Source organism: Antechinus flavipes, chromosome 6 (assembly GCF_016432865.1).
Source record: "Antechinus flavipes isolate AdamAnt ecotype Samford, QLD, Australia chromosome 6, AdamAnt_v2, whole genome shotgun sequence".
Lineage (NCBI taxonomy): Eukaryota > Metazoa > Chordata > Mammalia > Dasyuromorphia > Dasyuridae > Antechinus > Antechinus flavipes.
The window spans coordinates 210,184,235-210,328,413 of NC_067403.1; the positions used below are offsets into that span (position 1 = coordinate 210,184,235).

The window sequence follows — 144,179 nt, forward strand, 5'->3', positions numbered from 1 at the left end:
CTTTCTCCTTAAGCCCAAACTTCTTAAACTGTGTAACTGAATGTGGAAGTCATGAAAAATCCAGCAACAAAGAAAGGTCTCAAACACTCCACCAAGATTTAATTCTTTGTGTAAAAATAAACAAGCACACCCATCTCAATAACATGCAAATTTCTTCGTATACCAAAGAATTGTTTTAAAAATAAATTTCTTTAAGAGTTATTAACACAAAATGTTTGATATATATTTATATACTTGTGTACCTACGTAACATAACATGAATGGAAAGTCCTGAAAACAAATACTATCTGTGGAGAAGAAGGAAATACGCTTCATTCTCAGTCTTCTGGACTCATAATTGGTCAGTGTATCTATCAAAGTTCTAAAGTCTTGATATAGTTGTTTTGGGGGTTTTTTTTTTGGTTGTTTTTTGTTTTGCTGAGGCAATTGGGATTAAGTGACTTGCCCAGGGTCACAGCCAGGAAGTGTTAAGTGTCTGAGATAAGATTTGAACTCAGGTCCTCCTGACTTCAGGGCTGATGTTCTATCCACTGCTCCACTTAGCTGCCCCAATATAGTTTTTTTTAAAAAATTAATTAAGAGCATTTTACTTTTTCTAATTACACATAAGGACAATGTTCATTGAGTTTTTGAGTTCCAAGTTTTTCTCTCCTCCTCCCACCATCCTTCCCAATACAGGAGGTAATCTATTTAGATTATACATGTGCAATAATGTAAAACATATTAAATTTAATTAATTAAAACCTATTTCCACATTAGTCATCTTAATATAATTTCATATTTTTGTGGCTCTCCTGAGAATGTTCTACTTCTCTTCATCAGTAGTTCAAACACATCTTCACAAGTCTTTATGATCTTTTAATATTTGTTCTTTTGCATGGTGTAATAATAATCTTAGATGCAAGTCTGCTGTTCCAGTTAACCTGGAGCTCAAGGATGATTATATGAAACTATAGGAGCCTGTTGCACTGTGTTGCCTTGATAAGGATTTCTCCTATTTCAATTTAAATTATATTTGTCTACTATATAAGTATGTATAAATATATTGTATTTAACATATACGTTAACATGTTTAATATGTATGGGACTACCTGCCATCTAGGAGAGGGAGTGGAGGGAAGCAGGGGAAAAATTGAAACAGCAGTTTTTGCAAAGGTCAATGCTGAAAAATTACCCATGCATATGTTTTGCCAATAAAAAGCTATAATAAAAAAAAGAAAAGAAAAGAAAAGAAATTACATTTGTCTGTCTTTGCTGAGTCTTAATGTCCCCTGTAGGAGAGAGCTCTGGTATCCAGAGATGACCTCGGGTGTTTTGATGCAGCTTTTAGGGGAATGTTGTAGTAATAACCCCCATGCTGCTTGGTCTTGGGAATGTTGCAATAGAAACACCAATAGCAGTAGAGACTCCAATGTTTTTCTTTTTTTTCTTTTTTTTTTTTATAGTAGCTTCTTATTTTTTTATTTTCTTTGTTTTTTAAACACAATTAAATTATTTATAATTATTTTGTCACTGATAGCATTTTTATACAAAGCTTTTTATTTTCTTTTTTTGTTGTTGTCTCAATGTTTGCTTTTATTTCTTTTCTTTTTTTTATAAGTCAAAAAAGAGTTTATTATAACATATAAGGCACATGCATTTTATGGGATAGGAGCCCAGAGCTCCAGTTTCTCACTGCTTTTAAAGACAAAATTTTGTAACAAGAGAAAATAATCCTAACAAGTTCACATTTCTGAAAAGGGAGGGGCTAGAATTGTTTCAGAAAGCTTTGTATTTTCAAAATACATTAATAAATAGTTTTCAACATTCACCCTTGCAAAACCTCATTTTCCAAATTTTTTTTGCCCCTCCCTTCTCCCTAAGGCAAGCAAACAACAACAACAACAAAAAAGGTGAAAATACTATGGTTTTTTAAAAATTAAATTAAATTAATTAATTTATTCATTTTTTATAACTTTTTATTGGTAGAACTCATGCCAGGGTAATTTTTTACAACATTGCATTCACTTCTGTTCCGATTTTCCCCTCCCTCCCTTCACCCTCTCCCCCAGATGGCAAGCAATCCTTTACATGTTGAATAGGTTACAGTATATCCTGGATACAATATATGTGTGCAGAACCGAACAGTTCTCTTGTTGCACAGGGAGAATTAAATTCAGAAGGTATAAATAAAGTAAAAATAAGGTCAAAATGGGTTCATGACCTAGGTATAAAGAATGAGATTATAAATAAATTGGGAGAGCATAGGATAGTTTACCTCTCAGAGCTGTGGAAGAGGGAGGAATTTATGACCAAAGAAGAACTAGAGATCACTATTGACCACAAAATAGAAAATTTTGATTATATCAAATTGAAAAGTTTTTGTACAAACAAAACTAATGCAGACAAGATTAGAAGGGAAACAATAAACTGGGAAAACATTTTTACAATCAAAGATTCTGATAAAGGCCTCATTTCCAAAATATATAGAGAATTGACTCTAATTTATAAGAAAATACTATGTTGTGATCCACATTCAATTCCCATAGTTCTCTCTCGGGATGTGGATGGCTCTTTCCATCACAAGTCTATTGGAATTGACCTGAATCATCTCATTGTTGAAAAGAGCCATGTCCATCAGAATTGATCATTGTATAGTCTTCTTGTTGCCGTGTACTCTATTCTCCTGGTTCTGCTCACTTCACTCAGCATCAGTTTGTGTAAGTCTCTCCAGGTGTCTCTGAAATCCTTCTGCTGGTCATTTCTTACAGAACAATAATATTCCATAACATTCATATACCACAATTTATTCAGCCATTCTCCAACTGATGGGCATCCCTTCAGTTTCCAGTTCTTTGCTGCTACAAAAAGGGCTGCTGCATTTTTGCACATGTGGAAACCCCAAAAATAGTAGAGATTCTCAGGCTTTTCAAGAAACACTGCTCCGTTCAGCCTTGGGAATGATGTAGTCACTTTAGGATTGTCTCTATTGGGAGTGACTCAGCACAACCTTGGAGCATGTTTGTGAAAAAAAGGGAGTTGGACCTGTTAAGTCTACTCTACTGAGCCATCTTGTAGGGATATCTACTTTGTCATCCAAGAGTCTGGACCGTGATCTCCAGCCAGGACTCAGACAATGAGCACTTCTTAGTTTTAAGAAAGGGCTTGTTGTCAGCTCTCATTACCAAATTTCCCACCAATCTCTTTTTTTTTTTTTAAATTTTTTATTTAATAATTACTTTATATTGACACTCGTTTCTGTTCCGATTTTTTTTTCCCCTCCCTCCCTCTACCCCCTCCCCTAGATGGCAAGCAGTCCTTTATATGTTGGATATGTTGCAGTATATCCTAGATACAATATATGTTTGCAGAACCGAACAGTTCTCTTGTTGCACAGGGAGAATTGGATTCAGAAGGTATAAATAACCCGGAAGAAAAACAAAAATGCAGATAGTTCACATTCGTTTCCCAGTGTTCTTTCTTTGGGTGTAGCTGCTTTTGTCCGTCATTTATCAATTGAAACTCAGGTCTCTTTGTCAAAGAAATCCACTTCCATCAAAATATGTCCTCATACAATATCGTTGTCGAAGTGTATAATGATCTCCTGGTTCTGCTCATTTCACTCAGCATCAGTTCATGTAAGTCTCGCCAGTCCTCTCTGTATTCATCCTGCTGGTCATTTCTTACAGAACAATAATATTCCATAACATTCATATACCACAATTTACCCAGCCATTCTCCAATTGATGGGCATCCATTCATTTTCCAGTTTCTAGCCACTACAAACAGGGCTGCTACAAACATTTTGGCACATACAGGTCCCTTTCCCTTCTTTAGTATTTCTTTGATTTCCCACCAATCTCAAATGTCATCCACACTGCTTTGGTCTTTATTCCATACTCCCAAATCCCTGTAAATTTACCTGATTATTCCTTATTCTTTGCTATCTTCCTCTCTTGGAATTGTCTGCTTTAATTGACATTACAATTATAATCAAATTTTTCTTCTTGACTTGGAGATTATCTAGCCTCCATTTTTTGAAAGATCATTGTATCAGTTCATGTAAGTCTCTCCAGGCCTTTCTGAAATCATCCTGCTGGTCATTTCTTACAGAACAATAATATTCCATAATATTCATATACCACAATTTACCCAGCCATTCTCCAATTGATGGGCATCCATTCATTTTCCAGCTTCTAGCCACTACAAACAAGGCTGCCACAAACATTTTGGCACATACAGGTCCCTTTCCCTTCTTTAGGATCTCTTTGGGGTATAAGCCCAGTAGTAACACTGCTGGATCAAAGGGTATGCACAGTTTGATAACTTCATAGTTCCAAATCACTCTCCAGAATGGCTGGATGTGTTCACAATTCCATCAACAATGTATCAGTGTCCCAGGTTTCCCACATCCCCTCCAACATTCCGCATTACCAGATAAATATCCTAATGGGGTCCAGAATCCTGATCCAAAATTCCTATTTCCTTAGTGTCTGGTGAGGCTGCTGCCCAAACAAGGCCGAGATGACAAAGACCTCCCTATGAAATAAGACAAACTGGGGGTAGGAAATGGGGGATGAATGAGGAGGAACAATAGATCTCATGTGGAGGAAGAACCTCTGATGATCCTTTTTGTGAACTAGCCTCATTTTTGACTTTCAGAACCCCAGTCTTCCTCTAGGCTAAGCTCAAGTTGTCACCATCTCCATGGAGTCCTCCCCCATTACCTGTGTGTTCTCCTTTTCTTCAAATTGTCTCATCTCTCCCTTGCCCTGATCACCCTCTCTCTTTTATTATCTCTGGACATAGAATGTAAGCTCATTGAGGGCTTTGTATTTTCTTTTTTATACCCCAGAAACTAGCACAATGCTTAGCATTTAGTAGGTGCCTAATAAATGCTTATTGAATTTGATTCATGGGAATACTTGGGATGCTTAGAACAAAATGGAAGGAGATTTTAAAATCATGGATGTTCAGTTAGAAGAGGCTCAGAGGCTATCTAGACCAATCCTTTTATTTTACAGATGAAGAAAAAGAAATCCAGGGCCTTATTCAAAGTCACACAGCTTCAGAAGTGGAATTTGAACTCAGGTCTTCTGAGTATAGATAGCACTTAGTCTCTATGGATCACCTTACAAATGCCCAAGGCTAGGACAAATCAAATGATATTGATCATCAATCAACCAATATTTACCAAGCACCTATTTTGTAAGTGACACTGAGCTGGGTGCTGGGGTACCAGTACAGAGAATGAACAAGTTCCTATGTGTAGTGGACTTACATCCTGAAGGGGAACCAATGAGAACACATAAAAATATGATGGATGAATATGAAGATAGACAAAGGCATCAAGGAAGTTTGGGAGGAAGGGCCCTCAGCAGTGAGAGGGGTCAGAAAAGATTTCTTTAAGAAGATGGCGCTTGAAAAAACTGCATCTTAAAGGAACCGAGGGACTCTGGGAGGCAGAAGAGGAACGAGGGCATTCTGGGAGTGTGTGCCTGTCAGAGCACATGCACAGAGTTGGGAGATGGACTGTCACCTGTGAGGAATAGAGAGGATCATTTACCTGGGTCACAGAAGGAGTGCTCAGAGAGGAAAATGGATGTATTTGCCAAAGGGGGAGAGCTACTATTAAGTTTGGAAGGAGTGAAACCAACTGGGAAATGCATAAAGTTTCATCCACTCCACGCTGTGGTTTTTATAGACTTTGTACTCTTCCTCTTTCAGCTCCTTCTTTCTGCCAGGCTATTAGTCCCAGAGTGTGCTGAGGAAATGAATGGGTCATCAAGTTAGGTGGAGGAGGGTAAGGGAGAGAAACAGAAACAGAGACAGAGACAGGGAGACAAAGAGAGACAGAGACAGACAGAGACAGAGAGAAACCGAGACTGAAACAGAGTCATATATACTCAGAGAGAAAGAGGGACAGAGAGTGGGAGAGAGAACACACAGACACAGAAACAGAAAGAGAAAAACAGAGAGACAGATAGATATGGACAAACAGAGAGATACACAGAGCCAGCCAGCCAGACACATACAGACAGAGAGACAGAGACAGATGGAGAAAAAGAACACACACAGAGAGACACAGGGAGAAAGAGATGGAGACAAAAACAGAGAGACATAGAGACAGAGAAACACAGAAACAGAGAAAGGAAAGAAGAGAAGGAGAGAGAAGGTAATTTTAATGGGATCAACGCCAGCTGGGGAGAGCAGGAAAGGCTTTTGGCAAAAGTTTGCTTCTAAATTAAACTTTGAAGGACACTAGAAATTCTACAAGGTGGAGGTAAAGAGGGAGAATGGGGCAACGAGCTCCATAATGTGCAGTGGATAGAATGACCCAGCATAGAGTCAGAAAGCCCTGAGTATAGACACGTACTGGTTATGTGATCCTGGGAAGGTCATTTAACTGCTGTTAGCCTTTATCTACCAGAGAAAGAAATGTCAAAACACTCCAGTATCTTTGCCAAGAAAATGCCATGGAGAGTATTGGTGCTTGATTGAGACAGGACTGAACAATAGCAATAAAAGATTTCCTGTCACAAATGTTCCATCCACTGCCCCATAGATCTGCTAAAAATAGGGTCAAATAATCAAACCTTTACATTCTATAATTTAATAAGCATCAAACTGAATTGTTTATGGAGTGTCCTTTTTCAGGACTATTAACCCAAATCCTAACCCAATATCCCCATCCTAAGGCCCAAATACTATTGCAGCAGGAGAGTAGCATTAATCCTGTGACCCTCCCTCCCCCTTTCACAGAATCGATGAACTCCTTACAGGGAACCCACTCAGACACTGGGTATTTTGGGGTCCATTTAAACCCAAACAGTGGGGTCCAAAGTTCTTGGGGCGATTTCATCCCCTGAAACTACTTCATGCGAGAATGGTGTTGAGCTGGGTCATCCCACATGATCTCATTTAGAAGTGTTTGAGCTGATTGAGGATTCAGTGGGTTGACTAAGAGAACTACAGAGAGAAAGCAAGTACAAAAAGCAAGACCCTCATTCTTGGGAGGTGTGCTTATATCTTCCCTGAAGATTCTGTTAGTTAGGTATCTCTTTTAATAGGGAACCTATGATAACTCAAAAACAATTTTGAGAAAGGGGGAATCCCATCAGAATAACAGGTATTCACAAAATCCTTCCTTCACCACATAAATTATTCAAAAGAAAACCTGTTTGTGCCACAGGACACATTATACAAACATATATTATTCCCACATTAGTAACAAATAAAATTGACTTTTCCATTGATGTAACAATATTCCATGAGTTACATCCCTCTAAGAAAACTTGAATACACTGAAATCCTCTTCTCTAAACCATACCAAAAATGGTGAAGCTTTAATTTCAATAATCAATAAAATAAGTTAAGTCCCATAGACAGTGTATCAATCTAGGGCCTAATTTCATACAGGTATTTATCTAGTAACAGGCAGATGACTAGGCCAAATACTCACCCGCCTAATTATTTAAGATATAAATATTTTCAGATCGAAAACAGCAAGATCTTGCCTACTTATATTGTGTTCATGGCTTCTACTGACTACTTGCTCTGATTATAGAAATTCGCTATAAGAGAAAAAAGCAGGGGCTTAATTATAATAGTGTAAAAACAGGTCCTTCAGGCTTCAGCCTGACAGTATATACATGACAGGACAAAGCATCCTTATCTCTGTTTCAAAGTTGACAACCAGTTATGCAATAACAATTCCACCTCATAGCCAGACTTAAGAATAATCAGTTGGGAAACAAAGAAGCAGAACTGGGAAACTGAGTCAGAAGGCTCTGACCTTGAGCAGAGACTAAGATTGTCCTCCCAGCTTTTGCCCAGATAGACATCTACCTATGATGTCTATGTACCTACCTAGTTCTGAATACCTTATGGCATTTCTCTCGAATGGTGGGTTATTGATTTAATGATCCATCAGACAATCATACCCAAATTCAAAATTCAAAAGAGTATCAGTTACTGCCCCAAGAGATCTTATCTCTAATAGCAAATTCTACCAACCATAGCTTGGGGCTAGTTGCATTATTTTTGTTCTTATGAAGTTATAATAATAAAAATTTACAGAATTCCTACACATAGGAGATTTTGTTTAACATTTTAAGCATGTTTTTCTTTTCTTCTTGAGTTTAAACTCATCCTGGTGCAAGGACCAATCATTAGAAACCACTTCTATATAATAAATAACTTCTAGATTCTTAGTAAACATTCTTGCAAGAATGGGTGCTTTGGTGAGTAGACACCAAACTTTGAAACTCCCAAAGCAGCATTTTATTTAAATTCCTTCCCTGATTTCCCATTAATTACAAAAGTTACACAATATGAATCTCCCACCCCTCACTACATAGCCAGTCCCTGCTCCCAAGGAGCTTACATTCTAGAAGGGAGAAGAGGGCAAGAGCCACCACCCTTGATTACAAAAGTCAGTTCCAAGGAACTTATATTCTTTGGGGGAAGATAAACTCCACCCTTGATTATTCTTTGATGTCCTTGTGGGTTTCACTTTTCTAATTTAAGTTTCATTTCTCCAATTTAATTTTCATAACTGTGGAAACCAAATAAATGCACATCCATTCCTCATTGTTTGAACAGCAATTTCAGCAACTGAACTTTTTTTTTCTAATGATATATAAAGATAGTTTTCAACATTCATTTTGTAAGATTTTGAATTCCAGTTTTTTTCTCCTTCCCTCCCTTATCCTCCCCTTTCCCCAGGACATCAAGCAATCTGAGATAGGTTATATATGTAAAATCATTTTAAACATATTTCCATATTAGTTCTTTTTGTGAAAGGAAAAATCAGAACAAAAGAGAAAAACCAAGAGAAAAAAAGCAAACAAAATAAGTGTAAATAATATGCTTCAATTTACATTGTCTCCATATTTCTCTCACTGAATGTAGATGGCATTGTCCATCCCAAGTCTACTGAAATTATCATGGATGGCTGTATTGCTGAGAAGAACTAAGCCTGTCTTTATTGATCAGCACATAATCTTGCTGTTACTGTGTACAATGATCTCCTGGTTCTACTCATTTCACTCAACATCAGTTCAAGTCTCTCCAGGTCTCTGAAATCATCCTGCTAATCATTTCTTATGTGGAATTATTATTCCATAACATTCATATACCATGACTTACTCAGCCCTTCCACAACTGAGGGGCATCTATTCAGTTTCCAGTTCCTTGCCACCACAAAAAGAGCTGCTACATTTTGCACATATGGGTCCTTTCCCCCTTTTTATGATCTTTTGGGATATAGACCCAGTGAACGGAATAATTTTTTAAAATTATTTTCATTTCCAAATTCTGTCCCTTCCTTCAACCCCTCCTCCATGAAATTATAAATGAAATTGAATACTTATACCCAAGTGTGTGGTTCAGAAATGGTGAGATGTCACCATTTAATAAAAAAAAAAAAAGCTGGAGAGAACTCTAGAAGCAAAGCAAAATTTATCATACATTCTCACGAGAACAGCGTCCCACTCATTCAGCAGGCAATCCAAGGGAAGAAGCACCTTCCGGGGCAGGGTCAACATTTTTAATCCCTAATGCAAATACCCCCTCCCACCACTGACCCTCATCCTCATTGGCTGAGGATCTCACATTTTAAACTCGGGAACTACCCAAGAAATTGAATTTGACCAATAAATACATAGCTGCCGATATTTGATTGGAATAGGGAGAAAATGATGTCATGGGAGTATAGCAGGAAGGGGATTTAGATATGTCCTTGGATCAATGCTCAAAGTCCTTCAGGCCTCCTCCAACTCTGAAGTAGATGAAGCCTTACTCGATTTTCACAACTGTCTTGAAAGATCTCACCTCATCTCGTTCACCCAAGTGAAGTCAGTTTTTAAAACTGGGTGGGAGTAAAAGTGAACAAGAAAGATGGAAAATGCCACAAGACTTGAAGTTGACTCCGAAGATCCAGAACCATGGAACCTGAATTACAGGACAAGACAACAATATAAATAATGCAAACAGTGAAACTGAAAATGGTCAAGAGACCACAAAACTTGGAATTCCCAGGAGTTTCTCTGACACTTCTGAGGGACAGAATCTCAAAGGACTTAGTTGACCTTTGGGCAGAATTTCCTGCTTTGGGAGAACCACTTCCTTTTGGTCTTTAATCTACTTAGCCTATGGCAGATCTTGTAAAGTAAAAAGAAAGAATAAGATCTCAGGATCCTTACATCTGGAAAGGTTCTCTTCCATGATTATCTAGTTCAAAATCTTCATTTTACAGAGATGGAACCGGAGAGGTAAGGCAGGAGAAAGTGTGTTTTATCTCTTGCTTCTTTGACCTTGTAACCTGTGAAGCAAGGGTGACTAAAAATGAATCAATGTTTTGTTTTCCCTCACCTGCACTTTTAGGGGAAAGCTGCCTGTATAATGAAATAAACTTCTCGATCCCTGGCCTGCCTAGCAGGTCTCATGGATTTAATGAACATCTCTAAATAGATGACTCACTTCATTCATCTTTTCCCTGAGCTCCAGCCCCATATTATAATTTATTAGACATTCTGAACTGAACGCCATAGAGACATCTTATGTCACCATGTCTCAAATAGAACTCATCTTTCCCCTAAAACTCATCCTTCTTTTCAAACTTTATAATTTCTGTCAAAGGTACCACCACCCTTCCAGTCACCTAGGTTTTTTGGTTATTTCATTATTTATTTATTTATTATGAAGCAATTGGGGTCAAGTGACTTAACAAGACGTTAAGTATCTGAGATCAAATTTGAACTCAGGTCCTCCTGAATTCTGGGATGGTGCTCTAACCACTGTGCCACCTAGCTGCCCTATCACCTAGATTTTTAATTTCATCATCTCTCTTTAGTTATCACACATATCCAATCCAACTCACCAATCTTGTTTCTACCTCCACTAAAGCCTTTGTATCTCTCCCTTTTTCTTTATTTGAACTCCTACTTCAGGCTCTCATCATCTGTTATATTACTATAACTTAAGTGGCAAAGTCTCTTCCCATTCCAATCCATACAACTGCTGCAGTGATTTTCCTAAAGTACAGGTCTAACCATGTCACTTTTTTATTCAAAAAACAAAAAACTCCAAGAACTTCCTATTTACTATCTCTAGAATTAAATATAAACTTCTTTTTTTGGGGGGGGGCATTTAAAATCTTTTGCTATCTGGTTTCATCCTGCCTTTCATGACTTATTATACACTAATTCCTTTCATGTTGTATCCTATGGTTTAGTCAAACTCTATTTCTTACTGTTCCTAATACAAGGTATTCTATTTCCATTTCCTTCCACATCTTAGAAACCCTAACCTCCTGCAGTTCTCAATTCGTGTCATATGAGAACTTTTATGATCTTGTAATCTTCTAGTACTCTTCCCAAATTACCTTGTATCTATTTTGTATTTACATATATACATATATTGTCTCCCCTATAGAATATAAGCTTTCTGAGGGTAAGGACTGTTATACTTTTGTCCTCATCTCCTCAGGCTTTGAATTAAAAGAGCCTGCTAGAGTCCATTGTCCTCCAAGGAAAGTGCAATAGCATAGTACATGGGATATATAGTAAGTACTAAATAAATGTTTTTTGGTTGATTGATTGACCATGGCCTTAAATCTTGGATGTGGTTCTCTGTGCAAGAAGGATGTGAATAATTATAAGCAAAGAGTGCTGATGGAATCAGTGTAGCTTACTGCTATCTCCTAAAACATTAGGCTGATATACCCAGAGAGAGAACTGAGGGAACTGAGTATGTACCACAACATAGCATTTTCACTCTTTCTGTTATTGTTTGCTTGCATTTTTGTTTTCCTTCTCAGGGTTTTCTTTCTAGATCTGATTTCCCTTATGCAGCAAGATAACTGTATAAATATGTATACATATGTTGGATTTAACATGTATTTTGACATATTTAACATGTATTGGACTACCTGCCATCTAAGGGAGGAGGTGGGGGGAAAGAGGGGAAAATTTTGAACAGAAGGTTTTTCAAGGGTCAATGTTGAAAAATTACCTGTGCATATGTTTTGTCAATAAAAAGCTTTAATAATAAAAATTAAAATATTAGGATGAAAAGGACTGATGGAGCATCCAGTTCACATCTGTTTTGAGGCAAGAGCATTGTAGATCTATGATGTTTGGGGCCATCTCACTCTCCAAAATCCTACTCATAGGGTAGGTTTCTCAGAGAAGGTTATTCCAGGTTCAAAGATTTCTGAGAACTCACATTCATTAAAACCATAATACATAAAATGGTTGGGTACTACACAACTTACACAAAAATACATACACCACTGATGGGAAGAATGGAAATTTATTGTTGTTACTGTTCAGTCAAGTCTAACTCAATGTGACCCCACTTGGGGTTTTCTTGGCAAAGATACTGGAGTGGTTTTCCATTTCCTTCTCCAGCTCATTTTACAGATGAGGAAATTGAGGCAGACAAGGTGAAGTGACTTGCCCAAGGTCACACAGCTAATCACCATCTGAGGCCAGATTTGACTCAGGAAGATGAAACTTCCTGATTCCAGGACTGGGGTTCTTTCCACTATGCCTTCTTGCTGCTCCCTGGACATATTTAGGGAACATTAAAACAGAAGTACATACCTAAAGAACATTTGCCTAAGGCACAGAAATGGAAAGAAAACTTATGCGTTGAAGTTGTAGGGCTGTTGCTGCCTTATAATGATGTCATTGTGCTGTGGAGCAGATTGTGCAGTTTCTTCCTTCAGAGACTGGACTCCATTATGCTCTTTTAGAACAAAATCTGAAGGGATTCTTCTTATTTATTTATTTAATTTTTTGTGTGGCATTTTTTGCAAGTAGCCCTTCCCTAGGTGAGATTGGGGGAATCCTTCTGGCTTTTCTCCTTCACGGGATGATCATTTTTTCCCCCAGTTTTGTCCAAAAGGATATTCTTTGGCATAGGTTCCAAACTCATTAGGGTCATCCACACCAATCAATACTGTTAAGGACCACATCTAAGTGCGAAAGCCAGAAAGCTTGTAAAGGGTTAAAGGGGTTGAAGGGGACTGTATTAAGGGATGGGTCCAATCACAACACACCTAAAGGAATTGCAAATCAGCCTTTACTGACTCAGATGCAGCTTGTGAATTGGGAATGAAATAAATTGGAGGAGAGAGGTCAGAGAACAGTAACTGCCTCTCAGTCTCCTTGTATCATTATTATCCTCTCACATGAAGGGATCTATTCTGTTGGTCAGGAGTAGATCCCCAGAAGCCACTAGCAGGTGGCTCCTGTAACATTATACCCTCCCGGATCAATCTTTTCTTTAGATTGAATTTGCTCGTACCTGGGTTTGAATCTTTTTGAGCATTTTCTATGAATTTCACTTTTAACCTCCAAAGGCAAGCCTTCACCTAGTTATCCTCCATTTAAGGGCTACTTACTCAAGAGTGTCCAAAGCACGCTGGGGTTCAAGGAATCCTTACTTTATAGACCCCCAACCCTTTTCATTTTCCTATGCAAATAGACAGAGGAGGATAAAGCTCAGAAACAAAATTAAGCCCAAAAGTCAAATTAATTTTCTCTTCTATCTTTCTAGTCACAATTTTGTCCAACATACATAAACTGATGGATAATCCTATTTATCCATCCATCCAATTGCATATCATCATCTGGGCAATCCTTTAGTTAACCTATTACCCACCTTGCCATTGTTCTTCTGAAAGAACCAACTAGAAGAAAGATCTCCCAATTTAGAGGCAAGAATCTCTTCTTCCATCTTTCAGTATACCATTGTGCAGAGGAAGATGATGAGCGGGAAGTCCGGTCACTGCCATGTACACCTTACAAAGGTAGCCAAACCTATTAGTAGTGAGAGTCCTCACTGTTACACTCGCCTATTATCCCTCACTTTTATCACTAATATACTGCAAGGAGAAAAGGAATTATATTTGGAATTTTGTAATAGATGGAAGCTCATCTCTATGAAGAGTAATAAGCTACTAGTTGTAACAGATCCCCAGAAGTAGGATCATCTAGTAACAATCTGGGGAATAACAATGACAACAATAACAGTAGCAAACTTTTATGTAGCACTTTGGAGAAGCTTTTTACAAGTAACATCTTATTGTATCTTCACACAAACCCTGGGAAGGAGAGAGGTGCTATTATTATCCCCTCTTTACAGTTGAGGAAACTGAGGCTCAGAAAAAGAAAGGAGTGACTTTCTCAAGCTCACATAATATGCATCTGAGGCAGAATTTGAGCTCGTTTTTCTGACTCCAAGCTCTTATCTGTAATGCCACCTGATTGTCTCTAAGAAAAGAGATACAGAGTGCTGGGGAGCCCCTGTAAAGATATGTTGAGACAATCATTTGTCAACTTGACAGTAATATCTGTTGTCTTTCCCAAACCTTTATATGACCCATAACAAAGGAAACTTCTCAAACTTGTTAAACCTGATTACTTCTTTCTACTTCTGATGACTCATGCAGAGATGAACAATATTGCCAGAAGGAATCTAAAAATTATTGCTGACGATGATGAAATTCTAAGCAAGAAACTGAAGACCTTAAGGGCACTAAAAAGAGTCAGTCAGCTTACCCTTGATAGGGAGAGGCTTTCTAGCCACTGCATCTTTATAGATGGGGCAGAGAGCCTAGAAGGCAGCCCTGAAGAGCTGGTGCCTTTTAGATGGAAACAGGACAAGGAAACAGAATAAGGAAGAATAGCAGAGGATCCAGAGACTCCCAGGGAACAGAATGTGGCAATCAGTATAGGACAGTATGATAGGGTCACTAGAAGACATTTGCATCTCTGCATGTCGAAGGCATAAATCACATGCATGTGCCCTCCAAGTTCATACTTTGATTACATATGTTCCTGACGTGTCATTTCATATATATTCCCTGTAAATGGGCATTTCTATATATAGGCTTTCCATAGCCAAATGTTCTCTAGACATCTACTTTTGTCCAGTGGTGATATGGTCACCCTTTGGTACAGTGATTGCTATGGATGGGAATATCTTCTTGTTACTTTATTTACTATCCTATTTGATTAAACACACACACACACACACACACACATATAAATAATTGAAATAATATATCTTTTGATTGCTAAAATTAAAGTAAGTGAATTCGTGGGCCTTATTTAAAAATTAGAGTGTAAGTGGATGTGTGGGAAAAGGTGAAGAACTTACAGATTCTAAAGTAGATCAAGCCTTATAGGCCTCAGTTTCGGCTTCTTCAGAATTCTTAGATAAGGCCTGGACTACATTCCATTGTCCAACGGAGGGAGTATGTGGCCAAAGAAGCCAAATATCACCTTGTCTACTACATTCCACTGGCCAACTAGGGGAACAATAGACTTATGTGACCAATCACAACATATAGAGGGAGGGATTTTGGAGGTTCTTTGTCTGAAATATATAAAAGCTGTAAGCATTTTCAAGGCTCTGGCCCTATCCTGCCGTGAAATTTTGCTCCCAGACCAGGATGGGGTCCGTTTCTCCAGATTCTAATAAATAATTCTGCTTTCTATGAGTGATCTCTGTAGTAGTCAATTTGGGTAGGTCTTTTTGCCCCAAACAGTGGAGCAAATGATTCAAGTATTTGTTGTATCACATAGTATCTAGAATCCAGGGTAACTTGGGGAGTTATGCTTAGGGGAGTGCCTGAGGGCTCCATATTGGAATAAGGGGCCTTAACCAGTGATGGTCTGTCTGTAACAAGAACTGCTGAAAATATATTTACCTGGAATTTGACAAATTTAATCAAAAGGGTTTTAATTGAAAAAGGAGAGGGAAAATTCCTTTATATACATCTACCCTGATAGGTGGCTCTGTAGATAGAATGCTGGGCCTAGAGTCAGGGAAACTCAGACACTGGGCTGTGTCACCCTGGGCAAGTCACTTGAATGCTATTTGTCTTAATTTACTGGAGAAGGTATTCTTTGCCAAGAAAACTGTATGGATGGTATTGACATGATATGATCCATAGGATCAGGAAGAGCCTTTTGTGGACAAATGACTCAACAACAATCACCACCCAGATGGATAAGAAGAATGGTGGTAGACACTCCATAATTCACAGAAGTCAAAAATTCAAATAGGGAATTGGAACTCCCAATCCTGATTGCTAAGACTTGCACATATGTACTCAAAAAGACGAGTAATAAGTAATATGATCTTGGAGTCCTAATTCAAGGAGGCAAATTCAATCTCTTAGGTATCACTCATAATTGATGGATGAGACCCATCACTGGAAAATGAGGTTAGAAAGGTATAGCAATCAAAAGGAACAAAATGAATAGGGTTGATGAGTAGTATAGTAGTATTGTATATTAACGAGGTGTAATCATGTGAGGAAGTTTGGAAACTAGAAGAAAAAGCCTGATAGAAAACCTTTGGATGAAGATCAACAAAAGGTGATGAAAAAGCAATATCCTCATGATGGCATATTGTAGATCATCTGGACAAAAAGAAGTAAGAGGTAAAGAGTTTGGCAACTAGATCACAAATCCAGAAAAAATTAATCCATAAGCATTTGTCAGCACTTATTATGCATAATGCACTTGTTTAGGTGCTAAGTGTACAAAAGCAAAACTGAAAAATTTTTTTCCTTTAAGGAGTTTGCATTCTGTATGAATATATTCACAATATGCACAAAATAAATACAAAGTTGGTAGAGGGAGAAGGCATTAACATCATCAGTAAAAAGCTTTCATTCTCTTTTAAAATTTATTTAATTTTTATTTTATGGAATAAAACATTTCTAAAACATAGTATAATTAAAAAATGGTTGAACATGACACTGAAAATCTATTGTATACAACTTGCTATTCCTTTTGAACATATAATAAAATTATCATGTAATCCTCTTCACCTCTCTATCATCTGCCCTAGAGATGGCTATTATTAGACACAAATATATATATGTGCAAATATACATATATACATACACATATATCTTTTTAAATTAAAACATTTAAATTTTTAATAATATTTTATTTTTCCAATTACATGTAATAAATATTTTCAACATTCATTTTTGTAAGATTTTGAGTTCTGAATTTTTTTCTCCCTCTCTTCCTTCCCTCTCCCCTCCCTAAGATGCAAGCATTATGATGTAGGTAATACATGTTAAGTATATCTATGTTAAAAAAATAAAAAGAAAGGCATTAGCTTGTCATGACCGTCAGTATCAGTAAAAGCCTTTATTTTCATTTGAGCTGAGCATAACTTCTAAAGAGCAAAAAGTAGAGACAGTATCCCAGCCTTGGAGAATAGCCAGGGCAAAAAAAAAAATCTACAAATAGGTAGATGCTATATGTAGAATAGTAAGGTTGGGGCAACTAGGTGGAGTAGTGGATAGAACACCGGCCCTGAAGTCAGGAGGACCTGAGTTCAAATTTGATCTCGGACATTTAACACTTTCTAGCTGTGTGACCCTGGGCAAGTCATTTAACTCCAATTGCCTCAGCAAAAAAAAAAAAAAGAAAAGAAAAGAAAAGAAAGAAAAAAATTAGCAAGGTCACTTTGGCTAGATTATAGAATACAAGAAGAAAGAAAGGTGTATAAAATTTTTCAGAAGGTGGGGTGGGGTCAGTGTAAAGCACTTTTACTATCATATACAGGAATTAATTTTTGATCTTTTAGGGAATAAAGAGCCATTGGTTTATTGTGAAGGGGGGTATTATAGGGTCAGAACTATGCTTTAGAAAAAGTACTTTTAAATTCTGCAATGGATAGATTGGAGCTGGAATATCCTTCGAGGTAGTCATAGTATGTAGTAGGGTGCTTCAGTTACCTAGACATTCAAATTCTCTACCAAAAAAAAGAGTGACTGATAATTTGACTTTTGGCTTACTGACAATTTTGTTCTTCAAAAGGTGGATGAAGTAATGAGGAAAAGCTGTTAACACTACAAGGAAGAATATCCAACAAGGGGAAACTCACTGCTGAGGTACAGGAGGAATGGTGGGATTCTTGGGTGGGGGGCAAGTGGAGGGATCATTTTGGAGTTTGTGCCTGAGAAGAGGATCCTGAAAGTCCTGGAGATCACACCACACAAGAGTATGCAGAAGGAATTGAGGACATTTTGGCAAGACAGATTTAAGGAAAACCCTGTCTCCCAGGTCCTGATATGTTCCTTGCTCTTTCCTGAGTCCCCCTGTGAGGTAACTTAGCTCCCCTTCAGCCAGAGCTTCAACCAGTGTTCCCTGATGCTGGGACCATTTTATGCCCTAAGGATTTGACATAACAAAGTTATGTGTATGTTTAACATATATTGGATTATTTGCCATCTAGGGGAGGGGATGGGAGAAGGGAGGGAGAAAGATTTGAAATACAAAATTCTGCAAGGATGAATGTTTAAAACTATCTTTGCGTGTATTTTTAAAATAAAAAGCTATTATTATTATTATTATTTTAAAGACATTCTAAGATGACACACAAAAGGAAGCTGAAAAAGGGTGAGAAAGGTGTAAGGATTTGATGATGGTAGAGTTGAAGCAAGGAGTGCAGCTGGTTGTTAAGAGACAGGTCAATTCTCCGAGAGCCTCCACAACGGTGGATCATAACATCTGAAGGAGTTGCAGGGCAGCCTTTGCTGACGCAGGTGTTGCTGACCGAGGAACAAGATAAATAGGAGGCAGAGGGAACAGGAGAGAGGTCAGACAACGCAAACGGCCTCTCAGTCAGAGAGATCAGAGAACAGCAACTGCCTCCCAGGCTCCTTGTATCATCTCCTCACCAGAGGAGATCCATTCTGGATTGGATCTCCAGCAGCCACAGTCAGGTGGCTCCCATGTATTCCAGCAGCTCTCCTATGTATTCCAACAGCTGGTGAGAAATGAAGAATTGGTTGTACTTCTTTAAATGGACATATAAGAATGACTCTTTAGTTTATGTGAATGTTAATAGGATCATAGTATTATAGATCTAGAGAGGCACACTATCAGAGGCCTTTTAAGCTAACTCCTTAATTAAAATGTTTTTTCTTCCTTATAAAAAAAAGTATGAGTATATGTTTTCCTTATAAGACATTATATTCTATTTTTCCAATTTTATTTTTCTTCCCCACCATTTTTTTTTTTTTTGCAACATGGCTAATATGGAAATATATTTTGCATGACTTCACATATATAATGGTATCATTGCTTGCCTTTTGAATGGGTGGGGAGGGGCTAGAAGGAAAGAAAATTTGGAACTTAAAATTTTAAAAAAGTAAAAAAAAAAAAATAAAAAAACTGTAAGCCATAGAAAATTCTCACTTTTGGTTAGCTTTTTTTTTTTTTTTTTTTTAACAGAAAGTAAGAAAAATAAAGACCATATTTCATCAAGGCAGAGATTGGCTCTTGTCTAAACTCTATATTAATCGTAATCTTCAATACTGTGCTCTGAATACAGTAGAAGCTAAATATTGAAGGTGAAATAAACAATATCACCCCTGTCCTCAGAAAGTACTAAAGAGCTAAGAATCTAGGACCCATACATGTGTGAATCCTAGTACTCCAAATCAAGGTAAGTTTTGGACGCACACAGATTCAGGAGGAATCTGGAGGAAGAGTCTAGAAAAGATCCCCAAGGTAGATGGATTCAAGGAGGGGGGAGCCTTTTTCCTCTCACTTACATGGGTGGAGTTCCTTTCCTTTTGACAAGAATTGAAGTTGCTGAGCTTCAGGCAGTCATCATTTTGAAGCAGTTACTGGGGAGCCATCATGAAATTATTGGAACCTCCTGCCTGGAGTCATGGTATTAGCCTGGCTCCCTGGGAGGGAGCTTTTTGATTAAGATCCTTGTCCTATGATTTCATCAGATGGACTAGGGAATTGGCGACTTATATTTAATCTCTCACTATACACAGAGTGAGTGACAGAGAAATGAAAACATATAATTAATTTATTAAGCTTCATAATAAAGAAGGCAATTCCAAAGGGTAATGAAACATTTTGAGGGAGTAGGTACATCCTAGTTCCAGATAGATTTCAGAAGATTCATGAATTTGTATAGGTCTTTTTTTTTTTTATTAACTGAAACTTAACTTATACTTTAACTATGAATATAGGCAACAAATATTATTTTGAAATGTCCATAGACTCCAGCAGCCTGCCACAAGGGGTCCATGATTCACAAAAGAGTCCCACTCTAATTAGAAGTCTTCCAGAGAAATCTGGATGACCCTTGGGGATTTTTTAGAGGGATTCTTGGGCAGGTATGAATCAGATAGAAAAGACTAAGCAATTGCTTTCTACTTTTGATTTTATGACTCAGAATCCTATATTTTAATTCTCTTTCTAGTTTGGGGAGCTTCTTTTAAAGACTCTCATAGTCCCTTACCATTGTTTAGCAATGAACATACATCATACATCATTTTATTTAAACCTCACAATAAACAGCCTTGTCTTGGACTTACCTAGATAATAAGTGATGGAGCTGGGATGTAAATTCAGATTTGGAGAATCCTGGGTCTATCCTGTTTTTTCCATTCTATCCTAATTCTAGTCGTATATCAATACAGGATAAGAGTGTAGAGTCTGCCACCAACTACTGGACCCTCATTTTGTTCATTCATAGTCATTTTGCATATTCCCCCAGAGGCTAGATAAGCATAAGATTATCTTAAACTCAAACTCTTTATAAGTTTCAGAGTTATGAATCCATCAGCTCTTTTGACTTCAAACAATACCAACAATCACCCAAATGTAAATGCAATAATAATAATTAGTAGTTATAATCATGATAAACAAAAGAACTACCAAAGAAGGATGAATGTGGAGTATTTCCAGAAATGGTCACAAGAAATCCCATATGATGAAAATAAAAGTTGGGTTAAGCAAAAAACAGAAAACTTGTACATCATTTACAAAATTAACAACTGAACATTTATATTATGGGAGGTTCACTGAAACTCTATTCTTTATGCAAAACTGGACAGTGTCCAAGCTGGATAAGGGCCAATGATTATTGGCTCAAATATTTTATAGCAGTTTTCACCAACTTCCTTTCATAAGGAAACCTGATTTTGAGTTTCTTAAAAGAAGTCATCACATATCTGTTTCCAAAGGATGAGAACACCATCCCCCCTTCAAATATGTTTATTTGTTTTATTCAAAGCATTGATATTTTATTTCTAAAAAAATTTATAAACACAAGAAAAGAATATCTTGGCTGAAGAATAAAAAAAAAATAAGCCCAAAGTCCTAAAATATCTATCTATATAGTGATCAGTTCAGTCACTGTTGAACAATAATATGTCATTTGTGATGCTGTTTATTTGTTTAGTTATATCTGATTCTTCATGACCCCATGGACCGTAGTAGTCCAAGTTCTTCTGTCTTCCACTGTCTCTTGAAGTCTGTCTGGGTTCATGTTCACTGTTTCCATGAAACTGTTTATCCATCTCCTTTTCTGTCTGCCTTTTCTTCTTTTGCCTTGAATCTTGCCTTCAGTCCCAACATCAAGGTCTTTTCCATTGAGTTCATTTTCTCATTATGTAGCCAAAGTACAAGCTTCAGCTTCAGCTTCAGTATTTGACTTTCCATTGAATATCTGAATGAATTTCTTTAGATATTGACTGATTTGAACTCTTTCTCATTCAAAGTGAGGCACTCAATTTTCCTGAGAGTCCAGCTCACCTACATTACTAGCTTTGACTATACAGACCTTTGTTGGCAAGGTGATGGATGTTTCTGATTTTTCCTGTGCTGTCCAGATTTATCACAGCTTTTCTTCCAAGGAGCAAGCATCTTTTGCAAAGAGAGATAACAATATTAATACTATATAACTTGTTTGTATACTAAACAAATGCAAATGTTTGCATACCTTAAAATGTTATAGACATGATTTATTTATGTCACTTATTTTCATTGTCCTTCATATTTAACATCTCAATTTTTGTTTTTTTTTTTACTTATATTTATTTCCCAATATTCTCACCCCACCTTCCATTCCATCCTCTTAGAATCTTCCCTTATAAAGAAAAACAAACAGTTGTGCAAAAACAGTCCGCATAATTAGTGTGTCTGATGACTTATTCTATACCTGTAATTTACCTCTCTTCCAAGAGGAAGGAAATCTGTCTCATCATCAGTCCTGTGGAATCAAGGCTGGTAATTGCATCTAATCTGGGTTCTGATGTCCTATAGAGCAGCTAAGTGGTACAGTGGATAGAGTGCCTGGCCTGCAGGTGGGAAAATTAAAAGAAATTTTCCTGGCTTCAGACACTAGTTATGTGATCTTGGGTAAGTTACTTAGCAATTTTCTCAACCATAAAAAGAGCTGGAGAAGAAAATGGCAATTTTCATGAAATTAATTAAATTAAAATTCCATTATCTTTGTCAAGAAAACCCCAAATTAGGTCACAAAGAATCAGATGTTACTGAACAACAATAAATTTGATATCCTTTAGTGTTGTTTTCATTTGTATTGTGTTTTCCTATACTTCTCTAATTATTAATAGTTAGGCAATTGAAATGTCCTCCTATTTGTTGTTTTTCCCCCCAGTACAATCATATTCCATTACACTCACATTCCATAATTGATCCTGCTATTCCATAGTTGATGGGAGCATACTTTGTTTCTAGTTTGTGGGTTTTTTTGCTATCACAAAAAAGAGATACTATGAATATTTTGATACATATAGGATCTTCCTTTTCTACCTTTGACCTCCTTGGGATAGATGTCCAGTAGAGGTATTACTGGGTCAAAGGGCAAAAAAGTTTAGTCACTTTCTAAGGTTCAGGTTTGACCATGTCAATACTACTCAATAAACTTCAGTGTTTTCCTATTAAACTGCTTGAACTAAATATAAAATCCTTTTTCTCAAATTTTAAATGTATTCATTTATTTAATTTATTAATTAATATTTCCCCAATTACATTTAAAACAATTGATTTTTTACATTTTTAAAAAATAGCTTTTTATTTACAAATCATATGCATGGGTAATTTTACAGCCTTGACAATTGCCAAACCTTTTGTTCCAATTTTTCCCCTCCTTCCCTCCACCCCTTCCCCTAGATGGCAGGATGACCAGTAGATATTAAATATATTAAAGTATAAATTAGATACACAATAAGTATACATGACCAAACCGTTATTTTTCTGTACAAAAAAATTGGACTTTTAAATAGTGTACAATTAGCCTGTGAAGGAAATCCAAAATGCAGGCAGGCGAAAATATAGGGATTGGGAATTCAATGTAATGGTTCTTAGTCATCTCCCAGAGTTCTTTCGCTGGGTGTAGCTGATTCAGTTCATTACTGCCCCATTGGAACTGATTTGGTCCATCTCATTGTTGAAGATGGCCAGGTCCATCAGAATTGATCATCATATAGTATTATTGTTGAAGTATATAATAATCTCCTGGTCCTGCTTGTTTCACTCAGCATCAGTTCACTTAAATCTCTCCAGGCCTTTCTGAAATCATCCTTGTTGGTCATTTCTTACCGAACAATAATATTCCATAACATTCATATACCACAATTTATTCAGCCATTCTCCAATTGATGGGCATCCACTCAGTTTCCAGTTTCCGGCCACTACAAAGAAGGCTGCCACAAACATTTTGGCACATACAGGTCCCTTTCCCTTCTTTAGTATCTCTTTGGGATATAAGCCCAGTAGAAACATTGCTGAATCAAAGGGTATGCACAGTTTGATAACTTTTTAAGCATAGTTCCAAATTGTTTTCCAGAATGACTGGATGTATTCACAATTCCACCAACAATGTATCAGTGTCCCTGTTTTCCCACATCCCCTCCAACATTCTGCATTATCTTTCCCTGTCATTCTAGCCAATCTGACAGGTGTGTAGTGGTATCTCAGAGTTGTCTTAATTTGCATTTCTCTGATTAATAATGACTTGAAGCATGTTTTCTTTTTTTTTTTTTATTCATTTGTGAATTATTTATTAAACACCTATTATTCCCCAAGGACTACGTTAAGTGAAGAAGATACAGATAGAAAAAACACAGAGGTTACTATCCCCAAGGAGATCCTATTTGCTTTTTTCTTCTTCTTTTTTTTTTTTTAAATAACTTTTTATTGATAGAACCCATGCCAGGGTAATTTTTTTTTTTTTACAGCATTATCCCTTGCATTCACTTCTGTTCCAATTTTTTCCCTCCCTCCCTCCACCCCTTCCCCCAGATGGCAAGAGTCCTTTACATGTTGAATAGGTTACAGTATATCCTAGATACAATATATGTGTGCAGAACTGAACAGTTTTCTTGTTCCACAGGGAGAATTGAATTCAGAAGGTATAAATAATCCAGGAAGAAAAACAAAAATGCTAGCAGTTTATATTCATTTCCCAGTGTTCTTTCTTTGGGTGTAGCTGCTTCTGCCCATCTTTGATCAATTGAAACTGAATTAGCTCTCTTTATCGAAGAGATCCACTTCCATCAGAATACATCCTCAAACAGTATCATTGTTGAGGTATATAATGATCTCCTGGTTCTGCTCATTTCACTTAGCATCAGTTCATGTAAGTCTCGCCAGTCCTCACTGTATTCATCTTGCTGGTCATTCCTTACAGAACAATAATATTCCATAATGTTCATATACCACAATTTACTCAACCATTCTCCAATTGATGGGCATCCATTCATTTTCCAGTTGAAGCATGTTTTCATATGGCTAGAAATAGTTTCAATTTCTTCATCATAAAATCCTCTTTTAAAATCCCCTTTTAATCTGGATGCTTTGTCCTTTTCTAGTCTTCTTATTCTAAGATCCAGTAACTCTAGCTTCCCAGCTCTTTGTCACTTAAGACACTCCATCCCCTGACTCAGGACATTTTTGTTGACTATCCAAGATTCTTAGACTCTTCCCCTTCTCCGTCTCCATCTCCTAGCTTCCCTGGTTTCTTTCATCGCTCATTAAAATCTCTTCTTCTATAAGAAATCTTTGTAAATTCTCTTAAATCTTGATGCCTTCCCTTGAGATTATTTCTGTATAGATCTGGTTTTTATATAGTTTTTTACATGTTGTCTTTCTCAGTAGAATGTAAACTCCTTGAGATGAGGGACTGGTTTTGGTTTTTTTTTGCATCTCAGGCATTTAACCTGGTACCCATACAAGCTTAACAAATGATTGTTGACTCTCCTTGAGTTTCTTTTTTAAAAATAGTATTTTATTTTTCCAAATTTTCAATATTCACTTTTGCAAAACCTTGTGTTCCAAATTTTTCTCCCTTTTTTACCCGCTCCCCCTTCTAGAATGCAGCAAGCAATCCGATATAAGTTAAACGTGCACTTTTTCTAAACATATTTCCACATTCTTGACTTGACTTCTTAAATAGTTTTTTTATAGAGGTTATTCTCCCTTTGATTCAGAAAAAAAAACCATTTCACTCAGCTTACTCAGGCCAAAGTTCAAGATTCATTCTTCAGCAGAAGTTTGTTAGATTAATTTAATTGAATTCAAGTGATAGAAGCAGAAGTATATATATATATTTTCTCTTTCTTTAGAACTTTGTTATTCAGTTCACAAATGTTTTTACCTGTATTTGTTGATAAAAGAAGATAATGGGGTGAGTAAGTGAAGGAGGAGACTGTTGGGATCTTTGCCAAGACAGTTAAGCAGTCCTTCAGCAGCCCTAGCTTCCTGTTGTCAGATTCCAGTTATGATTAGGGGCAGTGATGACTTTTTAGGAAGACAGATAAAAACTCTAGAATTACTGACATATTTGGCAGGCCTAAACTCCCTGGCCAATCCGTGAAGATTGTGGAAGTGGTGGGACAGAGTTGGCTCTGGACTTTATGGTCATCTCTCCTAATCAACTGAACACTGGCCTTGATATTTCAAAGGGGAAGGAGTGTCATCTGATGGTTAGAACCAGAAGGGATCTTAGCCATCACCAAGGCTGGTAATAATCAAAGTCTTTTATATTTATATTCTCACATTACTTAGCAAGAGGAATAATGAAAGGTCAGATGAAGAAATACACTCAGAGATGATAAATAAATGATCAGTCACCTTAAGGAGAACACCCAAATTTAAATTCTTTCAACTATTTCTCAGCTCCCTCCATTCCTCTCATCGTATTTTTCAAACTGGGAATTTGCTATCAATTGTGATCATGAACACATTTGGCAAGCAGGAGTTAGTATTTAAAATTTTTTGTTTCTTCTAATTTTCTGACTTGTAAAAGAGCTAAAAAGGAGCAAGAGTATTGGATTCTGTTCAATACAACAGATACTTATTAAAACTCCTGCTTTGTGTAAGACACTGAGAAAACAAAGATGAAAATATACTCAGTCACTTCCTTCAAGAAGCCTAGAATCTAATGGGAGAGAGGTAAGACATACATGCAAATAATTGTTATTATGAATAATTAATATATTGATGTAGTAAATTCATAAGTGAGAACAAAGCCAGAGAGATTTACCCTGGCATGGATTCTGTCAATATAAAGTAATTATTAAATAAAAATAAAAAAAAATAAAAAATAAAATATTCATAGTAGAAAAAAAAAAGCCAGAGAGATGAGCGATTTGGAAAGGGAAGGATCAGTAATCTCATGGTAAAGGAAATAGAATTAACATGGTAGAGATGGTGGTGGATTGGCACTAGTCTTCTGGCCCATATAATGAAACAAAATCTCTCTCTCTCTCTCTCTTTCTCATTCTCTCTCTCTCTCACTCTTTCATTCTCTCTTTTCCTCTCTCCTTCCCTCCCTCTCTCTTCCTCTCTACTTCCCTCCCTCTCTCTGTCTCTTTCTTCTTCTCTCCCCCTCCTCTCTCTCTCTTTCTCTCTGCCTTTTTCTCATTCTTTCTCCCCCTTTTTCCTCTACTATCCTTCTTTCTCTTCTCATCTCTTCTCCTTTCTCTTCTCCTTTTTTCCTCCTTCCTCCTCCTCTTCCTCCTTCTCCTCCCTCTTTTTCTTCCCAATTCCTACTCATCTTCTCCCCAGTTCGTCATATTGCCTGATACTTTTACATCACTCTTTTCTTCTTTCTTTTCCTTTCTATCTTTGTTCCCACTCTTATCCTTGCTTTTTGAGAGTGCCTTCTTTCATCTTTGCCACTCTTCCTTTCTCATTTTCATATTTTTTTTCCTTATGACTTTTCTTTTGAGTTAAGGGCATTGCCTTTATGAACAAATTTCAAAAGAAAACCAAGCATTACTTCTTTGGAAATCAATGATGTTGAGTTATTTTCTTCCTGTTATTCAGATTTTCTGGGCTCAGTTCAGAAAAGGCAGCAACTCCACTTCACTGGTTATTCTTGTCTTTTATGCTTTGGCTAACTTTCCCAAGACTGTGTTGGAGACATTAGCCTCTCATAATTCTATGGTACCCTGAGGGGTTTGAGATTCTCTCTTCTCTATTGTCACAGTCTTGAAAGCCCATTGCTTATGGGGAAATTATTTTCTCCAATTTATTAAATAAATCTGTCAATCTTTTTTCCATGTCTGGACTAGTTGGATCTGGAAGAAGAATTACAGCATATTGGTTAGAAAACCCAAATGGCCTGTTTTGAAGTTCTATCCTGCCCTGTATTAACTCTATTATTGCAGGCAAGCTATTTAACCTCTTTCTAAGACTTTTAAACTAAATAGAAGGTATGGACCTGCATTAATAAAGGATTTTTCTCAGCCAGGTCCTATCTTCATTGAATAAACAATATCTGATGAACTGGAGTGAGGTTCTGACCTTAACTGATAGCTAGAGAAGTTTAAATTTTTAGCAGTTTATGAAGAAATATCCTAATATACCCCTAGATTACCCTAGAACATGATAACGAGAGATAATGGGAGAACTACAAAATAGTTTGGTTGAACCAGATCCTTTTATTCCCCTTCTTCATATACTACAATTTTTTCTAATTTCCCAAGCATTATTTCATTTGGTCCCCATAGCAATCCTGTGTAGGTGGCAGGACAGAGATATTTCTTTGGACATTTTTTTTTTTAACAGATAAGAAAACTGAGGCTTAAGGACTACAGAGCTAAGTAACTATCAAATCCCAAACTGCAATCTTTCTGACCATTGTACAATGATCTTTCCACTGTAGTATGGGACTATAATCATCATCATCATTTGTTGTTGTTGAGTCATTTCAATTGTATCCAACTCTTTATGACCCCATTTGAGATTTTCTTGGCAAAGATGTTGGAATAGCTTTCCATTTCCTTCTCCAGCTCATTTTACAGATGAGGATGGAGCAAATAGGCTGAAGTTATTTGCCCAGAGTCACATAGCTAGTAAAGGTTTGAGGTCAGATTTGAACTCAGGAGTCTTTCAGAGCACTCTATATAGTTCTCCATCTAGTCATCTCCTGATACCCAGGATGGTTGGAGCCATCACCAGTCTCTTCTAGAGGAATGAATGCATTGGATTCATCCAGTCAGACTTTCAAGTCACTTCTAGCATTGTGGATCACCACTTTTATGAAAGGCAGTATCACCTAGGGGAAGAACCTTGGGCTCAGAGGCATTACCCAACTATTTTATGTGTGAACTTGGCTAAGTTCTTCTTCCCTTCTCTGGACTGGATTCTTTATCTTTAGAATGGGTGAGATGATTCTGAGGCTCTTTCCAGGCTTAATACTTGTCCTAGGTTCTGGTTCTACTTGTGTCTCATTTTGCAGAATACAACAGATGATCTTCAACAGAAAACATATATAATTTTCCTTGGGCTATGAGCATCACATCCTTCTCATTAACAGCAAGAGATTATGAAAGAAAAGGACTTCGAAAGTTGTGGTCAAAAATGACAGTTTCTTCAAAACCCTGAAGACTAACCTCCTTTATGAAACCTTCCTCAGTGTGCCCAAATTTATAATTTGCTCACCCTGCCTCCCTACATCTCTCTCCTACCTGATATAACTGTATTTATCAGCATTGCTTTATGATTTTTTTTAAGAAACCAATTTTAATGTAATTGGTTTCCTTTGTAATCCTATATATTTTATTATGCCAATTTAAAACCACTTTTTTCTTAACTGAAATTTTTTTATATAATAGTATAGAAGATAAATGACATGATATAATAGTATATAGATACATGACAAGAATCTTTATAATATTCATTCTTTTGATTTAATATTTTTATTTTCCTCAATTTCACATAAGACAATTTTTTACATTTGTTTTTAAAACTTTGAGTTCCGGAGAGAGGACTTTGGGGACTGAGTGTGGATCACAACATCGTATTTTCACTTTTTGTTATTGTTTGCTTGCATTTTGTTTTCTTTTTCATTTTGATCTAATTTTTCTGTGTAGCATGATAATTGTAGAAATATGTATAGAATAATTGCACATGTATAATATGTATTTTTTATTTTTATTATTATTTATTTATTTTTATTTTATTTAATAATAACTTTATATTGACAGAATCCATGCCAGGGTAATTTTTTTTTTTTTTTACAACATTATCCCTTGCACTCGTTTCTGTTCCCATTTTTCCCCTCCCTCCCTCTACCCCCTCCCCTAGATGGCAAGCAGTCCTATATATGTTAGATATGTTGTAATATATCCTAGATACAATATATGTTTGCAGAACCAAACAGTTCTCTTGTTGCACAGGGAGAATTGGATTCAGAAGATAAAAATAACCCGGGAAGAAAAACAAAGATGCAGGTAGTTCACATTTGTTTCCCAGTGTTCTTTCTTTGGGTGTAGCTGCTTCTGTCCATCATTTATCAGTTGAAACTCAGGTCTCTTTGTCAAAGAAGTCCACTTCCATCAGAATATATCCTCATACAATATCGTTGTCGAAGTGTATAATGATCTCCTGGTTCTGCTCATTTCACTCAGCATCAGTTCATGTAAGTCTCTCCAGGCCTCTCTGTATTCATCCTGCTGGTCATTTCTTACAGAACAATAATATTCCATAACATTCATATACCACAATTTACCCAGCCATTCTCCAATTGATGGATATCCATTCAATTTCCAGTTTCTAGCCACTACAAACAGGGCTGCTACAAACATTTTGGCGCATACAGGTCCCTTTCCCTTCTTTAGTATTTCTTTGGGATATAAGCCCAATAGAAACACTGCTGGATCAAAGGGTATGCACAATTTGATAACTTTTTGGGCATAATTCCAGATTGCTCTCCAGAATGGTTGGATTCGTTCACAACTCCACCAACAATGCATTAGTGTCCCCGTTTTCCCACATCCCCTCCAACATTCATCATTATTTTTTCCTGTCATCTTAGCCAATCTGACAGGTGTGTAGTGGTATCTCAGAGTTGTCTTAATTTGCATTTCTCTGATCAATAATGATTTGGAACACTCTTTCATATGAGTGGTAATAGTTTCAATTTCATCATCTGAAAATTGTCTGTTCATATCCTTTGACCATTTATCAATTGGAGAATGGCTTGATGTATAATATGTATTGAATTACTTGTTGTCTAGGGGAGGGGATGGGGGAAATGAGGGAGAAAAAATCTGAAACACAAGGTTTTGCAAGGGTGAATGCTGAAAACTATCTATGCATATGTGTTGAAAATAAAAAGCTTTAATTAAAAAAAAAAAAAAAACAAAAACTTTGGGTTCCAGATTCTTCCTTTCCTCCCTCTCCATTGAGAAGGCACATAATATTATTCAAAACAATTCCATAAAAGTCATATTGAAAGAAAAGATAGTTCTTCCTCCTCCCCTCCCCCCCAAAAAAAACTCTCAGGAAAAATAAAGTAAAAAAAAATTTAGTTCTGTCTGAATTCAGACACAATCGGTTTTCTCTGGATATGGCTAGCAGTTTTCATCATAAGTTCTTCAAAATAGTCTTGAATCACTATATTGCTGAGAAAAGCAAAGTCATTCATAGCTGATCATCCCACAGCTTTGCTATTACTTTGTACACAGTGCTTTTGCATGCTTCCAGGTTTTTCTGAGCGCCTCCTGCTCATCATTTCTTATGGATTTTTTAATACAATTTATTTAGGCATTCCCCAATTGATGGCTATCCCCTAAGTTTCTAATTCTAATTCTCTGTTACATATATTTTTGTGCATATGGGCTCTTTTTCTTTTTTTTTTTTTTTAATCTCTTTGGGGATTCATGTCTAGTAGTGATATTGCTGGGTCAAAGGATATGCACGATTTTATAGCTCTTTGGCTAGAGTTAATATTTTTTGATCATTTATCAACTGGGGAATGGCTTAAAAATTTTTTTTTAAAATAAATTTGGCCCAGTTCCCTATAAGTTTGAGTAAGAGGCCTTCATCGGAGAAAGCCGCTACAAAATTCTTTTCACAACTACTATTTTGGCCTTCATTCTTATAAGATTTTGGATTCCAAAGTTTTTAAAAGCACGCTTTAAAGGAAACATTTATTAAGTATCTCCTATATAGGGCAGCCACGCTTTACAACTGTTATCTCGTCCGATGCTCAAACGGCCCGCGCAGGGGGGTGCTGTTAGGATGCGCCCATTTTCCAGGTGAAGACACTGAGACAGACTTGCACAGGGAGAGTCCAAGGCTGTTCTTCCGGCCTTACACTCCATTCCAGCTTTCCCCGGGTCTCTCCACACGGACCACGGAGTCCCGAGGCTCCCCTAGAGGGAGAAGACAAAAGCCCCGGAGGAGTTCTGGCGGGACCGTCGCACGAGCAGCCAGGTCGGCTCCAGGGTAGGCGGGAGAGGCGGGGCCTCAGCGAGCCCAGGCATGCGTGCTGCGTGTGCGCGTGCGCGCCGAAAGCTTCGCTCTGGGGAGCTGCGGGCCGGGTCGAGCTCGGGCCTTGGAAACTCAACTGAGACTCCGCCCCCGGCGCCTCCGCACGCCCCCGCCTCCCCCCAATCGGAGGGGGCGGGGCGGGGTGAGAGTCAGGTGACCGGGCGGGCGGGGGCGCGAGCTAGCCGGCGGGCAGCGGCGGAGGCGGCGGCTGTGCTGCCCGGGGCCCGGAGGCGGTGTCCGAGGCGGCGGGGGTGCTCTTGGCTTGCTTGTGGCTGGGGGGCTCACGGGCACGGCCACGCCATGGGGGGCCTGAAGGAGGAGCTGCTCAAGGCCATCTGGCACGCCTTCACCGCGCTTGACCTGGACCGCAGTGGCAAAGTCTCCAAGTCTCAGCTCAAGGTGGGCGCCGGGGACCCCAGACTTGCACTCTGTCTGTCTGAGGGCGGCCGGGGAGGGGACATCGGCCTGGACACGGCTAAGCCAAGTTTTTAACTTCTGAGGCTCTTTGGCTTGGACGGCCCCCTCCTATTGTACAGAGGAGGAAACTGAGGCTCGGCCAGGTCATCCATCCTCGGCCGCAGATCCCCGACTGCGCTTCCATCGGTGTTGGGGAATGGCTGGGCTGAGCCCCCAGCTAACGGGAGGGTCTGAGTCAGTCCCCCACCCCCATTGGACAAGTGGGTAAACCGAGTCTGGGGAGAGCTGAGACTTGCCTGGAGGAGAAGGATGTGTTGTCTTTGGTTTTGTGTGTATGTGTGTTTTCTTTTTGGAATGTGTTTTTTCAATCTGATGTGTGTGTGTAAAGGTTCTGATTTTGTGTGTATGTGTATTTTTCAGTCTGGTGTGTATGTGTGTGTGTGAAGGTTCTGGGTTGTTTTGTATGTTTCAATCTCCATAGATTTTGGCTTTGTGTGTACATGTGTGTATTTCAATTTCATATGTTCTTGTTTTGTGAGTTTGTGTTTTTCAATCTAGGAGATATGTTGTGTAAAATTTCTGGTTTTGTGTTTCAGTCTCTAAGGGTTCTGTTTTTTTGTGTTTTTCAGTCTGGTGTGTGTGTGTGTGTGTTTCAGTCTGCACAGATTCCGGTTTTGTGTGTTTCAGTGTGTACGTGTTCTGTCTTTGTGGGCATTTCAGTCTGGAGTGTGTGTTTCAATCTACGCAGGTTCTCTGTGTATTTTTGTCTGGGTTGTGTGTTTCATTCGGTATAGGTTGTGTCTGTGTGTATTTCAGTCTGGGGTGTGTGTTTCAGTCTATACAGATTCTGAGTGTGTTTCAGTATGCACAGGTTCTGATTCGTGCATGTGTTAAGCTCCAGGGAAGCTGGCTGAGTTTGCTTAGGGATCCAGAGCAGAATGACTTGGTGTCCCAATTCCGCTTAGTTGCCCCTCTGCTACCCCTGGCTGCCCCTTGTTCCCTGCTGTTTTCGGCACACCTCCGACCTGAAGGAGTTAATTGCAGGTTTGAGTAGCCTCTACGGGGGTGGGGATTCGCTTGGCTGGCAACACCTATTTTTGGAAGTTCGCTTTTACTCCCTTTCCGACTTAGGCTTCTCACACACCCTCTGGGTTGGCTTGGCATTCTCTGATTTGCACAATGTAGCCACTTCTCTGTTGAGGGTGCAACTAGTGGAAATTTGAAGTTCGAAGGAGAGTATTTAACCCTTCTGGGTAAAGTATTTCTTACCTCGAGCAGCCCTGATCTTTCTTCCCTTTTCCACCATTGTTTGATTGTAGCTTTTTAGCTTTGCCAGCAGCTTTTTTCATGCCCTGTCTGTGTAATTCGGGTTGCCATGGATTGCCTTTATATTGGGTGAAATGAGAAAGGGAAAAAGCTCAGGCTGGAGGAATGGACAGGCAGATATTTCAAAAGTCTAAGATAGGAAGAAAGAAAGAAGAGGAACCTTCCACATGAATTTTCAGAATGGGTATATTTGTAAAGACTTTTCTCAAAGTTATTAAAATAATTGTATTATAGACTTATATCAGTGAAGTTGATCAAATAATCATAAAAAAAGGGACAAAGTAAAACCCTTTTAGCAAAGTAAACCCAAACATGGGGAAAAACAAAAGACAAACAAATGCATTTATAACAAATGTATTTATTATGTGGCCCTTGCCAAGGAGTCCTAGATTTCTTATATCTTTGGCTTTAAAAAATGAGAATATAATTATCAGTGAGTGCAATTCTGGTTCTATAGCAAGGCACTACCTTAGCACTGGGGATGTGTAGAGAAAATAAGTATGTTCCTCAAGGAACTTTTATTCAACTGGGTGTGGAGGTGAGTATTTTTTTTAACAATTGCTTCAGAACTCCAGCACACCAAATGAATGCTGTCCCAGAGGAAGGAATTTATTCCAGTGGTGCCACCATTGTTTAAAACATCTTTGGAAGTCCTATTTTGGCATTGCTTTTTGTTTCTGCTTCATGTTATTTCATAAATCTGTATCCTTAAAGTTGATTTGATTTTTGTAAATAACAAAAACTTATTTGATCCAAAATTGTGCTAATTGTAGCAATGCCTGTTATAAAGGCTGTTTGACTGAAAGGCAATGGGTTTGTTTGCTTTGAGTGCCTTTGAAGGTGATTCCCAAAAAAGTATTTTGAGCAAAGGCAGCATTATTGGAATGAACAGATAGCTTCCTTAGTTGAATCTTGGGAACCACCTCCAGTCATCTTGATCTGGGGTGTCACTGGACCCAGATGACTCTGGAGGAGAAAGTTGAGGCTGGTCTACTTTCACTTAAATCTAATTCACTTGCAAATCATGACATACATCATCATTTGAATATCATGGTCTTCTTGGAGAATGAAGTACGGCCCTTAATCAACTATTGGGAGTGAGAAATGAGGGGCTTAGCACTTAGATCCATATGGAAGTTTTGATACATTTATTAAAATTAGTCTTTTCCCTTCCTTTTCTGCAGTTTGCAAGAGACAAATCCACCATTAAAGAATGAGTATTTAGCATTGTTAGGGATGTTTGCTGTTAAGTGAAGTAGATCAGAAGGCAGCTTGAAAAGCCAGGGTAACTTGCTGGTGCAATAAGAGAGGATTCCTCCAGCAAAAAATTATCTACCCCAGGTTGACCATACCTGGAATACTTCATTTACTTCCGAATGCTATTTTAGAAGGGCTTGTTTGTCGTGGAACACAATCATGGCATTAGGAAAGTGAAGTTATGATATGTGAATGAATTGGATTTAAATGAGAGAGGGCTGTGCAAAGTCACCTGCCTCACTTTCCCCTCCAGAGCCATCTAAATCCAGGGGTCAAATATGGATCAGGGCAACTGGAGATGGCCCTGGATACAGTGAGAAGCCCTTTTTTGAATTAAGGTTTTCAACAGATCTCAGTTAGAAACTGTCTGGAGAGCATCCTGAGGAAGGCTGCCAGAATAGTGAAGGCCATGAGATCATGCCATATGAAAGAACTGGATTTGTTTAGTTTGGAGAAGAGGTGACCTAGAGTAGACAAGTTAACTTTCTTCTTGTATCTGAAGGTTTATTTTATAAGGAAGGGATCAGATTTGTTGTGCTTGGCTTCAGGCCTTTAGGGCAGAATTAGGAACAGCAGGTATACTTGCAGGGGCAGAGTTAGGCTGAAAGTAAGGAAAAACTTGCAGGTTATTGAAAGATGGAGGCTGCTTTTCAGGGAGGCCTCAGAAGTCCCTTTTAGCTCTGAGCTGGACCTTCCACATTTCTGCAGTGTATCTGACCCTAATATCTCCAGAGTTTTAGTCTGTCTGCTTGGTTATTTCCTGCTTCATGTTTTGTCAAGTCAGATTCCACATGTCCAAAATGGAACCCATAATCTTTTCTCCAAACCCATCCTTTTCACACTTGTTTGTTGGACATATGACATTATCACCAAACTTAAAACTTTGGAGTCATTTTTGATTCCTCTCTCCTTCATTCTCCATGTCCATTTGGTTACCAAGTCCCATACATTCTGCCTCCATGGCATTTCTTACATATCCTTTTCTCCACTTACAAGTAAACTATCTGTTTTCCGATCCTATTCTTGTCTGGATCACTAGACTAGCCTTCTAACTAGTCTTCTTGACTCCTGTGTTCCTGAAAAAACACTTGTTAATGGATCATTCTAGTTGTGCCTTCCACTTGCTTCGTATTTTGTCTTCCTGTTTCTCCCAGGATAAAATACTAACTTCTCTGGATGGTTTTTAGGATCCTACATAATCTGACTCCAACTTGCCTTTTAAGTCACATTTCATATTCCTATATAGTCTATTCCAGTCAAACAGGACTACTAGATAGTTCCTAAATTTGACATTTGATCTCTCAATGTGTACTCTCACATACTGTATTCCATGCTTGAAGGTATTCTTTCCTGTCACTTTTCAGAAATCTTACCTTTCTCAGCCTGCTTTTTCTCAGGTACCTCCCATTATGAAGTCTTCTCACATTCTTCCCAACCCCCTCCAATGCTAGTATGTTTTGTTCTTTCCCTCCTCAAATTACCTCCTGTTTACTTTACCTGTGTGCTAAACTTCTGGGGCTGGGATTCTTTTTCCTTTGATCACCATACCCAACACGAGGACTTAGCAGGAACTTTATAAATATTTGAATAATTGAACTCAATTTAAATTGAATAGTCGAAATTTTCCTAAACACTTACTTGACCCTAAATTTTCATTGTGTCCCTTTTATCTTGTTGTGGTTTCCTCTACCTATATTTGGTATTCCTAAAGCAAGGCATACTTTGATATGAAAACTCCTTTATCTGCATCTGTATGAAACATTAAAAAAATCATTTAAAAAACCACTACAGCTTCTGGGCTATGATCTGCTGGTGGAAATAGTTGAAAAGAATAGGGCACATGACCCACTCTCTTCTGCTTTTATTTCTTCACATATATTACTGAATGAAGTTGGAGAGTATCAGAAACAATGCTGGCTAGGTTCATTGCAGATTTATGTACATAACATCAATTGGGCTCTCGATGCTGAAAGGCAATTCTTTAATTAATTATTATTGCTAATAATTAATTAATTAATAATAATTATTGTTAATTATCCTCCCTAATTAACTCTCTGTTCCTCTCACCACAGCAACTCTTTTAAACCTTTTAAGACCTTTCAGGGCTCTTTTCCCCATACCCTCTCAGCCTACAATCCAAAAAAATGGAGACCATTTGCCAAGAGCTTCCCCTTTTCACATCACCTAGGTACTTTCTGCCACTGTTTCCTCCATTACCTGTCTCACCTGAGGAAGTGTCCCCTTTCCCTGCCATCTTCTCTAGCTGATCGCCCCTTCTCTCCCACTCTGGCTTATCTTCAATCTCTTCTTGTCTCTTGCTTGCTTCCCTTTGCCTACAAATTTGCCTTTGTCTACTCCATCCTCAGAAAGCCTCCATGTGATTCATACATCCCTGATAGTCAGTGCCCCTATCTCCCTTCCCTTTGTGGCTTGAGGAGGCCTTCCACCATAGTCTCCTCCGCTTCCTTTCTCCTCCTTCTCTTTTTAACTCTATACTATCTGGTTTCCAGTCTCCTCATTCAGCTGAAACTGCTCTTTGCAGAGTTGGATAATTCTTTGCCTTACCTAGCCTTAAATCATTGAATGGGGGTGGTCAAATTGAGATCTGTTGAAGAGCTGAGCTTAAAAAGTCCAGAGTCTCCCACAGCCTGCAGGGCCATCTTGGGTCATTCTGATCTTTCACTGGCCATTGGACTCAGATGGCTCCAGGTGCCCTTGCACAGCCCAGCCCTCCCTCACTTAAATTCACTTGCAGATCACAGCATCACCTCCCCAGTGTCGTGGTCCTGTTTGAGAACAAAGGACAAGCACTAACAACAATGTAACCATTTATTTGTCTATTGCTTTACCTGTGGTTTTAAAGGCTTGTATATTCCCAAAAGAGAGTCTTAGACTTAATGCAATCCATGTTATGGAGGGAGTGTGATGTCAGGGCTTGGTTTTGTTTTTGATCTGGAGCTCTGGTTTCCTCCAAGTGGAGAATCCTTTGTTTGAAAATTTCTTCTGTGAATCATTGTGGATCAGGTCCTTGTCTCAATTTCAGGACTTAGAGAGTGGGTTGGGATAGTGAAAAGTTCCTTTACCAGCTCTTCACTATGTAGCTAAATGAATGTCAGAATCAGAATTTGAATCTAGCTTCCCCGAGGAGACTTTGAGCTGAGGAGAACTATTTGGAGTTACTATGTTGTTTCTCATTTCAGTTAAATATACCAACATCAAGTGATACTTTGGTGAACACAGTTACAGTTTTACCGCTCGAAGTTATGGTTTGAATATGAATTACATGTCAGTCATATTGTTTTGAGTCAAATTAGTCGGCTCTCTTTCCTGACATGTTATTTTTAGAAATATTGAAGTTTACTTTTAAAATAGAAATCTTTGTCATCCAGCTGAAAGCTTGAACCAAATATTTTTAAACTTATTCTTTCCTCAATATCTTATAAATTCAATTAAATGACATCTGCAGTGTTAGCACAGCTTGGGTTTTGTATTTGGTCACTGTGGGCCAGTAGCTTTGTTTCATGTATTGATTGCTAGGAATGCTGGTCATAAATGACTCAACCTATAGGATCATAGATTTAGAGCTGGAAAAGGCTTAGAGACTATCTATTCCAGTCCCCCTTTTTAATGGATGAGGAAACTAAGTCCCTGAGAGAGTAAGTGACTTCCAAGGTCATATAAGTAGCCGAGACAGGATTTATCACCATGACTTGTATGTGTAACACTTCTGAGAGGTGTGATCTGCCTGAGTTACATTACATCAAGGGCTTTAAGTAAAAAGATTTGATTTTTTTTTTCTTTCTTTGACTTACATGTAATAGTCTCTTCATAGAGATAACTTGTTGTAATGGATAGCTTTTTTGTCTTAATTTAGGAGAGCTGGGTTTGTATTCTAACTTTGACACTGACTGCCATGGACTAAGACCTTATGATTACAGATTACCTTATCTGTGTAGGTAAAGGGAATTCCCATACCCTGGAACTCTTAGGTACTTCCCATGGTGACCCTTCCAGTCCCCACAGTGCTACCCCTGGACTTTCCTTTCTAAATCAGTGAGCGCTCTGCTTTCTTGGTTTCAGTCACTTTCATAATGATCTGCTTTTTCACTTGAGACAGTTCTTTGCCTGGGGGAAGGAGATTTGTTTGGGAAGATGATCCAGTTAGTCAATAAGCATTTATTAAATAGCTGCTGTGCCCCAGACATGGTGCTGAGTTTAAAAATATACAGACACAAATGAACTGATCCCTACCTTCAAAGAACTTTAGGCGAGACAATATGCATGTAAATATGTTCAAGAAATATACAAAATAAATATAAAGTAATGTGGGGGAACATTGAGGTATACTGGGATGAGGAAAGTCATCAAAGGTGACTTGGAGCCTTGTGGCCATCTCTCTGGACTTCAGTTTCCTTACCTGTAAAATAGAGGGGTCAGATTAGAACTTTTCTAAGGTTTCTTCAGGATCTAAAGATGAGCGTGGTTGTGGAATTATCATGTGAGGATGAATTTAAGAGCAGAGGGGCCAAGAGGCCAAAAGACAAGTTAGGAGTCCTTCGTCTAGGAATAGAATAACGAGGGTCTGAGTGAGAATTTGTTCTCATGCAAAAAAGCAATGGGTATGGTCCACGGGTCCACAGCTATGGGTCTGAGTTGGAGAACAGTCATTTATTAAGCACTTTCTGTATGCCGGGCGGTCACCGTGCTGAGCATGGGATGTCCAAAGAAAGGCAAAAGTAGCCAGAGTCCCCATGTAAGTGATTAGTACATAGAGGATGCAGATGGTGTAAATGGAAGGCAGTATTTGAGAGAAGGCACTTGGGGAGTGGGACAGGAAGGAGATGACTAGTAAAGACTTTTTGCAGATGGGAGGTGGGATTTGATCTCAGTCTTGCAAAAAGATGATTGTGGTTGAACCCTTTGTACACTGTAAAGCACCATTTGAATGCAATGTAGATAGTGGCAGTGGAAAAGATTTGAGATTGGGGGGAGAAGTGGTAAGGGTGAGTTAGACTGGGCTATGTCATTTGTGAGAGAGGGAGGAGTCAGTGGCCTGAGATCACGAGCATCTATCAGATAGTCTGAACATAAAAGGACAGACCTCAGAGGTGGAGAGTTAGAAATAAGCGTATTGTCTGGAAAGGGAAAAGTGAGTCCTTGTGGAATGGGGCAGGACTCCCAGTGAGACAATACTCCTGTCTGTGTGTAACGGTTGTAGGAAATTGGTCATAGTGGTTCATTGTTAGGGGGAATTTTCCAATGATTTGCTGTTAGCCTGATGTTTTCTAGCACTCTTACAAAATCTTCATACCTAAAAAGAAAGACTTGTTCTGTTGAAAAGTACGGTGTCACTCAGCTGGAATTAACCCCTCATTTTTTGCAATGATGAAACCAAATATTAATTTGGTATAAAGAAAAACCTATCATCTGTCTTGTGCAAGTTGCAAAGCCCATGGAATCTTGGCATTTAAAAAATTGTTTGACTTCATTATTTTGAAACACTTTCTGGGAAGATTGAACACCAGAAACTCAAGTCCTTAGCTATGTTGAAATACTGCATTTCAGGGTTTTTTGTTTCTTTGTGAGACAGAGTTAAGTGATTCTCCTTAATAAGTGTTAAGTGTCTGAGCTGGATTTGAACTCAGATCTCTTTGATTGTACTACTGATGCTCTACCACATCATCAAGCTGCCCCTTGTTTGTTTTTTGATGGCAAAGTAAGGCCAGGGCTGTGATTTTATTGGCGGAAGGAACTCCTCTTTGAGTAAACTCCTTTTTATCAATTTGGTTTCATATCTTTGCAACTTAGAAGTACCTAAAGTACTGAGAGGTTAAATATTTTGCGTGAGGTCACACAACCAGTGCCAGTCAGAGCCAGGTCTGTCTGACTCCAGAGCTTTCTTGCTTTGAGGTTGGCATTCTCCCTTGACCAACATCAATAAGACCACTTATTTTTTTCAGGTATTTTCTTTGAATAAATGAATTTTAGAACATAAAAGTCAGTGTTGCATTATTTCCTTTGTTTCTGTCAGCTCGGTTCGTGCCTTATTTTCTATTCCCTGTATTCAAATAAACTCCAGTGGCTCTTCATCACTTCCAGGAACAAATATAAGATGCCATTTGGCCTTCGGAGCCCTTGGTACCTTGGTTCCCTCCCTCCTCTCCAGTCTTACACCTTGCTTACACACTTGTGTTCTGTGATCCACTGCCACTGGCCTCCGGGCCACCTCATTTAAGACTGCATCTCCCTGCTCCTGGCATTGTCACCGGCTGTCCCCTGGGTTGAGAATTCTCTCTCAGGTTCCTGGCTTCCTTTTAAGTCCCAACTAAAATAAATACCAGCTTCACAAAGAAGCCTTTCCTGAGACCTCTGAATGTTTTATCTCTTTTATTATCTCTATTTTATCCTGTATATATTTTGTCTGTACAAAGTTGTTTTCGTGTCGTCTTCCTCCTTTGTCTGTCAGCTCCTCGAGAACCGGGGACCAGTTTTTTACCAAGCCTGTGCTTGGTGTAATGCCTTGAACATAGTAGGGCCATAACTCTTATTAACTGGTCACTAACTCAGTTTCTCATTCTTCGGATATTAGTGAAGTTGAACATTTTTTTCCAAATGATTTTTATAGCATATGTATGATCTTTGGAAAATTGGTCTTACCTTGACTATTTGCCCACTGGGGACTGGGTGTTGCCTTTGAATATTTTTTAATAGTTCCTTGTAAATTGCAGGTTTTTAATCTGTTAAATATTAACGCTGCATTTTTTCTACTTTCATTTTCTTTTTGGTTATATGTTTATTATACATAAATTTATTTTTTATGAAATAGATTTTATCTCTATTTTTTCCTCATTTTGTAGAATGGAGACAGTTTTTTTGATATACAATTGAATTAAATATTCTGTTTTCCATATTTTTGTAATTAATTAAAATGCATTTGATCCATCCTTTTGGTATATGGTATGAGGTATGACTATATTCTTCCTACATTTTTAACCAGTTTTCTAACTGCATTTATTAAATAATGAATCTATTCTCCAGTTTTATTTTCTATAAGCTTGTCAAACACTCATCTTTTGCATTTATTTGGTTTATATCTGAGATTTCTGTTCTAGTCCATTGATTCATTATCCTACTTTTTCCAAGAACTGGATAGTTTAGATTATAATCATTTTATAATATGTTTTAAAATCTGAATATGCAAGTTCTTCTTTATCAACTTTCTCCCCTTTAAATATTCATTTTACAATCTTGTCTGTTAAAAAAAAATGTTGTGATATCTTTTTGTTTTTATATCACCTACATTTTTAATTGTATTTCTTCCCTATCTCTCACTATCTCTATAATAAAAAATAAAGAAAAGAAACAATTCAGTAAAATTAACCAATATACTGGAGAACAGGGGAAAAAACAAACTCTGGCATGACATATAGGTCCATAGTGTCCTGTTCTATCTCTCCTTTTCCTCTTCCCTAAATCTCTAGAAGAAAAAGTAGCAGGTACTTTTTCATATTTCCTATTTTGGGGAAGGGAAAAATTATATTATTTTATAATATTCAATTTTGGTTACTTTGTTGTTGACTCCATTTACACGTGATGTGTTCCACTGAGGTTAACTGATTTGCTGGATCACATAGAGGGTAAGTCACATGGTACTATGGGTGTTTCTTCCAATGTAGTCATTGTATATATTGTTTTCCTGTTTCTGCTTATTTCACTTCACCATTAATTCATATAAGTCTTCCCATGATTTGTTGTTCATTGTTTGTTTTTTATAACTTGATAATATTCCTTTGCATTCCTGTACTCCAGTTTTTAATTATTCCTCAATCAGTAGTCATCTACTTTTTTTTTTTTTTTCTATTTTAAAAATATTGTTATAATGTTTTGGTATAAATGGAATCTTTCTTTTTATTACTGACTTTGGAATTATATACTTAGTGGGATATTTGGGTCAAAGAGCATTTTTGTCTCTTTCTTTAAATAATTCCAAATTTCTATGATTGTTGACCAATGGTATGCATCATATTTTTCCAACATTGACAATTCTCTTCTTTTATTCTCTTTGGCAGTTTACTAGGCATAAAATAAAAATTAAGAGTTATTTTGATTCATTTTTCTCTTATTAGTGATTTGGAGTATTTTATGTGGTTGTTAATAATTTGTAATTCTTTTTTTGAAACCTGTTTGCTCAGATCTTTTTTACCATTTATTTATTGGGGGATGACTTTTGGTCTTATATATTTTTGTTAGTGCTATTTGCATTTTGCATAAAGATTGCATATAGATTTTATTAGAAAGGTATCTAGTTCTGTGAAAACCTGATGTTTTGACTGATTTGGGAATATTATTTTTACTATGTTGAATTAATAAACGTAGTGCACCTCTCTTGATTTAATTTTCCTTAAAACTTTTAAAAATTATTTTATCTTCTGAATTTAGCAGACATCCTAAAAAGTAGAAAAGGAAAGAGGATCATTTATGAAACTGTTTTTCTCTTATACAGCTTGTTTTATAAAAAGCAGTCCATTTATTCAGTCTGCTTCTTGCACTTAAGGTCTTCTGTGTTTATTTCTGAACTTTCTTCTGTGAAATTTAAAACTGCTTCAGTGACCCCCCCTTTCCATTTTTTGGGGGAATACTACTAGTATTTCTCTTCCATCCAAATCTCCATCCCCCCAAAACCCCATCTAAACAAAATCACAATCCTTGTCATAAATAAGCATACTTAAACAAAATGATTCACATTTGCTATATCCACCAATATATGTTTCATTTTATACCTTCAGTGTGCCCCTAATAGAGAGAGAGTGGGTAGCATGCATCATTATAGATCGTCTGGACTTGATCAGAGTTTTTAAGTCTTTCCAAATTGTTCATTTTTAGTGTTGTATAAATTGTGCTCGAGGTTCTGCTCACCCCACTGCAGAACCACTTCATACAGATCTTCCCAGTATTCTCTGAAACCATCCTTTTGGTCCCTTCTTCTAGTACAATAACATTACATTATACTTTTATACCATGATTTTTTAATCCATTTCCCAAATGATGAGCACTCTTTTAGTTTCTGATTCTTTGCTACATTCCAAACCTGTTTTATTTTTCAACATAAGGCCTTTTCCCTCTTTCTTTGATCTGTCAGTTCCAGGCTAGTTGTTGGTCAAAGGTAACTTAGTAACTTTTTGCTTATGGTTCCAAATAGTTTTCCAGAGTTACTGTACTATTTCTTATATCCTCCAATAGTTCATTAATATGCCTGTCTTCCTGCAATTGTCACTTTACTTTTTTTAGTCATCTTTGGGAATCTGATAAGTGTGAGTTAACATCTAATAATAGTCTTCTTAATTTGAATTCTCACCTAGTTATTTGGAACCTTTTTTCCATAGGATTTTTGATAGCTTGGATATCTTCCTTTAATCTGTTCAGAAGACTTGATTTCATTTTCATGATATTTGAAGTACTTAAAGAATGAAAAAAGTAAACCCCAGAAGAGTCAGAGGCTAAGAAGATGTGACAAGGGACTTTAAAATTAGAAGCCACAGCAGAATGTAACAGTGAACTGGAGAGATGGGTTTCTTGAATAAAAATAGCTCATTTAATGTGGTAGCAATAATTCAATATTTGATAATAGGAAAGCAGAAAAAAATGCTTCACAGTTGCGAATGACTACTTAATACATTTTATGGAAGACAGGTTTGTTATGGAGATTCAGCTTTTTTTTTTTTTTAAACCAGTAAAGCTTTATTAAAGTATTTTATTTAAAGTTTTCATTATATTTTATAAATTTAAAAAATAAATATCTACACCATGACTGAAAGTCACTTTTCATATCAACACACATTCCAGGACTAAAAGACATGAGAAGAATAAAATCTGAAAGTGTTTCAGTCACAATCAGAATCTCAAAACTGTTATTGTTGTTTCCAATGAAAAGAACCCTGAAGAAAATACTTCTACATAAGCCAAAAGCACTGTGGAAAATGTGACTTGGAGTGTCAGCTTTTTTAAAAGGGAACTATCAAACATTCTGAATAAAGATATGGGCAATTTTTTCTTTTAAATCAAGCAATTATCATCTTTAAACTTTATTTCCCTATCTGTAAAGTGGGGTCCCTGAGCTAAGCTACACAGTGGTTTTCCTCTAAAGCTTGTGGCTTTAAGTAAAGCAGCTACCAGGCTGCCTAGAGCACCACGCTCACCAAAACTTTGCAGCATCAGTTTCTAGGCAAACCAGGTAGCCTGACCCTGTTAATGGCACAGACTGGGTCCATTGTTATGCTATGAAGAGAGAGAGAAATTGTGGAGAAATCTACACAGATCCCATCACCATTACTGCTAAAAGGCTTTAAAGTGTCACCTTTTTATAAGAGCTAAATGTCCTTCTAAGTACAAAAGAATCCATTAGTAACTGGGAATGATACAGAATGTGATTAATCATCTTGGAGTCCTGGGACCCACACAGTGAGGGTTGGTCCTCTGGGCTCAGCGTGGCCATACTGAAGTGGTGAGAAGGGATTAAGGTTTGGCTAGTAGTTCCATTTCTGCCTGGGACTAGCAGCAGGTGTGACCCTGAGCCAGTTCCTTGATTGTTTGACTGATCAGCTGATCTCTGTGGGAAATGGCAGTAATACTCTCTGTTTGCCCCTCCTACCAGGAAGGATCTACCTTGCAAAGATCCAGGTTTCTAATGTATAGAAAATGCTTTGTAAACCATAAAGATGGTGTTCTTTAGAGAACTTAAAAGTCTGGTTCTCAAAATGTTATAATTCTTAATTGACATAGAAACCTTTTAGTTACAAGTTGAGTTTTTTAAGTCTTTAAAAAGAATAAAGACTTCCAGGATAGAGACTGCAACTTTGTTTTTCCTTTCTATTAACAAATTTCTTCTTGTTTTTCTTATTTATGCTTTCATTGCTACTCCATTTGTCTTCACTTGAAAAGCATAGGAAAGCTTCTGTACACACACACAGTTCTTTTTACTGGATAAATGCAGTGTGTTGGGTAAAGGCCCAAATATCTTTGAATGGTGAGTCTTAGAATGATCTGGGAGCCAGATCTCAGCCTGAGTAGCCTTCTTCATTTTTACATTAAATAGGGTTGAGAGGGAGGGGAATTGAAGCTGTTTTTGCTAAGGTTAGAGGGCCCAAGGGGCAGGGCCATGACTTTGAGCTTGAGATTTTCCCTTCTCCAGTATGGTTTTATTCCCTAGAAATGGCTCCTTGTTTTAAACATTGCTGTTACTGGCAAGAAGCAGGATTACTTCAGAAGCATAGTGCTTTGCACCGTTTTGATAAGTGTTCATTACTGCATTTAGACTCTCTTTTGTATTTACTTCCTTTACTTTGCCTACTTCCTTAAAACCATTTGAGCATGTAGGAAAGTCTCTCAGTGAGAGCCTTTCTGTACACTGGAAGAAGAGCACAGATGCAGAGTGAGGTTTTGCACACCTTGTTTTCATAGATAAAAATATAAAGATATTAAAAGCAAATCTTTACCCAAAACTGAGGAAAAGAAAAAGTTCCACTCGTGGCTGAATGTCAAAGGTAATTTTTGTTTTCAGAAGTGAAGTGAACTTTAACTTGAGTTTGGCTGTCTCAGCAGGAAGATTTAGAATTAATTTGTTGAGTTTATTCAGAGATGTACAAGTGAAGTTTTTGTGATTTAAAGGTTTCCTCATTTTGTTTCTATAAGATCATAGATTTAGGGGTAGAAGGGACCTTTTAGGCCACTGGATCCAACCTTTCTCTTTTTGTGGATGAGAAAAGTGAGCCGGGGGCTCAGGGTTACCAAACTGGTAAATGTCTGAGGGGTGAAGGGCCAATTCATACCCTCAGCTTGATGTCTGAGCTGGCCACTCTCCCAGGTTCAGAGCTACATAAAATACATTTTCAATAAATTGTTCTAAACGTGGTGGATTTTCTTAAGTGACATCAGAAATAAATTCTTGGGGATGATTTTTTTTTACTCTCTCCCCTCAATATCCATCACTTTTCATGCTTCTGCTTGGTCTCTTCTTTGCAATTTTCACCCTTTGCTTTCAGTATACACAGTTATTTGTGTGCATAAATTATTTCTTTTATTTTTGTGTACTCTTTGAGCTGTAGCCATGGTACAGAGAGCAGGTTTGCCTGTTAATAGACACTTAATAGATGTTTTTTGAATTGAGTTGAATTGCCTCGAAGACTATTTTAGAGCTGGGAGAGAGCTGAGAGTGTGTTAATTCCCCCTTCCCCATTTTACGGATGAAGCGCAAGTGTCAGAAGGATGAAGTGACGTGCTGGGTCTCAGAGCTATTTAGTGGCCATGCTGAGGGGAGACTTCAGGGCTTTCCTCTGGACATTCTCTGCCTTTTCCTTCTCACTGCTGGCCTGTTCATGGCCACGGGCGGGCGCCAAGGGGATGGCAATGGCCCCTTTCCATGCGAGTATCCCAGGGCAAGGAGCTCTTGGTGGCGGGGACTCTTGCAAATGAGTGCTAGGGTTTGGTGTCTCACAGACCTTTGTCCTTTCAGGTTCTGTCCCACAATCTCTGTACGGTGCTGAAGGTTCCCCACGACCCCGTGGCCCTGGAAGAGCACTTTCGGGATGACGACGAGGGGCCTGTCTCCAATCAGGGCTACATGCCGTATTTAAACAAGTTCATCCTGGAAAAGGTAGGAGGCCAGTCCCTCACCTTCCTGAGCCTGTCCCTGCTCACAGTTCTTTCGTGAAGCTGCTGATTTTCAATGGTGCCTTTGAGGCAGTGTTGGCAAGAGAGACACTCAGCCTGTGTTCGCTTCGAGGAGAGGAACCTGAGAGAGAAGGCTTGGAGCCCGAGCAGAGAGAGAACAGTGTCAGAGGCAGCAGGCTCCCGTCCTGCAGCCGCCGAGGGTCTGAAGGACTGCCCGGCTCCCTGGGGGGTGCCCTGAGGTCGGCCAGAGGAGGCTCCGCGCCAGGGAAGGCAGGACTCTCCCTGAAAACCAGGGAGCAAATGAGTATTCCTGCCCATGGCCAAGAGCTTTTCCTCCTGTCCCCTGTGAGCACTGGAGAATTCCAGTCTTCACCCATCCCTGGCTCCGGGATTTCATCGGTGCTGGGAGCTCTTGGTGAGAATCAGCACCTTCTGTGCAAGTGGCGCTCTGGGAGAATTGTCTCGGTCCTGAAAAGCTCGGGGACGTCCCCAGGATCACCCCTCCTTTATGTGTGGGAGGTGAGGACCCCCGTGTCCTCACAGGGAGGCTGGCTTTTATCCATTATGCCCTGATACCGTTCAGTTACATTATAATTCACTGAGTTGTGTGGTAGCTGGTAGTTGTTTAATGAACATATTTGTTTGGATTTGCCAGTCGTAGTTAATTGGAGGGTGACACCGTGTTAGAATTGTCATTTCCCAGTTATCTCTTAGTGACAAAAACTGGAAAGCTTAAGTATGCCTAACACCCAAGGGAAACAGTGTGAGAGAGTCCTTTCGCTTGAATATTTATTTTGCCACTTGAGGGTAAGGGGTTCCGCCCTGAAATTTAAGCTTAGGCTTCTCTTAAAACTTGAACAATTTCTGGGTACAGATAATTGGCAAAATACTGGGGTCAAGTTATTCTGTAACAAGGCGTCGGGTGTTGGAGTCTGGAAGCCTGGAGGTAAGCTTTCCTGACTCAAGGCCAGTAGTCTCGCCTTTGGTTCCATTGGGCGTGCTTCAAATGGAGCTCCCGGCAGACCTGGCAGAGGGAGAAGGCTTTCCCAGCATCCAGGGAAGTAGGCAGGCTCCTGTCAGATAAATCACTCTTTTGTAGGGAGCGGGCTCTGCAGCTTCCAGGATTGGCTGCAAGGGCAGAGGGCCGCGAGCACTCAGGAGCCGGGGAGGGCCTCACTGGTCACGGAGAACCCCACTTCCATTTTGACTTTGTGGGGAACATCTTCCCTGACGGTGGCAAGCACCTCTTTCTGGTTAAGCCTTCCTTGAGATTGAAAACCAGAGCATCATTGAACAAACTGAAAGGGATTTTGTGTGGTTTTAATGTAAGCCTTGCTGTTTTTTCTACCTTGCTAGGCAAGGTTAGAATTTGCTTTAGTCCACTTTTAAAAATAGTGGTAATAGTGGTAAAAATAGTAGGTTTTATCTACTGCACCAACTAGCTGCTCCAGCATATGGTTTTTTAAAAGCCTAAAATAGTCTTTCTTTTTTTTTCCTGATATTTTGAGGATTGACCCCCAAATTCTTTCTTTTTGCATAGACCTCTCCTGGGCCTATTTAGTATAGACTATATTTGTGTGTGTGTGTGTGTGTGTGTGTGTATGTATGTATATAGTATGGAACTATATTTAGTCCAGGTTTTTTCATCAGTTCCCTTTTTTCTTCCTCCTGCCCAGTAGGGGATGATAACGTTAAGAATTACAGTATGGTGCAAAAGAAGTTGGTACATGGACTATATTTACCTTAGTTATCTTCATGATGGTCTTTAACATTTTTTTTCTATTTTTTATAAAGGTTTTTATTTTCAAAACACATGCCTAGTTTTCAACATTTACCCTTGCAAAAACTTTGTTTCAAAAAAATTCTTCCCTCCCTTCCCCCATCCCCTCCTCTAGACAGCAAATAATCCAATATATGTTAAACATGTGCAGTTCTTCTATATATATTTCCACAATTATCATGATGCATTAAAAAAAAGATCAAAAAGGAAAAAAAGGAAAAGAACACAAAATGCAAACAAACTACAACAAAAATACTATGTTGTGATCCACACTTGGTCCCCACGGCCCTCGCTCCGGGTGCAGATGGTTCTCTTCCTCACAAGACCACTGGAACTGGCCCGAATCACATGGTGGTCTTTTTGCAGTAACTGATTCTGAGAACTACAATATGAGATGGCCAGGCTTCCCCTAAAATACTTCTTGTTGCCTCTAGGCAGGATAAACCATTTCACTGATTTTTAAAAAACTTTTCCAAGGAGAACCCATGAGCACCATTTAGCTGCAACTTCCTTTGACATCTGCTTTGATTTTGAGTAATAATATCAATAGTGAATATGATTTATTTCCTCCAGTAGCGTATCTCTGGCCGCTGGGCAGGAATCTCACATTTAGAATACCAAGTTGGTCTAAAAACTGCTTTTCATTCTCTCCTACCTCTCCCCAACTCAGCCACCATTACTGCAGAATCCACCTGCTTAGGTCTAAGGGTGAGTGTGGAGTGTGTTTTTTTTTTTTTTAATTTTTGTCTTGTGGGTTGACAAGGTCAGAGAAATCATCCCCCAGAACCAGACTCGTGGGAATGAGCCTGTCTGCCCTTAGCCAGGCCAGCCCAAAGAAAGCAGGTGGAATCTGTTGCCGAGATAGTAGTGTGGTGGAAGGTTTTGGAACTTGTGTTCTGTGGATAGAGCACTCGGAAAGCCAGGGTAGCCTCTGTACTCTGAAGGAAGGTCAGAGGGGAACCTTGAGGAAGTTGTGCCCTGAAGTAGCCCTGTCCCCCAAAGAGAAACGTAGCCCTTAGGGTGGCCTGGGGACGTGGGGGTGTGGTGGGGTCTGGGGCAGATGAGGAAGCTCTCTGCTGTGGTGGGAGATGAGGAAGCACCTGGGCCCTGGAGACTGGGGAGGCTAACGGGGCAGAGGCCAGCTGGGCTCTGGGACTGCAGCAGTGATCTCCATGCGTCCCCTCTCCTCCACTCTCACCGTCGCTACACGAGACCAGACAAGGTGTATACTACGGCAGTCCATCTTACCAGAGCTTCCTTTCTTCCTTCTCTCTTCTCTCCAACCTGCTCTTGCTAAAATAATCTCTCCTCTATTAAAATTAAGTCACTGTCCGTGGTTAGCTAAAAATCTGCAGTAGCTCCATGTTTCCTCTGGAGTAAATGTCAAAACTTGCCGAACTGACTTTCTTCTCTGTTCTGGTGGCACCCCAGCTTTTTTTCATGGTGCCCCAAACAGGAACCCTCCTGAAGGAGGGTTTAAATTTCATTTAAAATTTCTTATTTTTCATTTTTTTAGCTTTTATTTTTCAAGTATATGGAAAGATACTTTTCAACATTGAACTTTGCAAAACCTTGTGTTTCAAATTTTTCTCCCTCCCCTAGACTGCAAGCAATCCACCCTAGGTTAAACATCTAAACATATTTCCCTAATTGCTAGAGTACTTTTCTGATCTTGAAAATATTTAAGTATTTTTGTGTGTTATAGTTAATTGTGTCTTATCTTCCTTTAAGATTATAAGGTGCATGAGGGCAGAGGATGAATTTCCTTTGAGGTTCAATATTTTGCTCTTCACTCAGTAAATAATTAATGCTCATTGAATGAATGGAGGGAAGAGGCAAAAGTAGCAGTGGAGTTGATGGCACTGATTGGCAAGGCAGAGTTAGGTGATGTAGTCTTTGTACCGTATATATTTATATCTGTAATCTTTGACTGCAACACTGCAGATAGTAAAGTAGATCTTTTGGAATTATCTTCATTTTCACAGTTATCACCATGGTGATTGATTGAAATTTCCTTAGGTTATGTCAAACTTCAATTTTTGGTCAGGTGGTCCTTTAGAACTTTATTTGCCTCTACCACATACATTTATAATAAAATTTTTAGCTACGAACTTAATAAACATTTCCATATGCAAAGAATACTAAAAAGAGGGAATTGTCTATGAAACTAAACAGTTTTTTTTTCTACTACATACATTTTTGGGGGAAGGGATATAATTAAAATTTAATGTGATAATTCCCCTGCTTGTCTGTGTTCCCTTATGAACTTCCTTGTACTTTCCTTAAAAAATGATTTTTTGATGTTGGCTTTTACCCTTCACTATCAATGATTAAACATTTATTAAGTCCCTACTGTGCTAAGCATGGAGATACAAAAAGAGGCAAAAGACAGGTCCGGATGGGTAGGTCTGATTTAGTATCCAGTTGGTCCCAGATCAAGGACAGAATGAGGAGGGGGCTTGGAGTTGGGGGTCCTGTTCCTGGGTAAGTCCTTAGACTATGTTGGGAGCAAGATGCAACTGTGTGACTTTGATCCCAGGAGATGAGGTACATCTCAATACCTACCCATACTCTGGTTTGAAGTCTGTAGGTGAAGAACCAGGACAGGAATCTCAGCTCCAAAGAGAGCCTTCACTTCTGTCATTCTGAACTAGAACAGCTTTCTAGCTGCTTGATAGGGGCTGAGTTAAGCCTGTAGGAGTGTTATTCAGACCCAAAATCAGATCAGAAACTTGCAGAAACTCAGGTCAAAAAGAAAGTGATTAGATTTTTATTTTGCCTTTTTTCTTTAACATTTTTTTTCTTTATTTATTTTCTCCCAATTAAATATCAAGACAGTTTTTAGTATTTATTTTTACAAGATTTTAATGTTACAATTTTTTCTCCCTCTCTTCCTCCTTCCCTTCCTCTTCTCCTCTCTCTTCTTCCTAAGATGGTAGACAATTTGATACCAGTTATACATTTGATATCTTGTAAAACTTATTTCCAAATTAATCAAAATGTGAAAGAAGAAATAGAGATTAAAAGGGAAAAAAAGCCATGAAAGAATAAAGTAAGTGAAAAAAAGTATGCTTCCATCTGCATTCAGAGTCCATCAGTTCTTTATCTGGATGTGAATATTATTTTCCTTTGAGAGTCTTTTGTCCTTATCTTAAATTGCTGTGTTGCTGAGAAAGCTGAGTTGATGATCACACAATGCTGCTGGTATTCTGTACTGTTTGTCTGGATCTGCTTATTTCACTTTGTTTTAGTTCATATAAGTGTTACCTGGTTTTTTTGAAACTGCCTCTTCATCATTTCTTTTTGCATAATAATACTCTATTGGCTTGTCAGTCATTTCCCAATTGCTGGGCATTCCCTCAGTTTCCATTATTTTGCCACCACATAAAGGGCTGCTTTAAATATTTTTGCATATGTAGGGCCTTTTTCCTTTTTTATGATTTCTTTGGTATACAGACCTAGTAGTGGTATTAAAGGAATGCACAATTTGGTTGCCTTTTGGGAATAGTTCTAAATTGCTCTCTGGAATGGTTGGATCATTTCGCAACTCTACCAACAGTGTGTTATTAGTGTCCTAATTTTCCCATATCCTCTCTAACATTTATCATTTTTTTTCTTTTTTTTTTCATATTAGCCAATCTCACAAGTGTGAGATGATAGCTTTGATTTCTTTTTTTTCTTTATTGTTTTATTTTTTTCTAGTTATATGTATGTATTAACTTTTAAAAAAATTTAAATAATTTTTAAAATTCTTTATGAATTATATTGAGAAAGAAAAATCCGAACAAAAGGAAAAAACATGGGAAAGAAAAAAAAACAGAAAAAAGAAGTGAACATAGTATGCATTGATTTACATTTAATCTGCATAGTTCTTTTTCTGGATGCAGATGGTGTTTTCTATCCCATTTTTGGGGGGATTGCCTTGGGTGCTTTGATTTCTTCATTTGAAAATGCCTGTACATATTCTTTGACCATTTATCAATTTGGGAATGGTTTGTATTCTTATCAGTTTGACTCAGTTCTTTATATGTTTGAGAAATAAGGCCTTTATCAGAGACAAGAAATAATCTTTTCCAGCTTTCTACTTTCCTTTTAATCTTGCTGTATTGATTTGGATTGGACAAAAGCCTTTTAATTTAATATAATTAAAATTATCCATTTTGCATTTTGTAATGCTTTCTACTTGTTTGGTCATGAATCTGTAATTTACTTAATTTTTTCTTGGATGCTATAATACTTGGTGCATATGTATATCTGTTTAGTACTGATATTATTTCATTGTCTGTGACATCATTTAGCAAGATGTAATTTCCTTTAATATCTTGTTTAATTAGGTCTGTTTTTGTTTTTGCTTTGTCTGAGATCAGAATTGATATCTCTGCTTTTTAAAAAACTTTACCTGAAGCACAAAAGATTCTATTCCAACCCCTTACTTCTATTCTGTATGTGTCTTTTTGCTAGAGTATTTCTTGAAAGCAATCTATTGTAAGATTGGTTTTTGCTCCTCTCTGCTATCTGCTTCTGTTTTTTTTTTTTTTTTTTGAATTATAGCTTTTTATATTCAAAACATATGCATGGGTAATTTTTCAACACTGACCCTTGCAAAACCTTCTGTTTCAACTTTTCCCCTCCTTCCCTCCACCCCCTCCCCTAGATGGCAAGTAGTCCCATACATGTTAAATATGTTAAAGTATATGTTAAATACAATATATATATAACTATTTATATAATATGTATACATTTTTGTATATGTACACAATGTATTCAATTTCTTGTTGCACAAGAAAAATCGGATTTAGAAAGAAGGTAAAAATAACCTAAGAAGAAAAAACAAAAATTCTGCTTCTGTTTTGTGGAAGAATTTATTCCATTCCTATTCACATTTATGATTAGTAGCTATGTATTTTCCTCCATCCTATTTTTCTTCCTGTTTGTCCTTTTTCATTTACTCTTTTCTTCCTTGTCAATGTTTTGCTTCTGTCTCCTGCCTCCCCTAGTCTGCCTTCTTTTCTATTGGTTTTTTCCTCCTCTCCTTAGATTCCTCTTCTTCTATTTTCCTGTTTAATAAAATAGATTTGTGTATTCAACTCATTTTAATTTGTGCATATTATTACCTCTTTGAGCCACTACTGATGAGATTTAAGGTTCAGGCAATGCCTATTGCCTACCTGAAAACAAAGCCTCAAAGTAAAACACTCTTGGGCAAAAGTTCAGCTAGAATTCTTGGAAGAAATGAAGCAAGAATTAAAAAAAAATAAAGCTAAAATAAGATTAAAAAAAAAAAAAGCCCAAATGAATACTATAAGGAAAAATGAGAGCTATGGAAGAAAGATTTGGAAAGGAAATGAACAGTATGAAGTAGGAGGCATAAAATCCTACCGAGAACACAAACCCCTTAGAATTTAAAATGGACTAAATGGAAACTTAACACCTCTGGGAAACAACAAGAAATGGAAACTCAAAGATGAAAATATAAGATATCTCATAGCAAAAACAACTGGCCTAGGAGAAATAATTTAAGAATCATTGTATTACCTGAAATCTAGGAATTAAAAAAAGAGCCTAGATACTCTATTTTAAGAGATCTTAAAAGAAAATTGAGTAGGTAGCTGGGACAGTGGATAGAATGCCAGACCAGGAGTCAGAAAGGCTCATCTTCCTGAGTTCAAATATGGCCCCAGATATTTAGTATTTGCAAGTCACTTAAACTCTTTTTGCCTTAGTTCTTCATCTGTAGAATGAGCTGGAGGGGGAATGGCAAACCTCTCCAGTATCTTAGCCAAGAAAACCCCAAATGGGGTCACAAAGAGTTGGGCATGACTCTTAACAAATGATATATGCAATTTATGCCCACATATCCACAACCATATACAGAAATAATTTTATCTAACAGGGAAATAGTAAGGAAAGGAGACAAGGGTAGTGGAGAATAAGAGGAGAAGGTAAAGTAGGAGAAGAATTTGTTTTAACTAAGGTGGTTGGATTTTGAAGAGGAGCTTAAAAGAAAAAATAAGACAAGAATTGAACAGGCAAGTAAGAAAATGTAGAAAAAATAAAAATAAAATAAAATAAAAAAAGAATATAGAAAACTAACAAATTAAAATCCTCCCAAAATAGATTTGAAATCTTGAAAATCATAGAGGTTAACAAAATTGAAAGTTAAAAACAAAAATTGAACTAATAATTAAATAATTAAAATTTTAAAAGTTTTTTTTTTTTTTTTAAAGAAGTGGATATTGTGCTTTATTAATGCTTTGGGATTGTCTTGGGTCCTTACATTGGTGAGAATAGCTAAGTCATTCACAGTTCTTCATCAAATAATATTGTTGTTACTGTGTATAATGTTCTCCTGATTCTGTTCACTTCATTATGCATCATTTCATATAAGTCTTCCAAAGTTTTTTTTTTTTTCCTGAAATTATTCTGCTTGTTATTTCATATAGCAAAATAATAATGTCTTTACAATCATATACCACAGTTTGTATTGATGGACATCCCTTTGTTTTCAATCTCAGCCATCAGAAAAAGAGCTATTATAAAGATTTTTATATAAATGGGTCCTTTCTCTCTCTCTCTCTCTCTCTCTCTCTCTCTTTTTTTTTTTTTTTGATTGTATTTGAGATACAGATCTAGCAGTGATTTTGCTGAATGCACCATTTTATAGTCTTTTGGATAGTCTTAAAAATGACTTTCCAGAAGAGTGGAATCAGTTCACAATTTCACCAACAATGCATTAATGTCCTAGTTTTCTGACATCCCTTCTAATATCCAGTTTAGGAGGATATTTAGTGGAATGTATGCTAATGCCTACACATTAAAACAGTTTCTCAATGAATCACTGAAAAGTTGAAGGAGCAACTAGAATATCATGAATGTTTAAGATTCATTTGTGGTGAGAGTCCTGTTCACTTTAATATCTGAACTCATTGAACTCACTGAAGCTTGCCTGTCATTATAGAGCAGTAACTAATAGACTTGTTTATTTGTTCATACCAATAATTTCACAAACTAAGGTATAAGAGTAGGATTTTAGAATCCAGTCTATGGTATAATATGAATTTAATCAATCATTCAAATATACTATATATAATTATCTCTCACTGGTCCCAAGCATGGTATCTTATAGTTACTTTCAATAGACCATAGAGAGATATGAGAGGCCATATTTTAAACCTGAGTAACTCATATCAAGATTGAATCTCCATGTTTGTCTGTTGAGCTTAAACTCCATGTATATAATTCAAGAATAACCCACACATTGACTATTTTTTCTTTCTTCTGGCTTTAGAGTATCAGGAGCTAACTGTCTAGAAGGTTGGTTGTGAGGGTGTATACCCAGCTAGTTACCAGCCTTGAATATATGGCCGCCTGTTTCTTTTTTTCCTTTTTTTTTTTTTTTAATGTAATGTAATGTAATTTAATTTTAATTTTATTTTTAATCCACATTACTTTATGAATCAAATTGGGAGAGAAAAATCAGAGCAAAAGGGAAAAACTATGAGAAAGAGAAAAAAATAGAAAAAAGAAGTGAACATAGTATGTGTTGATTTATATTTAGTCTCCTTAGTTCTTTTTTGGATGGAGCGTATTTGTTTTTCGTAAAAACGATTTAGTAGGCCATTAATTTGATTAAAAAAGAAACATCCTTATTTTGCTGTGTCTGTGACCTTCAGTTTCCTCCCCTGTGAGGTGGGGATAACCCTTGCATTACCTCTCCAGCTCCTGTGTCTGCCTTAAAGTGCTCTGTAGTTGCTATGATGTCAGATCCTCCCTGACTGTTTGCAAGTACAGATCACATCCTCCCTGAGTCTTCTCTTCAACAGATACTGGCCCCACTCTTTCCCCTATTTTTTCTTTCCTAATAACAGCTTCTTGTAAAAAAAAAAAAATTACGAAGAATTGCCTCCCTTCCTCAGTATATTCCATATACTCAGTGGTTGTCGCCAGCGAGGGTAGTTTGTAGCCCCCGTAATGTCAGTACTGTATTAATATCATTGGGGCAGATCCCAAAATGTTGCTTGTTTCAGTTTAGTTTCATTCAATAAAAGCCCTGATTATAACCAAAAGAGTAAAGGCAGTTCTGCTTCAGCGTTTCCAGAGTGAGCCAGTGTATCACTAAACTTAGAGGAAAGCTATTCACAAAAGGAGCCGGGATGTGATAAAACAGTGGGAGCTTGTTTGTTATTGCTTCGCCACCTGGAGTGGAGGGTTGCCAGCTCTTCCAGCCGCAGAGGAGCAGCCAAGGTTTCCATGGCATGGTTTTAGATTGAGCAAAAATTAGTGCTTAGGTTTGAGAATTAGATGGAAAAAAAGTTTCCTGGTGACTGGAAATAGTGCTGTAAAGTTTAATGGTGCTGTCACTCACCCAAAGAAAATAAGGAATGAGAATTAAGCCTTTACATCCTTGTTAAAACGGGAACATCTAATTAGCCTCTTTCAGGGTAATTGGCTTGTTTTTCCTATTATGAAAGAACTAACCTCGAAATTGGGGATTGTCCTCCTGTGAGACTTGTTGGGAGCACCTCTGAGAGGGTCGGAGGGCAGTCACTGCCCTTAAGGACCTTTTCTGTTCTAGAGGGAGACAGCCCATATGCACAAATGCACCAGAGGAGTAACCATTGTGTGGGACCTTCTGGAGAGGTCGGGAGAGATGTGGAAGAAGGAGCCATGAGATTGGAAAAGTGATCGGCTCTGAGGGGAAATGAGCTTCAAGGATGTGAACCTGGGGAGCTGTGTGCCGAGTTTGAAGCAGAATGGTGTCCTTGGCATAAATAGGAAAATCAAGAAGGGGGTGGGTTTTGAGGAAAGATGGGGTCTGCGTCAGGCTTGCTACGTTTGGGGTGTCTGTGACACCCCAGCAGGCGGCTGGAATGGAGATCAGGAAGGAGACTCGGCTGGATAGTCAGGTCTGGGACCCGTTTGGACAGAAGTGATAACAGGAGAGTGCTCGGGAGTGTAATACGGGAGAAACTGAGGCAAGACAGAGATTAGAGAGTATTTAGTAATTTATTAAATGGGAGAGATTTACTGGGACCAAATGGATCCATGGTTTGGTCCCAGGGCTGAATGAGACTGTTGTCTCCAAGAATCCAGCAAACAATGTGAGTTCCCAATGACATATATACACAGACTCAGACTGGGGTAGACTGAGGCAGGGGTGGAGTTAGGGTGCTGAGAGCAGGATGGGACGGACTCTGACAGGGCAGGGGAGCCACAGGAGAGGGGGATGACATAATGGGGGGGCACCCGGGACATGGGGAAGGTGTTCTAAAACATAAGCTCTTTTATCCTTATCAAGTATTCTGATAAAGAGGGAGGGGAAGTTTTGCAGAACTGAACAATTATAAACTGAAGCAGAACAATTAGGGAAGCCGAGGCAGGACTGGGTCAGGATAATTAGGGAAACTGAGTCAGGACAATAAAAGAGAACTTTGGCATAACAGGAGGAGAAGGTGGCCAACAGCGTTGTGCTGCAGAGAAGGCAGGAAAGGGGAGGATCGAAACAAAATCATCAGATTTGGGGATGAAGAGCCATTTCAGTGTAGCAGTGAGGCTCGAGGCTGGAGGGAGAGCCTCTCAGGGCTGCAAAGGCCGAAGCTGGAGGGCTGCAGACGGACTTCTGTGACCGAGGACCTGGGAGAAAGCCCGGTGGGTGCCCCGGAGAAGGGTCCAGCCAGGCTGCCAGGGGCACTTGGAGCCTCCCAGGTGAAGCAGAGATTTGTGAGTCTGAAGCAATGGAGAGCCCCTGGAGCGGGGAGTAGGTGGGGTCCTGGTGGGATCTGCTCTTAGGACATTCTTGGAGCTCCGGATGGGCTCTGAGGAAGGGCCGGATCTGGGTGAGAGGTGATGAGGGCCGGACTAAGATGGCGGCCAGCTGCGCCAGTGAAGAGCAGGGCCCAGGCTGGACACCTCCCGTGGAAATGGGACTGTGACATGGAGGGAGCATTTGGGAAGGGACTCTTTAGTCTTTTGTGAAGGCTTTTAAAGTAAAGAACGGCCCTCCCTAAAGAGCTTTGCCAGTTTTCTTTCATTGCTATTTAAATGTTCCAGTAGTTTAAATGTAGTGTAACCATCCTGACCGTGGCGTGCCCCCACAATTTAACCTTCTGCAGGGGATAGAGCATGGAGAAGGGACCGGAGCTTTCCCGGTACAGGGAATCTCACTCAGCCACGACGGGTCAGAGGTGGCATTTGAACCCAGGACTGCTGACTTTGAGGCGGCTTTCTGATCCTTAGGTCCCCTCCCTTTTGCTTTCTGTGGCTCTTTTTCACCTTTTGTATTGTCAACGTGAAATGGATGAAACCTTGAGGTTTGGGAGCCCGTGATGTGGGGCCCAAAGGATGCTGGCTTTGACCCCATGAGCGGGCCCTGCCACGCGGACGGTCCGATCGTCTGTGAGCCGCAGAGCCCAGAAGTTATAGCTTGGAGACACATTCGGGAGCATTTAGTGAAGGCGAGAATTTACGCATCAGCGTCCGGAAGCAAGAATCACAGAGTTCAAGCATCGTGCAGCCCGTGCCGCCCCCCCAACCTGCCCAGAGCGCTGCTATGGGGGCACTGCGGGTCCTATGAAGCACAACCATCGTACTAAGCTTGCGTGCATCGGACAGAGATCCCAGGGCCTCCCCTCCCATTCCTTTGCTTAGATTTTTTGGGACTCGGAGAAACCAGAGACTCCCACTTACTACCTACTTTTCACACAGAGTGGGTTCAGCCTCAGTCACACCGAGGCCCGTCAGAGTCCTCAAAGGCCCAGGGCTCCCCCTGCACTGGGGCTGCCTCCTGCCGTCCTGCTCTGCGGGCCCCTGGGCCCAGCTGGCTCCGGAGGGGAGGGAGGCCGGGCCCTGGCCCAGCGCTCTCCCGCCTGCCCTGGCGTCCCCTCCCTGAGGTCGGCTGGTGGCTCCCCCGTGTGAGAGTCAGAAAGAGAAAGGTGGGCCCTGGCCCACCTCGGGAGGACTGAAGCCCCCGACGGTCCCCCGCGTGCTGCTGGCAGACACCAGCAGGAGGTGCCTTCTAGGAAGAGCATCAGCACGTCGGGAGCCGGGATGGGGAGGCCGGCCTCGGGGAGTCAGGCTTGGGGCTTGCCTTAGATTAGATGGAACCCGAGGCTCCTTCCAGCTCGCCTTTCTGTGAGTCGGGCTCTGTGTGACTGTGGGCTCGTCACTTCCTCTCCCTGCTCTCAAAGTACTTTCTATATGAAAAGCATGAGTTGAGTTAAATATGATCAGATTTAGTAATTTGCCCCAAGTCCCCCAGTAAGTAGCAGGGATGGGACCTGAGCCTGGGACACCTGTTTACTGCTATTCCTCCCTCTCCTCTCTCCTCCTCCTTCCCTCCTATTCCTCCTTCTTCTTCTCTTTCTCTTCTCTCCCCTCCCTTTCCTCTTCTTCCTCCCTTCCTCTTCCTCTTCTCCCCTCCTCTCCTCCTCTCCCTCCCCCTCCTCTCCCTCCTCCTCTGTCCTCCCCCTCCTCTTTCTCTTCCTCCTCCCCTCCCTCTCTCCTTTTCTCCTCCCCTTCCCCCTATTATCTTTTCACTTTCCTCTATTAAGGTATAGACTTAGTAAGGAACAGGGTCTGAACGGCCTTAGAACCTGGACCGACGAGGAGGAGATGTGGCCTGGCCTGGTTCCCTTAGAGCACTGTTAGCCCTCATCCTCCCTAAAACAAATGGAGGAAGAGGAATTCCACACTTGCGGGCACTTACGTGAGGGACTCGGAGCAGAACGCGTGAAAGTCTCTTGTACAAAGCCCCTCTTGCAGTTTTTGATAGTGCTGATTCTTGGCATTTCCTTACTTGTCTTGAGCCAAACTCTGGCTTCCCGGGGCTTTGGCTGTGCTAGTCTACAGGAGTCACAGAGAGCAAGGGGCTCTCTCCCCCATGGAGTTTTCGAGGTGTTTGCAAACAGGATCACATTTCTCCCGAAGCAGTCTCTTTTCAGATGAAGCCCCCCCAATTCCTTCAGCTCTTCCTCACATGATAGTTCGACACTTCCTATTATCAGAAGTCTTTCTTCTGTGATAAATTGATTAAAAGATATAAATAGGCATATCTTTCAAAGAAAGAAACCCAAGTTATAGCCATTGTGAAAATGTGTGAAGTAATTAATAAGCAAATGCAAAGGAGGCAGCTCTGGGGTTCTATTTTAGCCCATCAGATTCTCAAAGGTGATAGAAGAGAAATATGACAAATACTGGAGAGGATGTGGGCTTATGTACCATTAATGGAACTGTGAATTAGTCCATCCATTTTGGGAAGTGACTTGGAGCTGTCCTCCAAAAGTGTGACTCAGTGATATCATTCTTAGGCCCTGTATCTTAGGGAGATCAAAGAGAGAAGAAAAAGGTCCATGTGACAAAAATATTTGTTATGGCTTTTTCTGTGCTGGCATAGAACAGGGCTGCCTGTTAATTGGAGAATGGCTGAGTAAATTATGGTATATTAATGCGTTAGAGTATTATTGACTATAAAAACGATGATGGTTTCAGAGAAATCTGGGGAAGACTTATATGAATTGATACAGAGTGAAGCCAGCAGAACCAGGAGAGCTTTTTATCTGATAACAACATCCTGAAGAGAAATAACTTTGAAAGACTTAACTCTGATTAATGCAGTGACCATCCACAATAACAGAGTGCCAATAATGAAACATGTCACCTCTTGACAAAGATGATTGAGATACAGAATGAGACATACATTGTTGGACATGGTCAGTGCAGGACTTTGTTTTTGTTTTTTGTTTTTTTGACTGTTCATATTTGTTATAAGGATTTTGTTTTTATGTAATTTTTTTTTTTTTGAGGAGAAGGTTGTTGAGAGGCAAAAAAAAGGCTTGTTAATTGAAAAAACTTTATTTTAAAAATAATAATTTTTTTTATTTTCAAAATATATGCAGATAATTTTCAACATTCACCCTAGCAAAACCTTGTGTTCCAAATATTTCTCTCTCCCTTCCCCTCGCTCCTCCTACAGACAGCAAGTAATCCAGTATATATTAAACATGTACAATTTTTCTATGCATATTTCCACGTCATGCTGCACAAGAAAAATCAGATCACAAAGGAAAAAATGAAAAAGAAAACAGAAAAGCAAGCAAACAACAAGAAGAAAGGTGAAAATGATATGTTATGATCTATATTCAGTTTCTTTCTGGATGCAGATGGTTCTCTCCATCACAAGTCCGTTAGGATTGGCCTGAATCACTTTGCTCTTGAAAACAGCCACGTCCATCAGAACTGATCATCACATAACCTTGTTGCCACTGTGTACAATGTTCTCTTGGTTCTATTCACGTCACTCAGCATCAGTTCATGTCTTCTCTAATGTAGCGCCATGCTGGTCTAGGGGTGCCGTTGGGAAGTGACGATATTGTAAGAAATAAAAAAGCATCAGTAAAATGTTGATTTAAAAATGCTTTGCCATCTTTGGTTCTGTAGTAATTGCATTTTCTGTTTGGCTGTAGACATATACGTGTATGTATCTATCTCACACTTTCATTTGTCAGATTTTGTTGTCTCGGACTCCTCGTTTTTCTAGTTTAGGGATAGCACAGTGCTGAGTGCATATACTGAATTTTACATGATGTGAGGCTAATTTGGGGTTGAAAACTTGCCTTCACAGTTATACTTTTAAAGTGTCAAGCCATCCTGAGAGAGCGATGCACCAGGTAAGTCTGTCTCCTCACCTGCCCCTCCTGTAAGCTCTAAAGGAGCCAGCCCATGACCCTGAACCCAACAGCCTTGGGATGGTAGTGTTCCCCAGACCATCTGTTGTCCCAGCCCTGCTGTTGTCCCAGACCCCAGAGCCATCACTGAGGGCAGCAATCACAGAGAAAGGGCCAGCCTTCTTTACCAATACTCTCACCTGAACTCGTCCTTCTAGGCCTGCCCTCGTAGCCATAAGGCCGCCAGACAGCTCTCGTGTCACCTCCCTGGGAGGATGCTCCCACAGGATCCTTCCATGGTCCTCGTGCTCCCGGGAGCCATCCCTGGGGAGATGAGATTGGACAACTCCCCCTGCAGATGCTGCGGCCTGCTCCCATGGCAGCTACATCTGTCAGGGGCACAGGAGCATTCCTTTACATTCATCCCACAAATTGTTTATCACTTACTTTGTTTTCAATTTTATTATTACCATAAAAAATGCTGCTAAGATATTTTGTTATTATGAGCCCTTTTCTTTCTTTTCTGGTGTTATGCCAATAGTAGAATTGTTTGGTCAAAGAGTATGAACAGTTTGGAACAATGCAAGAAAAATGACTGGATTTGTTTTCCGTAACTTTTGGACTAATTCACAATGCTATTAGAGTATGTTTAGTGTCCCTATTCTTCAGTAGCTACTCCAGTATTGATTATTTCTGATTTTTATCTTTGCCATTTTGAGGGGCAAGAAGTAAAATGTTTCTTTTGTTAATGATTTGGATTATTCATTCAGACAGTTGTTGGTCACTTTAAATCTTCTTTTGGTAACTTGTTTGTATCCTTTGGCCATTTAAGAGAATAGGCTTATATTTGTGTTAGTTCCTTGAGTAATTTGGTTATCTGACTTTTTTTTTTCAATTTTTGATGCAAAAAATTAAGGATTTATCTTTATTCTATCTGCAATAATTATGTTTATGCAAAAACTTTTAAATTTTAGGTAATTTAGATTGTTTATTTTTTACAGTCATCTCTTTTTCATTTGGTTAAAAATCTTCCCTGCCACTATTATTATGAAACAATTCTTTTTTTTAATTTAATGATGTGAATATTTAATATTTTGGTCACATATGCATTTGGAACTTATTGTGATATGGTCTTTGAACTTATTTATGTTTTCCCTAGGAATTTTGAGCCAATTTGGGCTACTTTCCATTTTTTGAATTAACTTCTTTGCCTTTCTGTTTCTGGGCCTTGGCCCATGAAGCCATTCCACCCCTCCATCTATATTTATCGCAACGTTCCCTACCTCCGAGGCCAGTTCAGATGGGGCCTCCTCTGAAGCCTTTCCTGGTCCTCTTGACCAGGAGCAATTTTGGTCTGCAGCCCCTTCTGTTCTCCGTAGACACTGCACATTCCCAGAGTGGAAATGCCTTTCTCTAGTAGGCAGTCATGGAGTTGGGAGGGACTTTTGAAGTCATCTACAATCCAGAGTGATTAAGAAAATTTATTGGTTTTTCTAAAACATGACTTTAGGCCAATGGGGCTGTGAAGGGGCAGTTAGTTCAGTAGGATCAATGTTTTATATGAATGAATGATGTTATGGGGGGTAGAGGAGACTGTTGCCTCACATTACATTGGGGGTTTGGCTGTTTCACAGTGGAATATCTCACACATTTTGTACAATCTCAGTCACAGTGCCAGTACTGGGATATATAGTTGCACTTATTTTTGGCTGTCCTTATAGTGGTTTTTAATGTTTTGTACTTTTCCTTTGTTTATAGGTTCAAGGAAACTTTGACAAGATTGAGTTTAATAGGATGTGTTGGACGCTTTGTGTCAAAAAAAACCTCACCAAAAGTCCTTTGTTCATCAGTGAAGAAGATTCATTTAAAGTGTGGGTTATTTTCAACTTTTTATCTGAGGATAAATACCCATTAATTATTGTGCCTGAAGAGGTAAGGAGTAATTTTGAAAAACATGTTTAAATGAGTTTTCTTATTGTGGTAGAATAATAGACTGTTGTATGTGGAATGGTAATTTCACAGCCAAGGAAATCGAGTATTCAGAGGTTAAATCAATTGCTTCAGGTCACCTAGCAAGTTTAGTGGTAGAACCCAGCTGTCTTGACTCAGGCCCAACTTTTATTTTATTTTATTTTTTTAGAATTTTAACTGGGATATTTTGGTAAACTCAAATGAGAAACATTGAGGCTTAAAATGGATATTGGGAGAAAGTCTCTGACTAGAGTTTATTGGGAAGACATGCAGTATTTAGTCAGCATCTGCCTCATATAATTGCAGATAGCCTTTCCTTGGAGAAGGCCAAAATGGAATGCTGTGGGAAAGCTAAATTCTTCTGTAGGTTGGCAAACAGGGTGGAATGCTTTTTCTTCCTCTCCTAAATTGCTGCAATTATAGAAAATTCCATTTCTGATGCCCAAAATGTCTTTCTGCAAAACAAGGCATATTTAGCAGACATAGCTTTCTGCCTACTTATCTGTTGACTGTGTTGGACAGAAGTCAGGGAGGATTATCAGAAATTTCTTTTGAGGCTGTCTCAATCTATTGAGTAAAGGTCTATTACAGAGTGGTTTGAGTTCTAGGATGATAGTTTGCTGAAACATGTACTGTAAAGAGAAGCTTTGTTGCTTAGTGGACAGACAGCTGGCCTTGATCCATAAAGACCTGCTCACACACACTAGCGTGTGCGGCTCTGGCTAAGTCACTTAACTTGTCGGTGCTGCTCTGGGCCAAGGTACAAATCCAGACAGAAATGGGGGCCACTGACCTGCGCCGAAGGATCCTCCCGGCCCATAGAGTGACTCGGGAAACCCCGTGTCGGTGTTGTCTGTGTCGAGATGCATGTCTGTTTATTTTGTTAAGTATTTCCCGATCACATTAGAATCTGGTTTGGGGCACTTGGAGTGTTTCGCCCCGTGAGATGGCCAGGGTCCGACATCTCTGTTTGAGCGTCTGTCGTTGCCTCCTCTCCCAGGGAAGTCATAAAATGTCACGACTGTTTTCTGTGCCTCAAAGGTAGGACAGTGGTAGTTCTGTCCAGGAAGTTCTGGGCCATTTTCCTTCTTCCTGACAGAATGGAGAAGAGCATCAGGTTTTCCCAAGTGTCTCCCGATGCTGTCGTGCTAGAACGACTATGTGGCTCTGAGAGATTCCACGCCCCTTTATGACTTGTCTTTTTGAGGCACTTTCCAGTCGAAAACACTTGGGAGGATGAAGTCTTTTTGTTGTCCCCTGGAGCCAGGAACATGAGAGCGCCAGCATGAACGGCCCTCCCAGCACTGTCCCTGTTCTTAGTCCGAGACCTCGATGGAAGTCGCTTTAGAGGCCCATCCAGCCTGCTTTGATGTGAGGAAGCTGAGGCTGGCAGAGGTTAAGGGACTCGATCATTGACCCATGGGTTGTGAGTGATGGATCGGTCCCTCGGACTTCAAGGTGTTACCAGTCTTTCGTGTTAGGGTGGTTAGCTATATTCAAAAAGCTTGGGTGCACCGGGAAAGATAACTTACTCATAAATTAGAGCAAGAGATTCTTTGACATTTAGCATCTTATTGTGTTAAAGACAAAAGTGCTTGGTGTGAGATATAAGCTTTTAATAAATATTGGTTGAATTGAATTATAGGTGTACCTAAAGGGGGAAGGGAAAGTGGGATATACTCTGTTTTTTTTGTCAAAGAAAATTTTTTTAATCAAACGCATCAGTGACATAGTATTGTTTTATAGAATGCTGGATTTATACTCAAGAGAATCTGTGTCCAAATCCAGATTGGATATTTATGTTTTGTGTCACCTTTGTTTAAATCACTTCATTTAATCTCTTGGGCTACAGTTTCCTGGTCTGTAAATAAAAAGGAAAAGGAACTTTTGAATTTTTAATCTTAGGATCCTATGAATGTTAGTAAGGAACAACTTAAGAAACACTTACCCAAAGATGGTTTAAAAAAAAAAAAAAAAGACCAACCAAACAATGAAAAATCCTACCTAATGCTAAGACATCTGTGATAGTTTCAAAGTCAGTTTTTTAAAGTGTATATTAAATATGCCAGATTCATTTGGTAATTAATGTTTTTCTAAAAATTGGAAGAAAATTGTGTTACCCTTATAGGACTTTCCAAATTGAATATTATTCAGTAGATACTCAAGTGAAATCATTTCCTGTGGGAAGAATTGTGGGGTATTGTATGAATATGTACATTCTGTTATTATCTTGTCTTGGAAGTGGACAGGTGACCTGCAAATAGTTGTCTTATTTTAGACTTATTTTTGAAAGATGAAGACAGCTCCCGTGGGTTTAATCGTCATTTCTGTGCAGACAACTCCCACCTCTATTTATCTGGCTCCATTTTCTTCTCGAGCTTCATTCTTGCATCACCAATGGCTTATTTTACTTTTCAAACTAGATGTGCCCCTGATACTTCTGATTCACCACATCCTATAAAGGACCCGTTCTCTTTCTCTCGTCGCCACCTCTCCCCTCCTGTTTTGTGTTATAAAATGCTTGTGCTTCTTCTGACCCTCCCTGTCTGTTTTAGAGATTTGATACTAATTCTGATCTCCCAGGTTAGCAACCAGAGTGTTATTTTCAACTTCACACACCAGTCATTTGCCAGATCTGCTTGTTTCTACCTCTGCAGTACGTTTGGTGTCCTGCCCTTTCTCTGCTCACACAGCTATCACCATTAGCCTAGAATACCTATTGCAGTGATGTCCTTCCCTCATCTGTCCCCACGGAATCCATCCTCCAACCTGCTGCCAAAGTGATGTTGCCCTACGCCCAGCTCTAACTGTATGAGTCCCTTCTTCATAAACTTCAATGCCTTCTTGCCTCTAGAATAAAACAGAAACCCCTCTATGTCTCACCTGCCTTTCGGGCTTCCCTCGATGTGACTCCCCATTCTGTGCCAGACTGACCTTGTCTCTGCTCCGGTCCTGGAGCCTTTGCATGGGCTGTCTGGGACCCTCCTCCTTCCCTGGGTCATAGAGCCAGTTTTAAAGGGAACCCCTGAGGGTGAGGAGTGTTTAAGTCATTGCCTGGCCCTGGGCAGGGAGGCTTTGGTGTCAGAGGCAGGATGTCTCTGGAGATGGGCTCTAGGCTGCTAGTAGGCCCCGACCCCACTGGAGAAGGGCATGGGCAGGCAGTGCTGAGAGCCTGCTTGGGCTTCTGGTAGGACTCTCCTCCGGCACCACCTGGACTCACATCTGAACCTGGAGTTGCCTAGAGTCCCTAAGTCAGGGGTGGAGTTCCTCTGGGCACGGAGGGACATCTGGGTGCCAGGGAAGTTAACCCTTTACCAAAGGGAAGAAGGTGGGGCAGCCAGATGGGGCAGCCAGGTGGTGCAGTGGGTAGATCACTAGCCCTGAAGTCAGGAGGACCTGAGTTCAAATCTGGTCTCAGACACTTAATACTTCCCAGCGGTGTGACCCTGGGCAAGTCACTTAATCCCACCTGCCTCAGCAAAAAAAAAAAAAAAAAAGGAAGGAGGGAGGCACATCTCTCAGACACCTGTGCAAGTCAGTATTTCTTAGATTTTTGTTTTAATTTTTTGCGGGGAGTGGAAGGGAGAAGGTAAAGATTTTTCTACATTGACCTTAAATCACTGAGAATCTTCTGGATTGTAAGTGGAGTTAAGTTTGCATGTGATTCTTTTGCTAGCAGAAGAGCTTTCTGGGAAAAGAGTACAGCATGAAGCAAAAGTTTCTATTGGATTTTATCATCCAGAAAATGAATCTGGATCTTCTTGGAATAAACAAGATTATATTTGTATCTTTCTTTCTTTTTTTTTTTAAAATTTTTATTTAATAATTACTTTATATTGACAATATTTGTATCTTTTGAGAATATAAATTCACCACCAGGAATAGATTGTTGTTGAACAATTTTTTTCACTCACCTCTGACTCTTCTTATCGCATTTGGCGTTTTCTTGGCAGAGACACTAGAGTGGTTTGCCATTTCCTTCTCCAGCTCATTTCACAGATGAGGAAACTGAGGCAAACAGGGTAAAGTGACAGCTGTTAAGTGTCTCAGGCTAGATTTGAATTCAGAAAGAGAAGTTTTCTTGGTCCCAAGCCCGGTGCTCTATCCACTGGGCCACCTTGTCACCTTAAAAATAGCTTAGATAAGTTTTTAATATTCCCTGAGCCTTGTGCTTGTCCACGTAAGACAAGGTGAAATTCTGCCCCTTAGGTGTTATTAGGGATACTAAACAAGTTGGTGCTCGGATGATGGCAGTGAGCCAGGGAGGTGCAGGGCTCACAAAGCGCTTCTCATTTGATGGTCACAAAACCCTGTAAAGGAGGGCGCCTTCCAACGGTATTTTGCAGTTTAGGAAATCGAGGGCCTTGGCCCAGACTCCAAGCTTAGATAACGTTGGGACTCGTGCAGTTCTTTCTGTTGCTGCAATTTTATTGTGCTAAGCACTGGGATTAAAAGCAAAAAACAGTGAAAACCCGGAGGTCTTTGGTGCTGGAGCTCCCCGTCTCATGGGTCATTCAGGGGCAGTGTGGACAGGAGCTGCTCCTTTTCCCTTTGGGGCCTGCATTGGGGGCTCCCACTGGTGGGGGCTCATCAGGCCCTTTGCCTTGGGCTTGGGATCCCTGCGCATGTATGAGTGCGTGAGAGAGAGGACGAGGGGAGCCCTAGCACAGGGGTTCCGGCTTCTCTCTCTCCTGCGTCAGCAAGCTTACCTTCCTGGGCTTGTGTTGGATCACATTGGGGCGTCTCATCTCATGCTGCTGGATGTTCATTTCCAAAAGAGGAAAGCCTTGTAGTACATCTGGGCGTGCTCGTAAAGTACTCTGCGGGTGCCTCCTTGGGACCCGGGCTTGTGGGCTCTGGTCATGGAATTTCCCTGCCCTCCTCACTTCTCTAGACTAAGGGCTACCTCATTTTTTTTTTTTTTTTGAACAGTTCCACAATGGGGTTTTATAGGTGGAAACAACTGTTTCCTTTTTAAGAAGGTCAGATTCAGTGGACTTTTTGCAAATCTTGCTTGACTGAGGGAATGAAGACCTCATTGGATGAAATAGGGAAGGCAGGGCGCAAGATCGGAAGTCGGTCTTCCCTTTGAGAACGGGGAAGAGAAAACATTTGCTTTTAGGTACATGGAATTTGAGATTGATAATGGGGCATCCTAAGGGAGAGTTAAGAGGCAGTTGTAGTCATGGCACTGGGCTCCTGGAGCAGGAGCAGGTCTTGAGAAAATGGACTTGGGAGTTGGCTGTGTGATGTTGAGTGAGTTTACTCTTGTCCGACTTTGCATGACCCCATTTGGTGGAAACACTGGAGTAGTTTGCCATCTCCTTCTCCAGATCATTTTACAGATGAGGAAACTGAGGCAGACTGGCTAAAGTGACTCAGGATCATACTGCTAGTATCTGAGGCCAACTTAGGAAAATGAGGCTTCCTGACTCCAGCTCTGGCGCTTTATCAAACTGTGCCCTCCAGCTGCCCATGTCAGCCATGTAGGGGTAGATAAAATTAAATCACTTGAAAAATAAAAAGGTTTTTAAGATGTGGAACAATGATGCTTCTGATTGCTAAATTGTATATTTTCTCGGCCTTTATTTTGTCTCCTCTGTTCCTTAAAGATGTATCTATCCTGTCCTTTGAAAAAATTTTACATGCCCCAGCTTTCCCCTTAAGCTGCCATATTTCTTTTCCCTTCACTGCTAAATCAGTCACTCAACATCTATTTATTAAGGGCTTTCTGTGTACCAGCTCTATGTTAAGTGCTGGGAATGCCCCTAATCTCAAAGTGTCCCTGTTGTAATCAGGGAGACACTCCATAAATGGTTTACTTATGAACTCTCCCCTCTGCTTCTGGGGGATGTCAGAGTCAGCTTGGTCTAGGAGGCCAGCTATTGACTGCCCCCAGTCTTGTCAGCCTCATTGCAGAGCATTCATTCTGCACTGTCCCAGCCAGGGCGGACGGCTGGCTGATTCCTGAACTTGAGGCTCATCCTCCTCCGCCATGCATTTGGGAAGACACTCCCTGTTCTTGGGACACACTCCCTGTCATCTCTGCTTTAAAGTCTTGTCTGCTTTTCAGGCTTCTGAGAAGCCCTGATCTCTCTGGTCCATAAGCCCCGTAGAGTACACTTATTTGTGTGTGTGTGTGTGTGTGTGTGTGTGTGTGTGTGTGTGTGTGTGTGTGTATGTATATATAGTCTCCCGACTCTTTAAGAGAGTTATGGGGTCTTGTTTTTGGGTTCCCAGGTTTTTTTTTTAAATAGTGCCTTGCTTCTACCTACTAAGTAAAATAAAAACTTAATGAATATTCAAATTGCATTTTCTTTGACCTCTTTGTAGCTTTTAGTACTCTTAAGCAATCCCTGATGCCTGATATTTTTTCTTCATTATGCTTCATTAACCCTTTATTAAGCACTCCCTGATGCCTGATATTTTTTTCCTCATTATATGTTGTTATGAGCCAGAACTTGAAACAAGGTGATAACTCAATGGAATTGATAGAAACAATGCTTAAGTTAACACCTTTGAGAGTTCACACATTAGCTCACACATTAGTTCACACGTTTGGGAGATTTCAGGGTTCAGTAGAAGATATCCAAATTCACACCTCCCATAATCCCATTCTTAGAGGAGGAGTCAACCTTTGAGTTTACACCTCTAAAAGAGCATAAAAACAGCTGAGCTCAGTCAGGAGGGTTGAGTTGAAAAGATTGAGAGGGGAGCATCAGTTGGAGATTGAGAAGCTATGAGTCGGAGTTGAGCTGGAGGCAGAAGCTGGAAGAGCTAAAAGACAAGCTGCAAAAGCTCTTGGAACCAAGGAGGGAGAGAGGCCTCTAAGAAAACTAACCAGGCCCAAGGAAAGAGATAAGACTTGGAAGGAGAAAATAAACGTTTGGATTTTAACAGCTGGCTGCATTTGGGGTGATTATTATGTTGAACTGAAACTAAGGCCACCTCCAGAAAACCTCCCCAAGAAACCCACTCCACAGAGAACCAGCATATATTATATTATAGAAAAAGAAGAACATCACAATATGTCATTGACCCTTTATTATTTTGGGTCTTACTCTGCTTCTGGCAACTTCTGTGCTATTTCCCCCGTCCTTTTATTTATTGCCCCTTTGTTTTTTAATATTATATTTAATTTTATCAAGTAAAATTCATCTTTCTTTCTCTCCTCTCTCCCACTGAAAAAGAAAAGAAATCCCTTTTACAGATACATAGTCAAACAAAATAATTTTTTCCATTGACTATATCCAAAAATCTGTATCTCCCTTGTATTGAGTCTCATCACTTTTCTATTATAAGGTGAGTAGTATGCTTTATCATGGGTCTTCTTGACATTGTGGTCAGTCATTGCCTTGCCTGGTCTAAATCTTTCAAGTTTTTTGTCTCTTGTCATATTGTATAAATTGTGGTCTTGGGTCTGCTCACTTTACTTTGTGTCATTATATACAAACCTTCCCAGGTTTCTTTGAAATCATCCCCTTCATCATTTCTTACAAGCACAGTAGTATTCCATCCCATGCATACACACACCATAACTTATTCAGACATTCCCCAATTGATGTCTCTCTCATTCCCCTTCAATGTCCATTTTCTTGCCACTACAGAAATAATTGCAATATATATTTTTGAACACCCTTAGAATTTGCAAATCCTTCAGACTAATCCTTCCCTTAATCTGCTCTTCCTCTTCTCTCTTTTTTCTCTCCTTTCTCCCCTATTTTTCTTTTGAATGAAGTGCATTTCTATACCCACCAGTGTGAGAGCGTTCTTCCCGTGTTTGACTCATTTAAATGAGTGACGTTCAGTTATCTCCAGCTCCCCCCACTCCCTGTTTTTTGTAGACTTGTTCTTGTGTGCCCCAAATATGTAGTTCTTTGGGGACTCAGGTTTCCATCATCCCGTAGCAGTGCCATGGATTTTGTTAAGTAAAACTTAATTCCAAGGTTAAGATATTCTTGCCTCTTGCATCAGACAACCTGTTTTATTTTTAATACAAGTTACTTAATAGATGACTATAGCATTTACACTTATAAAACATTTTAGCATCCATTCTGTTATTTGATTCTTACAACAGATAATGTGGGATGAGGTGCTACCTGTATCACCCCCATACAGAAAGGGAGACTAAGAACGCGAGAGGGGAAGTTGTTTGGCCAAGATCATTCCTTGAATAAATGCTTGTTGATTGATTGCCAATTTCCAGTCTGTTGACCCATCCTTCCTTCAAGGACACTCCTGGAAATCTGTGTTTGTCACAGAGTGGTGAATTTCTGAACAAGTTAGGGTTTATATATGCTGGTGCTATAGGAAATGATGAAGGGATGGTTGCAGAGAAACCTGAGAAGCTTTGTATATAGTGATACAAAGTGAAGTGAGAAGACCAGGATCACAATTGATATAAGATCACAGACAAAAGACTTGAGACATTGTTGTGGCTCCTGGAGACAGGTTTGGAAGGGACCTAGGAGACCACCCAGTCAGTGCTTCCCTTTGCAGGCGAGAGACCCGGGCCCCTGGAGCTTGCTCAAGGGCACAGATGGCTAAGCAGTGAGATTTGAACTCGGTTTCTTCAATTCCAGGACCACTGCATTTGCCATTACTCTTATATATGGTGCCAAGTTCACAGGAATAAAGCAGGACACGTGTCTGATGCTCAGAAGAAGTGAGCTGGAGATGGGGAGTCAAGTTAAAGTGATGTCATTTTGAAAGATCCTTGAACAAAATCCGATTGACTTAAGCCAGACCCTGGTTGCAGACTTTTCAACTATAAAAGGCGATAACGCTCCAGCTATCTAAGATCACATGTAACTGGAAGTTTCATTCTTTGTTATTTTGGGTGAAACTTGAATGGAAATAGGAAGTAAGCTGCTTCCTGAAACTGAATGAGTTCTCAGAATGTTGATGTTTAGCGGGAGGAGTCCGCGGAGGCCTGCTGGCCCTTTCTTAGTATTACTTGGTAATGGCAAGGAGGAACGTTGTAATGCTCCGAGAGATCCAAAAGTTAGTGGGGTTTTGGACTGGGTAAAATACTGATGTCATTTGGGATGCAGATCATGAAGCTGGAGAGGACGTAGGTCAGTGTTGTCATTTAGCGGTGGAGGAAATGGTTATTTTCAAAGATAGAAAGCCTGTGGTCACTAAGCGAGTTAGTGGCAGGGTAGGGCACCAGCCCAGCTTATAATTAGGGGCCACTGCTCCCCTTCATGTTCCCCTCAGGCTCTCCCTTGTGGGATCTGGCTGAGTCACTTTGACTTTCTGGGCTGGTAAAAGAGGCCCAGCTAGATCTCTCCTTCCTTTCTACCAGGCCGGTGCTCTTGTACTAAGTAAGCTTAAACTCCTCCTGCTCTCTTTTTAACTTCCGCCCAGTTAGTTTTCTTCTGGAAACCTCTCCTCTCCTTCCTCATTGTCCCCAGATTTGTTCCACTTTTCAAGTAAAAAACTCCTGCTGGAATTATGGCCAATGCAATTTAATAACTATTTCTAAACTATTCCCTGCCCTCAAGCAGCTTGTACTCGGGGAAGGGGGTAGTGGTACATGAATCCCTCAGAGGTGGAGACATTATAGAGCACTGGCAACTCGGGGATCCAGAAAAAACTGCTCCTCCCCAGAGCCCCTGAATTGTGCCCTAAAGGGGGCTGAGGCTCTTAAGAGGTGACCACCAGCGAGCCTCATTAAGTGCCTCCGCGTGTTACGCTCTCTGCCTGGCTGCCGAGTTGGCAGAGACAGCAGGGAAACAGCCCCTGCCTTCCAGGAGCTTCCTTCGTTTGGAGTCACCCTGTGCACTGAGAGATTTGAGTGGGTGCTGGTGGGAGGGCGGGCGCCCTGGAGGTGGCAGGCGGAGCTCGGGCTGAGCTGTGTGGGGGACGGGCAGTGCCGGGAGGCCCCGAAGCAGGAGGTCGGACCCAGCCTTCTTGGTCTCTGCAGCCTTGGTCCCCGGGGCCACCTGCCTCTCCTCGGATCTGTCTGATCCTGCCTTCCCGGGCTCCTTGGCTCCTCCTTGGGGTCAACCTGTCTCTCCCCGTGGACGTTCCCCAGGGCTCTGTACCAGACGTTCTTCTCTCTGTGGCTTCAGTCACCGCCTCTGGGTGGATGGTTCCACCCTAGTCTCTCTTCTAGCCAAGAATCCTACTTCACTAAATCTTGGACATCTTGACGTCCCGTAGGCGTCTAGAATTCAGTGGATCCAAATTAGAACTTGCTCTCTTCCCCTGGACTTTCCTCTTCTGAATTCCCCGAGCTCAAGCCATCACCTCCCAGGACCGGACTGGCCACTTTGGTGTCCGCCATCCCATCTCCAGCTTGTTGCCCAGTCTTTCCCCTTTATTTCAGCACCAGGAACTCTCTCCATCCCCTTCTCTGCCCTCAGGCAGGTGCGCTTCCTCACTTTTTGGTTGGACTTCTGTATTGGCCCTCTCCATCCCTGCCCCGGGCATCTTCCCCGCTCCTGCCCTTTCTCCATTCAGCAGCCAAGGTGATGAGCCCCAGGGGCTTCCTGTTACCTGCAAAGTACCTGTTTGCCCTTTGAACCTCTGTATGATCTGTCCTCTTCCTGCCTTTCCAGCCTTCTTATACTTTACTGCCTTCCATGAACTACAGTCCAGCTGCACTGACCTTGCTGTCTCTTGAACATAATACTTCTCCCCATAGCTTTGCACTGGCCGTCCCCTGCCTGGAGTACTGCTTCGCTCCTTGCAGTGCCTCTTAGGCTCCCTGGCTTCTGTCAAGACAACTTAAAATCTCTGTTCTTTTAGAAGCCATTCTTGGCTCTTCCCCCTTTACATTTTGTGTGCACCTGGTCATGTTGTGTCTCCCTGTTAGGACGTCAGCTTCTTGAGGGCAGGGTGTGATTTTTGCTCAGCACCTAGCTCAGGGCCTGCCACCCTTAGTAAATGCTTGTTGACTGATGGAAATGTCCCCGAGCCAGTCATTGCAGGATTATCCTTACTGTAAGTTTAAGTATCATGCTGATCTTACACTGTTTCAAAGGTAAGAGACATTCCACGTTTAAAGGTGAAATCAAATAAATGAAAGATTTACCCTTATCTCAAGCAGGAACATTTCTGTAGGGAACCTTTGGAAAGGACTTGTGACCTATACTCTTCTAATTTAGGCTGCTTAAAGCTGCAACATCTGATAAAAACTCAAAATTCTTATTCAGTGTTTTTCCTTTTCTATTTAATTGCCAAGCATTGTGATAATATTATTTGCATTATTTTCTTTTTAAATGGTTAACTGAGTTATAGATTAAATAGAAAAATCTCTGGATTGTCCCAGAAACAGCTGTCATTTATAGTAGTGTTTCTAGAGGAAAAACTATCTCAAATTTCAAACAACAAATTTACAAATAGCTTGTATTTGGGGATGCATTCCCTTTGTAATTTGGGGATTTCTGTCTGTTTAAGACCCTGAATCTAATTTGGTATTTGTTAGTTAAATAAGGTAACTTTTATCTCTTAATAAGGTTTTCACAGCTATTGACAGTTTTGAAAAATGCTAGATCACATTTATTTGGTTTTCTACATTTGACTTATTGAGAGTTGTCAGTTTTATGTAGTTCTCATTCTAAATGAACACAGTGGGCAGTGCTGACAGTTTTTGATGTGGCATCCATTGTGTATTAGACTATCCTTATTTTTAGTTAAAAATTTTTAGACATTTACTTTTGTACTTTGTTGATGCTGTTAAAAATATTCCCTAAACCCTGTTTAAGCAACACAGAATAGGGATATATACTAGACTTCTAATTTTATTGACATAGAGGGACTCCCAAATGAGAAAGCTCCCTCTGTTGGTGTAGGTTAGCATTTCTGGTCTTGAGGAGATGGCTATCACACTGAGAGAGGCTGTAAAATGACATTTATTCTAAACAACACTGTCAATATTTGTGTTAAATATGGCATATTACTCTTAAATGCTAATTTTTCTTTTTTGTGCAGATTGAATACCTGCTTAAAAAACTTACAGAAGCAATGGGGGGAGTTTGGCAGCAAGAAGAATTTGAACATTACAAAATCAACTTTGATGCTACTCGAGATGGTCTTTCTGCATGGGAATTAATTGAACTTATTGGAAGTGGACAGTTTAGCAAAGGCATGGATTGGCAGACAGTATCGATGGCAGTTAATGAAGTTTTTAATGAACTTATATTAGATGTACTGAAACAGGTAAAAGTGATTTGATTTTCCTTCTCCTTGCAATATTTATTTTTCATGGGCTAAAAGTTTATTTCTTTAGTTTTATAGTAGCTTTTGATGTAGAGGGGTTTAAAAATATTTTTAAACTATATGTGTTGAAGATTTACTGCTTTGAAGATTTTCAAGGATATCTCTAAAACATCTCCATCTAGTTAAATCTAGTTAAATGTTTAGATGATTCTTTCATATACTTTGTACTGCTTTTCTTGGACCCATCAAATTTCTTATGTTAATGTTATTCCAAATCCGGATTTTCTGTTGCCTAATCAATGTTTTATTTTTTAAATTTAAATCATCATCATTAAAAGGAATTTTCAGATGCTTTGGATGCTATTCCAGCAGTCAGGAATACAGAGCCATGAAAACTGGATCCTGCTTGTTCTCCAGGGGTTTATAGCTCCCCGTCCCCAATTGTGGTTTTACACTGATCACGGTTCCAGACCTTCTTTCTTTCCTTTGCCCTCTTGCTCGGCCATTGTGTCAACTCTCAATATCCAGCTCTCTGCAGGTGTTCTTGCATCTATATAATCCAGCCCAGGCTCCCGAGCTCCTGTTTTACATCAGTAGCCATTTGGATTGTCAGCCTGAAAATTGTTCAGGCCTCCTGGATGAAGCCTGTTCTAAAGCAAACTCATCCTTTTCCCCTCTAGATCCTCTCATCTTCTGAATTTCTTTTTTGTTGTCGAGTTCAGCACCATCCTGGCAGTCACTCAGGTCTTGGCCTTGGAGCCAGCCCCCTGGCCTGTCCTTTCCCTGCACTTTCCATTAACCCCCACCTTCTCTGCACTCAGGAGCCATCCCCCTTCTTGGGCCTCCGTCAGCTCCTTCTGTTGCCTTCTCCCGGCTGTTTGCAGACCACCATACACACGGCTGCCAACGGGACGCTTCAGAAGCACAGGCTGAGCTGCTGCTCTGTGCGCTCTGGGCTTTCTCTGGGATCTAAGCTCCCATGCAGATTCCTTTTTTTTTTTTTTTTTGGCATTTAAAACCCTTTACAATAAGGCTCTAATTTTCCTTGTGCATCATTCCCCTCCACGCATCAGGATCCAGCCAAACTGCTTTACATCCTCTCTTTCCCCTATGTCTTGGTAGAGACTTAACCTCTTCACTTCTGCCTTTTAAAATCCCTCATATCCTCCAGTCTTCAGTGCAAGGATCGTTGCTTACACAACATTTCTCCTGGTTCTCCATCCCCTTCCTTCCCCCAGTTACTGGGTATTCCCTGGCAGAATGTAGGCTCTTTGAGGGTATGAACTGTCTCCCTTTTGTCTTTGTGCCCTCAGTGCCTCGTGCGGTGTTTAGCACATACTTAATAGAGACTTATTGATGGATTGATAACTGACTAATTAAAGAGACCAGTCATATTTACATACAGAAATAATTTGTGGTCAAATGAATGATGCAGCCAGTGTGTTGTAGGAATCAAATTCCACAACCATTTATTGTTTACTATATTGGGCCCCTAAGAACTGCAAGTTAATCTAGGAATTGAGGGTTGGGCAGGATTCTGCCAGGGAGGGGGGCTCTCTAGACTTAGGTGTGGTGGAAAAGGCAGAAATGCATGTAGGAAAATTGGGTGAAGGTTGGATAGACTGATCTCTTTAGATCAAGAGGTCTGTGCGAGGGATGAGATCATGGGGGTCTGGAAAGCCAGACTTAGAAGTCTGGGCTGGGGCCTGTGCCGACAGCCTCCCATCCATCCCTTTCTGACTGTTTTAGGCCAGTAAAGCTGGCAGTTTGCTCTGAGTGGGATTCAGTCTGTGAGCACCAGGTGATGGGATAGTGGGCCAGCTCTGATAACTAAAGAGAAGAGCAGCTGCTTCTCCAGGAACATTTACATCAGCTCTGATTTCTTTTAGGGTTACATGATGAAAAAAGGCCACAGAAGGAAAAATTGGACTGAACGTTGGTTTGTGCTTAAACCCAACATCATTTCTTATTATGTGAGTGAGGATCTAAAGGATAAGAAAGGAGACATAATTCTGGATGACAGTTGCTGTGTAGAGGTAAAGTTCCCGTTTGTTTTGTTCAGTTTCTCTTGGCTCATTTACCAGGTGCTGCCCCTGGTGCTGAAGTCATCCTTCTTCGGGGGTTGGATTTGCCTCTTGAAAGTGAGACAAGGGGGCAGTGGATAGAGCATCAGCCCTGAAGTCAGGAGGACCTGAGTTCAAATCTGACCTCAGATACTTCATACTTCCTAGCTCTGTGACCCTGGGCAAGTCACTTAAGCCCAACTGCCTCAGGAAAAAAGAAAAAACAAAAAGAAAGTGGGACACTGAGAAGATGCGACATTTTCTCTTTGTAGAAATGTGCAGCAGACACACTAGTAGAATGGAAGGACTCTGGACTTGAGTCAGGAGACTCCCATTTCCCTACTTGGTCCAGTTCAAGCTCCACCATGTGTTGGATGATTTCACTGCCCACCCTGTTTCCCCCAACTATGATGGTGGGATGGCAGCCAGGAGGTGCAGTGGTTAGAGCGCCAGGTCTGACGTCAGGAAGGCCTGAGTCCAAATGCAGCCCCAGACACTGACCCTGGGCAAGGCGCTTCCCTCTGTTTGCCCCAGCCCTTCATCTGTACGTGAGCTGGAGAAGGACATGGCCAACTGCCCTCGGGCCTTTGCCAAAAAAATGCCCCGTGAGGTCACAAAGAGTCAGACATGATGAAAATAACTGAATACGACGGTGATGATGGTGGGGTTTGGGCAAGGTATTTGTTAATGCGCTTTCCCACTCTTAAAGGCCATCGAATGCTATGAGATGTTTAACCTGAGTCTGACGTTGTATCTGAAATGTTGGGTCATTTCCGGCTCTTCATGTCCCCACTGGGTTTTTTGGCAGATCCTGGAATGGTTTGCCATTGTCTTCTCCAGCTCACCTTGTAGGTAAGGTAACGGAGACGGGGCCTGCCCAGGGTCACACAGCTGGGAAGTGTCTCAGGCTGGATTTGAACTCGGGAAGACGGTCCGTTGCACTGCGCTCTCTGGCGCCCCCAGCCGCCCTCTGCCTCTAGGTGCCCGACATGTCAATCTCAGTGATGCCCTTTGAGCAAACTAAGAGGTTTCCGTGTCGCCTCTGCCGTTGGTTTTATTTTGTCTCAGAATTTCGGTCAGATTTGTATGAGGTGTGTTGTAAACATTCCAGGACACATTTTAAAAGAATTTATAATTTGTTTTCTAGTCCTTACCTGACAAGGATGGAAAGAAATGTCTTTTCCTAATAAAATGCTTAGATAAGACGTTTGAAATCAGTGCCTCGGATAAGAAGAAAAAGCAGGAGTGGATTCAAGGTGAGCGTTCTTCGGTCGTTTGGCTCAGTTTATCTTCTGTGCTCTCTCATGGGGGAGGTCAGCAGTTCTCATTAAGTGGGCTCGAGCCAGGGCTCCTCAGTGCCCACTCTGCCCCAGAGGGCAGCGCTTGTCTGGCAGCAAAGGGGGATGGCGTCACAGAGAGGGAGACTGAGGCTTGAGGTCAGGCAATACCCGCTTGCCCTTTGAACTCAAGTGTGGCAGTAGCAGCTTCCCCTCAGTGGCAGCCCTGAGCAAAGGCCGGGGGGCAATGCTGGTGAGGGGAGGAGGTGGAGATTCTGGGACTGTCCTCGTCACCCAGAAGCAACTAGGATTTAAATTAGACTGTGATGGGTCAGCCACATTTGTTAAGCACAGATGCTGTGCCAGGTGCTGGGGGTGCAAATGTAAAAGTGAGATAATTCCTGCCCTCAAGCTTATAGTCTTTGGGGGATAAGGTCAAGTCACAACCAGCCGGGGGGCCGGCACTTCCTCTTGGGGAAATCAGAAAAGAGTTCTGAGGGATGTTGAACTAGAGCTGAACCTGGAAGAGCTACTTAGTCACCGGCAGCCCGGGCACAGCCGGGAGTGGCCAGAGACAGCTTCTCAAACCGAGAGCGGGGAGAGACTTATGTCAATAGTCTGGCCCCAGGCGGGGGAAAGGCTTCTGGGAGGAAGTGATAACGGAGATAAGGAGGATTTAGTCTGGCCGAGATGGGGAGAGTTCAGAACGGCCTCAGCATTAATTGTGCTGGGAGTCAGTGCTGGGTTGGGAGGCTGGGGAAGGAAATGAGAAACCATTTTGGGCCAGAGGTGAGATGATCCAATTTCTGTTTTAGGAAATGACTTAGCTAGGTGAGGAGCCTGGGCTCCAGGAAGGGCCCCTTTGAATAGTCCAGGAAGAGGATGGGGAGGGAAGGAGCCCTGGGTTTGGGGTCCTGGGATCTGGGCCGTGACCAGCCAGGCCGCTTAATCTTTCTGTTTCCTGTTAGAAAAATTGGCAAACCGGTGGTGTGGGTTGGATAGTCTCTGAGGCCCCTTCGAGCTCTAACTGCTTCGGTCAGGTAGTTCTAGGTGAGAGGGCCCGAGGTACGGTGATCACGGCGTGGAGAGAGGCGAGAAGCTGGAGATGTCCATGGAGGGGGCATCGATAGGACTTGGGGGCCAGGGAGGGGGGCAGAGGGAAGGAGCCCCATGAAGCTACGCTTGGGGCTCGGCTGTCTGGCTCTAGCAGACAGGGCAGGATCGTGCGAGGGATTCCCACGTTTCCTGGGGAAAGATGGTTTGGATGTTGATTTCTGAGGCGTTGATGAGACGTCTCGAGGACATGTCCAACAGGCAGTTGAAGATACTGGTCTCTAGCCCAGAGGAGGGACCGGTGCAAAGGGAGGGCCAGGATCTCATCCTAAAGTCGCAGCTTCCACGGGGAAGGGGGGGTAAGAATGGGCAGGAAGTCTCCAAGATGAGACTTAGAGCTTGGATGCATTTTTCTTGTCTCTTCCACATAGTCTATTTGGGGAAATTGTGAAGAGGGAGGAATTCACCCAGAGATTTCTTTTATGCCTCCCATCATCTGCAAAGGATGTGGCCTTCTCCCTCTTGGTTCCCTAAGCAGAAGGAGGGTGTCTGTTCTGAGCTTATGCAATAAAAAAGCAAAAAGAGGCAAGAATACCTTAGATTGGAAATGGTTTTGGTTACTTTAAGTTAACTTAAAATTTGAAATGAATTCCTCAGAAATACAAACAGGAACATGTTGCATATTCAGATGCTGCTTTACTTGGGGACTTTCTGGCAGGTGTTGCCTCCCCTCGGGACGATCTGGAGGGAGAGGAAGATTCTGCATTTTTTCTTTGTTGCTTTCCTGTTTCAGTGACAAAACTTTGGGCTTTATGGAGAGCGAGGAAGGCTTCCATAAAAACTGGCAGCTGCACCTAGTCACTTTAAACACTTTGAACGGTTGTGTGGAATAGCACCTCACAGGGCAGTCTTGGAGGGGAGTCAGAACCAACCCTCAGCTTTCTCCATCTTCTTACGGGTCCCATTGTTTGGACCAGGATCTCTCTCCAGGGTCCAAGGTCAAGGGAACAAAGGAATGTCTTAGGTTCTTAGAGCTTTCAGCATCACTCTGGAGGAAGTGATTAACAATTGTACTGAGCTCAATTAAAGCATCTCTGTAGCCAAGAGTAACGGTCATTTGCCTTCTTTGTCCTTTCTTATGGAAAATACTTGACAGCCATTCACTCTACTCTGCACTTGTTGAAGCTGGGAAGTCCGCCCCCTCACAAGGAGGCCCGTCAGAGGCGGAAGGAGCTGAGGAAGAAGATGCTGGCGGAGCAGGAGGAGCTCGAGCGGCAGATGAAGGAGCTCCAGGTGGCCAACGAGACCAAGCAGCAGGAGCTGGAGCAAGTGAGAAAGGTGGGAGCGTCCTCGCTGCTGTGGGCCTTTGGGGGATGAGTGAATGAACAAGCCCTGGGCTCGGGGGATGAGTGAATGAACAAGCCCTGGGCTCGGGGGATGAGTGAATGAACAAGCCCTGGGCTCGGGGGATGAGTAGTGAACAAGCCCCGGGCTTGGGGGATGAGTGAATGAACAAGCCCCGGGCTTGGGGGATGAGTGAATGAACAAGCCCTGGGCTTGGGGGATGAATGAATGAACAAGCCCCGGGCTCGGGGGATGAGTAGTGAACAAGCCCCGGGCTCGGGGGATGAGTAGTGAACAAGCCCCGGGCTTGGGGGATGAGTAGTGAACAAGCCCCGGCTTGGGGGATGAGTAGTGAACAAGCCCCGGGCTTGGGGGATGAATGAATGAACAAGCCCCGGGCTCGGGGGATGAGTAGTGAACAAGCCCCGGGCTCGGGGGATGAGTAGTGAACAAGCCCCGGGCTTGGGGGATGAGTAGTGAACAAGCCCCGGGCTCGGGGGATGAGTGAATGAACAAGCCCTGGGCTCGGGGGATGAGTGAATGAACAAGCCCTGGGCTCGGGGGATGAGTGAATGAACAAGCCCCGGGCTCGGGGGATGAGTGAATGAACAAGCCCTGGGCTCGGGGGATGAATGAATGAACAAGCCCTGGGCTCGGGGGATGAGTAGTGAACAAGCCCTGGGCTTGGGGGATGAGTGAATGAACAAGCCCTGGGCTCGGGGGATGAGTGAATGAACAAGCCCTGGGCTTGGGGGATGAATGAATGAACAAGCCCCGGCTCGGGGGATGAGTAGTGAACAAGCCCCGGGCTCGGGGGATGAGTAGTGAACAAGCCCCGGGCTTGGGGGATGAGTAGTGAACAAGCCCCGGGCTTGGGGGATGAGTAGTGAACAAGCCCCGGGCTTGGGGGATGAATGAATGAACAAGCCCTGGGCTCGGGGGATGAGTAGTGAACAAGCCCCGGGCTCGGGGGATGAGTAGTGAACAAGCCCCGGGCTTGGGGGATGAGTAGTGAACAAGCCCCGGGCTCGGGGGATGAGTGAATGAACAAGCCCTGGGCTCGGGGGATGAGTGAATGAACAAGCCCTGGGCTCGGGGGATGATGAATGAATGAACAAGCCCCGGGCTCGGGGGATGAGTGAATGAACAAGCCCTGGGCTCGGGGGATGAATGAATGAACAAGCCCTGGGCTCGGGGGATGAGTAGTGAACAAGCCCTGGGCTTGGGGGATGAGTGAATGAACAAGCCCTGGGCTCGGGGGATGAGTAGTGAACAAGCCCCGGGCTTGGGGGATGAGTAGTGAACAAGCCCCGGGCTTGGGGGATGAGTGAATGAACAAGCCCTGGGCTTGGGGGATGAATGAATGAACAAGCCCTGGGCTCGGGGGATGAGTAGTGAACAAGCCCTGGGCTCGGGGGATGAGTAGTGAACAAGCCCCGGGCTTGGGGGATGAGTGAATGAACAAGCCCTGGGCTTGGGGGATGAATGAATGAACAAGCCCTGGGCTCGGGGGATGAGTAGTGAACAAGCCCCGGGCTTGGGGGATGAGTGAATGAACAAGCCCTGGGCTTGGGGGATGAATGAATGAACAAGCCCCGGGCTCGGGGGATGAGTAGTGAACAAGCCCTGGGCTCGGGGGATGAGTAGTGAACAAGCCCCGGGCTTGGGGGATGAGTAGTGAACAAGCCCCGGGCTCGGGGGATGAGTGAATGAACAAGCCCTGGGCTCGGGGGATGAGTAATGAACAAGCCCTGGGCTCGGGGGATGAGTGAATGAACAAGCCCTGGGCTCGGGGGATGAGTGAATGAACAAGCCCTGGGCTCGGGGGATGAGTGAATGAACAAGCCCTGGGCTTGGGGGATGAGTGAATGAACAAGCCCTGGGCTTGGGGGATGAATGAATGAACAAGCCCTGGGCTTGGGGGATGAGTAGTGAACAAGCCCTGGGCTTGGCCTGGGCCTGTCCCTGTCCCAGAACTGGTCCTGCCCCAGACCCCCAGACCCAGCCCTGCCCCTGCCCTGCCCCAGACCCCCAGACCTGGCCCTGCCCCAGGCCCGGCCTTGCCGTGCCTCGTCCTCCCCGGGCCTCTGGCTTTCCTCTCCCCGTGGGAGAGCTGCTCGGAGGGCCTGCTGGCCAGCCTCGGAGCGGATCCCCAGCGGTCAGGCTCTCCACGCAGGGAGGCCATTTTCTTGACCTGAAAAGCTTTATTGAACCCGTGCTCTGGGCTGGTTTTGGGCTGAAAGAGGAAATGAGGTGCCTGCCCTCAGCGAGCTTACCTTCTGAGGAGTCAGTATAGGTAGTGAGATCTAGGGAAGGCTGGCAGAGTCCGCGGAAGGGCTGGGGGCCTGCCCCAAGGAGGTGCCCGCTGTGTGCATCGGGCGATTCCGGGGGGGGCCAGGCTGGTGTGTACCAGCGCACCTCGACTTTCCCTAACTCCCTAAGAATGGACGTTGGGCCTCGGAGTGACACTCACACAGCAGTGTCTGGTCACGTCCGATTCACCCCCTTTTCTCAGTTTCCGACCCCACCCCCCGCCCACTGCAGAAGGGGCTTTTTTCTTCAGTTTCCTTCAGAGATCTCCCGGATGAGGGAATTCCTCTGGTCTCACCCTGCAGATCTTGCAGACTCCATCATGTGCTTCTTGCCTCTGATTTTCCAGCATTTTTCCCCTGGGCCCTTAATAGTCCAGTATAAGAGCCCACAGCTCATGGGCTTCCTTGTTCTGAAACGCCTTCGCTTCTGAGCAGACCCTGTGACGGGTGACTCTGGCTGTTCATTGGAGTGTGCCTTGTAGTGCGGTCAGTCAGTGAGCATGTAGGAGACCCCTGCTGTGGGCCGGGCCCCATACACAGATTAAACCTGGGGACCCGAGGACGTGGGAAATAGCCCCTGCCCTCAGAGAGCTGCCATTCCACTAGGAGAGAACACACATGTAGATAAGGAAACAGAATCCATGTGAAACAGGAGTAAGGGCATTTTGGGGTAGAAAGGGACATGTAACTCCTGCTTGGCAAGCATCTGTCTTCAGGATCACTGGATTTTTAGAGTTGAAAGAGATTTTTAGAAACAATCTAGTTCAGCTCTCTCATTTCAGAGGTGACTTGCTCAAATCAAAATGGCTGATTTAGGACTTTAGGGAGAGGCAGTGGGAATTTGGTGTCGATGTCATAACAATCTGAAAGTTTGGGCTTAAAAAAACCCCTAAGAAACATACAACCCTTTAGGGCTCCATGAAAGCAGGTCTGAAAATAACAATTTGATGCATATCATAGGATCACGCTTATTTTATTTTCATAAAGTTTGACTGAGAATTTAATTGCCCAGTTGAAGGAATAAGAACTCCTAACAATCAAACTGTTAAAATGGATTCTTTTAGAAAGATCTAAGTGATGATTCTCAGCTAGGTTGTGCAGCAGAAAGACTTGCAGGGCCTGGAGTCAGGAAGAGTTCTCATCCTGAGTTCAAATTTGGCCTCTGAACCTTATTAGTTGTGTGACCCTGGGCAAGTCACTGGTCTCAGAAATGTAAAATGATCTAGAGAAGGAAGTGGCAAAATACTTCCCTATCTCTGCCAGAAAACCCAAGTTGGGTCATAGAGAGACATGATTGTGGCCTGAGAGCTCTGGAAGCGCCTGCCGTGGATTAAGTCTCCCCCAGAGCCGTCGCCAGCTCTCAGGGCCGGATGTGGATTGTGCGCCACCCCCACCCCAGTGAGACCAACCTGACCCAGATGGCCGTGGGCTCTGGCCCTGCCTCGAGACCTTATTTTAAAGTTAGTCAGAGGGGAATTTAGGGGAGCTGAGGTGAGTCCCTGCCTTTCTCTGTCATTTTGGCTTCCACACTCTTTGCGGGCCCCCATCCCCGATTAATGGCCTGCTGGACATTTTAAACTGGTGTCCAGTGGTCTTGTCAAACTCAGTGTATCCCAAACAGAACTGACATTGCCACCAACCCGCGGCTTGTGGCCATGGCCTCTGGGGCTGATAAGTCAGTCGGAAGACATCTATCAATCATGTACTAGGAATTGGGCTAAGCCTGGGGGCTAGGAGCTCAAAGTAGAAACAGGCCCTGACCTTCAGGGAGCTTGTGTCCTACTGAAGGAACAACATCCACACAAAGCTTGTCTCTTTTCAGTATACCTGCCCTGAGATTCCTATTTCCCTCCAGTCCCCACAACAGCGCTTCTTTTCCAGCTGCAGTTTTCTCTTCTCCATATGACATGAGTCTGAGAGTCTTCCCCATCCCGCTCTGCCCTCTTTGGGGTCCCTCTCTGCCCTCTTTGGGGTCCCGTTCTGCCCCCCCGGGGGTCCCGCTCTGCCCCCCCCGGGGGTCCCGCTCTGCCCCCCTCGGGGTCCCGCTCTGCCCCCCTCGGGGTCCCATTCTGCCCCCCTCGGGGTCCCCCTTTGCCCCCCTCGGGGTCCCGTTCTGCCCCCCCGGGGTCCCGCTCTGCCCCCCCGGGGGTCCCTCTCTGCCCCCCTGGGGGTCCCGCTCTGCCCCCCCGGGGGTCCCTCTCTGCCCCCCTGGGGGTCCCGCTCTGCCCCCCCGGGGTCCCGCTCTGCCCCCCTCGGGGTCCCGCTCTGCCCCTCTGGGGGTCCCGCTCTGCCCCCCTCGGGGTCCCGTTCTGCCCCCCCGGGGGTCCCGCTCTGCCCCCCTCGGGGTCCCGTTCTGCCCCCCCGGGGGTCCCGCTCTGCCCCCCCGGGGGTCCCACTCTGCCCCCCTCGGGGTCCCGCTCTGCCCCCCTGGGGGTCCCGCTCTGCCCCCCTCGGGGTCCCGTTCTGCCCCCCTCGGGGTCCCGTTCTGCCCCCCTCGGGGTCCCGCTGTGCCTCCTCGGGGTCCCGTTCTGCCCTCCTCCGGGTCCCACTGTGCCCCCCGCGGGGTCCCGCTCTGCCCCCCTGGGGGTCCCGCTGTGCCCCCCTCGGGGTCCCGTTCTGCCCCCCTCGGGGTCCCGCTGTGCCCTCCTCGGGGTCCCGTTCTGCCCTCCTCCGGGTCCCGCTCTGCCCCCCCGGGGTCCCGCTCTGCCCCCCTCGGGGTCCCGTTCTGCCCCCCTCGGGGTCCCGCTGTGCCCTCCTCGGGGTCCCGTTCTGCCCTCCTCCGGGTCCCACTGTGCCCCCCTCGGGGTCCCGCTCTGCCCCCCTGGGGGTCCCGCTGTGCCCCCCTCGGGGTCCCGTTCTGCCCCCCTCGGGGTCCCGCTGTGCCCTCCTCGGGGTCCCGTTCTGCCCTCCTCCGGGTCCCGCTCTGCCCCCCTGGGGGTCCCGCTGTGCCCCCCTCGGGGTCCCGTTCTGCCCCCCTCGGGGTCCCGCTGTGCCCTCCTCGGGGTCCCGTTCTGCCCTCCTCCGGGTCCCACTGTGCCCCCCTCGGGGTCCCGCTCTGTCCCCCTGGGGGTCCCGCTGTGCCCCCCTCGGGGTCCCGTTCTGCCCCCCTCGGGGTCCCGCTGTGCCCTCCTCGGGGTCCCGTTCTGCCCTCCTCCGGGTCCCGCTCTGCCCCCTGGGGGTCCCGCTGTGCCCCCCTTGGGGTCCCGTTCTGCCCCCCTCGGGGTCCCGCTGTGCCCTCCTCGGGGTCCCGTTCTGCCCTCCTCCGGGTCCCACTGTGCCCCCCTCGGGGTCCCGCTCTGCCCCCCTGGGGGTCCCGCTGTGCCCCCCTCGGGGTCCCGTTCTGCCCCCCTCGGGGTCCCGCTGTGCCCTCCTCGGGGTCCCGTTCTGCCCTCCTCCGGGTCCCGCTCTGCCCCCCTGGGGGTCCCGCTGTGCCCCCCTCGGGGTCCCGTTCTGCCCCCCTGGGGGTCCCGCTGTGCCCTCCTCGGGGTCCCGTTCTGCCCTCCTCCGGGTCCCACTGTGCCCCCCTCGGGGTCCCGCTCTGTCCCCCTGGGGGTCCCGCTCTGCCCCCCTGGGGATCCCGCTCTGCCCCCCTCGGGGTCCCGCTCTGCCCCCCTCGGGGTCCCGCTGTGCCCTCCTCGGGGTCCCACTGTGCCCCCCTCGGGGTCCCGCTCTGCCCCCCTGGGGATCCCGCTCTGCCCCCCTCGGGGTCCCGCTCTGCCCCCCTCGGGGTCCCGTTCTGCCCTCCTCCGGGTCCCACTGTGCCCCCCTCGGGGTCCCGCTCTGCCCCCCTGGGGGTCCCGCTGTGCCCCCCTCGGGGTCCCGTTCTGCCCCCCTCGGGGTCCCGCTGTGCCCTCCTCGGGGTCCCGTTCTGCCCTCCTCCGGGTCCCACTGTGCCCCCCTCGGGGTCCCGCTCTGCCCCCCTCGGGGTCCCGTTCTGCCCCCCTGGGGATCCCGCTCTGCCCCCCTCGGGGTCCCGTTCTGCCCCCCTCGGGGTCCCGCTGTGCCCTCCTCGGGGTCCCGTTCTGCCCTCCTCCGGGTCCCACTGTGCCCCCCTCGGGGTCCCGCTCTGCCCCCCTCGGGGTCCCGTTCTGCCCTCCTCCGGGTCCCACTGTGCCCCCCTCGGGGTCCCGCTCTGCCCCCCTCGGGGTCCCGTTCTGCCCTCCTCCGGGTCCCACTGTGCCCCCCTCGGGGTCCCGCTCTGCCCCCCTCGGGGTCCCGCTCTGCCCCCCTCGGGGTCCCGCTCTGCCCCCCTCGGGGTCCCGCTCTGCCCCCCTCGGGGTCCCGTTCTGCCCTCCTCGGGGTCCTGCCTAGCTTTTCAGTATCCTCATTATGTCAGCCTTTATTGAGAACAGAGTGCTGTGCCTCTGACGTGTACAAGGGCACTGTCATCCCCTCATTCCTCGGCTGCGGCAGTTTTTCAGACCAAGTGCTGTAATTGTGAGCTCAGCTCTCTCGAAGCCGAGCCCGTTTGTGAGTTTGGGCCACGGCTCCCTTTCCTCTCGTGGCTCTCCCACGGGGCCACGGCTTCACATCCCCGGACGGCTCGGCCGCCTCGCGCGCCTCCTGCGTCTCCAGGGAGGAGAAGGTGCATCTGTGGACAGGGAGAGTGTCCGTAATCTTCGTCGTCGTCACATAGCCAGTGACCGCGGGCGAGGAGGGTCTCTTTGCCTGGGACAGGCTCCCTTGGTCTGCGTTAGCGCTCCAGGCCCTGCCTTCTGGGACCAGCAGAAGTGGTTTAGGAGCAGCGCTTCCTTTCCAGGGAAGTCACGACACCGGCCGCGGCTCTTTTTGCTTCTTTCGGCCATGCTCCGAAGCCTCTGTGGCCCAAAGGAGGAATGCCAGCTTCTCCATCCCGGGCCCTCTCCCTGGGGTTCCCCTTCCGGCCTTACCTTACACTGGCTCCTGTCACCTCCTCTACGTTCAGGGAAATGGCCCCGACAGCTCCATCTCGCCCTGCCCTCTCTTCCTTCCGTGCCTTTGCGCAGAGAGCCCCTCCATTCCTGGAGTATGTGACTGCCTCTGCCTGTGAAATGGTCTTTTTAAAGTTCAGTTTCTTCATGAGGCCTTCCTTGAAAATCATTTTCAGGAACAAAAAGTAGTTTGTATTTTCCATAATGTTCCACTTTACTATGAGAGAAGGAAATTGGGAACTTTTATTTTCTGAATTATTTGATTGAGAGACAGAAAGACCGTTTGTATTCTGCTCAGTCTTCAAGGCCCCCAGGTGTTATGATATCCCTTTCTGTATTTCAATGTCTTTGGGCAAATTTTTATAGTTTAGATGATTGGGGGTTTTTAAGTAGGAACACCAGAGTACTTTAAAAATAGGCCTTACTCTGGTTTTTGTTCACATGTTTGTGGTTGGTTGATATAAATCATTATTTGTAGCCATGAAAAAAACAACCATGTTTCTGTGGTTTAAAACCCATGTGCTTATCTTATCACTCCTGTTGCTTTTCCTCGAAGTTCTGAGGAAGAGTTGTCCTTGGCACTTTCCTGTAAGTTGTGGGACTTTAAAAACAAAAAAAGGCAAAACAAAATAGGAAAATCGCTTAAGGAAACATTGTTTCTCTGATCTGTGTTCATAGAATGACCATCACTAAACAAACTTTCACCCTTTGAAGCATCAGGTGATCTTAGTCTAGTCCACTTTTTGTTTATCACAATTAGCTTCTCGGTTCACTTGTTTGTTCATTGGGTGCCTTCAGTGGTTGGCACAAGGAAATAAAAATAAGTTCATATACACACATGGGCAACCAGGTAGCACAGTGGATAGTGCCAGCCTGGCATCGGGAAGACTCATTCATCTTCATGAGTTCAAATCTGGCTTCAGACACTTACTAGCTGTGTGACCTTGGGTAAGACATTTCACCCCATTTACCTCAGTTTTCTCATCTGTAAATGAGGCAATGGCAAAGCACTCCAACACTTTATCAAGAAGTGACCCTAAAGCAGAGGTCAGATATGACTAAAATTGACTCAATAACAAGCACACACACAGAAGTGAGAGAGCTTAGTTAATAGTAATTATGCCTCATGTTATTATAGTGCTTTGAAGTCTGAAAATTCAAGAATTATTATCTCTTTTAATTCAGTGTCTAGTATTCCCTATGGTATACTGTGCTTCATAATTATAAACATAAATATAAATAAGATATAACAAATATAAAATATAACATAAATATGATATAAAGTAAATAAGTAAAATAAGCATAAAAATGTTTATTTATATCTTGTTTTATATCATTCTTCATCTAAAAAATGGGAGAGCCACTTTTCAATATCCATCACTCACCCAGTCATCCCTTCTAATAAGAATGAAAAATACAGTTAAAGTGTACATTAACTCAGTATGCTATTGAAGTGCATCACACAAATAGTCTTTGCAAAGAAGGGAAGTAGGCACATTTTTTGGGGGGGCCACGTTTGATGATTACAGTTTCACAACATTCTGTTTTACTTGTTTTTTTCTTTTTTCCTTTGCATTGTTGACCTGCAGGTTATCAGCCTTAAATCTGCTGGAGGTATCCCAGAGCCTCATTCCATTCTAAGTGTTGAATTCCTCACTGTCCTTTGGATTGCCTTGCCATTGCTCCCCCAAATCCCTTGAGCCTTGCCATCTACCCTGCAACTTTACCTGCTCAAGGACTTTCTGGCCATTTTATGTGTTGTCTTCCCCAATTAGAATGCGAGTTCATTGAGAACAAGATCTGTCTCCATTTTGCTTTTACGTCCACAGTGCTTTGCACATAACGAATCTTAAATGCTTTTTCATTCTATTCCAAATAACAGTTTAGCCATTTCCCAATCATTGGGAATCTACTTTATTTTTCAAATATTTGCTACTACAAAAGGTCCTGCTATAAATATTTTGGTGAAGCCTTTTTTTTTTTAAATCACGGTTCTCAGGGTGATTTATTAAGTAGATATAATTTTTTTTTAATAAATGTATTACCATAAGGAAAGTATATTTTCATAAGAGTAGGCTCACTGGGGCAGCTAGGTAGCGCAGTGAATAGAGAGCACCAGCCCTGAAGTCAGGAGGACCCGAGTTCAAATCTGGTCTCAGACACTTAACACTTCCTGGCTGTGAGACCCTGGGTAAGGCACTTAACCCCAATTGCCTCAGCAAAAAAAAAAAAAAAAAAGTCTGAGTGGGCACATTTTAAAAATGAATTTTGCCAAGAAGCCATCATCAGGATTTTGTACCTTTCAAATGGACAATAACTGACTTAGAAAAGGAAGTAAAGCTTGTGTCTCATATTGTAAGGAGCCTCTGCTTCATTCCTTGAAGTTCATCCAAAAAGATTTGGGTTTTTCAAAAGATTCTAAGTTAACATGAATCATCACAAAAGCAAATGCAACTTGGGCTTTGTTGAGAGAAGCGTAATGGACAGAACTAGGAAGATGGCGCGTTTCAGTGTATGGTGCCGTGTCCAGAGCACGATTGGGGTACTTGTATTTAGTTGGGAGGATGTCTGCCATGAGAGCATTGGTTAAAAGAAATGGGGATATTTAGCAGACTTGGGGTGGATAGATATCTTCTCTCACACAGAAGGGAGATTAACCTGGTTTGTTTTTTTATTAGTTCTGCCTTCTAGAGCCAAGTAGAAGCTAGTGAGAGGCAGATTTAGACATCATTTTGCTTTCTGGAAAGACAAACTTCCCATTAGTTAGAGCTGTCCCGGAGTGGAGTGAGTTGCCCATGAGGAAGCGTGGTCTCTTTCAGCCTGAGTCAGGAGAAACGACTTGTTGGGAGTCTGGTGTGGGCTGGGCCAGATGATCTCTGAGCTGCTTTGAGTTAACCTTACATGGTGGGAAACACTTGAAAATGTTACTGTGGCCAAGAAATCCTCCTTATGCATATCTACTGGCCTAGGGAATAACCACTCAGCGCTACTAGGAAAGGCATGAAAGTTCTGTGGCCCGACTGGTGGGCCATTTCTGTGACTCTGAGGGAAAAACTCCCTCCACTGGCCACTGTTCCTTTATATGTATTATCTCTCTTAGGATGTAATCTCCTTGAGGACAAAGATTACTTCTGTTTTGTCTTTGTGTTCTCAACACCAGCCCCCTGTCTGGCACGTAATAGTACCATAATAAATACTCACTTTATCATTTATTCATACATGAATTGCCTGCCCATACTTTATCCTCTGCAGAGATAGTCTTTAATCTTCAGTCACTTTCCTAGGTTAAATAATAATTTATTTAATTTAATATTTTAAAGTATTGGTTTAATTTAATTTTACATCTGTGATCCTCTTAGAGATAGAAGGCTTGGGGGTTAAAAATTCTGTGGCCTGTTAACTTTTTAAAAGAATAATTTGCGAATCAATATTGCCTAGTACCTGGCAGTTTAGTCTTAGAATAAGAACTTAGATGTAAAGTGTTTTAATCTTCAAGGAAGCTGCTTTTTCCTTTTTTTCCAACATAGTAACAAGAAACTTTACTTAGAAAAATATTATGCATATGTATAAATATGTATGTATGTTTATAATAGTTTCAGGGGTTCCCCCTGCATGGAAGGCATGTAAGTTTTTATATTAGTAAGATTCTGTTTATACTGTTAAAAAAAAAAAGAAAAATAAAATGCTTTTACTGATGATTATTTACTAAGATTGTAAAAGGTTTGATGTTAGGATCAGCACATCTATTTATTAGAATTAAAAGAAAGAATGTTCAGTTCTTTTTTTTTTTTTTAAGAGAAAATATATCTATTTATTTATTTATTTATTTTAAATAACTTTTTATTGATAGAACCCATGCCAGGGTAATTTTTTACAGCATTATCCCTTGCATCCACTTCTGTTCTGATTTTTCCCCTCCCTCCCTCCACCCCCTCCCCCAGATGGCAAGCAATCCTTTACATGTTGAATAGGTTACAGTATATCCTGGATACAATATACGTGTGCAGAACTGGACAGTTCTCTTGTTGCACAGGGAGAATTGAATTCAGAAGGTATAAATAACCTGGGAAGAAAAACAAAAATGCAAGCAGTTTATATTCATCTCCCAGTGTTCTTTCTTTGGGTGTAGCTGCTTCTGCTCATCTTTGATCAATTGAAACTGAATTAGGTCTCTTTATCGAAGAGATCCACTTCCATCAGAATACATCCTCAAACAGTATCATTGTCGAAGTGTATAATGATCTCCTGGTTCTGCTTGTTTTACTTAGCATCAGTTCATGTAAGTCTCGCCAGTCCTCCCTGTATTCATCCTGCTGGTCATTCCTTACAGAACAATAATATTCCATAACATTCATATACCACAATTTACTCAACCATTCTCCATTTGATGGGCATCCAGAATGTGCAGTTCTTAAATAGAAATTCAAAGAGGATTATTTTTCAAACTTAGTACCATCATTCATGAGGTTGCTTAAATACTCTGCAATGTATTTAAGTGATCCTTTAGGGACAGTGAGTATGATATTATTGTTCTCCAAATTTGTATGTAATTGGTCAACTCACTTTTTTGTTAATGTGGTTTTTTTTGCTAAATTACACAGAAACTGGAAGAAGCTGCGTCTCGTGCTGCAGAAGAGGAGAAGAAACGCCTTCAGACTCAAGTGGAACTACAAGACAGGTTTAGCCTGGAGCTGGAAAGAGAGAAACTAGTAAGAATCACATCTGGGTAAAGGAGAAGCACGTTTTTCTCACACCCACCAGTGTAACACCAAGAGGATGGGTCCTGTTCCTTGTTCTGACAAGTGGCTTTACCTTTCCAGGTTTCAATGAGGGGACTTGACTCGATCATTTCCAATTTCCTTTTTAACTCTAAAACTCAATGACTATCACCCCTTATTTTCCTTTTTTTCCTTCTTTTCCCCCTCACCAGATAGTTTCTTTTTCAAATGAAAAGGGTGTGGGTTAGTGGGATGAGATGTCTTCCATCAGCCTGCCAGTAGATCTGCTCTTCTTACTCTAAGGAGCATTGATCCAACCGTAATTACCCAGAAATCTAGGCCCCCTAACCCCTTCCCTAAAGCAGTTTCTCAGTGTTTGGAGTAAAAGAGGCTGTGACTGCCGGTGTCGGTGAGAAAAAAGGAGATGGGGCTAGTGCGTGGAGGTTTGAGAGGCTCTTAGCTTTAAGACTTTCTTTTCCTTCAAGTTTGAGGCTTTTGGTTAAGCACCTTTGCTTTTAATTGAGGAGAGACTATTCAAATACTCTTGGCCCGTTCATTGCTAGAGTCTGCCCAATAGAGTTGGAGATGTTCCCGGATAGGCAGTGATAGCTTAAGATCTCTAGTCCAGGGGAGCCACAAGGGATGCCAGAGGGAGAGAGGAGAGAGGCAGTGGCAGGGACTGAGAAAGTATCTTCCTCTCCCTTCCTCCTGAAATACATAGCAGTCGTGGCTGACTTGTACTCCTTAACCCTTTGCTTGCCTTCAAAAGGACCAGGGTCATTCCTCTTTACCCCTTACTGACAGCCAGTAGTTGTTTTCAATACAGGAAAAAATATTTAAGGGAACGAGATTCTGGAGAGAAAATATTCTTGATCATAGGAAGGAAATTTTTTAGAGGGATGAGCAGATCAAGGCATTTACATTATATTTGATTCTGATTTTTATATTAGAATGGGATATCCTTTTCGAAAGGCGGTCAGATGGTAGTTGCGTCCTGAGGGAGGAAGGGCAATGTAAGGCCCTTCTTGGGGCAGAACTTGACACTGGTCTCATTTTGTGCTATCAGATCCGGCAGCAGATGGAAGAACAGGTGGCCCAGAAGTCATCGGAACTGGAGCAGTATCTGCAGAGGGTCCGCGAGCTTGAGGACATGTACCTGCAGCTGCAGGAGGCCCTGGAAGACGAGAGGCAAGCTCGCCAAGACGAAGAGACGGTCAGGAAGCTCCAGGCCAGGTGCTGGTTCCTTCTGCTTCGAGCGCGGATAAGTTTTCTCATTAGCCCGACCAAACAGGAGCAGCCATTCACAACCAGTTCAATAGGAGGTTTATTCGAATGCGCCCTAACAGCTTGTCTGTGGCTTCTTGGCAATCTCCTTCCAGTCCAAATACACATGTGTAGTTTTGGTTCTCAGAAGCAGCTCTCAGACTGCCAACAAGTTATCAGTGAAAAGCGTTTCAAGGGAGAGAATTTCCCGCACTAGTTCAGAAACTACGGCCTCCGACCAAACAGCCCCGACAGTCTCAGCTTTTGGCCGGTCTTGCTGGTTCCTCCTGACTCTCGGGGGTCAGGCTGGCTTCTGAAAGCATCTGCCAGAGCTCTGACGCTCCCCAAGGCTCGGTTCCCGTGTCGCCTGTGGGATGTGTCTGTCAGCTCAGACCCAGCCTTCCTGAGGATGGGGGGCTTCACGGTGGTGCTCAAAGCCCCTTTCAGAGAGATGGAAGGGCTTTGATCTGAATCAGTGGAGGGAGCCAGGAGCCTTCTCAGATATTCTAGCAGCCCCTGCTAGAGCGTGACTGTGCCTTGGATGTAGGTTTCCTCTCTAAATTATTGAACAAATTTTCACATCCCAAGCTCATAATGGCCCAGAGATGCCTGATGTTAGGGCCGATGCCATGGATGAAATGCGTGTGCCGCTGGGCACCTCTAAAAAGCCAGTGGCCTTCAGGAGAATTATGGCCATTTTGGTCAGTTTTTAGGCAAACCATGATTGGGAAGGAGGAGGTGATTTTTTTGGGCTAAAATCTGCACTGGAGACTTGAGATTTGTCCCAACTATAGAGTATTGTATCTGGTTTGGGGGCTAAGTTTCAGCAAGAAAGGAAAGTAGTTGAAAACCATTTTATGAACAGGTTGAAGGAACTAGAAATATTAAAACTGTTTTCAAAACTTTCACTTTCAGCCTTAAGCCATTACCTCCCCTTCCATTTTCCCCTTCCCTTTCTAGGAGTAAAACTACTAAAAAAACCCAAAAATTTGTAATCCACAGTTTAAAAAAAAAATAACATCACTTTCAAGGTAGAAAGTGATTTCTCTCCAGCAGAAGTGTCAAAGAGAGGTGGGAGAGGGACCTAAAATGAGACCTAAACCAGATTAAAGTGTAATTGGGAAATGTCTAGCAAAATAAAACAGCAACAACAAAACAATACAGCACAATCTAGATCATTTTAATTTGTGGTTTTCTAAGTTAACTTGAAACTTGCAGGGAACTGTGATTCTGCTTGACCAGCAGCAGCCCATTAGGTCAAACCCTTTCCCCCTCATTTCCTCTTGTTAAATAAGATTTTTAAATATATACCTATTAGCCACTGATCACAACCTTTATTAGGGTTAAACTTGAAGGAAGAACATAGATCATGTGAAAGTCCTACTGGGATTGAAAGTGATGTTTTCAACTTTTGGGATTAGGACTTTACAGATGAAACTCTCAAAATACTTCATGATAGAATTGGCCACAGGAACATCTTTAGGCCTGTGGCAGCCAGTTGTAGACATTTATTAAGCACCTACTGTGTGTCAGGTATTGCACTAAGCAATGAAGGTACAAATGAAAGGGAGGACGGGTCCTGCCCTTGAGGTACTAATCCAACTGGGGGAAACAGCCCATAAAAGGAAGCTGAAAAGGGCAGAGGGTGCCAGAGGTGATCTGGCAAGGGGGGCATGATGTTCATGGCGTCAAAAGCAAGTAAGGCATCTGATGGAAAATGAAGTTACCTGGAGAGGCCTGAACCTGCTGTGGAGGAGGCCCTGCTCCAGTCAGAGGGGACAGGGGGCTGAGGAGGGGCCAAATTCCCAAGCTGAGCCCTGAGATTTCAGGGGCGAGGTAGAACTAAGCCGAGCCGTTTTCTCAAACAATGCCTTCCACAACAAATGGCTTGGAGGCAAGTATGCTGAGAATAGACATTTTACCTTGAGCTACTTGAAAACCATATATATCTTTTAGAAGCAGGAACCCAATTGGGGCAAATGATAATGATATCTCTTTTTAAAAATGCTCAGAGGTGAAGAAAAAATAAGACTGAGCTTTAACATGAAGAATTTAACTCATGTGCAAGAAAAAATTCCTTGGTGTAGTGCAAAGTTGCTTGAGAAAGGTGATTGAGGGAGTCTCCTTCATGGAATTCTGTAAAAAGCTGAGTCTTAGTGCTGGGAATTACTCTCTAGAAGCTAGTCTGACTTTTTCCTTTTACAAATGGAAGACACTGAGGACCCAGAAGGGACTGTTGTGTTTCCAGAGGAGGCCCAGGCCAGTGTTCCTTTTGCCGTGTTGTCAGTGGGACTTCCTAAAAGCAGGGGCCTTAATTAGATGACTTGTAAAGTTCTTGAAGATGATTATTCTCTAATTTTATAAGTTAATCATAACTTGCCATGGCTAAGCTTGTAATTCATTAAATTTTTTTTTTGGTTTAAATTACATTATATAGTATATATATCTATCCAGGTTGCGCTTGCCAAAAAAGACCAAGTTGGAAGGAACATTAAAAATAAACAAAACTTTTCCAACTTGATTGCCTTGTAGGAAGAGCATAAAAGGCAGGGTTTCCTTATTAGAAGGCAAATATGTTTGCAATAGAAAGCTTACAATCAGAGAAGGCAGGTTTTGGTTAGCCAGTACCATAATATTCTGATATTTGGCTTCTCTTTGAAAAATGTAGTTATAACATGGTGGAAAAGAGGAAGAGAGCCCTCTTCAAAACAAATTCTGGAGCAGCAGAATGTACAGAAGAATGGGGGGGGGGGGGACAGTTTTCCAGCCCAAGACACGTTAGGAGGTCGGCAGGAAAGGTCTGTTGTACCGGGTAAGCCGGGAGCACCGTCCAGCCCAGGCCATACCCAGCAAACCAGTAGGAGGCCTTGGGAACACTGGCGGTTCCCAGACCTCTCAGCCCACAGAAGCAGTCAGAGGACTAGTCAGAAGGAGGTTGCAGGAGTCCCTTTGCAGGGATTCAGAGCAGGTATCTCTTCTTGCCTTGGTGCTCAGAGTCATCAGTACAGAAGTGCCCCCGTGGTCTCCGGTTTGGGGATCTCCTCAAGAAAAACCGAAATGCACCTTCCTCAGACCTTTTGTCCTGTGCATTTCTTGTCCATGCCCTCCCTGCAGAGGGTCTGCTCAGCCCAGAAGAGCCTTCCCTTAGGTGTTTTCAGATTCAGTGGCTAACAAGCACACTCCCGGGGCTGTTATCCGCTGGCCTTTGCTTTCTGTTTGGGGCGGGCTGACTTTTCTGTGATGGTAATGCTTATGGTACTTTTCGCACCCATTCCCTCATTGGTAATGTGCTGCAGCTTATTTCTGACAGTCTCCCTTTTGTTCTTTGCTCATCTGCACTTTTGATTCTTCAAAGAATGGTCATGTCTGATACTTGGAAGTCATATGGCATTTTGGTCTTTTCTTTGTCTCTTTTTTGTGTTCTTTATTTTTTCTGATTTTGCATGTATGTTCATTTTTTAAATACACATTTCTTTATGAATCATGTTGGGAGAGAAAACTCAGAATGAGAGAAAAAAAAGAGAAGAAGAAAAACAAGTGAACATAGCATATGTTGATTTACCTTCTATAGTTTGCTTTCTGGATGCAGATGGCATTTTCTATCTAAAGTTTTATTTATTGCTTTGGATCATTGAACCACTGAGAAGAACCACGTCTTTCAGAGTTGGTTATCGCACATTCTTGCTGTTATTGTGTATTGTGTATTCCTGGCTCTGCTTGTTTTTCTCAGCATCAGTTTGATGCTTTCCAGGCCTTTCTAAAATCAACTTGTTCATCATTGTTTATAGAACTATAATATTCCATAACATTCATAGACCATAACTTATTTAGCCATTCCTCAGTTGAAGGGCATCTATTTATTTTCCATTTCTTTCCAAGTCTACCACCAAAAGAGCTGCTACAGACATTTTTGTCTTTATAGGTTCTTTTCCCTCTTTTTATGATTTCTTTGGGATACAGACCCAGTAGAGACATTGCTTAGGCAGTTTTACTCAATCTGAGAGATGTGAGATGACACCTCAGAGTTGTCTTAATTTGCATTTCTCTAATTTGTAGCGATTTAGAGCTTTGTTTCCTATGATCATAGCTGGCTTTAATTTCTTCATCTGAAAATTGTCTTCATATCTTTGACCATTTATCATCTTTGGAGTGACTTGTATTCTTAAAAATTTGACATAGTTCTCTATATATTTTAGAAATCAGGTCTTTACCAGAAACATTGGCTGTAAAATTTTGTTCCCTAGTTTTATGCTTCCTTTGTTTGAGTTGGTTTTGTATGTGTAAAACCTTTTTAACTTAACGTAATCCAAGTTGCCCATTTTGCATTTCATGATGTTCTTTAGTTATTCTTTGGTCATAAATTCCTCCCTTCTCCAAAGATCTGATAGATGAACATCCCTTTCTCTCCTAATTTGCTTATGGTATCACTCTTTATGCCCAAATTTTGTATCCATTTTGCCCTTATTTTGGTATGGGGTGTGCCAGTTCTCTGACATACATCTTGTTCTTTAAAAGTCGGTTTTTTAATCCCAGAGAGAAGCTTGGGGTCTCTGGAAAGGCTTCAGGGTTTCCCACGTAGAGTCCAATTCACTCTCCTCCTCCTTTTCAATTTCACGCTTCATTGTCCTCCTGAAGGGCCTGTAAAAGGCGCAGGGAGCACTGAAGCAGTGCACGAGCTTTCCCTCCACCTGTGCAGATCAGAGAAAGGATGATAAACCATCTACTTGGTTTCAGCTCATGAAACAAAGGCCTTGTGCTCAATGTAACAAATGCTATTTGTTGATAGTTGATGATGATAAAAATCAAGGAAATAACCTTTTTTTTTTCCTCCTTGTGGCTGGGCTTATTTTTATCCTAATTGCCCATGTTGAGTGGTTAAGTTGCTATTTATAAGGCTGCCAAAAAAGATAAGATACCCAGGTTGGATGAAAGGGGCTGTGCAGTAATTCGTGTGAAAAAGGACCTCGGAGTTTTATTGGATTACAAGCTCAGTGTGGCTGCCAAAAAAGCGACTGTGATCTCGAGGCAGTGCCCGGAGTAAGGGAGGCCAGGGTCTGGACCGGGCCCCACGTGTGGCACGGGCCGGGAGCGGTGACTCTCTGGGGGGCACGGCCTTCAGTGGCACAGCAGGATTCCGGACTCTGCAAGGCGGGCACCCGCTGCAGGAGGGACGGATTCATGCCGTGCTCGGCCCAGAGGGAGAGCTAGGACTGAGGGGAGGGGGCAGTACAAAGGCAGACTTTCTAACTAAAGAGGTGAGAGATAGCCTGGCAAGGCAAGTCAGTGAACCTGCGCCCATTAAGCCCCTCCCTTGGGCCAGACGGGCAAGGAGGGAATTATTGACTGGGAGGCTGCCCCCTCCCCGCCTGGTAGGTTTGTAACAAGGCGGATGCCTACGGGGGCCAGGAAGTGAGATGGCAGATCCTGAAATTTCCTGTCAATTTGCTTTCTGTTTATTTTAGGGGAATTACAGATTTTGTATCTGACCTGCAAGCGGTGATTCCCGACTCTCCGTATCAGGTTCTCTTCTGTGTGTGTGCATGGAGTTTCCTGTCCCTGATAGTCATGGTCAGCCCACCTCTGGTGCTTGGACACAGGCTGCTCCGACAGCCTCCCCATCCCTGTAGTGCATGCTCCTCCTGGGTGACCGGGAGCACTGCCTGAGGGCCTGGAAGAGATTCCCGGCTCTCCTCCCTTTTGTCACCACCCTCCTCCCACAGATGCCTTGTGTTTCACCCCGGCAGCTCTCTGGCCAGCAGTGAGGCAGGGGCTGCAGGGGCTGAGATGACAGGGTGGCGTCCCCCGTCTGATCCCCCCCTCTCCCCGCAGGCTGCTGGAAGAAGAGACCTCTAAGAGAGCCGAGCTGGAACGCTGGCACATGGAGCAGCAGCAGGCCATCCAGACCACCGAGGCGGAGAAGCAGGAGCTGGAGAACCAGCGGCTGCTCAAGGAGCGCGCGCTGCAGGAAGCCATGCAGCAGCTGGAGCAGCTGGAGCAGGAGAGGAAGCAGGCCCTGGAGCAGTATGAGGTGAGCTGGAAGCTGGAGGCAGGCAGGCTCTTCTGCTTGCTGCGGGCACTGGCTTCCTTCGTTTTTGTTTTTTAATTTTATTCTGAATTTAATCAACATCAAATAAAGGGGATATTTCCATATACAAAGTGGCCTTTTTCTGTATGGCCAGTTTTTTAAAGGAATCTGTAATTCAGTGTCATACCTCACAGCCTTGTCTTTACTGTCTCCCTCCCTTGCCCTGACTTATTCCCACCCCTACCAGATAAAAAGAGAAAAAAGCAATACTTTTAACAAATAAACATGGCCGAGCAAAATAAATTCACATGTTGTCCGTGTCCAAAAATTTGTATCTCATTCTGTTCATTTGGTCCTTTACCTTTCTACCAGGAGGTGGGAAACATCTCCATCATTGGGCTTTCAGAGTTGTATATGGTCTTTACATGGATCAGAATTCTTAAATCTTTTCAAGAATTTTTTTCTTAATGTTTTTGAATCAATTCACAATTCCACCAACAGTGCATTAACGTCCCTGTTTTCCCACATCCCCTCCAACATGTCGACTCAACCAGTCTGTTAGGTATGAAGTACTACCTCAAGAGTTGTTTTAATTTGCATTTCTCCGATCAGTTATGATTTAAAACATTTTTTCATATGACTATAGATGATTTTAATTTCTTCTCAAAATTGTCTGTTCATGTCCTTTGACCATTTATCAATTGGAGAATGACTTGTATTCTTATAAATTTGGCTCAGTTCTCTATATATTTTAGAAATGAGGTTTTTAAATCAGAAATATTGGCTGTAAAATTGTTTTCCAGCTTTCTGTTTCCCTTCTAATCTTGAATACATTGGTTTTACTTGTGCAAAACTTTTTAATTTAAAGTAATCAAAATTGCCCATTTTGTATTCTATAATGGTCTCTTTTTCTTGTTTGATTACAAATTCTTCTTTTCTCCAAAGATCTGATAGGTAAATTATCTCTTGCTTTCCTAATTTGCTTATAGTATCACTTTTTATTCTTAAATCATGTACCCATTTTGACCTTATTTTGGTATGGGATGTGAAGGTCTATGCTGAGTTTTTGACATACTATTTTCCAGTGTTCCCAGCAATTTTTGTCAAAAAGTGAGTTTTTAATCCCCAAAGTTGGAGTCTTCAGGTTAAATCAACAGTAGATTACTATAGTCATTGATTATTGTGTCTTATGTGCCTAATCTGTTTCATTGATCCATCACTGTGTCTTAGTACCAGATGGTTTTGATGACTGCTGCTTTGTAATAGAGCTTTAGGTTTGATATTGCTAGGCCACCTTCATTTGCCTTTTTTTTCTTCCATCAATTCCCTTGATATTCTTCACTCTTTGTTCTTTCAGATGAATTTTGTTGTTATTTGTCCTAGCACTATTAAGTAATTATTTGGCAGTTTGATATGGCACTGAATAAGTAGATTAATTTAGGTAGAATTGTCATTTTTATTATATATCCTATCCGTGAGCAGTTGGCATTTTTCCAGTTTTTTAGCTTCTAATTTTATTTGTATGAATAGTCTTTTATAATTGTGTTGGTGGGTAACTCCTAGGTATTTTATATTGTCAATAGTTATTTTAAATGGGATTTCTCTTTCTTTCTCTTGCTGCTGCCAACATAAGAAATGCCAATGATTTATGTGGGTTTATTTTATAACTTTATATAATTTTATATATATCATTATATAACTTTATAACTTTGCTAAAGTTGTTCATTGTTTCTAGTAGTTATTTACTTGATTCTCTAGGATACATTGCCTAATCTAATTACTGTAATTTTTTGGCTAAAAAAGCTAACATTTCTAGTACAATATTGAAAGATAGTGATGACAATGGGAATTTTTGTTTTACCCCTGATCTTACTGGCAATGTTTCTAGCTTGTTTGCATTACATAGAATCCTTTTTGATGGTTTTAGATAAATGCTTCCTATCATTTTAAGGCAAACTCCCTATATTCCTATGGTTTCTAGTATTTTTACTAGGAATGGTTTTTATATTTTGTCAAATACTTTTTCTGCATCTATTGAGATAATCATTTGATTTCTGTTAGTTTTGTTATTGATATGTCAATTATAGCAATAGTTTTCCTGGTATTGAACCAACCCTGCAATCCTGGTGTAACTCCCACGTGATCATAGTGTATTGTCTTGCTGATAAGTTGTTGCAATTTTTTTGCTAATATTTTATTTAAGATTTTTGCATAGCATTCTTTTTTTTTTTAATTTAATTTTATTTAATAATAACTTTATATTGACAGAATCCATGCCAGGGTAATTTTTTGCAACATTATCCCTTGCACTCGCTTATGTTTTGATTTTTCCCCTCCCTCCCTCCACCCCCTCCCCAAGATGACAAGTAGTCCTATATATGTTAGATATGTTTGCATAGCATTCTTTAGGGGAATTGGTCTATAATTTTCTTTTTCTGTTTTGGTACTTCCTGGTTTGGATATCAGTGTCATAGGTGTGTCATAAAAAGATTTTTCCCCCTATTTTTCCAAATAGCTTATATAGTATTGGAAGAATTGTACTTTAATGTTTTCTTAGGGAGTTGATTAATAGATTCTTCAATTTCTTTTTCCAAAATGGGACTATTTAAGTAAGTTCCTCTGTTAATCTGTTCAGTATTTTTGCAAGTATTCATCCACATTTCAATTAGATTATCAGATTTTTTTGGCATATAATTAGGCAAAATAGCTCCTAAGTACTGTTTTATTTCCTTTTCATTGATGATAAGTTCACTCTTTTCATTTTTGATATTGGCAATTTGGTTTGCTTTTTTCCTTTTTTAAATCAAATTAACCAAAGAGTTATCTATTTGTTGGTTTTTTTTTAATAGAACTTTTATTTTTATTTATTAATTCAGTAGTTTTCTTTCAGTTTTATTCTTTCCTTTAATTTTCAGATTTTCTAATTTGATATTTGAGGTTTAAAAAATTTGCTAGCTTTTTTAGTTACATGCCCAATTCATTGATCTCCTCTTGTACTGTTTTATTCATATAAGCATCTAGAGATATAAAATTTCCCCTAAGAACTGCTTTGGCTTTATCTCAAGTTTTGGTATGTTGTCTCATTATTGTTATTTTCTTAGATGAAATTATTGATTATTTCTTTGATTTGTTGTTTGACCCATCCATTCTTTAGGATTAGATTATTGAGTTTCCAATTAATTCTTGACCTATTTTTCTGTGGCCCTTTATTACATGTAATTTTTATTGCATCATGATCTGAAAAGAATGCATTTAATTTTTTTGTCTTTCTGCATTTGATTGTGAAGTTTTTAATGCCTTAATATGTGATCAGTTTTTGTGTAGGTGTCATGTACTGCTGAGAAAAAGACATATTTCTTTCTATCTCCTTTCAGTTTTCTTTAGAAATCTATCATATCTAACTTTTCTAAAATTCTATTCATCTCCTTAATTTCTGTCTTGTTTATTTTGTGGGTTAGATTTATCTAATTCTGAGAGAGGGAGATTGAGATGCCTCAATAGGTTTTGCTCAAATAGTTTTATTTTCTATTTCTTTCTGCATGTCATTTAACTTCTCTAAGAATTTGGATGCTATGCCACTTGGTTACATATATGTTTAATAGTGATATTACTTCATTATCTATGGTACCCTTTAGTAAAATATAATTTTTCCTTATCTTTTTTAAGTAGATCTATTTTTGCTTTCACTTTATCTGAGATTAGGATCACTATTGATGCTTTTTTTATTTCAGCAGAAACATAATATATTCTGCCTCCTGCCTTTTACCTTTACTTTGTGTGTATCCTTCTGCTTCAACTGTGTTTCTTATAAATAACATATTGTAGGATTTTGACTTTTAATCCACTCTCTTATATTATAATTTGTTCACTTGTCCCCCCAGTTGATGATAAGTTTCCAATTCTCTGCTACAATAAAGAGTTTTATAAGGTGTTTTTTTTTTTTTTTTATGTATATAGGTTTTCTTCTGTCTTTGATTTTTTTGGGTGCATAGGGCTAATAATGATAGGAGTCTTCTTTTCTTAAAAGCCTTCACTCAGCCCTACCATTCTTTTAACCTTTCTATCTTCCCAGCTACTTTTTCCTTTTCACATTTAAATTTTTAGAAATCAGTCAACAAGAATTTATAAAATGCTAAGGATAGTGCTAGTATCCCTAGGGATACAAATGCCAAGCCTGAAAATAATTCCCACTCCCAAAGAGTTTACATGCTAATGGAAAAGTTGCAAAGTATGTAAAGAAAATGTAAAATGAATAATGCAAAGCAAATACACACAGGGATGAATTTTGAAGCATTTTGCATACTGCTGCTCTTTTATCTGCTCCTCCTATTTTTTCTTGTAGCTAATGCAGAGCTATTAAGATTTTTCAGCAATCACCTATTCATTCATTGAGCTTGAAGTCACATAAACTGATTTTTAGCTCCTTTTTTTTTTTTTTTTTTTTTTCTCAGCAAAGAAGTGTTTTTAGTCTGGAAAGGGCATTTATATCTTTCTTAGGAAACTGGAGGTAGCTGATTCAGACTGAAACTGGGGAATCTGTATTTAGGTTGTTGGATGAGGTGACCTTTGAGTCTTAAACTGGAGAGGAGTGGTTGTTTGAGGAAGGCTTCATTGCATCTCAAGTCCCATTGGCTTGGTGCCAGGAAAATCACTCAAGTTTCCAAATTCTTTTTCTTCCTTCTTTCCCTTCCTTCTCTTCCTTCCCTTCCTTCCTCTTTTTTTTTTTTTGTTTTACTAATGTAATGAGTATACACATTATAAACTCATCTTCCTAACCAAATTTACAACTCTCTTTGTTTCAGGGAGTCAAAAAGAAGCTAGAGATGGCAGCTAGAAAGACGAGGAGCTGGAAGGATAAGGTGGCCCAGCATGAGGGACTCATTCGATTGATAGAACCAGGTAAGGGCTCTGTGAAGTCAGCACCAAGTTCACCGGGGCTTTTAGAGTTCTGCTTGTCTGTGTGTGATTCTTGAACAGGGATCTTACCTCTTCTGTATTGTGGCGTGCATTGCCTGTCTGGAGAAGCATGCAGACACTTCTCAGAATAGTGTCTTCTTATGCATGTGATAAAATACATATAGTTACAAAGAAAACATTATTACTGAAAGACACTTAGAAAAATATGAAAAAATTATGTTCATGGATCCCAGGTCAGCTCCTGTTCTAGAATGTGCTTTTGGCCAAAAATAATAGAAACCAAGGCTATTTATGGTAATTTTGTTTTGACTTTTCCTGGGAGCCAGCTTCTCCATTGGGGGAAATGCTCTGCTGATCAGAAGTATAATCTTCTACAGTCTAGAAGTGTAAACATAGGTGTGAGACAAAGCAAATTTTCATTTTGTTTCTAAGCATTACGATAATGGCATATGTGCCTATGAAATACCATCTGATATAAAAGCTGACATAGACATGTCTGTTTTTCAGGTTCAAAAAATCCTCACTTAATTACAAACTGGGGACCAGCCGCCTTCACTCAAGCAGAGCTTGAAGAACGAGAAAAGAGTTGGAAAGGGAAGAAGAGCACAGAGTGACTGCCTTGGGCCCGGAGGTCAGGGGGAGCCGGGAGCTTTGTGCCAAAGACCACGTGGCGTGTGGCCCCGCGGCGATCGCCTTCGTGCCGCCGGCTGGGCCAGCACGCCAAGGAAGCTGCTTCTTTGTGCGCCTTTTGCGTGAGGGCAGCAGAAGCAGCATCACAGATGTCCTTCCTTGTCTGCTGGCCCTCATTCCCCACCCCTAGAAGACAGCTCTCGTTTTCCCTCCCACGTGGAGAAGAACCACGTTTTGGACAGTCTACGGCAGCGCACTGTCTCCAGATAGACCTTTGTCTTTGTCACGTATCCTCCTGCGGCTGGTGATGTGGGAACCTCTGCTGCGCAGGAAGCTGAACGAGCCTTTAACGTTATCCCGATCACTGGCCCACTGATGCTCTGCCTTTTGAATGTGGTTATAATCATGGTGGGTGGGAACCAGCTTCTGACACTCATCATGGCTTTTGGAGAGAATCCAGCTTTCATTTCTGCGAATCTTTTTCTTCCCCACCTAACAATAAATGGAGAAGGAGTCATGGCCAGACAGCCAGCCCCCTAACCTCCACATCACAGCGATGTTTCCCTTGGGATGGGAGTTCAGTGCTTCCTCCCTTGCCTCGGTGAAGAGGCTTCCATGAAAACAGCTTCCATGAAACTCTTGTGAGAGTCCCCACAGCTCATCACTTTGTGGCCGGCTTCAGGGACTGAGCCTCTCCGCACTCAGGCTCGAGACCTTCCCAGTATCATAGGATACTCCAGACCGGGCTCCGGTTTGACTAGCAGAGCCTTCAAGAACCCAGGCTCGTTTTCATGCCATCCTGCGGCATCAGAGGAGTGTGATAGTGGGAGGCGCATGTTAATAATATTAAACTATTCTGAACCGTCATGCATGCAGATTTATGTTACTTTAGACAAATGTAGATACACTCGAAAAGGTTATAATCCTATAAGTTACTGCCTCTTATCTGAGTAAAAGACATTAACCGACGCAATGCCCTTACCGAGTTTTAATCACGTTGCCTTTGGCAATTAATTGGAGCATAGGTTTTATTTAATGTTCACTTCTTCCTGCTTTTGTAAGCCTTATTTCCTAATTTTTAAAAGTTACTTCTCATTAGGATCTTTGAAAATTTGCAGATACAGTATGGGTTTCTGTTTTCTTCTAGCCAGATATTTATCAGTATTATTACTTTGTTTATTCAGTAATGTATTTTACAGATTTGGAATGAGGTGTGGGGTCGGCCTTTTGAAGTCAACCTAAAGTCTACCAATAAGATCTTCAGATGTGGAAGAGGAGAGATAATTTTCTCTTACTTTGATTAAGGAGCCTATATACGACTCCAGTATAACAATAACTAATAAGGAACCAAGACTTTCCAAAGAAGTATAAAGCACTGGATGAAAAAATGCTTTCCCTCGAGGAAAACGCGTTGGTTTTGGCTTTTAAAGAAAGTCTGGTAGAGGCCCTTGCTCCCTGCTGCGGTGCCCCAGCTTTTCCGAAGCAGACAGACTGTGGCCCCCACGGCTCAGCCCCCTTATTGCTGCCTTTTTTTCTCAGCCCGCTTCTGCTCGCTTGGCTCCCTCAAGCTTTAACTTCATTCTAACCCTGACCAAGTTGAACATCAGTGTCGGAGAGCTTCAGTGGACATCTGTCATCTGCGCTGTGTGTAGTAGTCATACACCCTAGTTATCGTGGAAAAGAAGCATCATGTTAATTTAATTGAATCGTGGACAACATGGAAATGACTTAGTTCAGTTCATAACAGTTTTATAAAATTTAAAAGAAAGGATAGCCTCACCTCTTTCCAACAGGTTTTCCCCCAGAGTTTGCTGAAATGCCTCTCAGGCGGGCCAGCCAGCTCTGTGCCCAGCCCAGGGAGGAAGTTTTTCTTGATTTCAAGCTTTTATTTGCTTCTTTGCAAACTTGACTGGCTGGTCTAATCCATCTTCCCCCTGACAGTCCTTCAGCCACTTGGAGACAGCCGCCATAACTCCTCCCTCCAGGCTCTACAGCCAGACCTGATATACATGAACCCCATCCTCATTGGTCTGAGATCAACTGCTCTGTGTGGCAGAGCACCCTGAAATTTCCAGTGGGATCTGGATGTGCCGTTGGTTTCCTAAATGACCAGCAGTGTGATTGTTTAACAGGGAAAGAGCTCAGAAAATGCAGGTGATGAAAAGGTTAATGTACTTTTGTGTTCTGTTGGATCTGAGGATGCAGTGGAAGAGTATGTTCTAATATACAAGCAATCTCATTGTTGAAACACTGTAAGATTGGGGACATTCAATTTGTTTAACTTTTGCTAATTTTCCTAAAATATTTGTGAAATGTTTTATATTGTTTTTTTTTTTAGGAAAACAGACCAAATGAGAACAGGAAAAAAAAAATACATGAATGACATGATTTTAGAACTGTCCACATTAATAAAATGGTGAGGGAAAGTACTTTGTGTTTTATTATCTTTTTAAAAAAATTTTTAATAGCATTTTATTTTTCCAAATATATGCAAAGATAATCTTCAGCATTCACCTTTGCAAAACATGTGTTCCAAATTTTTCTCCCTCCCCCCCAGACAGCAAACAATCAGATATATATTAAACTGTGTATTTCTTAATAAAGAAATATTTGCATGTGTTTGGTTTGGTGAAAGTTACTCTTCTTCTCCCCTCCCCTCCAGTCACTGTTAGTTAATAAGTGATCAAAACCAGGCGTTGGCAGGAAGAGAGGTTTTCTTACATTTGGTCTCTGAGCCATTATTTCATTAATGTGGGGAAGATTATAACTGATGGGCATGTCAGAGTTGCTGAAATCAAGTCACACAAGAAAACATTTCCCTCTCATGTGTCTTGTATCTTTGTATGCTGGACTTTCCTTGCTGTGCCATTTTGGTTTTTTGATCCACAGATTAAACGGTAGGGAGGTTTTTTGGGAAAGGGCCAGTGCAGATCCAGAGCCCAGCTGGTTCCACTTCCAGCTGTCACCCTTCTGCTTCTATAAACATGTACAGGTCTGCTCATGATAGCTTGGACCCTTGACTGGGAGAGAACCAGAGGCCCGGCAGGGCCTGAAACCAGGCAATTAAATTTGGTGCGTCAAGTATGCATTTACACTGTTAGATTATTTTGCTCTTTTATATGTCCCCCACAAAATTGTTCCTGTTGTGAGAAATCCAATGAGTCCAATGAGACTTGAAGGGCTGAAGTTAAAAGTCTTCACACAATTGCAGAGGTGGATGTCCTATCAAATAGGAGCTTGAAAGCAAAATTTGTTCTTCTTTTATACCTGAAATCCAAGTCCCTCCCCTAATGCCCCTTTGAGTACTAGAGGGCACAGCCTAAGTCTCCTCCTCTGATCACATCATTACATCTGCCCTCATAAAATTTACATTCTAACAGAATGTGTACGTGTATACATAATATATACAAACAGATTACAAAGTAGCTTTAGGGAAGGATTGCCCAAGCAGGCGGGGAATCAGTAAAGCTTTCCTCTAAGTGTTGAGTCAAGAAGGAAATGAGGATTTCCAAGAAGTGGAGACCAGAACGGGGTTAGCCAAGTACAAAGGCAGATCCACTCCTGGTTGTTGGACTGTGATGTAAGAAACAATGAGCAGCCAGGGTGGCTGAGTCTCATTGTGAGGTGGGGAGCAAGGTGTAAATGGCTAGAAAAGGTAGGAAGGGGCTGAATATTTTTTTAAAAGCACTCTTAACAGTGATCCCCCCTCTCCCCAATTACTTATAAAATAGTTTTCAACCTTCATTTTTATAAAATTTAAAGCTCTCAAATTTTCTTCCTTCCTGCCTTCTTCCTGAAGGACAAGTAATCTAATACACCTTATATACATACAATCAATTGTTAACATATTTCCATATGAGTCATGCTGTGAGAGAAAAATCAGAACAAAAGGAAAAATCATGAGAAAGAAAAAAATGTGAAAATCATATGTTTCGATCTGCATTCAGTCTCCATAGCTCTCTCTGGATGTGGATGTCATTTTCCATCACGAGTCTGGAATTGTCTTAGGTCACTATTACTGAGAAAAACGAAATCTCTCAAAGTTGATCATTGTACAATGTTGCTGTTATTGTATACAATGTTCTCTTGGTTCTGCTCACTTCAGTCAGCATCAATCTGTGTAAATCTTTCCAGGATTTTCTGAACTCTCCCTGCTCATCATTTCTTATAGAACAGCAGTATTCCATTACATTTATATGATCCGACTTGTTCAACCATTTCTCTCAGTTTCCAAATATTTGCCACCATAAGAAACTGCTATAAATATTTTTGTACTTGTGGGTTTTTTTTTTTTTTTTCAATTTTTTTCTGGTCTCTGGACAGGGGCTGGGTTTTGAATGAGTTGTGGACCTTGTATTGGAGTCCGACTTGGGCTGTCCATCTGCCTTTGTTACTTCTGCTGAAACTGCCCAAAATTAGAGCCTCTGTGTTTGTAGCAGTGAGGATGGGCCCTTTCCTCATGAGTTCATCCTTCATGTTAGTAATAAGCTACAACAGGCATCAGGCTGGTGATCTTGAATGGAACAAAATATATTTTATTGGAGGCTTGAGACTTTCTAAGAACATGAGCCACATACAGGTAAGCAGTTAAAGCCTGCTCTTTTTTTCCTCTCACTGGAAATGTGAGAAGTAGAGATCCCATTTTGTATGTCTATTTTGAATATCTGTCCAGTTACAAAGGTCTAATATATTCTTGGGGCCTGGTTAACCCAGAAGTTAGTATCTGTAAAATTCAACCTGGTCCATGTTAAGAGTGTTTCCTAACTAAGAAATTAGTTCTTAGGAACTAAGAAAATGGTAGTTGTATTTGGCAGCCTTGACCCAGACAGAAAGAATCTGAGCCTTGTTCCTTGTGTTTCTAAGCCATAAATCCATCCTTATGTTCAGCTTTTACTTCTCTTTTCATTTCAGCAAAAATTCAAATATTTTGAAACACCTACAAGGAATTCTACAATAGTTTGGAGACATTCTCCAAAGTTCTTGTCTTTAGTTATATTATTTTGAGAGGATAGATCAATCAAGAAGCATTTATTAAATGCTAGAGGTACAAAGAAAAAGCAAAACCATCCCCTACCCTGGGAGACAACATATACCTAAGCCATATGTGTAGGATAAATACAGAATAGATGGAAAGCTGTTGATGTCCATAAGAGAAGATTAGTGGTTGGAAGGGAGCTTGGAATCTGAGAAAGAAGGCAAGAAAAGGCATAATATTCAGAGCTACGACAGTCTTAGAGAGAAAGTATTAATAGGTGAAAGGAGAAGGACATTCCAGGAGGAGGTGGTGCTTGAACAGTCATAACAGGAAGCCAGAATTCTAGGAAATGGAGATCATGAGAACACTTCAGGTATGGGGGTCAGCAAGTACAGTGGCAATGGGGACGGGGATAAAGCACCAATATAGATTGATGCAGTCAAGGGTAGGGGGGTAAGGGAATACAGAGGGGATCAAACAGCTCCAGGAATCATCTGAGGGAGAAGTTATTTTCTTGATTCTTTTTCCCTTTGAGGCTGGGTTGATTGGGATATTGTTTAGTTGGAAATCTCAGAGTCAAATCTAATCTGATATCAATTTATGGGATGCACAGACCCTTTATAGATCAGAACTTTTTCCACTCACAACCCCTTTTTGCCCTAGAAATTTCTATGTGACCTCTAGCATATATATATAAAATAGGTATACAAATAGAACTTTTACTGATTGATAAATCATAATTTTGTGACCACATTCAGTTACATAGCCCCATATGGGATTACAACACACAGTTTAAGAAGCTTTGCTATGCATGATGGTCACAGATCACAAAAACTGAGGGTTGAAGGGACCTCATCAGTCCTTCAGTCAAACCCTTGCAGCCATAACACACCCCCAAAGTAATTGTCCAGGTTGTTTGAAGGACTTTAAATGAGGGGGAACTTGGTACCTCTCAAGGCAGCTTTAATCAAGAAGTTTTTCCTAAGAAGAAGCTTAAATTTGCCCTTCTCCAACTTCCTGACTGTTAAGAAAAGGGATGGGCCAATTAGGAAAGGGCCCATCTCCACTTCTGCCAATGGATGCCCCATGCTTGGACAAGGGGACTAAAGAAAGTTTAGTCTCCCAAATAACAGTTCTTCAAGTATCTAAAGATAGCTACCATGTCCTCAATTCTTCTCCAGGTAAAATACTGCCAGTTTTTTCAACAGATTCCCCAGCATGAGCAGGAATGCTGCTTGCCTTCATCTGGATGGTCTCCAACTTCCTATCTTTAATCTCTGATACCCATAAGATAAAGCTCCAGATATTTTTTGGCAAGGGCAAAGGATGGAGGAACTATCTCTTCATTGGTGGATGGCAGCATAAGCTTATTTTTGGCTGCCACCATCACTCTGTTGACTCATATTGTTTGCAGTCCACTAATATCCTCATCTTTTCCCAATAAACATCTACCCAATCATGTCTCCCCTATCTTGTATTTATGAAGTTGATTTTTTGGATGCAAGTAGGACTCCCAAGATAGTGATAGAGACTAGTCTTGTGGTTTTGTTGATATAGGGAACTCCCTAATGAGGCGCACTCTACAAGTGCATCTTAGTCTCAACATTGCTTGGATCACTGAGGTAAAGCGGTTTGCCCAGTATTGTGGAACTTTGACATAAAAATGTCAAAATGAACAGGAACAAGCACATATCCATTGAAGATCTCCCATCATGTTGACATGGAACCATTAAGCTCTCTTTGAGTCCAGTCATCCATGCAATTTTGAATGTGTCTGGCTTGTCATCTAGTTTATCTCTTTCAGTTTTCCATTGGAAACAGCATGAGAGATTTTGTTAGGTGCCATGTTAAAATCTAGGTAAATCATGTCACCCTGTTAAAAAAAAAGTTGTGCTGACTCTTTGAAATCACTACTCTCTTGTCTAGATGTTTGATAACTAGCTCTTTAATAAGCCATTCTACAATTTTTCCTGGATTCAAAGTCAAGCTCATTGACCTGTAATTTGCATACTATTCTCTTCCTTTTTCCAAAACTGGAACATTTGCTTTTCCCTTACTTTATGGTGCCTCTTTTATCTTCTGTCATCTTTTAAATATTCCAACTGTGACTCAGCAATCAAATTCCTCAGTTCTTCCACCACCCAAAGATGAATAGTGGATCACCTATGTCAGGTGACTGAAAAGCAGCTAGATAATTGAATCTGGAAAGACCTTGGAGAGACAGTTTTACAGGTATGGAAACTGAGGCCCAGAGGGAAAACAATTTGGGAAAGTGATGGGTTTGTGCCAAGCCATACTTCCACCTATATCCATACTGTCTCCCTTATACTTTTAGCCAGTCCATGTCATTTTCCTTGAGTAAGTTCATTTGGATCATATTTATGGTCTTTCTTGACCCTCTGTTCCTAGTCTCCTTTGGACTTCCCAAAATTAGCCTTTGTTATTTCTAACCACAGCTCACATTTGCCCTTGGATAGGAATGTGCAAGAGATATGGAGAGGGTCTTTATATTATTCTGGACCATGACCTGGAAAGGGTTATCGACATATATGTAAGACTGATGATGAAAGTCAAATAAACTTTTGAGACTCATTGGTTTTCTCTTGAACTACAATAGGTTGATAATGAATATAATGGAGGTACCATGAAATGAAAAAACTTTTTTTTTAATTATAGCTTTTTATTTACAAGTTATATGCATGGGTAATTTTACAGCATTGACAATTGCCAAACCTTTTATTCCAATTTTTCCCCTCCTTCCCCTCACTCCCTCCCCCAGATAGCGGGTTGACCAATACATATTAAATATGTTAAAGTATAAGTTAAATACAATATATGTATACATGTCCAAACAGTTATTTTGCTGTATAAAAAGAGTCGGGCTTTGAAATATTGTACAATTAGCCTGTGAAAGAAATCAAAAATGCAGGCGGACAAAAATAGAGGGATTGGGAATTCTATGTAGTGGTTCATAGTCGTGTCCCAGAGTTCTTTCCCTGGGTATAACTGGTTCTACAATACTGCAATGAAAAAACTTTTAATAAGAGCTCACTTTGGATTAAATACTGTGTTAGATCCTGGGAATATAAATGGGAAAACGTGACAGACCCTGCTCACTGTTTTTCCCCCTACCTGGATGTTGAACTTGGTCTGGCAAAGCTGCATATTCTATGATTCTGTTTTTTCTGCAAAGGGCAGAGAACACAGTCATGGCAGGTTGGAGGTAACAAGTGTAACCAGCAGGTGTCACTCTCTGGCAAGGCATGAAGATGCAGAGTAGAAATGGAAAGATCAGAGCCTTCCTCCTTTCTAGTTCAGTGCTACCTTGGGAACTCCCAGGACCTTTCTCCTCCCCCCAGAGGCATATGGCTCACATCTCTCCTCCTCCCTCTTGCTTCTGTGAAACACCTGTGCTCCAAGCCACCTGAATCTGGTTCAGCAATGACTCAATTCAACTAGGGGATACCTCAGACCTGAGTCATGGAGTTCATCTATCTCTGCTATTTAGAAGATTATAAAAGTTACTAATAAAATCAAAACCATAAAGTTCTCTAACAATCAGTTCATCCCTCAGCTCTGGAAACTCTAGCATTCTTCACAGAGGTTTAAACCTCTGACCCATTTTACTTCTATGTATGGCAAGGTAGTTATTGGTGTTCTTCCTTGGACTTCCTCCTGTTCCTATCCACCTCAGAGGCAATTATAACAGTCACTTATGACTGATCATGTTTTGTAGGAGACAAAAACGTCAAGAGATAGAAGTAACTTTTTTATTATTAAATGCATTTATTTAAAATAAATGCAAAATAAGAAAAAACAGAAAAAGAAAGAAAAAAATTGTCATATGCTCAGCAGGACATTGAGGAAGATTCAAAATATGAACAATAAATTTCCATTTTAAGAAAGCATATATAATAACAAGATAGTGTATTCATAATGTTCATCTTTGCTTCTTTGTAGGTTTTCTTTTGTTCTCTGCTGGGCACTTTTTACTTTTTTTTTTTTCCACCTACCTCTCCCAAGCAATTAACAGTTAAGCACAGATATATTTATGGCTCTCTCGCGCTCTCGCTCTCTCTCTCTCTTTCTCTCTCTCTCTCTCTTTCCCTCTCACACACACACAAGCATATACCTACCTACATATATATATACATATATACACACATTACATACCTATACATATATGCATATATACTACATATATATACATTTAAAATAATATTAATGTGGTGAGAACTAACTTTAAAAAGGGCGAGGAAAACACAAAGCCACTCCCATTAGAATTCCTATTTCTAAACTCGGAGTCTTGATTGAAGAAGTCCAACGAAGCTCAGACTAGTCTCTAACCTCACATTGCAAAATGCTCACAGGCAGCCATTGAGCTACTCTTGCCTGTGGACACAGTCATCATCATCAGGGCCAACCACCCAAATCTCATACCAGGCTTCTCCTGCTCATTGCCCTCCCCTTCAGAGTCTCAGTCTTCCCAGCACACAATTCCCACCTCCCAAGTCCCATTCCAACCTAAGGGATTTTCGTCTCATCATTCAGTTTCCTGTGTTGGGTTACACAAGCATGGAAGAGATGCAGAAAATGGGTTAGAGTAGTTTTTTATCCTTTCATCTTGATGACTTTTTTTTTTTTTGCCTCAATAGTATTTTATTTTTCCAAATACATGTAAATATAGTTTTCAACTTTTATCGTTGCAAAGCCTCGTATACCACATTTTCCTCCCTTCTTTTCCCAAAACAGCAAGCAATCTCATATAGGTTAAACATGTGCTATCTTTTTAAACGTATTTCTATATTTTTCATTATGCAAGAAACATTAGACTAAAAGGGGAAAAAACGCAAGAAAGTAAAAACAAACAAACAAAAAAGAAAAAGTGAAAAGACTGCTTCCATCCACATTCAGTCTCCATAGTTCTCTCTCTGGATGTGGATGGCATTTTCCATCCTAAGTCTACTGGAATGGTCTTCAATCACTTCCTTATTGAGAAGAGCTTGTCCATCACGGTTGATCATCACATAATCTTGTTGTTACTGTGTCCAATATTCTCCTGGTTCTGCTCACTTCACTCAGCATTAGTTCATGTAATCGTGTAAGTCTTTCCAGGTTTTTCTGAAATCATCATTTCTTATAGAACAATAATATTGCATGATATTCATCTACCATGACAATTAGCCATTCCCCAATTGATTTGCCACCTTTATTTATTTAATTATTTGCTGACATGATCGGAGGTAAATGAGGGTCACACATCTAGGAAGTGTTAAGTGTCTGAGACCAGATTTGGACCTCGGTCCTCCTGAGTTCAGGGCTGGTGCTCTCTCCCCCGCGCCACTTAGCTGCCCCATTTGCCAGCTTTCGATGGCATTCTCTCCTTTTGACCCAGCTGCCCTAGTTCAGACTCCTCAGCTCGTCTTGTTCTCTCTTAATTTTAACTTCTTCTCATTCCCACCCTCCTAGGAACACTCGGCTGCCGGTCCCCAACCTCCCTTCTTCTGAACACCTCCATTCTACTCCATGGTTAGGAACTTCTATGAAAGGCAATTAAAAAAAATCCTCAGACCCTCCTGAACCCCAGTCCGTTTTTTTTTGCATTTCCCGTTCAGTTTTCAGGGCAGATTCTCGGGCTCCCCTTGGGTTACCGACGCCTTTGGGCCGGAGGGCCGTTTGCTGCCTGGTTGAGGATCAGAGAGACTCGGAGCATTGGAGGAAAGGAGAGCGGGGAAGGCCTTGGGGACTTTTAGCTCGGAGAAGGGCAGGCGGGGGAGCGGGGACTGATCCCGCGTCCGAGTCTCGGAAGCACGTGCGGAGGAAGAGGGCTTGGACACGCTCGGCGGGGAGGGGCCGAGGCGCCCCTAAGAAAGGGGGAAGAGAGCTGGCCTTGGTTTCCGCCGCGACAACCGTGTGATCTTGGGCAAGTCAGCTCACTTCTGTGGGCCTCGGGTTTCTAATCTGTAACTAGGGAGACCGGGCTAGAGTCTTTGCAGCGCCGGGTCTCATCGGTCAGTGCAAGCGGGAGAGGAGCGTGACCTCCCGAAGAGCGGAGGGAGCGGGGCTCTGGAAGGGAACGCTGGGCTCTGGAAGGGGACGCTGGTCTGGAAGGGGACGCTGGGCTCTGGCCCGCTCGTAGCGCGCGACTTAAGGCCGCCCTCAGGCCCCCGGCAGGGGGGGGGGGGCGGGGGCGGGCGCTCAGCCGGCAGCCCCCAGGGCCGGAGCCGAGGCTCAGGCGGCGGGGAGGCTGTCTCTCCGCGTTTTGGCCACTGGATGTCAGGCTTAGCCCGCCCGGGAGCCTTGGACACAGCCCAGCCCCGAGGCTGTAAATCGATCTCTGCCTCTGCCTGTCTCTGTGTCTCTGCGTTTTCTGTCCCTTCTTCTCTCTCTGTCTCTCTTTGTATCTCTGTTCCTCCCTCTCTGTTTGTCTCTCCCTCTGTCTCTCTTTGTGTCTGTCTCTCTGTCTGTCTCTCTCTCTCTCTCTCTCTGTCCCTCCATCCTTCCCATTCTCCCTTATCGCTGATTCTGAGGTTCCAATAGTCCCCTGGCTCAGCAAGGTGGGCTGTGGGTAGGAGAGTAGACAAGGACCAGGGAATATGGAGTCTCCTGGTTGAGAATCCTGTGGTTTTAGTGACTGCCGGGCTGGGAGTAGGGGTCCCGGGTCCTAGCCCTGGCCTCTTCCCTCATGCTGGCTAATCTGGGACATGTCCCTTTATCTTGCTGGGCTCCAGTTTCTTCCTGAGCACAATGGGGAGGTGGGAGGAGATGCTGTTCCAAGGTGCATCCTGGCTCCACCTGTGAGTTCTAAGTTATTCTTCAGGGCAGAAAGGGGCTGGGCATTAATGACAATCTGGACAGAGGGGTAAACGGAGGCAGAGAGGTGCGGGACTGAGCAGCCCTAAGCAGAGCAGCCTGAGAACTTCGACCTGTGACCTGTGGACCCAGCTGCCCTTGGATTTGGACTTTGTCCCCAGCTCTTACTGGGGCTGGGCAGTAACTCGGGAAGGCTGCTGGGAGATCCGGCCGGTCAGTGTACAAACAATCATTAACCACTTACGACATGCCGGCCACTGGGCCAAACACTAGGATAAGAAAGACAAATGACTTTCCTTGAGCCCAAGAAGCTCGTCTTCTCGTGGAAGCGGCGTCTGGCTTCCCCAGTGGATGCAGAAGAAGCGCTGGGACTGATCCCCATCCTATCCCCTGAAAAATCTCTCACTGCTGAGGTCTGCGACCCCTTGACATGACGTCGCAGACCATAATTTTTCTTTCTTACATTCACAGATCACAATTTTTTCAATTATTCCCTAATTCCTATTTTTCAATAATTCCCTAATTTTTTGCCGGGCATCTCCTTAGTTTCCAGTTCTTGGCCATCACAGAAAGAGCTGCTCCAAATATTCTTGCACTTCTGCATCTTTTTCTTCCCTTTGGGTACAGACAGACCTAGTATCCGGGGTTAAAGGGATAGCTTTTTCCAGAAGAGCTGGACCAGTTCACAACTCCACCTACAGGGCAGCCATCAATGTGGCAACTCTTCCAACATCTGCCATTTTCCTTTTTTCTTTTTTTATTTTATTTTGGTCATTTTTGCAAATTCTCATAGCATCCTCAAGGGGCTGCTTCACCCTTGGGATAGATGAGGAAGGTCAAGTATCTCAGGGAGGCCCCACATGCAGGGTCAAACCAACAGATTTTCATTAAATGTCTAGTATGGCTAAGACGTTGGATGCAAAGATCAAAAACCAAACCCATTCCTCTCCTTAAGAAACTCAGCATGGCTAGGTGCTGGGTGGCTCTGTAGACAGCTGCCGGACCTGGGAATTCTAATCTAACCTCAGACATCCACTAGATGTGTGACCTTGGACACTTAACATTTGTTTGTCTCAGTTTCCTCTTCTATCAAATGGTGATAACATTTACCTCCAAGGTTTGGGATAAAATGAGCTAACATTTGTAAAGTGCTTTGCATGCCATAAATTGCTATGTAAATCTTAGCCGTTATTATTAGTAGTATTTTATTTATTTATTTTTTGCTGAGGCAATTGGGGTTAAGTGACTTGCCCAGGGTCACGCAGCTAGGAAGTGTTAAGTGTCTGAGTCAGATTTGAACTTAGGTCTGGTGCTTAATCCACTGCCCCAATTTTAGCTATTATGACACTATTAGTATCTCTCAGCTCTATAACATTTGAAGCATTTCCCAAGCAATGGCCCTTCAACAAAGGTAATTTATCCCCCTTTCACAGATGAGGAAACTGAGGCTTGCAGAAGTGATGTAATTGGTCCAGAGTCACACAACAAGTAGATAAAAGATCTGGAATTTAACAGTGGATCCCTTAATTCCAAACTCAGTATTTTATGTAGCATAATGCACTACCTGAAGAGAACCATTTGGGGATTCAAACTCAGGACCTGTGACTCTTAAGTTCAACACTTTCCCCACTATTCCAGATTTGCTCTGGGAGAGAAGAGGGGAAATCAGAGTTGTTGATTTACCATTTAATGGAAAATAAAACACCTCCATAAAGAAGGATGCTATGAGATAGAATGTGAGCAATATAGAGTTCTCAGTGGGGAGTGATGGGGGGAGAATCATGGAAAGCTTCAAGGAGGAGGCGGCCTCCAAGCCTCCTCTAAGAGGGGGTGAGTTTGGTCTGGAATCAGAGCGGGGTGAACTAAGGCTGGAGAGACAATTCTGAGCCGGGAAGGTTCCCCTGTGGAGTTTGTGTATCATCTTTTAGGCCAAAGGGATCCAGTGAAAACCTTAGTGTGATGCACCAGGAAGCTTAATTGGATGGAGTCCAACAGCTTTCTTCCTCCAGCTGGGGTGGGGGGCAGGAGATCAAGTCCTAGGAAGCTTCAGGTGTTTCCTGCCCCCAAGAGCCCCTGGAAGGGCCTTCAAGGACAGGCCTTCTGTGACTCCAAAGCCTCCCCGGCTTCCTGTTCCCTGTGTCGTATGCTGGAAGAACAGAGCCTCTTTTAGGGAAGGGCAGCAGCTGGAGGTAGGCTGGTTCTAGGCTGGCCCTGGGCGGTTTGGAGGAGCGCCATTTATCTCAAGGGACCAGGCACATCTTGAGCAATGCTATCTGGGAGCACCATTCCAGTGAGTGACTTGGGGAGGAGACCAGGGGAGGGATGCTGGGAAGGGGCTGAAGTGGTTCTGATAAAGCCCTGTGAAGTCTGCAATCCAGAGACTGCCGGACCCAGAATCTCTGCCCTCTTCCCATCAGGAGTCTCCTCCCTTTACTCATCCCTCATTGTTTTCGGAACCTCCCGGTTCTCCTGGCTTCAGTTCCCAGGGGTGTGGGGACAGGTCGGGAACAGTGTTAGCCATGAACCTCTGCAGCAGTGCAGAATGGGGATGGAGGCAGGGGTGAGGATAAAGGGTCCGCTCAACAAGGGCAGGCCTGGGATGGGATGGGGGAAGGGACCCCAGGTCTATCTGGTAGAGGAGCCTGATCCAAATTCAAACTTTTATTTTTAAAATGTCTTTATTGATTCCTTCTCGCAGAATTTGAGAGGACCCAAAGAGATCATCTAGTCCAGGGGTTCTTGACCTAGAGGTCTGTGGATAGATTTCCAGGGGTCCATTAACTTTTAACCTTTCAATTTTTGAGCAACTCCTTTAATTCTGAATTTAAAAAATTATTCCGGGAAGGGGTCCAAAAGGAGTCCGTGAAACAAAGAAGGGTTCTTGCTCTGGTCTGAAGTCAATTTGGGGAGAATTCTCAGGGTCATATACCCAACAAATGGTCATCTAGCCCTGGCTTGAAATCCTTCAAAGAAGATGACGGACAGCAATCACTCACATTTATAAATAAGGTTTGCAAAGCACTTCACGTGTTACGTTATGTGATCCATACAACAATCCTGGGAGATAGGCGTGATCATTTTAGTCATTTTATAGATGAAGAAACTGAGGCAGACAGCTAAAAGTGCCTGAGGCTGGGTTCAAATTATAAGGAGAATAGAAAGAATTTTAAAAACTCAGGAAGATTTTATATGAGCCGATACAGAAGGAAGAAAATAGACCCAGGAAAACAATCTACTACACAACAGACAACGAGAATATAAATGGGGATAACAGAAATCACAGCAAACCTCCTGACCAGTATTGGTTCCAAACGACTGAAGTTAAAAGATAGTGTCACCCAGCATGCAAAGAAAAGGCAAATGATGTGAGCCGAGAGCGGTCCGGCCAGGGCCGCTGGCTCCATCCTTATATCAAACAGCTTTGCTTAACTCGTTTTATGAGAAGGTGCTTTGGCAGGGGAGTTTATTGGTAAATGTTTCCAAACAAAAGTAGAGTGGGTTCTCTTGAGAGTTAAGTAGCTCAGGGGACTTGAGGTCACGAAGAAGGACCTGATTTTTGAACCCAGACTCAGACATTTACTAGCTGTCTAGGGAAGAGAGAGAGACACACACACACACACACAGAGACACACTCAGAGAGAGAGAGACGCAGAGACAGAGAGAGAGAGAAAGAGGCAGACAGAAACAGAGAGACAGAGACAGAGACAGAGACAGAGAGAGACAGAGACAGAGAGAAACACACACAGAGAGACAAACAGAATTTATTAAGTATGTATTATATTTTGCAAATAATATCTGATCTGATTCAATCTTGGGAGGTGAGTGCTATTATTATCCCCATTTTAAAGTTGAGGAAACTGAGGCAGAAAAGTAAAATGACTTGATCAGAGTCACACAGCTTGTGTCTGAGGCTATATTTGAACTCATCTTCCTGACTCCCAAGTCGCTCCATTGAGCCACTCAGTTGTGGATGACAAATTGGAGAGGGCACACATTAGGAGCTTTGGTAAGAGTCTAGGTGAGAGGTGATGAGTCTAGTCTAAAGTGGTGACCCCTAAACTGAGGGGAAAAGGGAAGTGTAGAGATAGACATAAGAAGGTCTGACGATGGAGCAGTTAAAAGGGGGCGGGGTGAGGAAGAAGGAGGAATCCAGGATGACCAGGGGGAAACTGGGAACAACAATAACAGGGAAGTTTGGAAGGATTGTGTCTTGGAGGGGGAGGAGATTGAGTTTGGTTTGAAGCATCCGATAAATGATGATGTGGGCTGGAAATATAGATCTGGGGTTTATCAGCATAGAGAGGATAATTGAGTGCACAAGAACTAATAGGGTCAGAAAAAAAGAAGAGAAAGCAGAGATTTGGGGGTTATGGGCAGAGATTTGGGGGTTCGGTTGGGAGATGTGCTACGGATGCTGATGCAGCAAAGGAAACTGAGTAGGAGCCTCCTCCCAAGAGGAGGAGAATTTGGAGACCAGGGTCATGAATCCCTTTGAGAAGGATGTAGGGAAAATGGGGTCAATGGGGAAACTTGTGGTGACAATCCGGCCTTTCACAGGGCATTTCAGGGAGCTTTCCAGTATTGCTTCAGAGATTTCTAGAGGCCAGCAGATGGGGAAAAGCGAGCCAAGAATGCAGATCCCGGCTCTCTGGACAGCGTGGCAGAGAAATGGATCAGGGAGCTGCAAACCTGGTCCTGGGTCTCGGCACATGGGGCAGAACACAACCTCGCCAACGAGCATCATTCTGAGATTTGCAAAGCACTTTCTGGACACGGCAGTTAGCCTGCAAGGCAGGGAGGGCAGGAAGGAGCACCCCCATGTTACAAGGAGGAAACGGTGACTCTGGGACTTCAAGTGACTCGTCCTGCTTATCCACAGCTAGCAGGAGGCCCATCTGGTATTGGAACCCGAGTCTTCTGCCTTCAGGCCTCTTTCTCTTTCTGCTCCATCACACTTTCCCTCATCTGTAAAATGGGATGCATCATTCCTGCCTCCATCCTCTCTTAGGCCTGTGGAGAGGGTCTCATACATATGAAGATGGTACCAATTGTGAAGTGCTGTCCACGTGTGTGCAAGGGGCTGTGCTCGCGCACTCACTCTCTGGCTTGTTTGGAGTGTGTGTGCAGAGGGGCGGAGGAGGAGCTGGGAGACCTGGGTCCTCACCATGACTAGGGAGCCAAGCTGGCCTTGTGGCAAGTCGGGCTCTTGTGCCTGGCCCTGTTGGGACCTGCTTGGAATCTGCTGGCGGGCAGCGCCAGGCCGGTTCGAGCCGGGCTCCTGTTGCAGCCTGTCTGCACCGAGGGGCAGCTTGGGTTTGTGGCTCTGCTCCTGGAGAGTCTTTCCCTCACTGACTGCAGAGGGGGCTTATTCATGCTAGAGAAATGTAATATGGACTCAAAACAATCCCTATTTGTCTTGGCAGGAAGCCCATAACATAACCTCGTTGCCAGCCCAGGGTGCTTACGGAGACACCATGTGCATCTGAGTCACATCCCCAGAAGGCAGCAGGCAGGCGTGCAAGCAAACACACACTCGCGCACTCACACACACACTCATGGTCCCAGCTTCACGTCCCGAGTGTATGGGCTGGGATTCGCCCCGCTCCAAATATAGCCTCTGCTCTCGGGACTACGGCCAAGTCCATTCTCCCGCTCTGACATCACAGGGCAGCAGAAGCTGGGGAAGTTAACCAGGAACCAAGCTGGGGAAACTTCTCAGCGGCTGACCGGGGCGGGTGCAGGGGACGGGGGTCATGACCAGGCCTCCTGGAATCAGCCCTGCCCAGGGGTCGAGCTGGGCCTTCAAAGCTGGCTCTTGAGGAGCCAGAGCTGCCAGGACCTGAGGCATGGAGGGCACGTAGTCCCTGCTACACCACTGGGCCATGGTGAGGAATGGGGAGATGAAGTTCACCCAAAGCACCTTCCCAAGTCCCTTTGCACCTGGGCTGTCTATTCTGACTTCCTGAAAAGATGATTGCATATCCTTCCTTCCTTCCTTCCTTCCTTCCTTCCTTCCTTCCTTCCTTCCTTCCTTCCTTCCTTCCTTCCTTCTTCCTTCCTTCCTTCCTTCCTTCCCTCCTTCCTTCCCTCCCTCCTTCCTTCCTTCCCTCCTTCCTTCCTCCTTCCCTTCCTCCCTCCTCCCCTTCCTCCTTCCTTCCTTCCTTTCTTCTTTCCTTCCTTCCTTCCCTCCTTCCTTCCTCCTTCCTCCTTCCTTCCTTCCTTCCTCCTTCCTTCCTCCCTCCTTCCTTCCTCCCTCCTCCCTTTCCTCCTTTCTTCTTTCCTTCCTTCCTTCCCTCCTTCCTTCCTTCCTTCCCTCCTTCCTTCCCTCCTTCCTTCCCTCCTTCCTTCCCTCCTTCCTTCCCTCCTTCCTTCCTTCCTTCCCTCCTTCCTTCCCTTCCGTCCTTCTTCCCTTCCTCCCTCCTCCCTTTCCTCCTTCCTTCCTTCCTTCCTTCTTTCCTTCCTTCTTTCCCTCCTTCCTTCCCTCCTTCCTTCCTTCCTTCCTTCCTTCCCTCCTTCCTTCCTTCCTTCCTCCTTCCTTCCTCCCTCCTCCCTTCCTCCTTTCTTTCTTCCTTCCTTCCTTCCTTCCTTCCTCCTTCCTCCCTTCCTCCCTCTCTTTCTTCATTCCTTCCTTCCTTCCTTCCTCCCTCCTCCCCTTCCTTCTTTCTTCCTTCCTTCCTTCTTTCCTTCCTTCCTTCCTTCCTTCCTTCCTTCCTTCCTTCCTTCCTTTCTTCCTTCCTTTCTTCCTCCCTTCTTTCCTTCCTTTCTTCCTTCCTTTCTTTCTTTCTTCCTTCCTTCCTTCGTTCCTTCCTTCCTTTCTTCTTTCTTTCTTTCTTTTTTTCTTCCTTCCTTCCTTCCTTCCTTCCTTCCTTCCTTCCTTCCTTCCTTCCTTCCTTCCTTCCTTCCTTTCTTTCTCTCTCTCTCTTTTAATTTTTTCTCAATTATGTCAATGCAATTTTTAACATTCATTTTTTAAAAATTCTGAGTCCAAAATATATTTTTTTGAATTACAGGTTTTCTCAATTCCTCTTTGAGAAGGCAGCCAATTTGATATCAATTATACATGTACAATTACACATTCCCATATTAGCCATGTTACAAAAGAAAACAGACCCAACCCCCCCCCCCCCGCAAGAAAAATAAATTTAAAAAATGTATGCTTCTGTCTGCATTCAGACTCTACTGGTTCTTTCTCTAGAGTGGACAGCATTTCTCATCATGAGCTCTCTGGAATTGAATTGAATCATGGTATTACTAAGAATAGCTAAATTATTGATGGGTGGTCATTGTACAACATTGCTGTCACTGTGTGTAGCATCTTGGTGGTTTTGCTCATTCACTCTGCACTATGATCTCTTTCTCGTGTACCTTCTCCATCTCCCACATACCCTCCCCACTTTCTTCATGTAAATCCCATCTAAGAATTTGTGATTTCACCCACATCAATCCTCCATGGGGGTGAGAGTGAGGTAACAATCATAAGTTTCTGAATCTAAAGCAGGATGGAACTTCAGAGGTCTTGAGTGCAATTTTTTATTTCACAGATGAGGAAACTAAGCTCTGAAGAAATTAAATGACTTGACTCTTGTACCCTGGATTCTAGACCCACGATCCTTTCACTGTAATGTGATCCCTGCCTCTCTGCATATTTCATTCTCTGTGAATCCTATCCATGTCCTCCCATATATCCTCCTTAGATACTATACTCAATGGCCTTCCTCTAGTTGTCTTGACTTTACACGAGTACCATAGATCTATGTATACCTCAAAAAGGCTTAGAGTCTGATGCTTTTGGATGGGGGGCAGACATGGTTGCCCTCAATATCTCAGCATAGTATCTTTGGCTTTCATTGGGGTGGTCGTTCTATTTCTGAGGAGGCAGTACCAGGCCCCCAGGCTTAAAGACTCTGGATATTCTCTTGACTCCTTCTTTTTCCAGATCCTACAAAGTCTGGTTGTTCCTTTGACTTCTCTGTCAGACATAATCTCTCTTTGCTCTCAAAGCCCATATTTTGTACCCTTAAGGGTAAAGCATTTGCTCTTCAACATGCTCAACAAATGATCATTCAGCCTTTTCTTGAAAATTTCAATTGAGGAGAAATTTACTACTACATGAAATAGTTTTGAATAGTTCTAATTCTTAAAATGATTAATTTGTGTTATTCTAATTTTTAAAATTACACACTCTATTAATTAGTCCTCTCTTTTCCTCCTTTGTGCAAACATATAAATTATCCTTTAAAACTGCTTTAGCAACATACCCTAAATTTTAGTATATTGTCTCTTTATTGGCCTCTAATAAAATTATTTGTTCTGATTTGACTCAGGAATTGTTTAGCATATTATTTAGTCTCTACTTAGAGCTGCATCTTTTATATATTTCTGTGACTGATTACTAATTTTTTTTTGGGGGGGAAGCAATTGGAGAGTTACAGAGCTAGTATTAAGTATCTGTGGCTAAATTTGAACTCAGGTCCTCTTGACTCCCAAGGCCAGTGCTGTATTCACTGAGCCATCTAATTATCCCATGATTACTATTTTTAAGGAAAAAAAAAGTAAAGAATGTAGTGTCTTAAAAATGTGTTAATTGTTGCTACATTTACACATTTATAAGTTCTTTATTCCCTATATATAAAAGACAATTTTATAGGTAAAGTATCATGTGATGCTGAAAACAAGTACAGTCTTTTAAATTCCCATTCAACAATCACATTAAGTTTTGCAAATCCATTTTTTTCCAATTTCTTTTTCAGTTTTGTAATTTTCTTCTTATTTATCTTTGCTAGACTTACCAAGGTCTGAAAAAGGCATATTGAAGTAAGTTACTATTATGCTTACTATTTAATTCTTTTTACATTTCAGTTAGCTTTTCTTTGAAATATTTAGATGATATGCCACTTATAGTACCAATGGGGCATAGAAGGTTCTTTTTATTCTAAATCTAGGATCCTAGTATTCTAATATATTTATGGGTAGAAAGGATCTTTGAAATAATTGATCCCAACCCTCATTTTATAGATTCAGAAAATGAAACTGAGAGAGGTTAAGTGACTTATTCAACATCACAAATGTAGAAAGTGACAGTCAGAAACTGAATCCAAAGTTCCCTGAACTTGTATTCTTTCCACTGAATCATGATGCTTTCTTAGTACAGTATTTTGTATTGATATCCTTTCGTTTTATACATAGTGACTTGATGTACAGTATAGTTTCCTTGTTTGTTACTTTTATATTATCTATTTTCACTTTTGCCTTAACTAAAATCATATTTTTGATTCCTGAGTTTTAAAAATTCAGCATAGTTCAGGGTGTTTTTAAGCATAATACTAACTTTAATAACTTAAAAATTCATCTAGACTTTTGGGACATGCTATAGTTTTATTCCAGTCCCTTCTCCCAATTCTGTATATGTCTTATTTTTTAGGTTTGCTGTTGTTATATATATTGTTTTATAATCCATTCTCTAACTCTCTTTTTAATACTCAAGTTTGGAATTGTTTGCTTTCCTCTTCATCTGATATTTTTATATTACCCTTAAAAAATTAATCAGAATGTTACTGCATCTTGTTTTGCTTGAAGCAATATAATCCTAGTATCCACACAAACCCAAAGTAACCACCTTTTTCCTGCTTAATTCAGTCCTTCACTAGATTCCTTGATTCTAATTTTCCTGATTTAATTTTCTCACATAATTCTTTTCTAGTTCAGATAATAATATTGTTTTAGGAGCCCTCATCTTCTCTTTTCATCCCTCTAAATTTTTCTTTTCTTTTTTTTTTTAATGACCCTTACCTGTGACATCTAGATTTCAAAAAATACAAATTCACTTCTTATTTTTCCCCCTCTTCTTCCTCCCTCATGTGACTTCAGTCTGATTGCCTTTTAGGAGACTAGCCCATAGTTATTCTTTCTAATTACTTCAATGAACATTTAATAAGCAGGATTAAAGAATTTATCTTGTTTCCTCCTTTCAGCATTTATCTTACTTATTTACCTTTAATAAGTGTCTTTTATTGGTTACATTTGCTTTTCAAAGACTCTGCTCAACAATTTGGAACTATACTCAAAGGGCTATCAAACTCTTCTTACTCTTTGATCCTGCAGCATCTTTACTGGCTCTGTATCCCAAAGAGATCATAAAAAAGGAAAAAAAGCCCGACATGTGCAAAAGTATTTATAGCAGCTCTTTTTTGTAACAAGGAATTGGAAACTGAGTAGATGCCCATAGTTGGGGAATGATTGAATAAGGTATGGTATATGAATATTAAGCATTATTATTGTTCTATAAGAAACGATCAGTAGGATGATTTCAGAAAGGCCTAAAGAGACTTACATGAACTGATGCTGAGTGAAATGAGTAGAACCAGGAAAAGATTGTACAGAACAACAACAAAGTTATGTGATGATCAACTCTGATGAACATGGCTCTTTTCAACAATGAAGTGATTCCGGCCAATTACAATAGACTCGTAATGGAGAGAGCCATCTGCTTCCAGAGAGGGGATTATAGGGACTGAATGTGGATCACAACATATAATAATTTGATCTTTTTTGTTTGCTTGGTTTTTTTTCTTTCTCTTTTTTCCTTTTTTGATCTTATTTTTCTTGTACTGCATGATAAATGTAGAAATATGTATATAGAAGAATTATACATGTTTAACCTATATTGGATTACTTGCTGTTTATGGGAGGGAGGGAAGGAAGGAAGAAAAATTTTGAACACAAGGTTTTGTGAGGGTGAATGCTGAAAACTATCTTGGCATGTATTTTGAAAATAAAAAGCTATTATTATATTTTTAAAAGGACTGCTCAAAAATTGGAATTGATTGGAAATTTGTCATTTTGTTGAAAATCTATTTTTTATGTTGGAATATACTCATACTTTTAGAATATATACTCTTGGAATACAGGACATATTTCGTTGCTTTTTAGCAAAGTACAGGAGAAAGAAAAGTAACTCTGGAAAATAGAAATCACAAATCAAAATTCTATCTCTACATGTTATTTGTGTGAACTTGGGCAAGTCACTTGATTGCCTGTTCCTGGATACTTGTAAGAATCTTTATTTGACAGCAAAACTCTAGGGAATACATTGTATAATGGGAAAACTGATGAAGAATCAAAGGACCTGGTTCAAGTCCAGGCTTTGATTTCTGGGGAAAAAAAAAACTTGATCTCTCTGGGCTTCAGTTTCCTGTTTTTTTTTTTTTTTTTTTAATTTTAATGAGGAGAATTATTGCTATGTAAGGTCCTTTTCAGCTCTAAATCTATGCTTTTATAACCTAGTTGAGTTAAATTTGAGTTCTTTTCTAAGTGTCCTATGGATTCACCAATATATATTTTGCTCTCTTTCACTACATTAAAGAAAATATGGTATTCAGACTCATTTCATCATGTTTTTATGAGAGAATAATGATTCTCAAATCCTTCAGGTTTCTCTGTTGCTTTGCTTTGTAAAGATCTCAGATATGTTTCCAATTTTGCTACTTTTTTAGTGTTCTTGTTTCATTAAGTTTCCCACCATTCCCAGCAGAATCATCAATTCTCCTGTTCATCCTTTTACAGATGATTTCTCTTTTTTTGAACTTCTTTAAATTTTTATTAAGTTTTTTCTACCATTTTGGGTATTCAATCCTCAGTTGGAAAGAGGAAGGTCTAGTTGTTATCACAATATGATTCTTTTTTTTTCCCAAAGATTTCTTTTGGCTTTCTTTTACTTCATACTATTTATTCATTTTTAAAAATTGCATTTTTTGGTCTCTTAATTTTTCTTGACAGGTTTTCCTTGTAGGAATTTCTTCCCTTTCATCTCCTTTGTGATTGTTCCTTTACTTTAGTGGGCATATTTATTACTTTATTTTACTAGTTGATTAATTCCTTTTGTTTTTATATCACAGTCATTTACAGAAATAATCCCATCATTATCTCTGCTCTCCCCTTCCCATCTTCCTTACACATTGAGCAATTTTTCTGTAACAAAGAAAAAAGATTAAACAAAACTGACTGATACATTGACCTCATCTGACTGCATACTTTATTTGTACCAATATTCCCTGCCTCTACCTCTCTATGATAAGGGGAGGGGAGTTCGTTTCATTATCCATTTTCTAGGGACAACATTGGTCATGACGATTGTTTAGAATTTTGGTTTCCAAATAGTGTTCTTTTTGTTTACATGTTTGTAGTCACAAATATTATTTCCCCAGTTTTGCTTTCTTCACTCTGCATCAAACCAAATTCTTCCCTGTTTCGTTAGTAACCCCAAAGAATGGTTACTCATCTTGTCTCTAATTATCCTCTATCACAAAAATGCTGCCTGCCTTTACCTCTCTATGATAAGGGGAGGGGAGTTTGTTTCATCATCCATTTTCTAGGAACAACATCAGCCATGATGATTATTTAGAGTTTTGGTTTCCAAATAGTGTTCTTTTTGTTTACATGATTGTAATCACATATATTATTTCCCCCTGTTTTGCTTTCTTCAGTCTGCATCAAACCAAATCCTTCCCTGTTTCTTTAGTGACCCCAACAGTGGTTACTCATCTTGTCTGGTAGTTATTCTCTATCACAAAAATGCTGCTGTGAATACTTGGGGTATTTGTGGAATTTTTCTTTCTGTCTTTGACTTTTTCAGGCTATGTGCTTGGTAGTGGGATCATAGAACTGTACATTTAGAGCTGGAAGGCAACTTAGCATCTAGTTCAATCTTCCCCCATTTTACATTTGAGGAAACTGAGATACAGAAAGGAAGTGACTTTCACAAAGACATACAAGAGTGCCTTGGGAGCTCTCAGAATTAAACCCCAAATCTGGTTGAAGGATATGAACATTTTAGTTCCTTTAAGTGAATAAATCTTATTACTTACATGTGTCTTACATATTGGAATGTGAGTTCAGGGTGAAAACTGGTTTTGTCTTTCTTTATCACGTCTGTGCTTAATCACAGAGCCTGGTACATAATAAGTGCTTAATAAATGCTTGTAGAAATCTACTGTCCTACCAACAATATACTATTACATCTTCCCCCAACCCTTTAAAAATCCTTTTTGGATATTCTTTTGTTAAAAGAGGTAATTATGGATATCTTTTTGGATCTATCAATACTATTTGGATATTGGAACCTAGATTGTACCACATGTCCCTGATTTCAAAGCCAATCTGTCACTTCATGTCACCATACTTGAGTATTTTGTCACTTGAAAAATTTTCTAATTTTAAAGACTCTTATTCTATCTTTCACCATTTTTATTCATCACATTTATGTATGAAATATTTTTTCTTTAAATCACAACCACATTTCTTAATTATTTTGAAACGAATGGTTTTAGACAAGACATCTTGCTGGAATCATTGGCCTGGAATTAGGAAGATCTAAGTTCAAATCTCACCTTAGACATTTATTTGCTGTGTGATCCTGGACAAGTCACTTAAACTCATTAAATGGGGAATAATAATAACAGCACTATCCTCACAAAGTTGTGAGCACCAAAGGGGATAATATTTGTAAAGTATTGAGAGCAGTGCCTGGCATATAGTGAGCATTTTATGAATGTTTATTCTCTTCCTTTCCCTCCTTCTCTCTGGCTCTAATTATGAGGATTTTTTTCTTTCATTCAGATGAAATTTGTTTTTTGTTTTTTTTTTTACATTTCCCATCCACTGTTAGATTTGCCTTGCAGGGCCAAGAAAAACAAACTTAATCTTTCTTCCATGTGGCAACCCTTCGTGCCTCTGAAGATAGCTTCATCTTCTCTTCTTGTGGTTCCTTCAATTGAACTTTACGCGGCATAATCTACAGTCCCCTTGGCAATGGAGCAGAGCATCCTGGTTCCCCTTCCTCTGGACACTTTTTAGCTCTATTAAGATGTTAGATCCACAGTTGAATTCAGAGTTCCCCAAGGGGTCGGAGCAATCCAGAATACTCAGAGATAATCTTTTTCTTTGCTCTGGATACTGCCTCCCTCTCAGTACAGCTTAACAGCACACGGGCATTTTAAGGGTCAGCCACATCATACTGTGGATTCCTATTGAACTTTTTATCCCCTAAAACCCTTACATTTTTATCAGACAAATTCAGATCTAAACACACCTCCTCATCTCATATTCAGGAAGTTCATTTTTTGGACCCAAATACAGAATCTTACATTTGTCCTTACTAAATTTAATCTCATTGGATCTAGCCCAACATTCTAGTGTGCTGAAATATTTTTGGATGCTAACTCTGTCATCCAACGTGTTAGCTATCTCTTCCAGCTATGCAACATACATAAATTTAATGAGTTATCTGTGCTTTCATTCAGGTAACTGATAAAAATAGTCAACAGACCTCAGCAGATTCCTAGATCTCTTTGCTAAGATCTCTTTCCAATATGACATCAACCATGTTTTCATTAATTAATTCTTTAGGTCTGATCATTTAACTAGGTCCAAATTTGCCTATTTACAAATATTTACACAGCACACCATTTCTAGTCCATATTTCTTCATCTCATGCGGAGTTAAATGTTTTGCTAAAATCTAAATAAGTTATGCTACATGTGCACAGATAAGTGGGTGACGCAAAAAGGAGGAAAAAAGGGAAGAAAAATAATCAAGTGAAGTGCCCTGGGAAACTTCAAGGAGAGAGGAAACACTTTCATTGGGTTGATCGAGGAAATCTTCATGGAAGAGGAGGCATCTAAGTGGAGAGCCTTGAAAGGAAGAGGATTCTAAAAGTCAGAGATCAATAATAAGTAAATTTAATAAACATTTATTTAGTACCTGCTATGCACTAGGTACTGTGCTAAGTGTTAGGGACACAATTAATATAAAGAAAGACAATCCCTGCCCTGCTTACAATCTAATGAGATGGAGACAGCGAGTGAGGAAATGCACCGAAGTAAAGGATTTCAAGTCTGTGGAATGGTTGATAAGTCCTGGTTTTAATTTTCCTTTGGCATTTGAAACTCTACCCCTTCCATGATCCACTTGCTGGTTCCTTGAACAGGATACTCCATTTCCCATCTCTGTGCCTTTGCCGTGGTCATTCCCTATGCTTGCAACATTCTACTTAGAATCTCTGACTTACTTCAAATCTCAGCTCAAGAATGACTGTTTCTGCATTAAGCCTTTCTTAGTCCCTCCTATTGCTAGAAGCTTTCTGTCTAAGATCACCTTCCATCTTTTATGTATCTTTTATGTGTTTAATAATGTACATGTGTGTTCCCTCCCTCCCCCCGCATTAGACCGTTTGAGGGCAGGGACTATCTTTGCCTTTTTTTGTATCCCTAGTTCTTACAACTGCCCAAGTTATACAGCAAGATCTTAATAAATGCTTTCATCACTTATGTCTAGCTCTTACAACTATACAAGGCATACAACAAGAACTTAATGTTTGCTGATTGCTCACATATCTAGAGCTTGCAACAGTGCAAGGTACACAGTAAGTATTTAATAAATGTTTGTTGATTATTTTTATTACCAGTCTCTAGCATAGTAACTCACACAGAATTCTACCCAGCTCTCTTCCTCAGCCTGTTTTCACTTGGCTGGTGGCTTGTGGAACTGATAGTGTGTTAATGAGGTTCAGAGTTAGTGCCAGGCTAATAAATGCTTGGTGGAATAGGTCATGGGATTACAAGATTTAGAACAAGAAAGGATCTTAGAGGCATTTGGTTAAAGTTCCTTATTTTAAAAATGATGAGAAGAGGCCTCTGGCCTATAGGCCTGGTCAGACATACAGCTAGGGTGCGGGAGAGCCCGTATTCAGAAGTGAGTATTGGGTTTCTAAAGCTAGGGCACTGTCTATTATGCCCTGGCTCTTTCCAGGGGTCTGACAGCCCAGAACCAGGAGCAGAAGCCAGGAATCCTTGCGCTTCTGGCTCAGGAGGCTCTCTGGGAGGATCTCTGGAGGACAAAACCTGCCGATGGCCTCTGCTTGTCAAACAGGGTCAGGTTCTGAGCACCACGGGACCCTCCAAACACCTCTTTCGGGGGCTTTTTGGAGGTCTGGTCCTGGCAATCTGGCCTGTGTTTATGTGGAATCTTCCCTGGGCCTTCACTCCGGGCCCCGACAGCTGATAGTGAGTGACAAGTCTGGAGAATGTTAGCTTTTAAGCGAATGGGTGATGGAAGCTGGCGCCTGAACTGCGGTGCGAGGAGATGGGAGAGGGAGAGGGAGAGCTCTGCTCCCCAGCGGGACGTGCTTCAGGACACGCTCGGGTGCCGGGGCCAAGCCCGGGCTCTCGCCCACCCCCCTTCCCCAGCCCGTCTTCACTTGGCTGGTGGCTGGTGGAGCAGATAGTGTGCTAATGAGCTTCAGAGTGAGCGCCAGGCGGGCGGGTTTCACACACAGACACGTGTGTTTATTCTGATGGAATGAACAGAATGTCCTGCCTACAGCATCTGACTCACTTTTCATAGGCTGTCGGTCTGGCCCAGTGACATGAGACCCATGTCATCCTCCTCAGTCCACTGCTCTGGACCCCCAGGGGTAGTACGATCAATACCAGCTAACGTTCTATTGGGTTTGGGGCATCTCAGTTGTGTCCGATTCTTCTGACCCCATTTGGAGTTTTCTTGGCAAAGGAACAGGAGTGGTTTGCCATGTCCTTCTGCGGCTCCTTTACAGATGAGTAAACTGAGGCAGACAGGGTAAAGTGACTTGCCCAGGGTCACCCAGCTAGGAAGTGTCTGGATTTGATTTCAGAACAAGTCTTCCCATTTCCCTGATTACTGAACCACAAAGCCCTCTGAGGGTGGTGCTATTATTATTCCCAGAATAGGTAAACTGAGCCTGGGAAAGGTAAAGTGACTTTCCTTGTAAGTACCAGAGGCAGGATTTAAACTTGTACCGACTTCACAGGGTTGTCCTTTGCAAACCTAAAAGTGATGGCTAAGTGGTAGTTATTGTGATTATCTTCCTGTCTTTCGGAAGGGGCTGCAGCGTAAAAAATCCTAGATTGGAAGTCAGATATCAGAGTTCAGATTCTGACTGTGCTATTTAATTTATGCATCACCTTAACCAAGTCATCTAACTTCCCCGTGCCTCAGTTTCCCTATCTGTAAGATGAGGGGGTTGGACTAGAAGGCTTCTAACTTTGTAATCAGTGTCTTTAAGTACTTAAGGGGGGGCCTTCCCTGTTAAGAAGGAAGAAAGAAAGTGTAATTCATTAGCTGTTTGAAGCCCTCTCCCACAGAACAGAAAGAGCATTCATCTGACCCTCAGGTTGGCTACCCTTGACTAGCTCGACCATGGTTCCTTGCCGCCTCCTTCTGGCAGGCCTGGGGCCCCACTTCCTTGGGGGAGGCCCTCAGGGAGGGAGATGGGTCAGAATTTGTTTTTCCCAAGAAGGGGCAGTTCTTTGTAATCAGCTGTTTATAGCTGTCTGCCCGAAGCGTCCTGAGGACTCTGTCAGGCAGGCTAAGGACAAGCAGAGCAGGGAGGATCCTGGGAGGGGATGGAAGGGGTGTCCTGGAGTGACCCTGAAAACCAGAGGTATATTTAATTGCTATGCAAGTTTTCAGAAGGGAAAATAATAGAACAAAAACAAGAGTTGCAAATATAACTTGAGGGAGATAAATGGGACAATGGAAAAAGCTTTGGCCTGGGAGGTGGGAGATACTAATATTAAAACTAGCTAGCATTTATGTAGCATTTGAATAATAATAATAATAATAATAATACAATCTAGCATTTATGTAGCACTAGAATAACAATACTACTAGATAGCATTTCTGTAGCATTTGAACAATAATAGTACCGGCTAGCATTTATGTAGCACTTGAACAATAATAATACAATTTAGCATTTATGTAACACTTGAACAATAATATTAGCTAGAGTTTATGTAGTACTTGAATAGCAATAATAATACTAGCTAGCATTTATGCAGTATCTGAACAATAATAATACAATCTAGCATTTCTGTAACACTTGAACAATAATAATAGTAGCCAGTATGTACACAGAGCTTTGTAAGCACTTGACAACAACCTTGTGAGGGAGGTACCATTGTGATCCCCTTTTGCAGATGGATAAAGATTAAGGCTTCTCCACTGGCCCAGGATCACCCAGATCATACATGTCGGAGGCAGGCTTTAAGCCTAGGCATCATGATTGTGGGCCCAGTATTCTGAGCTGGGTCCCCCACTGAGCCCTCCTTCCTGCTCTCCCACTTGCTTGCTGTATCACCTGAGGCTGGGGTTTCCCTCTGCCTCTTTTAAGAAGGGCTTGATGCTGTCTAAGAGGACATCTAGTTCGGGTTGCAATTCTGGATCTCTAGTCCTTGGAATGATAAAGGATGGAGCTGCCCTTTCTGTCTGGAGCCAGGAGCTCCCAAGCCTCCACCCCAGTGAGACAGGCTCAGGGACTTAGGGGGAAGAAGAATGCAGGCATAGGGTGAGTGGGTTCCAGGAGTGGACACCTAAGGAAGAAGGAAGGGGAGCCCCTAGACATGGGCGCTCAGGGATGTGGAGGGCTTGCCCAGGTTTAGGGAGAAGCCAGGCTTGCTGCCTTCCTGCCACCAGCTGGGATGACCCAGTCCTTCCTGGGTCCAGGAATTCTCCTCCACCTGAAGCTCAGTTTCTCTCTCGGGAACCCCACCCAGGTCCAAAAGGACCTATCCTTACCCTTGGGCGTAGGGTGTATGAGAAGCAAATCCTTTTCTTCTGAGCCCGGCTCAGAGTGGAAAAATACAGGCCCTAAACTGGGGTGTTCTGGGCACATGGACCGGTCATCTCTTTATCTCTCTGGCTCAGAACCTTGGAGACTCCAAAAATAGCTCTGGGCAGCAGCAGGTCAAGGTGGGGCTCGTGCCCAGTCTGGAAGTCCCAGGCCTGCTGCTCTTAAAGGGCCCTCCCAACAGCCCTTGCAAGCTGCCCTAAAGACAAGATAGTGGAGAAGGGGAAGGGGAAAGGGAGGAGAGGCCCTTTCTCCTAAGTGTGTCACGGTGTCCTGACAGCCTGACTCCTTGGGAGGGTTGAGTGTGGGCCGGGCGCCTGCTGAGGCAGGAGCCTGGGCTCTGGGGGCCGCAGGAACGGGCTGGCTTGAGCGGGGGCCAGGAAGTTTTCATCTAAATTGATTAGGACTTGGAACATTCTTTCTTGGACAAATTGTATTCTGGTGACTTGAACACTCCCTCACAGCTGGAGAGCCAGGAAGCCAAGCTGGGCCTTTGTTCCCTGTGGAAGCCAACCATCCCACGGTGACCCCTGCAGAGAGGGCAGGGGCCGGTTTGATAACTGAACAAAGTTTTCTGGGAAAATCCTCTCTTGCCTTTCCTTTCAGGTGGGGTTCATGGGACTCATTTCCCCTTATTGCTTTCAGTGGCCACTGCCTAGGACAGGTCTTTGCTCATGAAGTCAACTGCTTCCTGATGAAGGCTCTGATGACTACTGGGAAAGGTCCTTCCTTCCCTGTCTGCCACGGGGCATGGGGACAGCAGGCCACTGAAACCCAGCCTGATCTTGCTCTTGCCCAGAATAATGCCCAGGGCTTAAGGTAGTGAGATGCTGGAGCCGACTTGGAATGGGTGGGGAGAGGCGGTTGTGATATTTTCAGTGTGAGCATTTATACCTTGGAAACTGGCAAGCTCTTGCCAATCAAAGTTTGATTTATGGTTTCGTTGATTGTTTAGATTTAAGAAAGCGATGTGAAAAATGCAGATTAAATTGAGGCCCCGAGTACATTTCTCTCTCAGCTTGGAAAGCCAATTGTTAAATGTTTGCCAGCATATTTTTGGAAGGTCACAGAGACCCCATATTCAAAATCTTCTGTTGGGTGATATGTGACTGTGGCAGGGAGAATGGGGCAATGGACCCAATTGGTTCATATGGGAATGAAGGGGGCCCTTGGAGAGATGCTTAGTATATGCAACGGAGGTTTGGGAGCATTAGGGGGCTGCACGTTTTGGGAGTCCAATGTATGATACGGCTATGGCCCCCTCCTTCCTCCCCAATGTAATGGCGTTTTAGGCTGAGTTAAGGTAGTTAAGGGTTTGCCCTGGATGGACCACGACTTGAGGACTGTTCTGTTCTGGGTGACACGTAGGAAAGAGGGACCAACATAATGAGAAGTGTTCAGGGTGGCTGAGTGGAATAATGAGGAGACTGGAGACTGGAGCAAACAAGGATAGGGTGAAGGACCCCGATAATTAGCTTGGAGAAGAGAAGGTGGGCGGGCTGGGGGTGTTCCACAATTTCAAGAGCTATCAGAGAAAAGACTTGCTCTGCTTAACCCCAGGAAACCAAAGGAGGAGAAGTGGGTGTGAGCTGTGAAGAGACCCTTTTAGCATCAATGTAAGGAAAGACTTTTAAACCATTAAATGGATTGTCCCATTGTAGAACCGGCTGCCTGGGAAGGGAGCGGGCTCTCTCATGAGGTTTTCACAGGGGGAACTGGGTGATCTTGAGGGAAGTTCCTGTTTAGACTGGGTGCCTCTCAGGTCCCTTTCGGCACTGAGTTTCTGGAATAGATTGACTTTTGCTCTTTGTCTCAGCTTACTTCACTCACCTGAAAAATTGCTGGTGCTTAAGAACTGTGGCCATGGCTGGGGCAGGTAAGGCCTCTGCTGTGGGGAAGGCAGAACAAGGGAGTCTTGGTGCAGGTACCAAATGGGGACAGGGTAAAAGAAGAGCCCCAAGTGGGAGCTGTGGGGCTAGATTATCTATCCAAAAAGTCCTTGTGAGCTCTAAACTTTGCATTCCACCTCCCCTGATGCTCTTTGCTGGGTTTTTATCGGGGATATAAATAGATCCTGAGTTGGCCCCTTGGCTTTAGGTTGGAGCAGTGGGAATCTGAGCCAGAGGGTGGGGAGCCTCCAGCAAGCACATCTAGGACTGGACACTTAGCCTTTAAGCCCCTGGGGAAATTTCTTGGCGCTTATAGAGCTGGGAGGGAGGCAACCTGAGTCCCATGTCCCGCCCTAAGTCTCCTCATACTGAACTGCCTCTGTGCTTAATCCCCAAAATCAGACTCTCGGAGCTGGAAGGGAGCCCAGTCTGTACCTAACCAAGAAACACTTCGACAATACACGTTAGACTCACCTTTAGCCGAACAAAACCAGAATCCTCTGGTGATCTCCCTGCCAACCTCTTCCCTTATGTGCAAGAAGGGAAGTTGTCTTTTCTATCTGCTGAGAAAAAAAAAATCTTTCAATTTCTGCTACTCCAGAACTCAGGGAGGAATCTTGTTCAATGTAGTGATGCATAGATTTAGAGCTGGCAAGACCTCAGAGGTCCTTTGGTTCAATCCCATCATTTTGTAGGTGGAGGAAATCGACTCCTAGGGCTTCTGAAATGACTTGTCCAACATCACCTGGGGAATAGAACTGGCCTTCACATCTAGTGCCTCTGACTCCCAGACTAGCCTCTTTCCCACTCTGCCTCCCCAATTTAATTGTACAAATACATGGTAAGCCCCCATGGAGGCTGAGGACTGGGCAAGGGCTGAGGCTATTGGTAGAACCCATTTATAGACAGACCTAAGTAGTTTATTTCTGTTTTGAGTGCAAGACCATTAAAATACTATTCCATTAAGAGGTCTTTATGATTATCTGTGAATGTGACATGGGTGTGTTGGTGGAAAGGAGCTCTCTCTATTTGTAGATTTTTGAATTTATAAACTCCGTGAGTTGGTTAAGAGAGCTACTTCAAGGAGGCAGTGTGAGATGCTCTGGAGTGAGTGCTGGATTTGGAAATCGAGCATTTGGGTTCAAATCTTGTCTATCATTCTATAACTTTGCTCAGTGGTCACTTCAATTAATAAACATTTATTAAGTACCTACTATGTGCTGGACATAGTGCTAGGTACTTTACCCCTCCAAGTCTCAGTTTCCTCATCTGCAAATTGAAGGAGTTAATTTGGATGGCCTCTAAGGGACCTTCTGGTTCTCAAGATATGATCCTGTAGTCTCTGTGGAACTACTGCTTAGGGTAACTGAGAAGACTTTTTTCTATGAGGTAAAAAAAGGAGAAAAATTAACAATTATCTTCTTTCTGCTTGTTCATGGTTATAGCAAAGGCCACAAAAGATATATTGGTGAGACTTGTTAAAATAAATCCTGTGTTGGGATAATTCCTTCCAAGGTACACCCCTTTTAGAAGCAGCTGGTGGCTGCAGTAGATAGAATTCTGGATCTGGGATCAAGAAGATTTGAGTTCAAATCCAGTCTAGCTGTGTGAGCCCGAGTAAGTCACTTAACATCTTTTCCCTCAGTCTCCTCACCTATAAAATAATAAAATATAATAATAATAATAAAATAAAATTGGAGATAATAATTAGCACCCAGTATTGTGAGAATCAAAGGAGAGATGAGAAACTAACTATTTGGGGGGCAGTTCAGAGAGGGATTACTTCTCTTCCACAATTCTCCAAGATCTTTTTCATAGACAAACCCATCTTGTTTCAGAGCTAAGTCCCCTCAGTGAGAAATCAGGGGATTACCAAATCATGATTTCTTCTGAGTAAACTGTAACCAGATAATAGACACTGACAATAATCACAGAATAGTTCTGGATTTCAGGGTTTCCCGCTTATTCATTCCAAAGCTTTCTTTTCGAGGAAATGCAAATGAACTGTTGGGAAATTAGGCCCCAATGCCAGTCTTTGCCCTGGCCAAGATCAGCATCTCTTCCTGTTGCTTCTTCAATGGATTTCATTCGTGTAAATCTCTCCTTTATTTTTATCCCTGCACTCTTTTAATAGGCAAAATTGCCAGACATCACACTAGAAATCCCGATGTCATACCTGTCCTTTTAAAGAAGCATTTCTGTGTAAAATCTTTCAGGGCCAGTGACTCTTTTAAAAACTGCTTTGGGATGGGGGTTAAACCCGAGGGAGGTTCCAGGATCAACTGGCCGTGGCATGAACCAGACCTGGATGAGCCAGAACAGTTAGGGAGGGTGAAGGTGGAATGTTGGAACACCGGAATGAGGCTGGAGATGAAATAAAATAATATTTGTGAAAGTACCTTGGAAACTGCAAACTGCTATATGCACATGAGGAAGAGTGCTATATTGTTGTTCGTCCTTCATTTTCAGAGAACCAATGACATCATGGGGTGATGTCTTGACTTGCAAGTGAATTGGATTGAAGTGAGGCAGGGTTGGGCAAAGGCATCAGTCTCTCTTGTCTAGAACGGTAGAACAAAAGTCAGGGTTACTGGCAATGACCCAGGATGCAGTGGATGACCTTGGCGTCTTCCACGTGTGACCATGCTCTCGGCTGATCCCCAGTGCCTGCTTCAGCTGCCTTCATGGCCATCAGAATGAATTGTTCTCATCCACCCATTCTGCCAGGGGTAGACATCATCCTAATTCACCAACAGGTTTGAGGCCCTTTGGTTATCCTCAAGCTGGTTTAGTTCATCTGCTAGGATAGTTTTATTGGGGTGTGGCTGCTACACGTGCTACAGCTTCTTGGAGTCACAGGTGAGAGTTCGGTAAAAGGTAGATACCAAAGGTGGGTGAACAGCCCTAGAAAGGGCTTGGCAAGCCCTCACACCGGAGGAGCTGGTCCTCCCTGAACACAAAATGGAGTATTAGCTATTTGAAGGATAGACTGGGCAAGTGCATGTATTTAAAGGAACTGCATCTTTTAAAAAGCTGCATGTGAGCTCAGCAGCTTTTAGTACTCCCAGCTTGAAGGAAGGATGGGAATCTTTGGAAAACATGGGTCTATAGAAACCCAGATAATCCAGAGAAAGAAAGGGAATAAATAGTGGCTGGTAACTAACCTTGATATCTCATTTGTCCCATTTCTATGCTGAGGGGGAATGTTTTCAGGATGACCCTCAGTTTCAATGGGCAACTTGATTTGTGTTCTGAAGAGTATGCTCTTCCAGCCCTGTGCCAAAGAGGTACAGAAATATCTACGATGGAGAGATTGACTCAAATTCCAATTTTTAACACTCATGTTGTGTGTGAAACTTCCTGCATCCCTCTTCTCTTATGAAGAGATATTGAGAACAGATTCACTTTAATCCCAAGAGGTTCAACAAGTAATAGTTTGGGAAATAGACTTGCTGAGAAGACTTACCACTTCTTTGGTTACTTTTAAGTAAATACCATTAGCTTCACTCTGATATTCTATGTTTTATTCTATTGGAAGAAAGGTGAGAGAGAGGTTTGATTTATCATTTGCCCGAGTTGCTTGAATCAACCTGAGTCCAGGGATAATAATAGCACATACTTCTTATGCTCTTTAACTTTAATAAGTGCTATGTCCCATACGCATCCCTTGAGCAAGGGATATTGATGCTATCATCTGCATTATACAGAGTAGGAAACTTACTGGCTCAAGATGTACCCAGTTAATATCAGAGCTAAGATTTTACCAGCTCCAGTGATTTTTCCACTTCACCATCCCCTCCCCAGCTGCAGGGTGTCTGTCTAAGAAGGGGTGAGGCAGGTGATTGGCAGAGGTCCAGGTAGGTAAGAAGTCACTTTCAGGTAACTCAGAGGAGGTATCAGGTATTCTGCCATATGGATACTAGGGCTTAGAGGCAGGAGTTTCATTCTTTGGAGAATTAGAGGGCCAGGCAGACCCTTGAGCAAAGAGAGAAACATGGCGGTAGTTACTGAGGGGTTGGAGGTACAGGGATAGGAGGTAGACCAACAACAAGACTGACAATGAAGAACTAGGATTGTCTATGTTCTCAGGACAGGAGCTGATCTCGGTGTCTAGCTGTAGGGATGAAGATCCTGTCAGGTACATCATTCCAAAATTTTGTCTCAGCTTCCTTTTCCTGTTCATGCCAAGTGGAGTCCATCTGGCATTTCTATCCCCATTGCCTTTGGAGGAAGCAGGAATTCCCCCCAAATTGTTGCGGTTGGAAAAAAGACAATAGACTGTGGTTTCCATCAGGCATAGGGTTGGAGTAAAGCTTGACAACCAGGGTATGGTTCATGGCCCAACACCAGGGAGTGGTCATTGCCAGGGGTGACCCCCTGGAGAAGGAAGTATTCATTACATCAAGACCAGATGCTCTCCCTGAGCTCTCAGAACAGGGAGGCTTAAGAGTCCCTCAGCTATTCTCCTTGTTCTTCCCTTGGACCTCAAGTTAATTTTCCACT

The 144,179-nt window shown here is 41.9% G+C and overlaps 1 protein-coding gene across 1 annotated transcript; it reads left to right on the top strand.

The window, feature by feature from the left end:
- The first annotated feature begins 31,648 nt into the window (after nt 1-31,648).
- SWAP70 (switching B cell complex subunit SWAP70) lies at nt 31,649-109,960 on the top strand. The gene is made up of 12 exons (XM_051967662.1): nt 31,649-31,982; nt 47,092-47,232; nt 64,449-64,622; nt 76,602-76,829; nt 78,719-78,865; nt 80,040-80,148; nt 82,379-82,560; nt 94,390-94,497; nt 95,573-95,739; nt 101,599-101,797; nt 106,597-106,693; nt 107,219-109,960. The coding sequence occupies exons 1-12, from the start codon at nt 31,884-31,886 to the stop codon at nt 107,323-107,325; spliced, it is 1,758 nt and encodes a 585-aa protein (XP_051823622.1). The 5' UTR covers nt 31,649-31,883; the 3' UTR covers nt 107,326-109,960.
- The last annotated feature ends 34,219 nt before the right edge of the window (nt 109,961-144,179 follow it).

Excerpts from the sequence above, each read along its gene's own strand:
- SWAP70 (XM_051967662.1), top strand. The coding sequence starts at position 31,884 with ATGGGGGGCCTGAAGGAGGAGCTGCTCAAGGCCATCTGGCACGCCTTC. Across the intron at positions 76,830-78,718 it reads TATTAGATGTACTGAAACAG|GGTTACATGATGAAAAAAGG; the intron begins GTAAAAGTGATT and ends GATTTCTTTTAG. Across the intron at positions 94,498-95,572 it reads AGCTGGAAAGAGAGAAACTA|ATCCGGCAGCAGATGGAAGA; the intron begins GTAAGAATCACA and ends TTGTGCTATCAG.